General features: G+C 45.9%; 2 pseudogenes; both read right to left on the bottom strand.

Moving 5' to 3' along the window:
* Positions 1 to 101,526: 101,526 nt before the first annotated feature.
* Positions 101,527 to 127,597, bottom strand: LOC125547386 (annotated as a pseudogene).
* Positions 127,598 to 130,294: 2,697 nt separating this feature from the next.
* On the bottom strand, positions 130,295 to 131,837 carry LOC125549544 (annotated as a pseudogene).
* Between the last annotated feature and the right edge of the window lie 12,342 nt (positions 131,838 to 144,179).

Below are 144,179 nucleotides of genomic sequence, written 5' to 3'. Positions count from 1 at the left end.
ACACTGTACAAGTAGTTGTACCAACCACCACTCTTCCACTTTTACCCTTTACCTCCGTTGCACCCTGTGGGTAACCCCTTGAGCATAAAAGGAGGCCCGTGTGCAACGAGGGAAGGGGGTTCGCCAGCTCAAACACTCACGCTCGGTCTTGCTAGCCGCCGGTGTGTACTGTAGCACTCCGCGCTCCCGAGCCAGAAATCAATACCAAACCACAAAGCAGGAGTAGGGTTTTACGCATCCGTGCGGCCCGAACCTGGGTAAATCGCTCGCGTGCTCCGCCTCGATCTGCTCTTTGCGCGACCTCCACCCCCGCCGAACCGAAAGGGACCCGGTCCGCCGGTCCCATAGGTGCCCGTGGATCAGCAACCCCGGCAGGAAGCGTGCGCTCAGGGACGTATATGCGTTGGAGCCAGTCACCCCAAAGTTCATCCCTTGGTCCTCCTGTCCGATCACTTTCGATCGCAGGGACCACCCCACTAGTATCCGTCATGGCGGATTCACCGCACTGGTCCTAGACCCAATCATCGACGGATTTCACCTCACTCGAGTCCTTATGGACCGTGGCAGCAGCCTGAACCTGCTTTATCAGGACACGGTGCGCAAAATGGGCATAAACCCCTCAAGGATCAAACCCACAAAAACGACCTTTAAGGGCGTCATTCCAGGTGTAGAGGCCCATTGCACAGACTCAATTACACTAGAAGTGGTCTTCGGATCCCCGGATAACTTCCGAAGCAAAGAGTTAATCTTCGATATAGTCCCGTTCCGCAGTGGTTATCACGCGCTACCCGGGCGAACCACATTTTCTAGATTCAATGCGGTACCGCATTATGAATACCATAAGCTTAAGATGCCAGGACCTCGCGGAGTTATTACAGTCAATGGAAACACAGAGCGCTCCCTCCGAACAGAGGAGCACACCGCAGCCCTCGCAGCAGAAACGCAAAGCAGCCTCTCAAGGCAATCAACTAGTTCGGCGCTTCACAGCCCGGACACCTTCAAGCGCGCTCGGGGCAATCGGCAAATAGACTGCCTGGCGCTATCTGAGCTTGCGTAGCAATACGGCGGCCACCCCAATCCCAGCCCAGCGGCGAAACTCGTGCCGCGCGTACATAATTACGCATTAAAAATACCATGGGCGCAGGTGGGGAGGGGGACACAACTGCGGCACGCCCCAAAACGCGGCCTAAACCGCACTAGGGGCTTCCCGTTCAGTTATTTTTCTTTTTCTTTCCGGACCTTAATCTCTGGAAACACCGTCCGACAACACTATTGCCGAACACATGATGCAGCAACCAAGGAGGCAGACAGCTACGTCATACCACGGAATTCCCAGGTTGATTACAGTAACGAGCAAAATATTCGATTTCATATCATTCCTCAGCTTGACCATGGAAGGGACATAGTCCTACTCTTTGCTTATCGCACTATCTATATCACTCTGCTTTAACGCATTTTTTTTAATAAACAATGCATGACATTACGATTATTATTGCATTCTTGTTATATATATATATATATCTATGTGTTCATCAATGACGCCTTGCAACCGTACACTATGGTACGGCCAATACACCAGGGGCTTACGTACCCCACAATGTGGTGTGAAAAGTCCGAACACTTTCACAAGTGCGGCACCCCGAACTTATAGCACTATATGCATCAGCTCCGAATCATGTCTTTGGTCAAATGTTGGGTTTGCCCGGTGTCGGTGTCAAAATCGGTGGATATCAGGTAGGGGGTCCCGAACTGTGCGCCTAGGCCGGATGGTAACAGGAGGCAAGGGACATGAAGTTTTACCCAGGTTCGGGCCCTCTTGATGGTGGTAAAACCCTACGTCCTGCTTGATTAATATTGATGATATGGGTGTTACAAGAGTAGATCTACCACGAGAACAGAGAGGCTAAACCCTAAAAGCTAGCCTTTGGTATGATTGTATGTTATGATTGTTGTCCTACGGACTAAAACTCTTCGGTTTATATAGACACCGGAGAGGGTTAGGGTTACACAAGGTCGGTTACAAAGGAGGAGATATCCATATACGTATTGCCTAGCTTGCCTTCCACGCCAAGTAGAGTCCCATCCGGACACGAGACGAAGTCTTCAATCTTGTATCTTCATAGTCTAACAGTCCGGCCAATGGAGATAGTCCGGCTGTCCGGAGACCCCCTAATCCAGGACTCCCTCAGTAGCCCCTGAATCAGGCTTCAATGATGATGAATCCGGCGCGCAGTTGTCTTCGGCATTGCAAGGCGGGCTCCTTCTCCAAATTCTGTGTACCTGTCGAAATAATGTCCGGTTCCTTGTGACGGTTTGTACTCCTTGGCTTCTATGCCCAATAATGGCCACTTTCCACGTGTCGAGCGAATGTGAAGAGCCAGGGTGTTTTCACCTTTACCTCCTAGCTATGTAAATGAGCCGCCTATTTAAAAAGACGAGGATTCAGATCCAAATCACATCGTCCTCCCTTGCCGAGTCTTCCTCGGAGCGTACCCGACAGAGATCCATTCCATCATGGCCGGTCGACGCAGCTCCTCCTCTCGCACCCCTAGTTCCAAGCCTGGAGATTGGGAGAGATGTTCCATCCCACACAGCAAATTGGTGATGCTTCAGTCCAAGGGATTCCTTCCCCCAGCGTACCTGGTCCCGGTTCGAGCCGGGCTTGCCACCTACAATGGCGGAGAGCAAGCGGAGAGCCGTCCCAATCCCTCCAAGGGAGAGCGGGTATGCCTTGTCCCTTATCTGGTAAGAGGGCTCGGATTCCCAATTCATCCGTTTCTCCGGGGGCTTCTGGAGTTCTATGGCCTCCAGCTGCACAACCTTATGCCTGCCTCCCTGCTGCATATCGCGGGATTCGTAGCCCTTTGCGAGTTATTTTTAGGCTGTGAGGCCCATTTCGCTCTGTGGAAGAAGTTGTTTTTCCTTCTGCCCCGTTCTAAGAAGGGATCAATATATCAAGTGGGTGGAGCCGAAGTGTGGCGTATTGCCGGCACCGGATACCTGTCCGAGACCCCGAAGAAGATGTCCGAAGACTGGCCTTCAGAATGGTTTTATATAGAAGATGTCCCCCTTCCGGACCCTATTCGGATCGGCCTTCCTGATTTTGACAACGTCCCTTTGAAGAAGCGCCTGAGCTGGCATCCACGAAGCCCCCTGGAGAAAGACGACTGGGACATTCTTTATCTGATGAGCCGGATAAGCTCATTAGCTCGATCCGGATTGACCATGATCGAGGTCATGGCTATATGCATTATGCGGGGGGTGCAGCCGCTCCAGTATAGAGGCCACCCCATGTGGGATTTCAACGGGGAGGATGATGCCACCCGCCATGGCCGCAAAGGGCCGGGATCGGCTGCTGTTCTGATAAAGATCTTGTCCACTTTGTACAAGGGAGAAGAGGAGGAATTCCTCCGTGTCAACCCGCAGGGCGGATTCTCTATGTACAATCCTCCGAGCTGGGTAAGCAGAGACTTTTTCTCGCCCATCCGTTTTGTATTCCCGTAGTTTAAGTACTCACTCTGGCGATTTCATGGCAGGAGCTGCGCCAGGCACTAAAGGAGATAAACAGCCCTCCTCCACAGCCCGAGGACCCTGGATGGTCCCTTGACTAGGCCTCCCAGGAGGATCCGGACATATCCGTGGAGCTGATCGATGGGGTTTTTTACCAAGGGAGTAATGACAATACCTTGGTGGCCATTACGGCCGATTACCCTGGGCTAGTTCCAACCTCACAGGTGACTGAGACCGAAGTCCCAGCACTTAAAAAGGGATCCGTCCTTGTGCTCTCTCTCTCTTTTTATTGCCGTATAACAGCCGTCTCTTGTAGGGGAGGTCCTCGGGGCAGAAGGCCGAGCCTGTGCCTACTAGCCAACAAGGGGCCGTTAGGCCACGCAGGCTGAAAATATACGCAGTCCGGATTGAGGCACCGGCGCAGCGGCGCGGTCTTTATTGCAAGACATTAGTTACAGAGGCATATTAATGCCCATGCCTTCTTTTCAGGAAAAAGAGCGCTCGCCGGACTATGCCCGGAGAGGCTACCAATCGCGCCTCCACAAGCCAGGCTCCACGGCCGGACTCAGAGGTGGGAACGAGTACAAGGCGTGCGCCGGGTGCTCCTCCGACAGAGGATACGGATAGACTGTCCGCCACCCATTCCGAGGTGGAAAGTGCCATGAACCATAGGCGTCGCCGGACTGTTCTTCGTGATGCTTTTTTCTCCCAAGAGGCATTGGATGCCTTCAACATGGGAGACGCGCACCTCCGTGCCGCTCAAAATGGTCTAGCCAGAGCCACGGAGCAGTATGTAAAAGACATACGGGTGAGAAAATTTGATGATTATATATATCAGTAGCCCTTGAGACTTGAAACAGTTAGGATAACTGATTTAAGGATCATTTGTTATGTAGGTTCTTATAGAAAAGAATACCCAACTGTCCCAGGAGCTGGAAGAGTGCAAAGCCCAACTCCAGGCCGCAAAGGCCGCAGCAGGGGAGCCCAAAGAGACCCCCTCTGGTAACATATCCGTCAAATGATAAGTATCATATTAGAGTGCGGCTTTATATGCAGATCTGATGATAAAATTGCAGATGACGTTGGAGTGAATCCGGATAAGCAACAGCTCATACGCCAGCTGAAGGCCGGTGAGAGCGTGCTTACAAGGGTGAGGCAGGAGAAGAATGACCTCAGAGATGCCAACACCAAGCTGGGCGTGGAACTAAAAGATGTTCGTGCCCAACTGTCGGACTCTGTTAAGTAGAATCGGCGGCTTCGACGCGGCATCTTTAGTAAGTGCTTGAACGAACTTTGAAAAAGAGTTCGGCGAGGAAGTTGGCTGACAAAGTTATGTCTGTAGGTATGCTAAAAGGTCGTCCTGCCGAGGAGATGCCTAGTTCAATGGGTGATCTTCTTCCCGAGCTCACACAGTTGCACGAACGAGTTCGGCAGGTGATGCAAGGCGTTGCCCGGGCCTTGTGGCCGTCCGTCTCCATACCCGAAGGCCTTGGAGAGCTTTCAGAAAAGCTGAAGGGAGCATGGGGAAGACATCGGCTTGCCGTCAGGGCGCCATGGAAGCTTGGGCAATGGTGAAGACATGGTACACGAAGGCTGACCCGTACCACATGGCTGAAGTCGGACTTGTGGGGCCTGATGGCAAGGAGATCCCTGTTAATTTAGTGTACGGCCAAGTAGAATTGGCCGCAAAGTATTCCCAATAGGACTGTAGACTAGACAGCCTATTGGAGGGCATTGAAGAGGAATTCAACCAGTCAAATTGACTATGTAATTTTAAAGTGACATATATGATGTCTTCTAGCCGGATCATAGATCGTTTGTTGTGGCGGACCTTTTCGCTTCAACCACGGGACCCGACAGTCCGGAGTGTATCCGAATGCCCTCTCGGTTATATAAGAACCGGGGCATGCATGGAGACCAGGCATAGGGGTCATTAGTGCTTTATCAGACAAGTGCCCAACTAGTTATGTTATATTACATGGGTAGTAAGAAACATCTTCTAGAGAGAATAGTTCCATTAAGGGTTCCTTTCCCTGGGTAGGCATGCCCTAAAGTGCATGTCCGGACTGCGACAAGAAGCGCAGTGAAAACATCTGGGGGCAGATATGGATAATAAATAAAAGTCATCTTTTGTTCACCGATGGAATATTCTCTTAAGAGCGCTAGTTTTCGACTTCACCCAGTCTGAGGTACACATCCGGCTAACCCGGCAGTAACAATCGCAGAGGTGCTCCCCTTATGCCCTAGCCAAATTAACGGGAACGTAGGGCATAAATAGAAGAGCCAGGCAACCCAGCTTGGCCAAAACATAAGTCATATCGATGCATATAATGGTGAAAAAAGGTACATGCAGAAGTTTAACACATGTGTTGGGCGTGGGGCCCAGGTAAATAATTTAAGCTTCTGTGAGGGAAGCCCCCAGGTATGCATAGTGCGGCTAGCGCATCTATGATGTATGAGTGAGGCACAAGGTGATCCTTGAAGGCCTAGGGAAATAAAAAGAAAGAAAGGGAAACAAGACAGATGATGCATATGCAGAAAATGGATGAAGCGAGGGGACTAACATAAAGTCCGGAGCTTGGCGTAGAATCTTCGGAGCCTGGCTGTGTTCCACGGGTTTGGCTCGAGTCGACTGGTCGATGCATCCCGCAGTCGGTACGCTCCATCGGTCAGAACTTGGTCGATAATGAAGGGACCTTTCCCAACGTTATAAGTTTTGGCCCGTACTTCTCTGCTTTGGTATCTGCGAGCCTGCTGCTGGTAAAATGCGGAACGGGCTTTGGCTACGTCGCGCTCTTCCTCCAATGTGTCCAGACCGTCCTGCCGATCGAGCTCGGCTTCTCTTTCTTCGTACATGCGCACTCGAGGTGAGTCATGAATTATGTCACAGGGCAGGACTGGCTCTGCGCCGTACACCATAAAAAATGGTGTATATCCGGTACTACGATTCGGCGTGGTTCGCGGTCCCCAGAGTACGGAGTCGAGCTCCTCTACCCAGTGCGTATCGGACTCCGTTAAGGAGCGCAATAATCGGGGTTTAATGCCGCTCATTATAAGACCATTTGCTTGTTCGACTTGACCATTGGTTTGTGGGTGATAGACTGAGGCGTAATCGAGCTTGATGCCCATTTTGCTGCACAAGAGTTTTACCTCGTCGGCCGTGAAGTTCGTGCCGTTATCAGTGATGATGCTGTGGGGGACGCTGTAATGGTGTACAACCCCGGATATGAAATCTATCACCGGTCCGGATTCAGCTGTTTTTATCGGTTTAGCCTCTATCCATTTGGTGAATTTATCCACCATGACCAATAAGTATTTTGTCTTGTGGGTTCCCACTTTAAGGGGTCCGACCATGTCAAGCCCCCAGACCGCAAAGGGCCATGTAATGGGGATCATTTGGAGGGCGGTGGGTGGCATGTGGCTTTGATTTGCAAAGAGCTGGCAACCGGTGCAATGTTGGACCAAGTCTTGTGCATCTGCCCGGGCCGTTGGCCAATAAAATCCTGTGGGGAAGGCCTTGCTTACAAAAGCCCGGGCTGCGGTGTGATGGCGGCCGAGTCCGGCGTGAATTTCTGCCGAAAGATTCCGCCCTTCCTCTTCGGAGATGCACCTTTGAAGGACTCCGGTAGCGCCTTTTTTGTACAATTCTCCCTCGTGGACCCTGTAGGTTTTGGATCGCCGCACTATGCAGCGTGCCTCATTTTGGTCCTCCGGAAGTTCCTGTATAATTAGGTAGGCCAGGAATGGTTCTGTCCATGGGGCAATAATGGCCATTATTTCGTGGGCCGATTGTGTTATTTCGGTGGCGGAGCCACCGATTCTGTCAGAGAGTTCGGTATCGGGTATTTTGGCCGGGTCCGGACTGTTGTTACCGGTGTCCCCTTCCCATGCTACGGATGGCTTGAAAAGCCTTTCTAGAAAAACGTTGGGAGGGACCGCGTCGCGTTTTGCGCCAATGCGGGCGAGGATATTCGCCGCCTGATTGTTTTCCCGAGCCACATTCTGAAATTCGAGCCCCTCGAATCGAGCTGACATTTTTAGGACAGCATTGCGATAAGCGGCCATTTTTGGATCCTTGGCATCAAAGTCTCCATTTATTTGGGATATCACGAGGTTTGAATCCCCGCGCACCTCTAGGCGTTGAATGCCCATGGATACTGCCATCCGGAGTCCATGTAGAAGGGCCTCATATTCGGCTGCGTTATTGGCGTCCGTATACATTATCTGCAGTACGTATTGAACGGTGTCTCCTGTTGGGGATGTCAAAACGACGCTAGCCCCCAGACCAACCAACATTTTGGAGCCGTCGAAGTGCATGATCCAGTTTGAATATGTGCCGTACTCTTTAGGGAGTTCGGCTTCCGTCCATTCAGCGACGAAGTCAGCCAAAACTTGCGATTTAATAGCTCGCCGTGGCTTGTAAGTTATGTCGAAGGGGAGGAGCTCTATGGCCCATTTGGCAATCCGGCCCGTCGCGTCGCGATTGTTTATAATATCGTTAAGTGGTACTTCCGAGGCCACCGTTATCGAACACTCCTGAAAGTAGTGTCGCAGCGTCCGGGATGCCATGAATACCGCCTACGCTATCTTTTGATAATGCGGGTACCGTGATTTGCATGGAGTAAGGACAGTGGACACGTAGTAAACCGGCTTTTGAAGGGGAAATTTGTGTCCATCCACTTCTCGCTCGACGACAAGCACTGCGCTTACTACTTGATGAGTTGCCGCAATGTATAATAGCATTGGTTCGCCAATGTTTGGCATGGCCAGGACTGGGTTTGTTGCCAATATGGCCTTTATTTCGTTGAGTCCGGCCGTGGTAGCATCCGTCCACTCGAAGTGTTCGGTGCGCCGGAGGAGGCGATAAAGGGGTAATGCCTTTTCTCCCAAGCGGGAGATAAAGCGGCTTAGAGCCGCCACACATCCAGTTAATTTTTGTATTTGTTTGAGGTCTGTTGGGGTAGCCAACTGTGACAACGCTTGAATTTTTTCCGGATTAGCTTCAATACCTTTACTGGGGACAATGAATCCCAGGAGCTTTGCTACTGGTACACCGAAAACGCATTTTTCCGGATTGAGCTTGATGTCATATGTTCAGAGGTTGTCGAATGTGAGCCTCAAGTCGTCTACTAGAGTTTCGGCGTGCTTGGTTTTAACGACCACGTCATCCACGTATGCCTCGACTGTTTTGCCGATCTGGTTTGCCAGGCATGTCTGAATCATGTGCTGATATGTTGCACCAGAGTTTTTTTAGCCTGAAGGGCATTGTGTTGAAGCAGAATGGGCCATATGGTATGATGAATGCCGTTGCAGCTTGGTCTGGCTCTGCCATTTTGATTTGATGGTAGCCGGGGTATGCGTGGAGGAAACACAATGAATCGTGTCCTGCGGTAGCATCGATGATTTGATCGGTGAGGGGGAGGGGGAAGGGATCCTTTGGGCAGGCCTTGTTAAGGTCCTTAAAATCGACGCACAAGCGCCAGGATTTGTCGTTCTTGGTACCATCACCAGGTTTGCTAGCCAGTCCGGATGTTTTATGTCTCTGATGAATCCGGCCTCCAATAGCTTGGCTAGTTCCTCTCCCATGGCTTGTCTTTTAGGCTCGGAGAAACGTCGAAGAGCCTGCTTGACTGGCTTGAATCCATTTAAGATATTTAGGCTGTGTTCGGCCAGCCTGCGTGGGATTCCTAGCATGTCTGAAGGGTGCCAGGCAAAAATGTCCCAGTTCTCACATAGGAACTCTCGCAATGCGGCGTCGACATCAGGGTTTAATTATGCTTCGATGGAAGCTGTTTTTGCAGGGTCCGTTGGATGGACTTGGAATTTGACTATTTCGTCCGCCGGCTTAAAGGAGGTGGACTTGGATCTTTTATCGAGTATCACGTTGTCCCTGTTCACCGTGGAGCGCAGCGCAGTTATTTCTTCGGCCGCTAGGGCTTCGGATAGTGTCTCAAGGGCCAGTGCAGCTGTCTTATTTCCGGTGCAGAGTGCTATGTCCGGATGACTAACAAGAGTTATGATTCCGTTGGCCCCGGGCATTTTGAGCTGCATGTACCCGTAATGGGGTATGGCTTGGAAGATTGTAAACGCCTCCCGCCCTAATAGAGCGTGGTATCCGTTGCTGAACGGGGCCACTTGGAATGTAATTTCTTCGGACCTGTAATTATCCGGCGTGCCGAATACCACGTCTAGTGTGATTTTTCCAATGCAGCGTGCTAAACGACTGGGGATGATTCCTCTAAAGGTTGTGCTGCTTTGCTTAATGCGGCTCTAGTCTATTTCCATCTTTTGAAGAGTTTCCTCATAGATGAGGTTTAATCCGCTGCAACCGTCCATGAGTACCTTGGTGAGTCGAAAGCCGTCCACGATTGGACTGAGGACCAGTGTGGCTGGTACTCGGGCTGTTCAGAATTTAGGTTCGTCACTGGTATTGAAGGTAATAGCCGTGTCGCTCCAAGGATTTGTTTCTGCTATGTGGCAGATCTCGGACGTGCTGCGGAGTGTTCGCTTCCGTCTATTATTTGACGTGAAGGTCTCAACGACAGTTAAGACCGTATTGTTGTCCTCGGGGTGTGCTCTGTGGATTTTGGGAGGAGTAGATCGTCACCACTTTTGGCCACCTGCGGGAGTATCCAGCATGCTCTAAGGCTGTGCGTTGGTATCGCATCCGCTGTACTATGAATTTTGCAGGGTCCTTTGAGCCATCCCTCCAGTACGGTTCCTTGCCCCGTATAGGGCTTTTGCTTTTTGGTAGTTAACCCAGGTGTATTGTGATAATGCACCCTTTTACTTCAGACTAGGTTTGTATTCAGGGCCGGATTATCCCAAACTTTTATTTCGGTTTTCTAGGCACTTTCCATCGCACAGTACTTTCGTACTATGGACACCAAGTCGGCAAAGCGTGTAATTTCGCGACGACTTATGGCGTTGAGGATTCCCTTGTCCGTGCGATTATTGCAGAAGAATGACATTGCATCTTCCTCGCGGCAGTCCTTTATCCTGTTCTTGACCAGGAGGAATCTGGCCCAGTAATGGTGTACTGTTTCTTCGGGCTCTTGCCTAATTTGGGATAGATCGTGTATGTTTGGGTGGGTGGGTGGAATTGAATCCGAATCCTCACCCAATCTGAGGCTCAGTGGCCAAGGATGTTTTCCGGTAAATCTAGCCCACTGTCTGATTCTGGGTTCAGGCTTTGAGTGACGTCCTCCCCTCCGTGGGTATCCGGCTTGGAGGGATCGGGAATCCAGACGTAGCTAGTCCTTAAGATGGATGAAGGGTTGCCGCATTGTTCTTCCACCACTGCGACGTGATGGGTGACCTAGGGAGAGTTAATATCTCTCAGATCGGGTTTAGGCCCAACCTGATCATAGTCTGTAGCGACTCCCAGGGCGGCGATGCGATCCAACAGCTCGTTCAGGGAAGAGAGCTCCATTGGATCTAACTACTCGGCGAGTTCCGAGTTGACGTGAAGATTTCTTTTGATGACCCGAGAAGTCATCGTCGGCGCAGCGGCCGAACAGGCGGTCATAAGAAAACCACCTAGCCGGAGAGTTTGGCCGATAGCCAGAGCTCCCTCAGCGATAGTGTTGTCTTTAAAGACGGGACGAGACATCCTTCCTGGTGGCGACGGCACAGCGGAACTCTCATTGAAAGCACCAATGTCGGTGTCAAAACCGGCGGATCTCGGGTAGGGGGTCCCGAACTGTGCGTCTAGGCCGGATGGTAACAAGAGGCAAGGGACACGAAGTTTTACCCAGGTTCGGGCCCTCTTGATGGAGGTAAAACCGTACGTCCTGCTTGATTAATGTTGATGATATGGGTGTTACAAGAGTAGATCTAGCACGAGATCAGAGAGGCTAAACCCTAGAAGCTAGCCTTTGGTATGATTGTATGTTGTGATTGTTGTCCTACGGACTAAAACCCTTCGGTTTATATAGACACGGAAGAGGGTTAGGGTTACACAAGGTCAGTTACAGAGGAGGAGATATCCATATACGTATTGCCTAGCTTGCCTTCCACGCCAAGTAGAGTCCCATCTGGACACGAGACGAAGTCTTCAATCTTGTATCTTCATAGTCTAATAGTCCGGCCAATGGAGATAGTCCGGCTGTCTGGAGACCCCCTAATCCAGTACTCCCTCACCCGGCTCGTATGTTTTGGTACCTTACGTTCCGCTCTATCGCCTAAGGTAGCGCTAGGAGAACTACTGCGATTGTGCCCCGGTTCTGCCGGGCTTAGCACCTCAGTAGAGAAAGCTAAAACTGACTGTCATGATAAGGCGAGAGACTGGTCGCTTTTCGGCGAGGTTTTTCGAGTCCCTAAAGACTTATGCCACTTAGGGCGAGGGGCCGGCCCTGTCCGGCTTACAGGCGTGTATCGCACCCCGAATTCGGCCTTCCGAATACCAAGGGCTTCGCCGAAATTTAAAATTATAGAATTCTCCTACTAAGTGAGAGTGATAAAGCATTATTAGTCCGGTTGCCTTGTTCGTTGTGCTGAGGTTTATCCCGAGCACCCCAGCACTCGCGGCATGGGGGCAGAAGCCGAGGACTAGCCATCTCTCAGATTGGATAAACGGCCAAACGGAAGATAATATTTTAAATTCACACAAGCGTTGCATAGCGCATATGAAACAAGTTTTCATACATAAATGATAAAACGAGCAAGTCTCATTCAAATATTACATCTTTTGAACACTCGTCTTTGATGAGACGGGCGCCCGGCAGAACACTCTCGTAGTACATCTCGGGGTGGCGGTGCTCCTTGCCCTCTGGCGGCCCCTCCTTGATCAGCTTCACGCCGTCTAGCTTGACCCACTACAATTTCACACGGGCGAAAGCCCGGCGTGCACCTTCAATGCAGACAGATCGCTTGACGACCTCCAACCGTGGGCAGGCATCCACAAGCCGCCTCACCAGGCCGAAGAACCTGTTCGGAAGGGCGTCGCTAGGCCACAACTGGACTATAAAGCTCTTCATGGCCTGATCGGCCACCTTATGTAGCTCGACCATCTGCTTCAGCTGGTCGCTCATTGGCACCGGATGTTCGGCCTCAGCATATTGAGACCAGAACAGCTTCTCCGTCGAGCTTCCATCCTCGGCCTGGTAAAATTGTGCGGCATCGGACACACTGCGGGGCAAATCTGCGAATGCTCCTGAGGAGCTCCGGATCCGGGCAAGTAATTGGTAATTTACTTTTAAATGCCTGCTTTGCATATAGAAAGTCTTACCCACCGCTATCTTCTTCATCACGTCGATCTCTTGGAGGGCCTTTTGGGCTTCGGCCTTGGCACTTTTTACACTCTCGGGGGCCGCGGCAAGCTCAGACTCCCACGTCTTGGAGTCAAGCTCCAACGCCTCGTGCTTCGCCACAAGAGCCTGGAGCTCTTGCTGCACCTCGCCCACCCGAGCCTCGTGCTTCTCTCGCTCGGTGCGCTCCTTGGCCACTGTATCTTCGGCCTTGGTTAGCGCTTGCTTCAGGGTCGCCACCTCGGTCGTGGGCCTAGCAAACATACGATGAGCCTGTCATTTTGCAATCGCATCCTCTTTTATATATATACATAACACAGTGTATTACTTACCCTTGTTCTCCTCGAGCTACCTCTTGGCAAGGCCGAGCTGTTTCCTGGACCCCTCGAGGTCCTCATTACTAGGAAAAGGCCTACTAATGGCGCACCTAATTTGGCCATTAATGGCGCATTAGTGGTGCGCCATTAGTGCCACGCCATTAGTATATTTTACTAATGGCGCACCACTGGTGCGCCATTAGTATCTGGTATACTAATGGCGCACCCCAGATGCGCCATTAGTATATACAATAGTGCGCCATTAGTATGCCTCCCAGGGGGCCATGTATACCCAGGTGCTTTGGCATACTAATGGCGCACAACAACAGGATGCGCCATTAGTAACTTCGGCATACTAATGGCGCACTGTTTAATGATGCGCCATTAGTATCCTTTGGCATACTAATGGCGCACTATGATGTGATGCGCCATTAGTATGAATATTAGGTTTTTTTATTTTTTAATTTTCTGTTTTTGGCACAGGTTACAAAATGTATAATTGGACAAAATATAGACAGCACACATCAACAACAGATTCATCGAATACAATAGAAGATTAGTCTCTGAATACAATTCATCATTTTAGTCTCCGAATACAATTCATCATATTAGTCTCCGAATTGAAAAGACCGAACAAAGATAGAACATTATATTACAAGTCTCGAGACCGCGAGTTTGTCTTCACATTACAAGTCGATATCGATCATCTAAACTACCATCACATAGAAGAGAGCTGCGGTCATCACGATGAGCATCATCACGATGAAACTCGTCTTCATCCGTTTCCTCCAATGCTGCCTCCCCTTTCCCCCTAGATAGCGGGCGTATCTAGATTCGGCCTCGGCCCTAGTGGCGTACCCTTTGTAACTGTTACCGCTGAATCGGTGAACCTGTCTCCGACACTCCTCCCAGTCGTCGTAGACTCCGGGAACCTTACCCTTGTACACGACATACCACGACATCGCTATGCAGTAGCCAAACGAAATGTTAGTACCAATTCACAGACAATACATAAGCAATATATAAGTATGCAATAGAACGATCGGAAGAGAAAAGCAAGACATTAATAGCATCGATTACATCTAAGTTGAACGACTCTCGAAATCAAAGAGACATACTACATGTTCATTAAAGTTTAATTACAACATGAGCCAATCGATGTTTCAGAACTAGACATAGCATCACTGCTTTCGACTTGACTCAAGGGACCGGAGCATGGATGAAGCCGCCGTCTATCGTGGGAGTCATGAAACAATGGGCGTTATCAGCCTGCATTTGTAGGATTGTGTCGATGTCACTGTTGGACGGTTGATTTCTGAGGTAGAACTGCCCCGAGGTACGAAGGACATCTTGATGGATGATTTCCGCAAACTCCGACTGGATGCGAAAGAATTCTTGTCTGATGTCCGCGTCCTGGATTGCCGACACGCTCGCGGCCCAATCTTTGAGTCTACTCGGTAGCAGAAGTTGATGATGGTCCCGTACGATCGCCCGCATGTGATGGATGGCGTAGTAGGCACACTTCTGACCGCCAGGCGGCTGCTTGACGCAGCAGAACGTCATATTGTGGGAGAACACGTGCTTGCCGTACTTACGAATAGGCCTGGTGAAGGTGCCTCCAGATTTGACGTAGCCGGGGAGAACATCATCAAGAACCTTCTTGACATTTGTGTAGTCTACGTTCGACTGACGGTCCGGGTCGAAATACGTGGCCATGGAATATTTGGGGCTTAGGAGGATGAGCGTGCAATGTGTGTCACTGCAGAAAACACGGAATGTTAAAAGAAAAACAATCAAAATCTAAGAATTCATATGTTACGGGGCGGTTGAGGGGAGGACTTACTCGGGAAAGTAAGGCTCGAGGAAGTTATCCTTATCTTGGTTTGCCAGAATGACGCCTTCGAGGTAAGAACTCGCGACTTACCTCTCCCCAGCGCTGCCCAAGATCTTGGCACGCATGTAGAAGGGGTCGACTATCACGATGTCTGGGGTCTTGTCGCGAATGATCCACATCTCCATACTCAGCGAAAATAGCCGAATGAAGGTGTAGTGCAGCGGATGAAGGTTCAACATAGCGTGGATGTCATCAAACCGCAGGACGATCGTACCCCCGAGGGAGTTATCCACAAAGCCCTTTCCCTCTGGCACCTTGGCCGCGAAAACCGGGTATGCCACATCCTTCTCTCCGAGACGCCGCTTCTCCAAAGAAAGAACACTGTCATGCAGACTCCGCATAGCACCGGTTGCAGCATCGAGCATATTTCTCGGTAGCATCGGCCTACCCGCCACATGCACCCTCCTCGAGATATCCTCAGGTGAAGGTGGCCCATCCTAAGCACGGATCGTACTCGGTGCCGGCTGGCCCGCATCCTTGTTAGTCTTTCTTTTGCGTGCCTTCTTCTTCTCCTGTAATGGGACCGAATTCTGCTCACAGACCGCCTTCTTGAGTGTGTTGGGGCTGATCATATTTCGCACCTCGCCTATCTAAGGTTCGGTGAAGTCGGCAGCTGGAGGCGTCTCCTGAGAGCTGAACTGCAGACGACGCCTGTTGCAACTTGGCCTCTCCGCGGTACCAGCTAGATCGCGCACGTCTTTTGTTGGGTTGGGTTCTTGAGAAGGAGGCCCCATGAAGTCGCCACCGTACCCATGATCGGCAAAGTACTGATCAACGTTGGCAAATGTATTGTCTCCGTCGTCGTTCTGATCCTGTGCCATATGCATGTTTGGATCCAGTGGCATAGGGATGTCCGGCACCGTTGTGGCGGTCTTGCCATGGGGCCGACTTGGCGCCGGCACGACCGGCGGTGTTGTCTTTGGGGTGGTGTCCCCCGCCCCCAAACGAATCTGGCTCTTCGGCCAAAGCAGGGGCCAGCTCAGGCAGGCGCTGAGGGTCATCACGTCATCATCGTCGGCCCCGACAGGTCGAATCGGAGGTAACAACTAGTCGCAGCCTGGCAGCACCCGAACCAGTTGAACCCTAAACAAGTTGGGTGGCATCTGGGTACCGTGGAACAAGGGGTTGCCTGGTTGAACGATTTTGCCCTTGGCGACATCGACCAACTCGTTGTTCACGAAGTGCAGGAGAGTGCACGGAACGTCGGCGGCGCCCTGCGAAAACATGTAGGGTGTTAGGGATGCCCGGTCAAAGGCAAGGAGATGAAGTCCTCGGCCGAGAGAGGCTTAATTAGTTACCGTGATGATGGCGTCGAGCTCGGCTAATGTCGAGGCACCGCCAACGGCGGGCGTGCAGTTGACGGAGGGGCCGCTTGCTGCAGAGGTGCCGGCCGGCGTACACCCGGGTGCATTAAGCTCCCGTGCCGCCGTCGGAGACACCAATGCCGCCTCCGCCGGAGACACCAATGGCCCCACCATCGCGTTCTGCGAGTTGCTGGCCGTGAAGCTAGGAATCGGGGGCGGCCCCTATTGGCCGCCCGCAATCCACGCACTAATCCCATGGATCAAGGTAGGCACAATGGCGGTGATCGTCGCTCCGAGTTGTTGTTGCACTTGCTCTTGGACAATCTCCGGAATCCGCGCCACCTGTGCCCTGAGTTCTTGAACCTCGCGCGCCTGGCTTTCCGAGCTGGTCTTTTTCTCCTTTCGCCCACCAGTGTTATAGTATGACGACCATTTTGTCGACAAGCCTTTGCCGGCCACATGACCAGCTGACGTCGGCTTACTGAGCTTATCCTTGTTCTTCATTACATTCAACGCCCTATTTAGAGTGGTGTCCCAAGGGTTGCTCTTAGTCGACCCCGCGCTACTGCTTTCAGTCGCCTGCGGAAGGAATGTGAACCATTTAGAAATTTGGCTTCATTAATTAGAATGCAACCATATGGAGCTAATTACGCGGGGGTGTATTCCTTACCTGAACAAGGTCAAGCGCCCTGGTCTTCGGATCCGTGGTAAGCTCCTTTGTTTTCGGGTCCTTCTTGTACCGGGCCCTGACAAAGTTCCTGGTCTGCTTGTCACCGTATTTATCGAAGAGGGGCGGTAGGCCTTGCTCGGCACGGTCCGCCTCCTCCTTGTCCCATATAGGCTCCGCCACTCTGTAACCGCCGGGACCGAGTGTGTGTTCCCCTAAGTTCAGCTCCCGCATTTCTTTCCCCCACTTACTTGAATCGGAGTTTGCAGTGCTCGAGCAATTGATCATGAAGTCGTTGCAGTCATCTTCGGTGATCGAAGGATTTTTCTCCTTGATCTTCTCATAACTCTCACCTTTCTCGATCATTCTCTTCACATTGCTTTTCCAAGTAGACAGGGCCTTGCTCATCTTCGTGAGGGCAGCATTGTTCACTTTATTTCCTTTGAGGCTTGTGTTTTCAAATTCAGCGGGGAACTTGTATCATTCGTGCAGCTTCGTGAAGAGGAGGTTGCGCAAATTCCCTCGGTCAGGATGCCTCAGGTTCTCGGTGTTGATCGAGACGGTGCTCCGGAGAATGCACCTGAGCTGAAGCGAGTACCCCTTGACTATTCGTTCGGGCGCCGTTGGATTCCCGTCGGAGTCCATTTCAGTAACTTCCTCCTTGAGGGTGCGGAGCACGGTCGGGCGCCGGTCCTTCCGTTGCCTCTTCGGTTGGCTGCCATCTGTGCGTGTGCCGCCATCATCAGTGGTGGCATCCTCAGCAGCACCATCAGTGGTGGCATCAGTGGGGTCATCCTCGGCGGTACCATCAGTGGTCTCAGGATCGGTGGGGAAGGTGGCGTCCTCATACAAGTGAGGTTGTTCCTCCATCTCCCGGGACAGCTCCCAGAATGCCTTGACGCCCGAACCCCCGGCCTCATCATTGTTGGCCATGTTTCTCTCTAAATAGGAACAAAGTTTGGTCAAAAAGTTGGTTATTGTCAAGGAGCAAGATCATGGTCTCATCATTTAGGGTTTGTCGACACCGAGGCATCCTAAAAGCTAAGCTTTTATCATTGAGGGTTTTTCGACGCCGAGGCACCCTAAAAGCCTAAGCTTTCATCATTTCGGTTTTTATCGACACCGAGGCACCCTAAAAGCCATGCATTAGTCACAAGTACGCCGGGGCACTTGATCCTACTTAATTAACTACTAAGATACCCCGGCCCATGCATTAGTCACAAGTACCCCATATGTCCTATTTTTAGCAAAGTCATGCTAAAATTCATGGAAAATTTCAGCATGACCTTTGCTGAAAATAGGACATATGGAGTACCCGAATTTGCCGGAACGGAAGTTAATCGACATTCCAGCAAACTCAAGGGCCTCTCAGGTGGACAAGGCAAAAAAGGCCTCCATCACAACATGGAAAATACATTGGCATGTGAAGAGGTGAAACAATATATGCATCTCCAAGCAGTATCATATGGTCAGCAGCAGTTGACTGACAGATGCACCAAATACAACAATTCCAATTGCAATCTCCAAACAAAAACTACCCCAAAAAAAGGTGACCTCCAACTAATGTCCTTGTTTTGTCAGATTTGATCTATAAATAACTAGTAGTACATGTCTGAGTATTTGGATATGCTATCTATCTATCAGCAAGTAAATTATGCAATTTGAACAGATTTATACTATTTGAATGCCAAGTACATGACTGAATCTGAATTAATGCCAAGTACATCCAGTTGGTTTCAGTGAAAGTTCAACCAAAAAAAATGACACATACAAACTGAAGAGAAGTGTGGTGCTGATTCATATGTATGTATGTACAGGAGATGCAAGTGCCACCAAGATAGATAGTTTCAGTCAAATTAAAAAAAACAATTGGACACATACAAACTGAAGCAAACCGTCATGCTTTTTCATGTGTACATAGAAAAGATGCAAGTGGTATCCACAATTTATTAATCACATGCACTTCCTCTAATTTATTAATCACATGCTCTTTGACTAACCATCCAAAAAATATAGATCAAGGATGATACTGCCAGCCACCTCCGGGGAGTAAGAATGAGTAGTTTCTGCTAATTAGAGGACAAACTATAACAGCAAAAAAAGAATTGAACAGTTTATCATAACAGCGGAACACTGATGGTCTGGTATGGCAAGCATGCAAGCTGTAAAGTGACAACACTATAACTATGAAAAGAGCATAGTCCAGCCAAACATATCACACAAATTCCACTAAAATATAACCTAAGCCACACAAAACAAGTAATGAAACCTCCACCAAGAACAGAGCCATACTATAGCAGCAAGACTATAGTAAGAAAGAACCAATTCCCATGTCCCAAATTACTCATGGTACAAAGGCCCACGCAAATCCTTATGCAAGAAGTGTAGATTACAAAAGCTAGACACTCATCACTATAGTAGTCTACAGCAACTACAGAATCACCAACACTGAAAGTCAAATCTATGGGTACCATGAAAAGAAGTTAACATGGACAGCAAGTAGCTGACACAAAACGAACATAGCCTAATTTAGCTAAGAAAACCCTCAGGTTGTAGTAGAAGATAGTGCTCTAAAACATGTGATCCTTTTTGCATGCTAGGTTTAGTTAGTGTTACCTGCCAAGTGCACATGTGACAGTAGTTCTAGCAAGCAATGTTGCTGAAGGGTATAGCATGTAAATTGGGTCTTGGGCTATAAGTTTAGTGAACTACAGGCTACTGGGCTTCATGGCTATGAATATCTCACATAGATTTTAATCTCTTCGCTAGCTCCAAAAAACTGTTAGGTATTTGTCCGTTATTTGTTGCATATCTTACATTTGGTCGGAGAGCACAAGGCTAATGTGACAATTGCCACAACCAACCTCTATTTCCCTGATGCTTCTTACAGGGCCGGTGCATCAATGTGCCTGTGCATGCTGGATCTCCTTTTTGTTAAAAAATTCGGTAAATTAACTATGATCAAGCTAAGTGTTTCAGAACACATATTTACATTTCTAGCATAATATTTCAGAACACATATTTCAGAACACAATTTTTTTCTATCCATGTTTCAATTTGATGCCATCACTCCATTTAGCAAGCAGCATTGTAACAAAAAGAAATTCTAGGCGCAAATTTCTTCAGAATGAAATTAAGTTAGTGAAACTGTCACACATTTCTTCACAATGAACAGGGGGGGAGAGGGGGAGAGGAGGAAGGGGAGCTCACGGGGGCGGTGGTGTGGACGGGGCGACGAGGTCCGGGTGGTGGTGGTGCGACGAGGTCTGGGAGGCGACGAGGTCCAGGTGGTGGTGCTTCGGCGACGGTGGTGTGGACGGGGCGGCGTCCGGGCCACCAGCGACGAGGGCGGCGGGGCGATGGCGTCCAACGAGGTGGGGCGATGGGGAGAGCGGCGCCGAGGAGACGAGGACGACGGGGCGGCGGGGAGACGAGGACGACGGGGCGGCGGGGCGGCGGCGTCGGGAGAGGAGAGGGCGGCGTCGGGAGAGGAGAGGGGAAGGGGATCGAGGGCGACGGCGAGGAAGAGAGAGGGGATAGGGAGGGGCAGGGGAGGAAATATGGATGGGGGCGGCACAATACTAATGGCGCACCACCCCTCGGTGCGCCATAAGTACATCCATACTAATGGCGCACCTCACCGTGGTGCGCCATTAGTATTTTTTTTTTATTTCTGCTCGAGCCAATAGGTTATATTCCACCTGACCTGATCCACACTAAGTCCCCTCTGCTAGCTCGACTGGTCAGCAGGGTCCTGGGTTCGATTCCCAGGCTCCACAAAATTTTTTTTATGCATTTAAAATGCTGTTTGATACTTATTTGTGTTTAAATATGTTCAAACTGGTTTAAATCATAACAGTAATATTTTTTTTATAAGACAGTAATAATTTTTTTAAAAATATCATCAAACAGTAATGCCGGTGGAGCGGGGGAGGGTGCGTGGGGTGCGGGGGGTCGGCGGCGGCGGTTGAGTAGGGGAGGGGTGCGGGGGGTCGGCTGCGGCGGTTGAGTAGGGGAATCGAGGGCGCGGGGGGTCGGCGGCGGCGGCCGGTGGACCGGGGGGTGCTCGGCGGCGAGGGGGACTGGATCTGGCGAGGTGGGATAGCGATCGAGATGGAGGGGGATCGAGATCGAGTGTCCATGAAATTTAAAAATATTCATGATAGTTCAAAAAGTGCCCATGAAATACAATCGAGAAATGAAGGCTATGATTTAAATACAATCGATCTTAGCTAGCTATCTGTTCACAATCTTCTTGCCCTTCTTTTTCACAAATGGAGTTCTTCTGTGGAACGGACGTCCTTTAGGTCGGGTGGCCCTGCTTCTTCTTGTGGTGTATGCTGCTACTTCATCATCGTCGTCATGTTCGATCCTCGGGTCATCGTACTTGTCGAAGTCTTGCTCATTGGCTACTCCATCCATTCCGATGATCTTCCTTTTGCCTCTCCTCACGACAACACGATTGGGCTTTGACGGGTCGGTAATGAAGAAGCATTGGTCCACTTGGGAAGCCAGTACCCATGGCTCATTTTTCACGGTGACGTTTGCGCCCGCGGGTCTTGGATTTCGCGTATAACCATGGTGGTGAAATACCGGTCTTCTTTTTGGACGCTCTTGGCCCATCTGACACGGAACATCGGGACCTTCTCTCCAGCGTAGCTCAGCTCCCAGATCTCCTCGATCCTTCCGTAGTATCTGTCCTTGTCGTTACCAGTGTAGGATTCCATCGTTACCCCGGAGTTCTGATAACCATCGCTCTTCATGTCCTTGGCCTCGGTGTAGAATGTGTAGCCATTGATATCGTACGCCTCATAGGTCATCAGGTTGTGCTCGGCGTCCTGTGACAAGGCGAATATGAGTTGTTCTTCAGCGGAAGAATCCTCATGTAAAGGGTACGACAGAAGCTTCTGCTTGAACCAACGCGTGAAACATGAGTTGTGCTCTTTGAGTATATCTCCGTCTGTCCTCTGTTGGCCTCGGTCATTGTACGTCTTCTTAATAAAGGTTTTGAGCTCTACCACCCAAGGATCGACCATGTCTATGTGTTGTAGCGCGACTAGGTTTGCTCTTTCAAAGTCGGCGAGTCGACCCTCGAAGTCGACATGCATTTCGCGATGACCCTCACGGTGACCCCATCCAGCGAGCCTGCCGAGGTGCCTGTTGACGGGCAGACCAACGGGCTTCTCGATGCCTAGATAATTCGTGCAGTAGGAGATGCACTCTTCGGTCAGAAAGCCCCTGGCTATGCTTCCCTCTGGACGTGACATGTTGCGAACGTATCCTTTGATGACACCATTCATCCTTTCGAACCGCATCATGTTGTGCAGGAACGTCGGCCCGAGTTGGATGATAGCGTCCATGATATGGACCAGCAGATGCACCATAACGTCGAAGAATGCGGGCGGGAAGTACATCTCAAGCTCGCATAGTATCACCACGATCTCTTCCTGTAGCCTTCTGAGTTGCCTCACGCCAACAGACTTCCGAGAGATGACGTCGAAAAAGTTGCATAGGCTAAATAGGGTTTCACGGACGTGCGCGTCCATGATCCCACGGATTGCAACTGGAAGTATCTGCGTCATCAGCACGTGACAGTCGTGAGACTTCATCCCACTGAACTTCTACTTCGCTGGGTCTAGGTATCTGCTTATCTTCCCCGCGTAACCGTAAGGATGTTTTACTCCTACGAGGCAGGTGAAAAACTACTCGATCTCCTCCTGACTTAGAGTGAAGCACGCGGGAGGGTAGTCATTTCCGGTCTTCTTGGCCTTTTTGCCTTTGCGACGACTTTCCGTGTCCTGCTTCGCCTCATCATCATCATCATCATCATCATATATAGCGTGAAGCTCCTGCCTGATGCCCATTGATTTCAAGTCTGCCCTTGCTTTCGGCCCATCTTTGGTCCTCTCTGGCATGTTGAGCTGGGTACCAAGCAGACTCTCGCACACGTTCTTCGTGATATGCATGACATCAAGGCTGTGAGGCACATGGTGGATCTTCCAGTACGGCAAGTCCCAGAAAACAGACCTCGTTTTCCATACCTTCAGTAGAGGCTCTGGCGCCTTTCGCTTCTTTCCCGGCTCTGGCGCCCTTTTCTTCTTTCCCGGCAGTGGGCAGTCTTTCCAATTTTTCAACAGCTCGTCTATTTCCTCGCCGCTCCTCGTACGCGGGCGTCCTCGGGGTTCGGTTTCACCATCGAATAGATCCTTGCGTTTTCTCCACGAGTCATCATCGTGAAGCCACCTTCGATGTCCCATGAACACGGTTTTCGAAGACCCCGGATCTCTATCTAGCTGGCGATACGTTGTGTCATCCATGCACCTGACGCATCCAGAAAATCCGTGGACCACCTGCCCTGCGACATATCCGTAACCGAGATAGTCGTGCACCGTCGTGAGCAGCGCGGCTCTCATAGGGAAATATTCTTTCTCTGCGGCGTCCCACGTATTGGCTGGCGTTTTCCACAGCGTGTCAAGCTCCTCTTTCAGCAGCCCCAGATACAGATTGATGTCGTTCCCTAGTTGTTTCGATCCTTCAATTAGCATACTCATGTGAATGTACTTCCTCTTCATGCACAACCATGGGGGAAGGTTGTACATCCACACAAACACAGGCCAGGTGCTATGTGTGCTTCAATGGCTGCCAAACGGATTGACTCCATCGGTGCTCGCGCCCAGCACGATGTTCCTTGGATCGTTCCCAAATTCTAGGTCTTCGAAGTTCAACGCTTGCCACTGGCTCGCATCCTTAGGGTGACTCATCATCTTGTATTTTTTATCTATCTCCAGATCATTTGTGTCATCTTCTCGCTTCTTCTCCTCTCTATCCGCGTGCCAACGCAGGAGCTTTGCTAGCTTAGGGTCCGCGAAATACCGCTGCAGACGAGGAGTGATCGAGAAGTACCACACCACTTTTCGAGGAGCTTTCTTCCTCTTCTTGTATCGAGTGACGCCGCACACCGAACATATGGTAGACTCCGCGTGCTCGTCCCCATAAATGATGCAATTGTTCATGCACACATGGTATTTCACGTGCGGTAAATCTAGAGGACACATGATTTTCTTGGCCTCCTCCAAACTGGTCGGGCACTTGTTCCCCTTGGGAAGACGTTCGTGCTAGAATGACATGTTCTCGTCGAAGCATGCGTCGGTCATTTTGTGTTTTACCTTCATCTCCAGAGCCATGAGCGTTACTTTCAGGCAGGTATCCTCGGGCCTGCATCCTTCATACAATGGAGTAACCGCGTCTAACTCAAGTTGATCCATCTTGGCTTTCTCTCGGGCGGCAGCTCTCGCGTCATCCGTCTGCTTGAGAAGCAGCTCTTGAATATGAGGGTCCTGCACCCAGCCCATCGATGGTCCAGCATCGTCTGCTCCGCCGGCATCATCATCTTCATGATCATGCCCGTCGTCTGCTCCGGCATCTCCCTCATCATCATATCCTGCATCTTCTACATGATGACTGTGTACAGCATCACCGTCGTGATCATCTCCTGGGGATTCTTCGTCTTCTTGCCCGCCCGAGCCACGGTGGTTGTCTTGCTGCCCTTCCTCATTTCTTGCCCGGCCCCCATGGACGACTTCGTAGTCATCTTCATCACCTTGCCACCCATAGCCATCCATGAAACCACGTAAGAGTAGGTGGTCCCGCACCTGCCCGGGTTCCGGGTCCGCAATAAGGCTCTTCAGCTTGCATCTTCGACACGGACATCTTATCTCCGCCTCGTTCTTTTGAAGCATCTCGGCCTTCGTGGACCTCAAAAACCTATTCACGATGCCTTCGGTCATCATGCGGACCATGGTCGCCTGCGGGGTAGAGCAAAATGATATTTTAGAACCAAGAAAAAATTTGGCATGAATTTCCCTAAAAATAGGACCAAAAAGAATGCTTAATGCCAAAATTCTCGCCGAAACAGAAATGCATCAACATTCCGGCAAATATTGGCAACTATCGCATTTCAAATACCGGTACACCTCCAAACACAAACACATATGCAACACCACGAACATACATAGATCTAGCTAGGCCATAAAAAGTGCATGTGCACATTGTTGTAGGGAGAACAACATAAATATAGCTTCCCACCCTTACTTACCTATCAAAACAAGGTAATTTAACCACTTAAATTGGTGGAAATGAGGTGAAAAAGAGGAGGCACCCGAGACAAGGAGGAGGTGGAGAGAATGAAGTGGGGAGAAAGTGAGTGTGGGTAGGAGAGGCTGTCCAAAATATCTTGTTGCTGCCCACTTACTAATGGCGCACCAACTCTAAATGCGCCATTAGTAATCCAGGTTACTAATGGCGCACCTTCTGGTGGTGCGCCATTAGTAGTTTTGCAAAAAAAAACATACTAATGGCGCACTGTTCCACAGTGCGCCATTACTAGTTTAAACTAGTAATGGCGCATGGTGGAACAGTGCGCCATTAGTAGTTTTGCAAAAAAGGGAATAAAAAATATAATAGAAAAAACAACATTAGTGGTGCACTTTCCGACAGGTGCGCCATTACTAGTTACAACTAGTAATGGCGCACTGTGTCTGGATGCACCATTAGTATGTTTGGATAGGCGCACTAGTTAAAAAAAATTGGATACTAATGGCGCACCCTGGGCCAGGTGCGCCGTTAGTAGTTTCAACTCTAATGGCGTATCAGAAGGTGGTGCGCCATTAGTATATACTAATGGCGCACCGCTTGTCTGGTGCGCCATTAGTGTCAATCCCATCTATAGCCCTTTTTCTAGTAGTGCCTGCTTCAATACGGCGACCTCCGCAGTCAGTGCGACGGACGCCAGCAGCGAAGCCTGCATACGCATATTGACATACTTATATTAGACTCCTGCGATATTATTTGATCCTCTGTTCGGCTTTCCTTTGTGAACACCGAACAAAGCATCAGGGGCTACTGTCCATGCGGTAATATTTCTACTACATTTTAAAACACTTACCTCGAAGCCTGTTAGAAGGCTGGCACAGGCTTCAGTCAATCCGCTCTTGGCGGACTGAACCTTCTGGATCACCGCACTCATGATAGTGCGGTGCTCCTCGTCGATGGAAGCGATGCGAAGCGCTTCCAGCAGATTGTCTGGCGCCTCTGGATGGACAGAGGTCACCGGCACAGGCGTCTTGCCCCTCTTAGATGGAGGCCGCCTGCCCGAGCCTGGAACTGCTGGAGGTTCCGGCGCGGTGTTCGGCTGAGGGCCGAACTCGGAGCTCTCAGGGGCCTCATCCCCTCGGCTCCCAAAGTCCGGAAGGTCGCCTTGAGGCGCCCCCGGGACTATCTCCCCTTGATCCGGTGCCTCTTGAGACAACACCTCGGTGTCGTCGGCAGGATGAGGGGAGGTGGCGGTCGGGACTGGATCGCTATCCATGTCCGACAAGCCCAAGGAGCCGTCCGATGATACATCGATACTGGCTCGTGGCGGCCTGCATAATTGCGTTCGGCGTTAGGGAAAGCAGTGCGACAAAGGAATCCTAGGAGTTACTCTGGTATCCGAATACTTACAATCTCCTCGGGGGCTTGACCCTGGGCAACCACTCGTCTTCGCCTTTGTCGGCGGCGGTGGAACTGTCCGGAAGGAGAGTCCTTCCCTTCTTGGACCCACCGGCCTCCCCAGTTGGGGCCGCCTTCCTTTTCTTGTCTCCCCCAGTCGGTGGGGGAGCGTCTTCTTCTTCCTCTTCCTCGTCTTGAGGGGAGGAGTGCGCCGCAGAGTCATCAGACGGTGAGTCCGACGACGCCTGGCGTCGGGAACTCTTTCGGGTTCCCTTGGCCTTCTTTGTCTTCTCCGGCACCGTATAAGGGGCCGGATTCAACATCTTCGCCAGAAGAGCGTCTGCGGGGCCTTCAGGCAAAGGAGCGGGACAGTCGATCTGTCCGGCCATCTTCTGCCAGTCCTGTCAAAGGTACGGGAGTTTAGATCCCGCATAGAGTCAATCTATATAAAAAATAATTATCCTATGAAAGGTAAAGCAGCTTACCGCACTGGCTTGGCACTTCGCGCTGAATCCGCGATCCTCAGTAATATGGGGGGGGGGCTCGGCACTTTTGAACAGCACCCTCCGGGCGTCTTCATGAGTCGTGTCGAAGAGCCTGTTCAGAGTTTGGTGCTGCGCCGGATTGAACTCCCACAAGTTGAACTCCCGTTGTTGGCACGGGAGTTTCCGGCGGATGAGCATAACTTGGACTATGTTGACAAGCTTGAGCTTCTTGTCCACCATGTTTTGAATACATGTTTGGAGTCCGGTCAGCTCTTTCGAACTACCCTAGGACAGGCCCTTCTCTTTCCAGGAGGTGACCCGCGTGGGGATGCCAGATCGGAACTCGGGGGCTGCTGCCCATGCAGGGTCGTGCGGCTCGGTGATATAGAACCACCCCGATTGCCACCCCTTTATGGTTTCCACAAAGGAGCTCTCGAGCCATGTTATGTTGGGCATCTTGCCCACCATGGCGCCTCCGCACTCCGCCTTGCGGCTGCCCACCACCTTTGGCTTGACATTGAAGGTCTTCAGCCATAAGCCGAAGTGGGGCTTGATGCGGAGCAAGGCCTCGCACACGACGATAAACGCCGAGATGTTGAGGATGAAGTTCGGGGCCAGATCGTGGAAATCCAGGTCGTAATAAAACAAAGCCCCCGGATGAAGGGATGGAGAGGGAATCCCAGTCCACGGAGGAAATGGGTGAGGAATACTACCATCTCATGGGGCCTAGGGGTGGGGATGAGCTGCCCCTCATCTAGGAGCCGGAGCGCGATGTCGTCGGGCAGGTATCTGACTCTCCTCAGTTTCTTGATGTCTCCCTCCGTGACGGAGGAGACCATCCACTTGCCTCCGGCTCCGGACATGATTGGAGAAGGTCGAGGTGGGAAGTGCGGACTTGGGCGCTAGAGCTCGAGTGTGCGAAAACGGATGGGTAAGGGAGGAAGAAGGCGTGGATAGAAAGGTGAATCCTTATCCCTTTATATGGGTAGACGAAACTAAGCGTCCCCACTTGCCTGGTAAAACTCGCTTCTCCCCAAAGCGCCGCAATTGATGGCACGGTTGGGTTACCCACGCCCGTATTGATGAGAATCCCGTGATAAGGGGACACGATCTCTGCTTTGACAAGACGTGTCGAAAAACTGCCTCGCGTTATGTGCGGGGCTGGTTAAAAGAAACGGTTCGAATAATCACCGGGCCATGACGTAACGTCATGCTGCCAAAAAAAGCCAGCAAATTAGATCTGCGAAAATATTATTCTCTCTACGGTGGAATGTGGAACTTATTTTGCAAGGTCGGACACTATCCTCGTATTCAAATTCTTCTGTGAATGCCGAAGACAATACTGCGGGCCAGACTCATCATCATTGAAGCCTGGTTCAGGGGCTACTGAGGGAGTCCTGGATTAGGGGGTCTCCAGATAGCCGGACTGTCTCCATTGGCCGGACTGTTAGATTGAATACTTCGTCTCGTGTGCGGATGGGACTGTACTTGGCGTGGAAGGCAAGCTTGGCAATACGGATATGGATATCTCCTCCTTTGTAACCGACCTTGTGTAACCCTAACCCTCTCCGGTGTCTATATAAACTGAAGGGTTTTTAGTCCGTAGGATAACAATCACAACATACAATCATACCATAGGCTAGTTTCTAGGGTTTAGCCTCTCTGGTCTCGTGGTAGATCTACTCTTGTACTACCCATATCATCAATGTTAATCAAGCAGGATGTAGGGTTTTACCTCCATCAAGAGGGCCCGAACCTGGGTAAAACATCGTGTCCCCAGCCTCTTGTTACCATCCGGCCTAGACGCACAGTTCAGGACCCCCTACCCGAGATCCGCCGGTTTTGACACCGACAATGACTAATAGATTTTTGCAATAAGTATGTGAGTTCTTTATGACTAATGTTGAGTCCATGGATTATACGCACTCTCACACTTCCATCATTGCTAGCCTCTTCGGTACCGTGCATTGCCCATTCTCACCTCGAGAGTTGGTGCAAACTTCGCCGGTGCATCCAAACCCCGTGATATGATACGCTCTGTCACACATAAACCTCATTATATCTTCCTCAAAACAGCCACCATACCTACCTATCATGGCATTTCCATAGCCATTCCGAGATATATTGCCATGCAACTTCCGTCACCATCATATACATGACTTGAGCATTCATTGTCATATTGCTTTGCACGGTCGTAAGATAGCTAGCTTGATGTTTTCATGGCTTGTCCATTTTTCATGCCATGGCTACGCTAGATCATTGCACATCCCGGTACACCGCCGGAGGCATTCATATAGAGTCATATCATTGTTCTAGTATCGAGTTGTAAGTAAATAAAAGTGTGATGATCATCATTATTAGAACATTGCCCCAGTGAGGAAAGGATGATGGATACTATGATTCCCCCACAAGTCGGGATGAGACTCTAGACGTAAAAAATAAAAAAATAAAAGAGAAAGTCAAAAAAAAAGAAGATAAGGCCCAAAAAAAGAAAAAGAAAAGAAAAAATAAATAAAATGAGAGAAAAAGAGAGAAGGGGCAATGTTACTATCCTTTTACCACACTTGTGCTTCACAGTAGCACCATGTTCTTCATATAGAGAGTCTCTTGAGTTATCACTTTCATATACTAGTGGGAATTTTCATTATATAACTTGGCTTGTATATTCCAACGATGAGCTTCCTCAAATGCCCTAGGTCTTCATGAGCAAGCAAGTTGGATGCACACCCACTTAGTTCCAGTTTGAGCTTATATATACTTATAGATCTAGTGCATCAGTTGCATGGCAATCCCTACTCCTCACATTGACATCAATTGATGGGCATCTCCATAGCCCGTTGATTAGCCGCGTCGATGTGAGACTTTCTCCTTTTTTTCTTCTTCTACACAACCTCCACCATCATATTCTATTCCACCTATAGTGCTATGTCCATGGCTCACGCTCATGTATTGAGTGAAATTTGAAAAGGTTTGAGAACGTCAAAAGTATGAAACAACTGCTTGGCTTGTCATCGGGGTTGTGCATGACGTGAATATTTTGTGTGAAGAAGATGGAGCATAGCCAGACTATATGATTTTGTAGGGATAACTTTCTTTGTTATTTTGAAAAGACATGATTGCTTTATTAGTAGGCTTGAAGTATTATTGTTTTTATGTCAAATGATAGACTATTGCTTTGAATCACTCGTATCTTAATATTCATGCCATGATTAGATATGTGATCAAGATTATGCTAGGTAGCATTCCACATCAAAAATTATCTTTTTTATCATTTACCTACTCTAGGACGAGCATGAATTAAGCTTGGGGATGCTGATATGTCTCCGTCATATCTATAATTTTTTATTGTTCAATGCCAATATTCTACAACTTTCATATACTTTTGGCAACTTTTTATACTATTTTTGGGACTAATATATTGATCCAGTGCCCAGTGCCAGTTCCTGTTTGTTGCATGTTTTTTGTTTCACAGAAAATCCATATGAAACGGAGTCCAAATGGGATAAAAATGGACGGAGATTTTTTTGGAATATATGTGATTTTTGGGAAGTGAAATCAACGCGAGACGATGCTCGAGGGGCCCACGAGGTAGGGGTGCGCCCTAGGGGGCAGGCGCGCCCCTGACCCTCGTGGCCACCCCGTAAGGCGGTTGGTGCCCTTCTTTCACCGCCAGAAAGCTAATATCCGGATAGAGAGATCGTGTCCAAAATTCAGCCCAATCGGAGTTACGGATCTCCAGGAATATAAGAAACGGTGAAAGGGTAGAATCTGAGAACGCAGAAACAGAGAGAGATAGAGAGACAGGTCCAATCTCGGAGGGGCTCTCGCCCCTCCCACGCCATGGAGGCCAAGGACCAGAGGGGAAACCCTTCTCCCATCCAGGGAGGAGGTCAAGGAAGAAGAAGACGAAGGGGCCCCCTCTCCCCTTCTCTTCCGGTGGCGCCAGAACGTTGTCGTGGCCATCATCCTCATCACCGCAATCTACACAAACACCTCCACCATCTTCACCAAGATCTCCATCACCTTCCCCCCTCTATCTACAGCGGTCCACTCTCTCGCAACCCGTTGTACCCTCTACTTGAACATGGTGCTTTATGCTTCTTCATTGGAACATCCCAAAATTCGAAATTTTGGAATGTTATATTAAATAAATTATTATGATTGTTTGTTTGATTGTTGTGTGATTGATTATGTGAAAATGATTGGAAATTGAAAACTTTTTGAAAGTTGAATTAGAGGGAATAAAAGGAGTTTCCCAAAACTTTGCATCTTGCATTTTGATCTTCCCAAATTCAAATTAATTTCATCACAAAACCCTAGAGTGAACATGATATGACTTCTTCCATTTAAAGAAATGAAAAGGGGTTTGAAAATGATTTGAATTCCATTTTGAAATATTTTAAATTTAGAAACTTTAAGCAGCTCAGTGAGTTGATGAGGGAAGATAAAATGAATTCTTCATATTTGACGAAAGAGAGTTGGAAGTTTCAAATAAATAGAATGGAAGTCACTTTGAAGTTATTTGAAACCCATTTTCCATTTGAAGTTGTTTGAAATTCCAAATTTAAATCCAACTGGGAGTTATTTGAGTTTCTATTCAAAATATTTTCTCCTAAAAATAAATAAATGGAAATAAGGGTAAAATGATTCCCCTCAATACAAAATTAGGTGAAAATAAATTTGAAATCATTTTGCTATTTTAAAAATGAACTTTATTGATTTTAAATGCAACAGTAGCACTGTTTGACTTTTATGAATTTTTATAGATTTTAGTTGAACTTGAAAAATAGTTCATCTTATTCGGGGTATTTTTTTGAACATTTTGGTATATAATATGCCTATGTAGTTTTTTTTGTTTTTTTTTATTTTTGCTCTGTTGTAGTTTTTGTTCTGTAAAAAAAACACATGCACGCGTGGGCCAGCTGGCCCAGCAACCACGCGGCCCACTGGCCACCTGGCCAGGCCATCCCAGGCCTGCTCCCGCACCCGAAGCGCCTTCCCGTCGCTCGCCCGCTCATCTCTCTCCCTCGCTCATCTCTCCCTATCGCTGACCCGCAGAGCCCGCTCCCCAGGTCATCGCCAACCTCCCGCAGACCACGGGATGACGACGCCATGCGCGCTCCCGAACCCGCCTGCCCAAGCTCTCGGGGTAGAGCTTATCCCACTGCTCCCCGACGCCCTACATTCGCCTATAAAAGCCCCGGGACGCCCTCGTCTGATCTCGCCCCTCATATGCTCCCCACATCGCATGTAGCCGCCGCCCCGCCCATTCGGATCTCGCCGGAGCCGAGCCGCCTCACTGTCGATTCCGTTGCCGGTGGTGCACCCCGGCCCTCATTCTCTTCATCACTCGCCCCTCATCTGCGCACTCCGTTTTGACATGATGGTTTTGCCTCTAGGTCACCGGAGCCGCCGCCTGGACGACCCGCGCTCTCTCCGGAACACCAGAGCTCCGCCTCCTCCCTCCGCTCGTCGCTGGCCACCCCGCCACCCGGCGACCCCACCAGCGCGCCGCCCACGCCACGTCCGGTCTCCCCGACCCCTTCGCCGCCGCTAAGGACTGCCGGAGACGCCGCCCTGTCCACTGTCCATCGCCCAACGCCCACGCCGTCGTCTCCTGTTCGTCATCATCGCCACCGTGAACAACATCCTCGTTCGCTTAGTTTAGATTTTTTATATTTGAATTAGATCAGTTAACCGTGGGCTTTAGTAAACCGTTCGGTTTAGTCAAACCGATCTCCGGTTTAATTTTTTTCTAGCCATCGCCGCTGTTTTGCCTAAGTTACAACCGTTCGCCGAATAGCTTCCGCAGCGAATGCTGCTCGGCCAGTAGGAAGCCGCCACGTGGGTAAGGGCCTATTCGCAGTTATTTTTCTTTCTGTTTAGTCCTTGGATTTTACAGATTAGCCCCTAAACTTCGGATAGCCACAACTTTTTAACAGTTGATCCAAATTCGATGAAACCGGCGCCAAAATGTTCGTCTCGAATAGTTTTATTCTAAGAAGCCAACTTTGCAAAGTTTTGTAAAATTCGAATTTGAAATTATTCAGATTTGAATTCAAATTTCAATTGCTCATATCTCCTAAACCGTAGCTCCGATTAAGTCGATTCTTTTTGCGTTTTGTCACAGTCGCCAAACCCTATCACCTGGACCATTATCACACTAATTTTCACACAATTAGGATCTATCCATAGTAGTTTTACTCGTATGCCTTGTATGCAGTATGCTTCACATCACAAATTCTAAACCCCATGCCATGTTGTGTTGCACTTAGAATATTTTGTGATAGTTAAGTGTGTTGTATGTTCATTTGGTTTTTCCAAGACTTTTTACTTTGCATGTTCTTCTTGGTTCTTTGAAATGACTGCTTATGCGAATGCAATGTGGACTTTATAGAGTTTTCATCGGAGAGTGACGAATAGTTCTATTAAGTAAAGTTCTGAGAGCGATATAATATTCATCAACTATTACCAGGCAAGTTCACATTTGACCATTCTTCCATTTACCTATGTTTTTACTATGCACTTAGTCCTTTGAGGTAGGATTGCGTGGTAGGATTTATTGTTGCCAGATGGCTATGCCGTTACCTAGTAGTTCATTTGAGGTAGGTCTGACCTATACATCCTTGTCACCAACGTGTAAGTTTATTTTTGCCTCGCCAAATGTAGACGTGGTTTGGGAAACGAACATGATGAGACATGAGTGACAAAGTAGTAATCAGGACCAAGGCTTGTAAATGAACTACCTGGGCGGTATTTGGTTTGAATGGTGGCGAAGTACAGTGGGAGCATGCATGGTTAATCCATGGTGGTTGTCGGTGTCAAAACCGGCGGATCTCGGGTAGGGGGTCCCGAACTGTGCGTCTAGGCCGGATGGTAACAGGAGGCAAGGAACACGATGTTTTACCCAGGTTCGGGCCCTCTTGATGGAGGTAAAACCCTACGTCCTGCTTGATTAATATTGATGATATGGGTAGTACAAGAGTAGATCTACCACGAGATCAAGGAGGCTAAACCCTAGAAGCTAGCCTATGGTATGATTGTTGTATGATGAAGTTGTCCTACGGACTAAAACCCTCCTGTTTATATAGACACCGGAGAGGGTTAGAGTTACACAAAGTCGGTTACAATGGTAGGAGATCTTGAATATCCGCATCGCCAAGCTTGCTTTCCACGCCAAGAAAAGTCCCATCCGGACACGGGACGAAGTCTTCAATCTTGTATCTTCATAGTCCTGGAGTCCGGCTGAAGGTATAGTCCGGCTACCCGAACATCCCCTAATCCAGGACTCCCTCAGTGATCCCTGAACCAGGCTTTAATGACGACGAGTCTGGCACGTAGATTGTCTTCGGCATAGCAAGGCGGGTTCCTCCTCCAAATTCTTCATAAAAGTTTGTAAACACCAAGTGTAGTGTCCGGCTCTGCAAAATAAGTTTCCACATGTTGCCACAGAGAGAATAGTATTAACACAAATGTAATCTGCCGACATATTTCGCAGCGTGACATCACACTACGGCCAAGCCTTTATTCGAATCGTTTTCACTTTTCCACCTCAGCGTGTTTTGCGAGGCGGTTTCCTTGGCACGTCTTGTCAAAGCAGAGATCGTGTCCCCCATTTACCGGATTCTCATCAATACGGACGTGGGTAACCCCACCGCGCCATTTATCACGGCGCTTGGGAGGCAAGCGAGTTTTACTAGGCTGGTGGGGACGCATAGTCGCATCCGCCCATATAAGGGGATAAGGATCCACCTTTTTACCTACGCCTTCCTCCTCCTTTGCCAATCCATCTTCTGCGCACCCGAGCTCTAGCGCCCAAGCCCACACTTCCTACATCAACCTTCTCCAACAATGTCCGGAGCGGGAGGCAAGTGGATGGTCTCCTCCGTCACGGAGGGCCATGTCAAAAAGCTAAGGAAGGCCGGATACCTGTCCAAAGACATCGCGCACCGGCTTCCTGAGGAGGGGCAGCTTCTCCCCACCCCAAGGCCCCATGAGAGGGTAGTATTTCTTCCCCACTTCCTCCGCGGACTGGGTTTTCCTCTCCAGCCATTTGTCCGCGGGCTCATGTTCTACTATGGCTTAGATTTCCACGATCTGGCCCCGAACTTCATCCTCAATATCTCGGCGTTTATCGTCGTGTGCGGGGCTTTCCTCTGCATCTGCCCCCATTTCGGCCTCTGGCTCAGGACCTTCAACGTCAAGCCAAAGGTGGTGCGCGGCAACCAGGCGGAGTGCGGAGGTGCCATTGCGGGCAAAATAGCCAACGTCCTATGGCTCGAGGGCTCCTTTGTGGAGACCTTGAAGGGGTGGCAGTCAGGGTGGTTTTACATCACCGAGCCACGCGATCCGAAGTGGATCGCAGCACTAAATTCCGATTCGGACCCCCTACGCGGCTCACGTCCTTGAAGTAGACGGGCTTGTCATGGGGCGACGAAGGAGAGGTGACCGGACTGCAAAAATGCATCCAGTCCCTGGTGAACAAGCAGCTCAAGCTTGTCAACGTAGTCCAGGTCATGCTCGTCCGCTGGATCCTTCCGTGTCAAGAATGGGACTTCAATTTGTGGGAGTTCAACCCAGCGCAGCACCGAACTCTGAGCAGGCTCTTCGACATGACGTACGAAGATGTCTGGAGGGGGCTAACCAAAGTCGCCGAGGCTCCCACATCCGCCTCCGAAGACCGCGGATTCAGCTCGCAGCGTCCTGCTGGCGAGGTAAAATATTTTCATCTTTTACAGGATGTTAAGTTTTGTTCATAGTTTGACTCTATGCGGGATCTAAACTCCCTCACCTTTGACAGGATTGGCGGGTGAAGTCCGGACTGATTAACTGTCCAGCTCCCTTGCCCGAAGACCCAGCCCCTGCTCTCCTAGTGAAGCTGCTGGTTTCGGCACCTTATGTGGTGCCGGAGAAGAAGGCCAAGAAGAACAAGGCCACGGGGACTCGAAAGAGCTCCCAGCATATGGTAGTGTCGGACTCGTCGTCTGACAAGTCCGAGACGCACTCCTCCTGTGAAGAAGAGGAGGGGGAAGAAGAGACCTCTCCCCCTCCAACGGGGGGAGGAAAGAAGAGTAAGGCCGCCCCAGTAGGGGAGGCCGAAGGGTCCAAGAAGAGGAAAACCCCTCCGCCGGGCTACGCCCCCGACGCCGATGAGGATGAAGAGGAGTGGCCGGACAGAGCCAAGCGTCCGGCGAAATCGTAAGTGTTCGGATACCAGAGTAACTCATGATATTCCTTTTGTTGCACAGCTTTCCCTAATGTCGAATGTAATCATGCAGCCCGCCCAAGGACGGGCTCGACGAGTCGTCAAGCGGCTCCCTGGATTCATCGGACGTGAATTCAGTTCCGCCCGCTGCCTCCCCCTGTGCTGCGGATGACGTCGAAGTGGCGTCGCGACAAGCTCCGGGGCAGGAGGACGTGGTCCAGGAGGAGCCGCGAGGTGACCTCCCGGACTCCATGAGTAAAGGGGACCAGACCACCCAGGGCTCCAAGTCCGGCTCTAAGCCGGACACCGCGCCGGAATCATCAACGATTCCGGACCACGGTAGGCGAACTCCTGCCAAGAGGAGCAAGCCTATTGAGCCGGCGTCCTCCGTCCAACCGGAGGCGCTGGACAATCTGCTGGAGCACCGTACCATCATGAGTACGATGGTCCAAAAGGTTCGGTCCGCCAAAAGCGGACTGACTGAAGCTTGTGCTAGCCTTCTAACATGCTACAAGGTAAGTAAAAAATATGTAAAAAATATTACCGCATAGACAGTAGCCCCTGATGTTCTGTTTGGCGTTTGGAAAGAAAAGCCGAATAGAGGATCTATTAAATATCGCAGGAGTCTAACTAGAAAGGAGTCAATATACGTATGCAGGTTTCGCTGCTGGCCACCGCCACACTGACTGCGGAGGTGGGTGCCCTGAAGCAGAGCCTCGAGCGGACAGAGCAAGAGCTCAGCCTTGCCAAACGGCAGCTCGAGGAGAAAGAAGGTAAGAGATCCCTTATGGAAAAAAAGCCTATAAGAAGACGCAATTGCAAAAAATGACAGGAGTACACTGCTTATTGTAGGGGCACAACTAAGGTGGCGACCCTCAAGCAGGCGCTGTCCGAGGCCGAGAAGAAAGCGGCCACGGAGCGCACCGAGCGGGAGAAATTTGAGGCGCAGGTCAGCGAGGTGCAACAAGAGCTTCAGGCTCTCATGAAAAAACATGAGAGTTTGGAGCTCGACTCGAAGACGCGAGCATCCAAGCTTGCTGCGGCACTTAAAACTGCCAAATCTGCCAAGGCCGAAGCCCAGAAGGCCCTCCAGGAATTGGATGCGGTGAAAAAGATAGCGGCGGGTAAGGCATTCTCTATGCAAAGTAGACATATAAAAGTAAACTACTTGTTACATACCCGAATCCGGAGCTCTCCAGGGGCATTCGCAGATCTTCCCCGCAGCGTATCCGATGCCGCTGCATTCTACCGAGCCGAGGAAGGCAGCTCGACGGAGAAGGTGTTCTGGTCTCAGTATGCTGAGGCCGGACACCCTGTGCCCTTGAGAGACCAGCTGAAGCAGCTGGTCGAGCTCCACAAGGCGGTCGAACAAGCCCTGAAGGGCTTCATAGTTTGGCTGTGGCCTGGAGAGGCCCTGCCTGGGAGCTACTTCGGACTGGTGCGGCTGCTGGTGGAGGCTTGTCCAAGGCTCGAGGTCATCAAGCGCTCCGTCTACATCAAAGGTGCCCGTAGGGCCCTTGCCCGTGCAAAGGTGCACTGGGGTAAGCTGGACGGTGAGAAGCTTGTGAGGGACGGGCCGCCGCCGGGGAAGGAGCATCGCAAGCCTGAGAACTATTACAAGGATGTTCTGGTTGGTGCCCGCCTTATGGTGGATGAATGTACCAAGGATGTAATTTTTGAATGAACTCGCTCGTGTTATCCTGTGCGCTGAAAACATGTTCATATGCGCTAAGCAATGCTTTCGAATTTAAAATATTACTTTCTATGCGGCCGTTTATCAAAAAATTGAGAGATGGCCAGTCGTCGGCTTCTGCCCCCATGCCACTAGTGCTGGGGTGTTCGGGATAAACCTGAGCGCTCTTTTTCCCATGATTGGGTCCGTCAAGGGAGGCGATCAGCACAACGAACAAGGCAATCGGACTATAATGCTTGAACACTCTCACTTAGCCATAGAACTCTAGAATTTTAAATTTCGGCGAAGCCCCTAGTATTCGGAAGACCGAGTTCGGGGCGCTATCCACGCCTTGGCCGGACAAAGCCGGTTCCTCGCTCGAAGCGGCATAAGTCTTTAAGGACTCGAAAAACCTCTCGAGCAGCGACCGTTCTCTCGCTTCATCATGACAGTCGGTTTTAGCTTTCTCTACTAAGGTGCTCAGCCCAGCTCAACTGGGGCACAATCGCAGTAGTTCTCCAAGTGCTACCTTAGCCGATATAGCGGAACGTAAGGCACCAAAACATAGGAGCCGGGCAAACCCAACCATTGACCCAAATTATGATTCGGAGCCAATGCATATAGTGCTATAAGTTCGGGGTGCCGCACTTGTGAAAGTGTACGGACTTCTCACGCCATATAGATGGGTACTGAAGCCCCTGGCGTATTTTGCCGTACCACAGTGTACGGATGCGACATGTTGTTAATAAACATATATATATATATATATATAAAGAGGATAATGCAAAAAATAGACAAAAAGCTATGCATTGTTTATAGAAAGGCTGCTATGAAAGCGGAACGATACAAATAGTGCGATAAGCAAAAGAAATTGGACTATTTAACATGTCCTGGCTAGGGGCAGGCCACAGAATTGTATTAAAAAACAGGTATACTGCTTGCAATAGAGACCACCTAGGAGTTCCATAATGCGGCGTGGCTTGTCTGCTTTCCTGGATCTTGCATCATTTGTGCGGTAGTTGAATTGCCGAACGGGTCATCCGAAGTATGGAGTCCTGAGAGTAAGAGAAAAAAAAGAATCCGGCAGCCCCTGGTGCGGTTTAAGCCGTTTTTCGGGCGTGCCGTGATAGTGCCCCTTCCCCTGTGCCCATGGTATTTCAAGAGCGTAGTTATGTACGCGAAGCGCTCGTTTCACTATATCGCGAGGGCTAGGGTTGGGGCCGCATAGCTATGATAGCTCAGAACGTGCCAGGCGGTCTTGTTGTAGGGTGCTCCGGGCGCACTTGACAGTGTCCGACTTTTTGATGGCCGAACTGGAGAACTGCCTAGAGAGGTTGCTTTGTACTTCCGCTGCGAGCGCTACCGTGTGCTCCTCCGTTCAGTGTTCCCATTGACCGTGATTACTCCTCTAGGGCCTAGCATCTTGAGCTTGAGGTATGCATAGTGCGGTACCGCGTTGAATTTTGCGAATGCGGTTCGCCCGAGCAGTGCGTGATAGCCACCGCGGAACAGGACTATGTCGAAGATTAACTCCTCGCTTCGGAAGTTATCTGGAGATCCGAAGACCACTTCCAGTGTAACTGAGCATGTACAGTTGGCTTCTAAACCTGGTATGATGCCTTTAAAGGTCGTTTTGGTGGGCTTGATCCTCGAGGGATCTATGCCCATTTTTCGCACTGTATCCTGGTAAAGCAGGTTCAGGCTGCTGCCGCCGTCCATGAGGACTCTTATGGGATGAAATCCGTCAATGATTGGGTCTAGAACCAGTGCGGTGAAGCCGCCGTGACAGATGCTAGTGGGGTGGTCCCTTCGATCAAAGGTGATCGGGCAGGAGGACCATGGGTTGAACTTTGGGGCGGCTGGCTCCATCGCATATACCTCCCGTAACGCACGCTTCCGCTCCCTCTTGGGGATGTGGGTTGCGTATATCATGTTCACTGTACGCACTTGCGGGGTAAATCCCTTCTGTCCACTGTTGTTCGGCGGCCTAGGCTCCTCCTCGTCGTTGCTATGCAGCCCCTTGTCTTTGTTTTCGGCTCTTAACTTGCCTGCCTGCTTGAACACCCAACAATCCCTGTTGGTGTGATTGGCTGGCTTTTCGGGGCTGCCATGTATCTGGCACAAGTGGTCGAGTATTCGGTCCACACTGGACGGGACCTGAGTATTTCTTTTGAATGGCTTTTTCCGTTGACCAGATTTGTAGCCTCGGAATCCGGCATTAACTGCCGTATCCTTGTTGATGTCGCTGTTAACGCGGCGCTTTTGTTTGTTCCGACACGACCTGTCACTTTTGTCCTTGGTATTCGAATTACCAGGGTTCTTGGTTAAGTTGTTGTTGCGAGCTAGCCAGCTGTCTTCTCCCGCGCAAAAGCGGGTCATGAGTGTCGTGAGGGCTGCCATAGATTTCGGCTTTTCCTGTCCCAGGTGCCGGGCAAGCCACTCGTCACAGATATTATGCTTGAAGGCCGCTAAGGCCTCTGCGTCTGGACAGTCGACTATCTGGTTTTTCTTTGTTAGGAACCGTGTCCAGAATTGCCTGGCCGATTCCTCTGGCTGCTGAATTATGTGGCTTAGGTCATCGGCGTCCGGTGGTCGCACATAAGTGCCCTGGAAGTTGTCAAGGAATGCAGCTTCCAGGTCCTCCCAAGAACCGATTGAGTCTGCTGGCAAGCTGTTGAGCCAATGCTGGGCCGGTCCCTTAAGTTTGAGTGGGAGGTATTTGATGGCGTGTAGATCATCACCACGGGCCATGTGGATATGAAGGAGATAATCCTCGATCCATACCGCAGGATCTGTTGTGCCATCGTACGATTCGATGTTTACGGGTTTGAAGCCCTCAGGGATTTTATGATCCATTACTTCATCTGTGAAGCATAGTGGGTGTGCGGCGCCTCTGTACTGGGCTATATCACGACGCAACTCGAACGAGCTTTGTCTGTTGAGTTCGGCCCGGCCGGATTTATTGCATCCGGAGTGACGATCACCGTCACGTGCCGTGGGGCGCCTGCGCGATCCGTAGATCGATCTTGTTTGCCTTGCCTTGTCCTCCAGTATGTCGCGCAGGTTGGGCGAATTTTCCCGTGCCTTAGTATGCTTGACGCGGCGTCGGGGCATGGCTTGAGTGGAGGGCCAAGAGGCCTCTCTGTCGCGGCCACAAGGTGGCCGATCGGCCATGTCATGTGCTGGTGATGTTGGTGCTTCCTCCTCTAGTAGGGGTAGCAGCCTGCGCTTTGGGTAACTCTTGGAGGGGCATTTGAGTTCATAATCTTTGGCCACAAGGACTTCAGTCCATCTCTCAGCTAGCAAATCCTGATCAGCTCTAAGTTGTTGCTGCCTTTTCTTGAGGCTGCTTACTGTGGCCATAAGCCTGCGTTTAAAACGCTCTTGTTCGGCAGTATCCTCTGGCACGACGAACTCGTCGTCATCGAGGCTTGCCTCGTCTTCGGATGGAGGCGTATAATTATCGTCCTCAACCTCTTGGTCCGCCGCCCTCTCGTGAGGGCTGGCTTTTCTGTCCTCCTGTGCTGAATCTTGCTGGAGGGGGTGTTCTTCGGCGCTATCCGGAGTAGTATTATCTATAGTCACCTACTATGTGTTATGATCCGGCAACCCCAAAGTGACAATAATTAGGACCACTCCCGGTGATGACCATAGTTTGAGGAGTTCATGTATTCACTATGTGTTGATGCTTTGTTCCGGTTCTCTATTAAAAGGAGGCCTTAATATCCCTTAGTTTCCAACAGGACCCCGTTGCCACGGGAGGGTAGGACAAAAGATGTCATGCATGTTCTTTTCCATAAGCACGTATGACTATTTACGGAATACATGCCTACATTATATTGATGAACTGGAGCTAGTTCTGTGTCACCCTATGTTATGACTGTTACATGATGAACCACATCCGGCATAATTATCCATCATTGATCCGGTGCTTACAAGTTTTCCATATACTGGTTTACGCTTATTTACTTTTTCGTTGCTACTGTTACAATCACTACAAAAATACCAAAAACATTACTTTTGCTGTCTTTACTTTGTTACCGTTATCACCACTATCATATTACTTTGCTACTAAACACTTTGCTGCAGATACTAAGTTTCCAGGTGTGGTTGAATTGACAACTCAGCTGCTAATACTTGAGAATATTCTTTGGCTCTCCTTGTGTCGAATCAACAAATTTGGGTTGAATACTCTACCCTCAAAAACGGTTGCGATCCCCTATACTTGTGGGTTATCACCTGCATCTACTACTATTACTCCACTCATCGACCGCTATCCAGCATGCATCTAGAGTATTAAGTTAAAAACAGAGTAACGCCTTAAGAAAGATGACATGATGTAGAGGAATAAATTCATGCAATATGATAAATACCCCATCTTGTTATCCTCGATGGCAACAATACAATACGTGCCTTGCAATTCCTTCTGTCACTGAGTAAGGACACCGCAAGATTGATCCCAAAGCTAACCACTTCTCCCATTGCAAGAAATACCAATCTAGTTGGCCAAACCAAACGGATAATTCGAAGAGACTTGCAAAGATAACTCAATCATACATAAAAGAATTTAGAGAAGATTCAAATATTATTCATAGATAAGTTGGATCATAAACCCACAATTCATCGGTCTCAACAAACACACTGCAACAAGAATATTACATCAAATAGATCTCCACGAGAGAGGGGGAGAACATTGTATTGAGATCCAAAAAGAGAGAAGAAGCCATCTAGCTACTAGCTATGGACCCGAAGGTCTGAAGTAAACTACTCACACTTCATCGGAAGGGCTATGGTGTTGATGTAGAAGCCCTCCGTAATGGATGCCCTCTCCGGCGGAGCTCCGGAACAGGCCCCAAGATGGGATCTCGTGGATACAAGAAGTTGCGGCGGTGGAATTAGGTTTTTGGCTCCATCTTTGGTCTAATGGGGGTACGTAGGTATATATAGGAGGAAGGAGCACGTCGGTGGAGCTCTGAGGGGCCCACGAGGTAGGGGGGCGCGCCTAGGGGGGCGCCCTCCACCCTCGTGACCTCCCCGGAAACTTCTTGGAGTAGGGTCCAAGTCTCCTGGATCACGTTCGGTGTGAAGATCACGTTCCCGAAGGTTTCATTCCGTTTGGACTCCGTTTGATATTCTGTTTCCTCGAAATACTAAAATAGGCAGAAACAACAATTGTGGGCTGGGCCTCCGGTTAATAGGTTAGTCCCAAAAATAATATAAAAGTGGAAACTAAAGCCCAATATAGTCCAAAACAGTAAATAAAGTATCATGGAGCAATCAAAAATTATAGATACGTTGGAGACGTATCACGCATCCCCAAGCTTAATTCCTGCTCGTCCTCGAGTAGGTAAATGATAAAAAGAGAATTTTTGATGCGGAGTGATACTTTGGCATAATTTCAATGTAAATCTTCTTAATCATGGTATGAATATTAAGATCCAAAAGGTTCAAGACAAAAGTTCATATTGACATAAAAATGATAATACTTCAAGCATACTAATTAAACAATTATGTCATCTCAAAATAACATGGCCAAAGGAAGTTCATCCCTAAAAAATCATATAGTTAGGCTATGCTTCATTTTCGTCACACAAAGATGTTCCCAACTTCTATACCCCCGATGACAAGCCAAGCAATTGTTTCATACTCAAATACTCTCAAACTTTTTCAACCTTCACGCAATACATGAGCGCGAGCCATGGACATAGCACTATGGGTGGTATAGAATATGGTGATGGGGATTGTGTGGAGAAGACAAAAAAGGAGAAAGTCTCACATCAACGAGGCTAATCAATGAGCTATGGAGATGCCCATCAATTGATGTTAATGCAAGGAGTAGGGATTGCCATGCAACGGATGCACTAGAGCTAAGAATGCTCAACAAAAGAAAACTATTGGGTGTGCATCCAACTTGCTTGCTCATGAAGACCTAGGGCATTTTGAGGAAGCCCATCGTTGGAATATACAAGCCAAGTTCTATAATGAAAAATTCCCACTAGTATGAACAAGACAACTTATGAGACTCACTATATGAAAATCATGGTGCTACTTTGAAGCACAATATATGAGACTCACTACATGAAGAACAAGGTGCTAGTTTGAAGCACAAGTGTGGAAAAAGAGATAGTAGCATTACCCTTTTTATTTTCTCTTTTTTTGGGCCTTTCTTTTTTTCTTTTTGGCCTTTCTCTCTTTTTTTGATTGGGCAATGCTCTAATAATGATGATCATCACACTTCTATTGATTACAACATAATGATTACAACTCGATACTAGAACAAGATATGACTCTATATGAATGCCTCCGACGGTGTACCGGGATGGTGCAATGAATCAAAAGTGACATGTATGAAAAATAATGCATGGTGGCTTTGCCACAAATACGATGTCAACTACAAGATCATGCAATGGCAATATGACAAAGGTAAAGCATGTCATGATGATGATGATGATGGAAGTTGCATGGCAATATATCTCGGAATGGCTATGGAAATGCCATGATAGGTACGTATGGTGGCTGTTTTGAGGAAGATATAGGGAGGTTTATGTGTGAAAGAGCGTATCATATCACGGGGTTTGGATGCACCGGCGAAGTTTGCACCAACTCTCAATGTGAGAAAGGGCAATGCACGGTACCGAAGAGGCTAGCAAATGGCGGAAAGGTAAAAGTGCGTATAATCCATGGACTCAACATTAGTCAAAAGAACTCATATACTTATTGCAAAAATTTAGAAGTCATCAAAAATCAAGTACTACGCGCATGCTCCTAGGGGGATAGATTTGTAGGAAAAGACCATCGCTCGTCCCCGACCGCCACTCATAAGGATGCACAAGCCAAGTACACTTCATGCTTCAAATTTGTTACACAACTTTAACCATACGTGCATGCTACGGGACTTGCTAACTTCAACACAAGTATTTCTCAAATTCACTACTACTCAACTAGCACGACTATGATATTATCACCTCCATATCTCAAAACAATTATCAAGCATCAAACTTATCTTAGTATTCAACCCACTAAAAAGAAAGTTTCACATATCTTGAATACCAAGTATATTAACATTAAGCAAATTACCATGCTATTAACGACTCTCAAAATAATCTAAGTGAAGCATGAGAGATCAAGTTTCTTTAAAACAAACCACCACCGTGCTCTAAAAGATCTAAGTGAAGCACTAGAGCAAAAATTATCATGCTCAAAAGGATATAAGTGAAGCACATAGAGTAAACAATCAAGCTCAAAAGATATAAATGAAGCACATAGAGTATTCTAACAAATTTCAATTCATACATGGCTCTCTCAAAAGGTTTGTACAGCAAGGATGATTGTGGTAGACTAACAAGCAAAGACACAAATAATACAAGACGCTCCAAGCAAAACACATATCATGTGGTGAATAAAAATATAGCTCCAAGTAAATACCGATGGAAGTGGACGAAAGACGAGATGCCTTCCGGGGCATCCCCAAGCTTTGACTTTTTGGTGTCCTTGGATTATCTTGGGGGTGCCATGGGCATCCCCAATCTTAGGCTCTTGCCACTCCTTGTTCCATAATCCATCAAAAGAATTCACCCAAAACTTGAAAACTTCACAACACAAAACTCAATAGAAATCTCGTGAGCTCCGTTAGAGAAACAAAACAAAAGACTACTTTAAGGTACTGTAGTGAACTTGTTCTTTATTTGTATTTGTGTTAAACCTACTGTATTCCAACTTCTCTATGGTTTATAAACTATTTTACTAGCCATAGATTCATCAAAATAAGCAAACAACACACGCAAAACAGAATCTGTCAAAAACAGAACAGTCTGTAGTAATCTGTTACAAACGCAAACTTCTGGAACCCAAAAAATTCTACCAAAATTAGAAGACCTGGGAAATTTGTTTATTGATCAGAAGCAATTGGAATCACTATTTTATCACGTTCTGGTGATTTTTGACAATTCGGGCACTGAGCGCAGAGATTCTGGAAATTACAGCAAGATCAAATAACTATCTTCCAAGAAGATCTAATAGGTTTAACTTGGCACAAACACTAATTAAAAGATAAAACCACATCTAAACAGAATCTAGATGGATTATTTATTCCTAAACAAAAACAAAAACAAAAAACACAAAATAAAATTGGGTTGCCTCCCAACAAGCGCTATCGTTTAACGCCCCTAGCTAGGCATAAAAGCAAGGATAGATCTAGGTATTGCCATCTTTGGTAGGCAATCCATAAGTGGATCTCATGATAGATTCATATGGTAATTTTATTTTCTTTCTAGGAAAGTGTTCCATGCCCTTCTTTAAGGGAAATTGGAATTTGATATTCCCTTCCTTCATATCAATAATTGCACCAATCGTTCTAAGGAAAGGTCTACCAAGAATAATAGGACATGAAGGATTGCAATCTATATCAAGAACGATAAAATCTACGGGCACATAATTCCTATTTGCAACAATAAGAACATCATTAATTCTTCCCATAGGCTTTTTAATAGTGGAATCTGCAAGATGCAATTTTAGAGAGCAATCATCAAAGTCATGGAAATCTAGCAAATCACACAAAGCTTTGGGGATAGTAGAGACACTAGCACCCAAATCACACAAAGCATGAAACTCATAATTTTTAATTTTAATCTTAATTGTAGGTTCCCACTCATCATGGAGTTTTCTAGGGATAGAAACTTTCAACTCAAGCTTTTCTTCATAAGATTGCATTAAGGCGTCAACAATGTGTTCGATAAAGGCCTTATTTCGACTATAAGCATGAGGAGAATTTAACACGGATTGCAACAAGGAAATACAATCAATTAAAGAGAAATTTTCATAGTTAAATTCCTTGAGATCCAAAATAGTGGGTTTAGCAATATCTAGATTTTTATTTCTTTCAATCCCTTTTTTATCAATTTCATCATCAGGATCTAAAAACTCAGAATTCTTAGAACGCCTTCTAGGTAAGGGAAGTTCATGATCAGATTCATCAAGATTCACATTACAAAACAAAGATTTAATAGGGGACACATCAATAACTTTCAGATCTTCATCTTGATTTTCATAGGATTTAGAAGAACACGCTTTAATAAAGGCATCTTTGTAAGCACGCATCCTAGCGGTTCTTTCTTTGCACTCATCAATGGAAATTCTCATGGCCTTGAGAGACTCATTGATATCATGCTTAGGAGGAATAGATCTAGGCTTTAAAGAATCAACCTTAAGAGAAATTCTATCAACGTTCCTAGCCAAATCATCAACTTTAAGCAATTTCTCTTCAAGCAAAGCATTGAAATTCTTTTGCAAATTCATAAATTCTTTAACACTACTCTCAAATTCAGAGGGCATCTTATTAAAATTTCCATAAGAGTTGTTGTAGGAATTTCCATAATTATTAGAAGGATTACTAGGATAAGGCCTAGAATTAAAATTCCCTCTATACGCGTTGTTACCAAAACTATTCCTACCAACAAAATTCACATCCATAGATTCATTATCATTCTCAAGCAAAGTAGATAAAGGAATATTATTGGGATCAGAAGAATAACTCTTAACAAATAAATTCCTAAGTTCATCCATCTTTTCACTCAAAACATTGATTTCTTCTATAGCATGCACTTTTTTATTAGTAGATCTTTCAGTATGCCATTGAGAATAATTGACCATAATATTATCTAGGAGTTTAGTAGCATCTCCTAAAGTGATTTCCATAAAAGTGCCTCCCGTGGCCGAATCTAAAAGATTTCTAGAAGCAAAATTCAATCCAGCATAAAAAATTTGTATAATCATCCATAAGTTCAAACCATGAGTAGGACAATTATGTAGCATTAATTTCATTCTCTCCCAAGCTTGTGCAACATGTTCATGATCAAGTTGCTTAAAATTCATAATATCATTCCTAAGAGAGATAATCTTAGCGGGAGGAAAATACTTAGAGATAAAAGCATCTTTGCACTTGTTCCAAGAATCAATACTATTTTTAGGCAAAGATGAAAACCACGCTTTAGCACGATCTCTAAGCGAAAAAGGAAATAGCTTCAATTTAACGACATCATTATCGACATCCTTTTTCTTTTGCATATCACATAAATCAACAAAGCCATTTAGATGAGTAGTGGCATCTTCACTAGGAAGGCCGGCGAATTGATCTTTCATAAAAAGATTCAACAAAGCAGTATTGATTTCACAAGATTCAGTATTGGCAAGAGGAGCAATCGGAGTGCTAAGGAAATCATTATTATTGGTATTGGTGAAGTCACACAATTTGGTAGCATCTTGGGCCATCACGACAAGCAAGCAAACTAACACACGAGCAAACAAAAGGCAAAGGGAAAGAGGGGGCGAATAAAACGGCAAGGGTGAAGTGGGGGAGAGGAAAACGAGAGGCAAATGGCAAATAATGTAATGCGAGAGATAGAGATTGTGATGGGTACTTGGTATGTTGACTTTTTGCGTAGACTCCCCGGCAACGGTGCCAGAAATGGCTCGTTGACGGGAGAGTAAATCTTGACTTGACTTGGCGTAGGCCTCCCCGGCAAGGGCGCCAGAAATCCTTCTTGCTACGTCTCGAGCTAGCGTTGGTTTTCCCCGAAGAGGAGGGGGTGATGCAGCACAGTAGCATAAGTATTTCCCTCAGTTTTTGAAAACCAAGGTATCAATCTAGTAGGAAGTCACGTGCAAGTCCCACGTACCTGCACAAAATGGTAGCAACTCGCAACCAACGCTTAGGGGTTGTCAATCCCTTCACGGTCACTTACGAGAGTGAGATCTGATAGAGATAATATTTTTGGTATTTTTGGTATAAAGATGCAAGGTGAAAAGTAAAAGCAAAGCAAGTAAAATAAAGTAATGGAGATTGATATGATGAGAATACACCCGGGGGCCATAGGTTTCACTAGTGGTTTCTCTCAAGAGCACAGATATTCTACGATGTGTGAACAAATTACTGTTGAGCAATTAATAGAATTGAGCATAGTTATGAGGTTATCTAGGTATGATCATGTATATAGGCATCACGTCCGTGACAAGTAGACCGACTCCTGCCTGCATCTACTACTATTACTCCACTCATCGACCGCTATCCAGCATGCATCTAGAGTATTAAGTTAAAAACATAGTAACGCCTTAAACAAGATGACATGATGTAGAGGAATAAATTCATGCAATATGATAAATACCCCATCTTGTTATCCTCAATGGAAACAATACAATACGTGCCTTGCAACTCTTTCTGTCACTGAGTAAGGACACCGCAAGATTGAACCCAAAGCTAACCACTTCTCCCATTGCAAGAACTACCAATCTAGTTGGCCAAACCAAACGGATAATTCGAAGAGACTTGCAAAGATAACTCAATCATACATAAAAGAATTCAGAGAAGATTCAAATATTGTTCATAGATAAGTTGGATCATAAACCCACAATTCATCGGTCTCACCAAACACACCGCAAAAAGAAGATTACATCGAATAGATCTCCACGAGAGAGGGGGAGAACATTGTATTGAGATCCAAAAAGAGAGAAGAAGCCATCTAGCTACTAGCTATGGACCCGAAGGTCTGAAGTAAACTACTCACACTTCATCGGAAGGGCTATGGTGTTGATGTAGAAGCCCTCCGTGATGGATGCCCTCTCCGGCGGTGCTCCGGAACAGGCCCCAAGATGGGATCTCGTGGATACAGGAAGTTGCGGCGGTGGAATTAGGTTTTTGGCTCCATGATTGGTCTAATGGGGGTACGTAGGTATATATAGGAGGAAGGAGCACATCGGTGGAGCTCCAAGGGGCCCACGAGGCAGGGGGGAGAACATTGTATTGAGATCCAAGAAGAGAGAAGAAGCCATCTAGCTACTAGCTATGGACCCGAAGGTCTGAAGTAAACTACTCACACTTCATCGGAAGGGCTAAGGTGTTGATGTAGAAGCCCTCCGTGATGGATGCCCTCTCCGGCGGTGCTCCGGAACAGGCCCCAAGATGGGATCTCGTGTATACAGGAAGTTGCGGCGGTGGAATTATGTTTTTGGCTCCATCTTTGGTCTAATGGGGGTACGTAGGTATATATAGGAGGAAGGAGCACATCGGTGGAGCTCCAAGGGGCCCACGAGGCAGGGGGGCGCGCCCAGGGGGGCGCCCTCCACCCTCGTGACCTCCCCGGAAACTTCTTGGAGTAGGGTCCAAGTCTCCTGGATCACGTTCGGTGTGAAGATCACGTTCCCGAAGGTTTCATTCCGTTTGGACTCTGTTTGATATTCTGTTTCCTCGAAATACTGAAATAGGCAAAAAACAGCAATTCTGGGCTGCGCCTCCGGTTAATAGGTTAGTCCCAAAAATAATATAGAAGTGGAAAATAAAGCCCAATATAGTCCAAAACAGTAAATAAAGTAGCATGGAGCAATCAAAAATTATAGATACGTTGGAGACGTATCACTCTCCTGATAAAGAGAGAGACTTTAGGGAATTCAGGATGTCACCGAAGGGCGAGTGCTGAAAGATGTCCGCGGCAGTGAACTCCATTATCGGCAGGGGCGCGGGGGGCTCGGAGTCCGGAGAGGAATCCGACTCCTCGGAGTCACGGGCCATGCGGGGTGCGGGGCTGGAGTTCGGCTCGATCGCCTCTGAGATCGCAGCCCCTGAGGCCGCGTCCAACCGCTGATCCTCGATCGGCGCAGTAGGCTCCGAATCAATGGTCGGAGCCGGTGCGTGTGCGGCCTCCAAAGTGCTGTTGACGGCAGAGCTATATCATGCCCATCGGGACAGTGCGGCGCGCTTAGCTGTGGCTCGAATCCGTCGAAGATCAAGTCCCCGCGGATGTCAGCCGTGTAGTTTAGGCTTCCAAACCTGACCTGATGGCCAGGGGCGTAGCTTTCGATCTGCTCAAGGTGGCCAAGCGAATTGGCCCGCAGTGCGAAGCCGCCGAAGACGAAGATCTGTCCGGGGAGAAAAGTCTCACCCTGGACTACATCGTTGTTGATGATCGAAGGAGCCATCGGGCCTAAAGGCGACGACACAGAGGAACTCTCAATGAAAGCACTAATGTCGTTGTCAAAACTGGCGGATCTCGGGTAGGGGGTCCTGAACTGTGCGTCTAGGCCGGATGGTAACAGGAGGCAAGGAACACGATGTTTTACCCAGATTCGGGCCCTCTTGATGCAGGTAAAACCCTACGTCCTGCTTGATTAATATTGATGATATGGGTAGTACAAGAGTAGATCTACCACGAGATCAAGGAGGCTAAACCCTAGAAGCTAGCCTATGGTATGATTGTTATATGATGAAGTTGTCCTACGGACTAAAACCCTCCAGTTTATATAGACACCGGGGAGGGTTAGGGTTACACAAAGTCGGTTACAATGGTAGGAGATCTTGAAGATCCGCATCGCCAAGCTTGCCTTCCACGCCAAGGAAAGTCCCATCCGGACACGGGACGAAGTCTTCAATCTTGTATCTTCATAGTCCTGGAGTCCGGCTGAAGGTATAGTCCGGCTACCCGAACACCCCCTAATCCAGGACTCCCTCCGTGGTGCACCACTAGTGGTTGGCCGCCCAGGCTCAAAGAGATCAATCGTATTCTCATGTCTAGACGCTTACCTGTGCAGCCACAAGACAATTTGGGATCTAGCTTAGTTGAGTAGTTAGTGTGACCCCTTCCAGGATGGACTAGCAGATATAGAATGATGTAGGTGTACCGGCCTGTCCGTGGGTTAAGGGGGAACATTTTTCGAAAGACTATGTATCGGTTATCCTGTTCTCAAACGCCAGGCAGTGCGAGAACTTCAAGGGAGGCGATCGAGTCTTGTGGGGAAAAGTGTGCAATCCTCTGCAGAGTGTTAAAAATAGTCGATTAGACGTGTCCCCGGTTACGGACAACTTGAGCATCTAGTAGTGGAAATGCTGGGAGATCTCATCACTCTTAATTAAACAGTTGGGTTCTAAATGAAACTTTGGAAATGGATTGAGTTGGGTTTGCCAACTCATCCTATGCTATTTTGTAGTAGTAGAATAATATCTTTTATTTTAGGGAAAAACTAGCTTTATGCAAAAACTAAACTTAGAGCTTTCCACCAGCCAAATTGCATGTACAAATAGGTTCATTATTCTTATGATGTGACCTGCCAGTACATTCAATGTACTGACCTACAGGGCTGCAACGTCTTATGTTGCAGGAATTTCTATGATGAGTAAGAGTTACGTTGTAGGGTTACGGTCTACACTTAACTTGCCGTTGGCGTTGATGGGACTCCACACCCGTTCGTTTGTTTCCGCTAAGACTTATGAGGTATATATCATTTTTACGTTATTTATACATGTGATTGCACTTTGATATATATATTGATGTACTGTGTGTGCCAGCATACCGATCCAGGGATGGCATAGATACACAGAGGCTTGACCGTTTGAGGTCGGATCGCTACGGAGATGGTATCAGAGCACATGTTGACTGTAGGACGTGACCCTAGAAACTGGAAAGCCCTTAGGAAAGGATTTCTCTTAAACTTTATTTTGAAAAGATCCTTTACCTCTCTTCTTTTCTGAGCTTTATCAAATATCCCTTTTTAGCTAGACAATACCCTGTTCCCTTTGGACCACACGGAGGATGAACTGAAGCCACTCCGAGAACGAGAATATCACACTTCACCATACACTAGAAGAATTGAAGCTACAACAGTCGAAGCCTCTGAAGAATTGAAGAATTTGAAGACACTGGCATATTCCACGATTTATATGAACTTTAGAGGACCAAACACTTGTTGTATACTCACGTTAGATGAGATGATTTGTGAGTTGTCATATTTTGTGTGTGTTTTTCCTGACAGCCACAAATAAAACTTATTTTCAAAACTAAATTGTGTGTATTGTGTGTATCTCTCTATCCCTATCTCGTATCTCATCCCAAAACCCTTGGACCCAATCTACTGATAAATGAAGATGGACTTGTATTCTCTGGACCGATCACTCAGTTAGAGGCAGAGCTATGGATTCAAAACATGGAGAATCACTTCAGGAGAAATTTGGTTGCAAGGGAGTATGAGGTTCAGTACGCTCTTCAGTACTTTACAAAAAGTGTCGCAACCTGGTGGAAAATGCATCATGCCATACAAGGATGTAATGGAGCAAAAACTTGGGAGGAATTCAAGATGAGTCTACTGAGATCTCGTCTTATTCAGAAGCCCTATGGCAATAAAATGGAGAAACCTTGTGCATGCAAGATTTGCGGTGAGATAGGACATACCCATGAGGAACACAAGGATGGATGCCCTCATTGTGAAGGAAATCACCAAGCTGAGGAATGTCCATCCATGAAGGTTACTTGCTTCTTGTGTGAAGGAACTATGCACTACCCTGCCTAGTGTCATATTTATCCCAAGGTACAAGAAATTACCAAGCAGCAGAAGGAAGCAGTGAAAGAAGCCCTCGGGGAAAGTTTAAGAAAACCGGTGATGAAAGAATATGTTGACGACCCTGATGGAGAAAGCCTAAACAGATTTTACTCCAATGCTTGCTATTCATGTGGAGAAGAAGGACATTTTTCACAGTATTGCATGAAGGAAAGCCAAGAGTATCTGGGAAACTTCCCGACGGAATAAGTAGAGTTTGATCCACAAGAGATAGAAGAATTGATCAGAACAAAGAAATCGAGGAAGAGAAAGAGCATGTATCCCCATAACAACCCAATTTCTGCAGAAAAGGACCTGAGTCAAATCACTTGTTACATGTGCAAGGATTTAGGTCATTGCGGTAGCAAATGCCCAGCAAGGAAGCCAAGAACCCAAGGAGCCAAGATAACCACCAGGAAGCCCCTGGATTTGTCTGACGCCATTTGTTTACGCTGCAAAGGAGTAGGACATTTTGTCAGAGAAGGTTCAGACCCGAGGAAATCTTGAGCAGAGTAGTTGAGATCTTGATATTGGAATAAAGCATGTGATAAATGTGGAATACACTTTATTTTTGGGGATGTTGAGTTGAGTTATGAAATGGGAATTGTAATAGTTCATAAAGCAATAAAAGTTGAGGTGTTTGGAATCTCATATGAAATGTTATGAGTTTTTTGTTGATTGTGAGTGCCACCCTCACTATGTCACCCAGACTTAAACCTTGAACCCATGGACAAGCTGACCCAAACCTTTCCCCCAAAATAACCACATTTCACCCAAGGAAATAGATACATTATCCTGAGTAGCCCTTCTATCTTATACCTGCAGATGACAACCCTTTACGAGTCTTTTCTCAAGGGCCGAGAAACGATCATGACCCTGACCAGTGATCAGGATTACCCAAAAATCCTGAAGGACATGATGAAGCATATTCATCTTGAAGGAGATGCAGTCTACAAGGGTTATCCTTTCATGGAGAAGGGAGTTGAACTTTGGTATGTGGAGGTACACCTCCACCGTGTGAAGGGAGTTTGCCCAAAGACTATGGGACAATACTTTTTTATTTCTCGAGTACCACAAGCAACATTCTTCGACTCTGTTCGTGAAGCTGCTATGGAAGCCATACGTTAGATTGGAGAAATACTAGAAGCAAGACTCCGTCACACTCAGGAATACCTGAGAGAGGTCCATACAGAGATGATGGAGATGAAGCTCATGGCCACCATGATGAAGCAAAAGGTCGATGATTTCAAGGATCACATCGCACAATTCTAGTGGGACTGAAGTATCTTCAAGAAGGGCAAATGAATAAAGATGGAAGTAATGCTTGACCATACCACACTATGTGGGTGGCAGCTTTTCTAATAGAGTACTTTTGAAATTTGAGTTTTGAGTAGTGGTTAAGGATGTAATAAAGGATTTGATATGAATAGACTGTGAATTATGGATGAACCAATACGTTCTATTGTAATGATAATACCCTGTGACCAATGGAAAGGAAGAGGTTGTTCCATATATAGTTGGGGTTTGGACAAAATAAGTTGGAATTTTGTTATGATGGTTGATACGTCTCCAACGTATCTATAATTTTTGATTTCTCCATGCTATATTATCTACTATTTTGGACTATATTGGGCTTTATTTTCCACTTTTATATTATTTTTGGGACTAACCTATTAACCGGAGGCCCAGCCCAGAATTGCTATTTTTTGCCTATTTCAGTGTTTCGAAGAAACGGAATATCAAACGGAGTCCAAACGGAATAAAATCTTCGGGAACATGATTTTCTGACCGAAGGTGATCCAGGAGACTTGGAACATGCTCCAAGGAACAAAAGATGCGGTCACGAGGGTGGCCCCCCCTAGGGCGCGCCCCCTGCCTCGTGGGCCCCTCTTTGCTCCTCCAGCGTACTTCTTCCTCCTATATATACACACGTACCCCCAAACGATCAGAACAGAAGCCAAAAACCTAATTCCACCGCCGCAACTTTCTATATCCACGAGATCCCATCTTGGGGCATGTTTCGGAGCTCCGCCGGAAGAGGGCCGTCATCACGGAGGGCTTCTACATCATCATAGCCCCTCCGATGAAGTGCGAGTAGTTTACCTCAGACCTTCGGGTCCATAGTTAGTAGCTAGATGGCTTCTTCTCTCTCTTTGAATCTCAATACAAAGTTCTCCCCCTCTCTTGTGGAGATCTATTCGATGTAATCTTCTTTTTGCGGTGTGTTTTTTGAGAACGATGAATTGTGGGTTTATGGTCAAGTCTATCTATGAATGATATTTGAATCTTCTCTGAATTCTTTTATGCATGATTGGTTATCTTTGCAAGTCTCTTCGAATTATCTGTTTGGTTTGGCCAACTAGATTGGTAGTTCTTGCCATGGGAGAAGTGCTTAGCTTTGGGTTCGATCTTGTGGTGTCCATACTAGTGACAGAAGGGGTAGCAAGGCACGTATTGTATCGTTGCCATCGAGGATAACAAGATGGGGTTTATTTCATATTGCATGAATTTATCTCTCTACATCATGTCATCTTGCTTAAGGCGTTACTATTTTTAACTTAATACTCTAGACGCATGCTGGATAGCGGTCGATGAGTGGAGTAATAGTAGTAGATGCAGAATCATTTCAGTCTACTTGTCACGGGCGTGATGCCTATATACATGATCATGCCTAGATATTCTCATAATTATGCTCAATTCTGTCAATTGCTCAACAGTAATCTGTTCACCCACCGTAGAATACTTATGCTCTTGAGAGAATCCACTAGTGAAACCTATGGCCCCCGGGTCTATTCTCATCATATTAATCTCCATCACTTTAATATTGTTTTGCTATTTACTTTGCTTTTACTTTTTACTTTGCATGTTTATACCAAAAATACCAAAAATATTCTATCTATCAGATCTCACTATCGTAAGTGACCGTGAAGGGCTTGACAACCCCTAATCGCATTGGTTGCGAGTAGCTATCATTTTGTGCAGGTACGAGGGAGTGTGGCCTCCTACTGGATTGATACCTTGGTTCTCAAAAACTGAGGGAAATACTTACGCTACTCTGATGCATCATCCCTTCCTCTTCGGGGAAAACCAACACAAGCTCAAGACGTAGCAATGGTTACCCCAAGAATATGAAGGAATGAAGTACTATTGGATTTAAAGGAGATATAATGTTGGAATATGGAACAATAGTAACTCCAAGGATGAGTTAAAGATATACAAGTGTTGAAGTGGGCCATAACCCACAGGACCCAGGATTTGATAAGGAAACAAGCACAATCTTGTTGAAGAAAAGAATTCTGAAGGAAGCTGTGATTTCATCAGCAGACGTTCCATAGGAGGTAACGTAAACCCGAGAGTTGTGAAGAAGCGATAGAGATTTCGTTTGGCTTGCAGAACAAATGGATTTACCCAAACCTAGTTCGTGGAGAAGAGAAGTTCTGCAATGCTTGTGAGGATGACCTAGTGTTAGAATATGTGATTCACTATTTGCGTATGTGGTAATGATTCAAGTACGGGATGGATTGGCCCCCATACCGAAGACTTCTATCATGAGCTATCATATGTTGATGGGAAAATCAGAGAGACTTGAAATCCTTTGAAGAGTGTCGACGCGATAAGCCATACAACCATCGAATGGTAGGACGATGGAACCCTTTACAAGCAATCGTTGCCAATCGTAGGTTCTACGGTGAGATTCAACCCAGACCCATTTCTTGCAGGAGGAACCAGAATTTGTTGACCACCATGAGATTTCGATAGTTGTTTAGCATTGGCGACAGCCTGACAGCTAAGAAGACCCAGACTCAGAAGGACCTTATTTGATGCAAGGACTCAAGATTTTGAGGAAAAGGTCATGCCCTTACCTGAAGAGCCTTAAAGAAAGAGTTACTCTGGAGAATAAGAGAAGACCGACACCGTCAACCCAAAGGGTGGAGTACATGAGTTTTGTTGGAACCGTGACCATGCTTCTAAGGGTGGTAGCACCCCAGACCTTGTGTTGATGAATGCATTTTCAAGAAGACCCCCCCCCAAACCTAACCTTCTTTCTAGCCTCTCCGAATCTCGAGGACGAGATTCATTTTAAGGGTGGTAGTTTGTAACATCCCAAAATTCTAAATTTTGGAATGTTATATTAAATAAATTATTATGATTGTTTGTTTGATTGTTGTGTGATTGATTGTGTGAAAATGATTGAAAATGATTGTTTGTTGGAAAGTTGAATGAGAGGGAACAGAAGGACTTTCCCAAAACTTTGCATCTTGCATTTTGATCTTCCTGAATTCAAATTAATTTCATCACAAAACCCTAGAGTGAAGATGATATGACTTCTTCCATTTAAAGAAATGAAAAGGGGTTTGAAAATGATTTGAATTCCATTTTGAAATATTTTAAATTTAGGAACTTTAAGCAGCTCAATGAGTTCATGAGGGAAGATAAAATGACTTCTTCATATTTGAAGAAAGAGAGTTGGAAGTTTCAAAGAAATAGAATGGAAGTCACTTTGAAGTTATTTGAAACCCATTTTCCATTTGAAGTTGTTTGAAATTCCAAATTTAAATCCAACTGGGAGTTATTTGAGTTTCTATTCAAAATATTTTCTCCTAAAAATAAATAAATGGAAATAAGGGTAAAATGATTCCCTTCAATAGAAAATTAGGAGAAAATAAATTTGAAATCATTTTGCTATTTTAAAAATGATTTTTATTGATTTTAAATGCAACGGTAGCACTGTTTGACTTTTATGAATCTATTATATAATTAAGACAATAGGCAAACAAGCCATTATGTTCATCCACACAGATTAGATTATCTTGACCATTAATTTTTAGATATCAAGGACCGAGATTAAAGATATAAACGTTACGTACAAAAATTGTTATGTAGAAGCAATTGAACCTGTCACGTACAAACATAGTTGTGTACAGATGATATGACACGCACGTTCAGATCGTAAGCAAACAAGGAAAATTAATTTTTTTTTGAACAAGACACCCTATCCTTTCCACGTTCAGGTCGTAGGCAAACAAGGAAAAGTATTTTTTTTAAACAAAGACGCCATATCCTTTCCTTCGAAGAAGAAAAAGGCAATGTCCTATCCTATTAGGACAACTACAGCCGATTGTAGGAATCAGGCAGCTGCAATTTTCTCACGGACTCCCAATAAGAGGTTTCATATCGGCAAACACCACCACATGGTCTCTCTTTCTCTCTCGGACGCCTTTGTCTGTCCCGCACCAGTCGTCCCGTGTAGCTACGTGAGGGCTGACCTGGACCAACGCTGGAAGAGAAAAAGGTAGTATAAAATACCGCTGGACATGAGCGCGACCACAATCAGCAGCTGCCGCTCCACGGCTGATCCGCACGCAGCAGCCGTGAGCCGTCGGCCGTCGCCATTGGCCACCGGCACACATCAGCCACCGCAGCACGACAAGTCGGCCGACCCACCTACCACGTGCCACTGCATGCAGCTAGCAGCGGCGACCCAGCCGCAATAGCTCCACTTCTCCAGTCCATGCAAAAGGTAGACGAGGTCCTTCTCTGAATTCACCTCGCAGACGCCATCTATTCTTTGAATCGTTCCGGTTTTTCCTCCCTGAAATTTTCCCTTATTAGATCTTCATCTTTTCATCTCATCACACATTCAGTAGCATTTGTGGTTTACTCATTGTATTGTATATATGTAGCTACGGTCAAGGCCAGTCACCAAGGAATTGATTCAGAATTAAATACTTTTTTGTGTGTTCTTTAGCTTGGCCCATCCATCAATTTGTCCGTAGCTCCATCAGTGCTGGATTACCACGCATTCCATCCTCTGATTCATCTCTTTGCTCCGTCTAGAATTTCTTTGTTGCTGCAATCTTTCCGATTACAGTGTACACTCCAATCAGGAACTGCTAATTCCCCAGCTTTTAAAATCTTCTCAACTTACATATATGTGTGTTGCAGCCTGCACTGCAGAGTTTTTTAAGGCTAATTGCTATAGCAGACTGGTAACTAAGTGCTCCGCTATCATGGACATGGTTTGAGTTCATCCAAGGCCGCTGATTTCCGAACTCAACAGGCAAGTAATCACAAACACAACTTACATGATGTGTTCCTCAATCCATCCAATTTCGTATGGAACCCATCCAGATCACCTTGATTACTAACGGCGGGTCTAGAAAAAGATAGGGTTTTGACATCTGCATCATTTTCTACATTGTTTTTGCCTATGCATTGTATGGAGTGCTTGAGCTCTTTTTTAATTGAATTACTTTGAAAGTATCTGCACCAAAATTGAAATTGTTCAGGTTTGTTTTTCATATTAACATATAGAAGACGTAGGAACTTTTAGTCTTCTACATTTCTGGAGCATCAAGATGCATCCATTATTTATATATGGTGGTGCATGACATTTCTAAGTTTTCGTACATTCTAAATATATATATTTTTTGTTATATTTCTTTTGCAGGTAACCTTTATATATATTACTATACTTCGAATGTAAAGAATACATATGTACGCATATGAAATAAAGCTTGGTTCAGTGTATCAATTTCCCAAGAAGACATATGTAATAATATCAGCTGGCGCCAATTCGCCGGATGACTACACCATCTGTACGCATATGAAACAAGTAAACTACACAACGTTGAACTGATCAGTCTCCGGCATCCATGTGTCACAGTAGCGAGCATGGCCATCAGTCCTGTGTTTTGGAGTACACTATTGTGCCCCCTAGAAGCTGGAGTAAATTGCTTTGACACGTTCATGGTGCTATTCTTGATGTTGTGCCAAATCTATCCACATATTTGAGATTACTCATTTCACTCACTGTTATTACGTATTTATTTTTCCTTTTACATTTGGTTCTGGTGTATTTTGTACAAGAGCAAATCAATAATTTTGAGATTCAAATTATAGTTGTTCGAATAAGACTTCTATAAATTGTGCTATGGATCATACAACTTATATATTTTTTGATACAACAACACCAAATATATTAACCACCTTGAGCCATTTTAGAAAATCACACTTTGGATCAAAATAATTTCATAGTAAATAAATAGGGATTCACCTTATCTAAAGCAAAAAAAAGTTGCATGATTTATTCCACGGACATGAGAAGCGCGAACTACCATACGGGCCGATCTCACCTCAAAATAAAGCAATAACGTTGAATATTGGGTTGCGATTACAAGATGTTTGCACTAAATAAAAAACATATATTAGTACATCAAATGTACCTATCTATAAGCTATAATCATGATGTCAAATATTAGCAAGTCCTCACACACCATTTTTCATGGAAAAAATATCAACTATCCAATTGTGAAGTCCACCTTGCAAATAATAATGCATATTACCCAACACTTCTGAGTTCTAAGAGAGAACAAGCACTGAAAGCTCAAAGACAAAACATCTACCAAATTATCAAAAACTGAAAACATGGAAATTATTTTCTGTACCATAGGTAGGCCGAATTAACATTGGCAGCTGCTATCGAGTTTAGCCAAGTCCACCATCGTAGTTAAAAAAATAAAGCCCGCTCGACCTCATATGCGGGCTACATCCACTCCACAGGAGTTCATAGAACTCATGAGCTTCGGATTTGAGGCAATGATTTGACCCCAAAAGAGGCAACAATATCCTTAAAAACCACTAGAAAATTTCTTTTAATCAAACAAGCTCTAAATGATTTTAGAGGGACAGGGCAGAAAATTTAAAATTCACACCTAATAATTTCGAGGCATCTAATTTTTCTAATGGCCAGTAGAACATAAAGCAATTGATTTTTTTGAAAAGAATATCATTAATAAATTAATCAAATTTCCTTGGCGCATGATGAGAAATCTCTTACCTATTTCATTAACATATGTAATTATCAACCAAAATATAATTATAGTACAAGCAATAGAAATTAACTCTAGCCGCGCAAATGCGCGGGAGACCCTGCTAGTTTTTATAGAATTTAGTTGAACTTGAAAAATAGTTCATCTTATTCGGGGTATTTTTCTGAACATTTTGGTATATAATATGCCTATGTAATTTTTTTGTTTTATTTTTATTTTTTCTCTGTTGTAGTTTTTGTTCTGTAAAAAAAAACACGCGCTGGCCAGCCGGCCCAGCAGCCACCAAGCCACGTGGCCCACTGGCCAACTGACCAACTGGCCCAGAGCCCCGACCGGCCAGGCCGTCCAAGGCCTGCTCCCGCGCCCGAAGCGCCTTCCCGTCGCTCGCCCGCTCATCTCTCTCCCTCGCTCATCTCTCCCTATCGCTCACCCACGGGGCCCGCTCCCAGGTCATCGCCAACCTCCCGCAGACCACTAGATGACGACGCCGCGCGCGCTCCCGAACCCGCTGGCCGAAGCTCTCGGGGTAGAGCTTATCCCACTGCTCCCCGACGCCCTACCTTCGCCTATAAAAGCCCCGCGACGCCCTCGTCCGATCCTGCCCCTCCTCTGCTCCCCACATCGCCCGTAGCCGCCGCCCCGCCCATTCGGATCTCACCGGAGCCGAGCCGCCTCACCGTCGATTTCCGTTGCCGGTGGTGCACCCTGGCCCCCATTCTCTTCATCACTCGAAAGGCCACATCCGCGCACGTCGTTTTGACATGATGGTTTTGCCTCTAGGTCACCGGAGCCACCGCCTGGACGACCCGCGCTCTCGCCGGAGCACCGGAGCTCCACCTCCTCCCTCCGCTCGTTGCTGGCCACCCCGCCGCCCGCCGACCCCACCAGCGCGCCACCCATGCCGCGCCCGGTCTCCCCGTCCCCTTCGCCGCCGCTGAGGACCGCCGGAGACGCCGCCCTGTCCGCCGTCCACCGCCCAATGCCCACGCCGTCGTCTCCTGTTCGTCATCGTCGCCATCATGAGCCACTGCCCCGTTCGCTTAGTTTAGGTTTTTTTATATTTGAATTAGATCGGTTAACCGCAGGCTTTAGTAAACCGTTCGGTTTAGTCAAACTGATCTCCGGTTTAATTTTTTTTCTAGCCATCGCCGCTGTTTTGCCTGAGTTACGACCGTTCGGCGAATAGCTTCCGCAGCGAATGCTACTCGGCCACTAGGAAACCGCCACGTGGGTAAGGGCCTGTTCCCAGTTATCTTTCTTTCTGTTTAGTCCTTGGATTTTACAGATTAGCCCCTAAACTTCGGATAGCCACAACTTTTTAACCGTTGATCCAAATTCGATGAAACCAGCGCCAAACTGTTCGTCTCGAATAGTTTTATTCCGAGAAGCCAACTTTGCAAAGTTTTGTCAAATTTAAATTTGAAATTATTCAGATTTCAATTCAAATTTCAATTGCTCATATCTCCTAAACCGTAGCTCCGATTAAGTCGGTTCTTTTTGCGTTTTGTCACCATAGCCAAACCCTATAACCTGGACCATTATCACACTAATTTCCACACACTTAGGATCTATCCATAGTAGTTTTACTCGTATGCCTTGTATGCACTATGCTTCACATCACAAATTCGGAACCCCATGCCATGTTGTGTTGCACTTAGAATATTTTGTGATAATTAAGTGTGTTGTATGTTCGTTTGGTTTTTCCAAGACTTTTTACTTTGCATGTTCTTCTTGGTTCTTTGAAATGATTGCTTATGCGAATGCAATGTTGACTTTATAGATTTTTCATCGGAGAGTGACGAATAGTTCTATTAAGTAAAGTTCTGAGAGTGATATAATCTTCATCAACTATTACCAGGCAAGTTCACATTTGGCCATTCTTCCATTTACCTATGCTTTTACTATGCACTTAGTCCTTTGAGGTAGGATTTCATGGTAGGATTTATTGTTGCCATATGGCTATGCCGTTACCTAGTAGTTCATTTGAGGTAGGTCTGACCTATACATCCTTGTCACCAACGTGTAAGTTTATTTTTGCCTCGCCAAATGTAGACGTGGTTTGGGAAGCGAACATGATGAGACATGAGTGACAAAGTAGTAATCAGGACCAAGGCTTGTAAATGAACTACCTGGGCGGTATTTGGTTTGAATGGTGGCGAAGTACAGTGGGAGCATGCATGGTTAATCCATGGTGGTGCACCACTAGTGGTTGGCCGCCCAGGCTCAAAGAGATCAATCGTATTCTCATGTCTAGAAGCTTACGTGTGCAGCCACAAGCCAATATAGGCTCTGGCTTAGTTGAGTAGTTAGTGTGCCCCCTTCCGGGATGGGCTAGCAGATGTAGAATGATGTAGGTGTACCGGCCTATCCGTGGGTTAAAAGGGAACATTTTTCGAAAGACTATGTCTCGGTCATCCTGTTCTCAAATGCCAGGCAGTGCGAGAACTTTAAGGGAGGTGATCGAGTCTTGTGGGGAAAAGTGCGCAAATCTTTGCAGTGTGTTAAAACCTAATCGATTAGCCGTGTCCCCGGTTACGGACAACTTGAGCATCTAGTAGTGGAAATGCTGGGAGATCTCATCACTCTTAATTAAATAGTTGGGTTTTAAATGAAACTTTGGAAATGGATTGAGTTGGGTTTGCCAACTCATCCTATGCTATTTTGTAGTAGTAGAATAATATCTTTTATTTTAGGGAAAAACTAGCTTTATGCAAAAACTAAACTTAGAGCTTTCCACCAGCCAAATTGCATGTACAAATAGGTTCATTATTCTTATGATGTGACTTGCCAGTACATTCAATGTACTGACCTGCAGGGCTGCAACGTCTTATGTTGCCAGAATTTCTACGATGAGTAAGAGTTACACTGTAGGGTTACGGTCTACACTCAACTTGTCGTTGGCGTTGATGGGACTCCACACCCGTTCGTTTGTTTCCGCTGAGACTTATGAGGTATATATCAGTTTTACGTTATTTATACATGTGATTGCACTTTGATATATACATAGCATACCGATCCAGGGATGGCAGAGATACACAGAGGGTTAACCGTTTGAGGTCGGGTCGCTACATTCATATTATTATCCAATGATGTGTTGCCATCCTATGGTGTCTGAGTCGATTTTCATTGTCCTATTGATGGTTGATGAATTGCTATGATTGATTTAATTTGCTTGTGGTTATATTGTTGTCCTTTGGTTCCCATCATATGATCGTGCGCGTGGATCACACCATAGGGTTAGTTGTATGTTGATAGGACTATGTATTGGAGGGCAAGAGTGACAGAAGCTTCAACCTAGCATGGAAATTGATACATACGGGATAGAAGAGGGACCTATATATCTTAATGCTATGGTTGGGTTTTTCCTTAATGAATGTTAGTAGTTGCGGATGCTTGCTAATAGTTCTAATCATAAGTGCATAGAATTCCATGTGAGGGATGACATGCCAGCAGTGGCCTCTCCCACATAATACTTGCTATCGGTCTAGTAAAGTAGTCAATTTCTTAGGGACAATTTCGCAACTCCTACCACCACTTTTCCACACTCGCTATATTTACTTTATTGTTTCTTAATCTAAACAGCCCCTACCTTTTATCTACTTGCTCTTTATTATCTTGCAAACCTATTCATCAACACCTACAAAGTACTTCTAGTTTCATACTTGTTCTAGGTAAAGCGAACGTCAAGCGTGCATAGAGTTGTATCGGTGGTCAATAGAACTTGAGGGAATATTTGTTCTACCTTTAGCTCCTCGTTGGGTTCGGCACTCTTACTTATCGAAAACTGTTGCGATCCCCTATATACTTGTGGGTTATCATGTAATTCTAGGCTTAAACCATTATATCTCCTATATTATTGTTCAGAAGTTGAAAAATTACCCACCTATGCCATCAAGTTATTTAGACAAGTCATTTTAATTTTTAGAACTTTTTGTACGTATCATGTAATCTTCTGGCAAGCCGGCCCCTTCCTTTTGTCTATGCAAAATATACATGGTCTCTTTCTTCTTTCCAAAGTGATGAGGACATGACTACCTTGGATACGACCAAAAATATTGCATACATGTATATTTGTGAGGTGATTTCTAATGCAAATTAGGCAATAATTTATTTATGTCATCTAGGACAAAAATACTTCATAAACTTTTGTGCCATGTCTAATTGCAAGTGTATGGGACATTTGTAAAATCCACATATGAAGATAAGGGAAAACGAGAAGTTTAGGTGTTGTTCAGAAAGTCCTTTCACGTCACTTTTGGGCCAAGAGAAGATAGAGTCTAAGTCCCTCACGTTCTGGATTTAGATTCGAACTGCACAGACATACCTGACTCAAAACACCAACAACTTTTTCATACAGACTCCGAATTGGGTGATTCTTTTTTTTTGTTTGAAAGTAGATTTCGTGCTCTTTCCAACACAATTGGATTCACCTTCAAATTCGCCCAGAGCATTGAGTTATGGAGGAAACAATCTGACGTTGCAGCAGAATCCTAGTCAAACTATAAGCCAAAAGGTGTTGCATCACCTCCACTTGGGCCCATGAGGCTTGTACGACCTAGGGTTAGTTTTAGGCTGCCTTGGGACGTCCTCGCACCTCCTTGGCCGCCACCCCTTGCTCCTATATAAGTAGATCCATCTAGTAGCTTTTTCCTTGGGTTTTGTTGAGATTAAAGTTCGTCATAGTTGCAACTTCGCGAACTTCGTTTGTGTTCAACGACCAGACAAGGCCCACCTTTGATCAATAAAGCTTTCCTCTTATATTCGCAATATCCAGATTGCAATCTTAGTTTCTTACTTGTTCTTCGTTTGCCTGTAGGAAACAGACCTTCGTGGTCAGGTTGATCATGCTTCGGCATGGTCAATAACCTCTCGGAGTTGGTTTAGCGATTACTAAGGCGTGACGTCCTCGCACGTTCGTAGTCGGATCGTCAAAGTCGACTTCCTCCAAAACGATAGCCACCATCTCATCAAAAGACGGGACACCTTTGCCTCTATCAAGTGGTATCCGTTTTCAGGTTGCTCGGTGAGAATTTCCAGTTTTCCTACATTAGATTTATTTTCTTCCCTAATGTCCAAGAAAAAGCCACAAAAAATTTAGATCTATTCATCCTTTATCCAAGCCAGTCTGAGCCTTTGCAATTTTCTTTTCATTGCTTGCCTAGTTGAATTATCGGGTGCATCGTCGTGTCGAGTTGCTGGTCTTAGTGTCTAGTTCATTTAGAATTTCGAGTTCTATTCACATTAGTCACGTTGCCGCTGCATCGTTATCCCTCCCGCTGTCCACCACACATCCATCAATTTCCACCACGTACTACCCACCATTCATTGTCATAATCATAATTGAGATCGTTCACATCATCGCTTGATCCAATCTGCATCTTATCTAGTTTGTTTTGGAGAGAGAGAGAGAGAGAAAGAGAGAGACAGAGAAAAAAAGTAACAGAAAGTTAGAGAAAAAAGAGAAAGAAAAAGAAAGTGTGAGGAAAAAAAGAGAGAAGAAACAAAACAAAATTTGGATCTATCTAGACTCAATCTCGTAGTTGAATTCGGATTGGAATCTGTTTTTTGCACTGTTCAGTAAAATAGTCATAACTTCCTCATACGAAGTCCGTTTTGACTCTGCGAGTACTCAAATGAAAGCTAGCGACCAGCCGCATCTAAATTGTTGCAGAAGCTAGTTCAATATTTGGTACCTCAAAATCGGCTTCTAAATAGGTCTTTTTGCCCTCCGAAGTTCACAAACACAGCTTATTCCAGTTTTTCAGGCCAGTTTTAGAATTTTCGGACTCCTCATATCAACTCGGAATTGAGTGGTTCGTTTTGTATTTGAAAGCTTGAGTCAATACCATTCGTTCATCAATGTATCCAATTTAAGCATCATCATATTCTCATGAACATTATAATCATTACCAAGAAACAAAAGTACCTGATAATTTAATTGGCATGCGCGAGCTCTAGAATTGGTCCAGTATGTATGGCAGTAGGGACTGTGGGTGTAACAATGGTATTGATGTCCTCATCATCCTCCCCTTCTTGAAATGAAGTCGTCCTTGACGGAAGCTCATCTTCCTCACCCAAATAAGGCTTCAAATCTGCAATGTTAAAAGTGGGACTAACCCCAAAATCTGAAGGCAGCTCAAGTTTATATGCATTATCATTTATTTTCTCTAACACCTTAAAAGGACCATCAGCACGTGACATTATCTTTGATTTGCGCAAATTAGGAAATCTATCCTTACGCAAATGTAACCAAACAAGATCTCCAGGTGCAAGCACAACATGTTTTCTACCATTATCTCCAGCAAGTTTATATTTAGCATTCATACGCTCAATGTTTTCCTTAGTTAACTCATGCATTTTTAAAATCAATTCAGCATGTTCTTTAGCATCAAAATTAACCTTCTCCAAAGATGGAAGAGGCAACAAATCAATAGGTGCATGAGGTAGGAATCCATACACAATTTCAAAAGGGCGCATCTTAGTAGTAGAATGCAATGAACGATTATAAGAAAATTCAATATGAGGCAAGCATTCTTCCCATATTTTCTTACTATTCTTCAAAACAGCCCTAAGCATAGTAGACAATGTTCTATTGACTACTTCAGTTTGTCCATCAGTTTGTGGGTGACAAGTAGTACTAAAAACCAGTTTAGTCCCCAACTTAGCCCATAAAAATCTCCATAAGTGGCTAAGAAATTTAGTATCATGATCTGAAACTATAGTATTTGGCACACCATGCAAGCGAATAATTTCATGAAAGAACAAATCAGCAACATTGACAGCACCATCACTTTTATGACATGGTATAAAATGTGCCATTTTCGAAAATCTATCCACGAAAACAAATATGCTATCCCTCCCCTTCTCTATTCGAGGTAAACCTAAAACAAAGTCCACAGATATATCCTCCCAAGGAACACTAGGTACAGGCAAAGGCATATATAAACCATGAGGATTGAGTCTTGACTTAGCTTTTTGACATGTAGTGCAGCGAGCAACAAAACGCTCAACATCCCGTCTCATCTTTGGCCAAAAGAAATGTGTAGCAAGTATATCCTCCGTCTTCTTGATGCCAAAGTGTCCCATTAATCCTCCTCCATGCGCCTCCTGCAACTACAAAAGACGAACGGAGCTAGCTGGAATGCATAGTTTGTTAGCACGAAACACAAATCCATTGTTAAGAATGAACTTGTTCCAAGTTCTCCCTTCCTTACAATTCTACAATACATCTTTAAATTCAGCATCATGCACATATTGATCTTTGATGGTCTCCAAACCAAATATTTTAAAGTCAAGTTGTGAAAGCATAGTATAACGACGAGACAATGCATCAGCAATTGCATTTTCTTTATCCTTCTTGTGTTTAATGACATAAGGGAAAGCCTCAATGAATTCAACCCATTTAGCATGTCTACGATTCAGTTTTGCTTCACTTTTAATGTGTTTCAAAGATTCATGATCAGAATGTATAACAAATTCCTTCGGCCACAAATAATGTTGCCATGTTTCTAAGGTCCGAATAAGAGCATATAATTCTTTATCATAAGTAGAATAGTTCAGACTAGACCCACTCAATTTTTCAGAAAAGTATGCAACATGTTTGCCATCTTGTAATAACACACCTCCTAATCCAATTCCACTAGCATCACATTCAAGCTCAAAAGTCTTATTAAAATCAGGAAGTTGGAGTAAAGGAGCATGTGTCAACTAATCTTTCAATACCGTGAAGGCTTCTTCCTGTGCGGTACCCCCAAACAAAAGGCACATCCTTCTTTGTAAGCTCGTTGAGAGGTGCAGCAATGGTGCTGAAATCTCTCACAAAACGCCTATAGAAACTAGCGAGGCCAAGGAAACTCCTCACTTGTGTGACCGTTTTGGGCTGCGGACAACTCTCAATAGCTTCAATCTTGGCCTTATCAACTTCAATTCCCTGTGGAGTAACAGCGTAGCCAAGAAAAGATACTCGGTCGGTGCACAAGGTGCACTTCCCAAGGTTACCAGACAAACGTGCATCATGTAGAGCAATAAAAACAACACATAAATGTTCCAAATGTTCCTCCAAAGATCTTCTATAAATCAGTATATCATCAAAATAGACTACCACAAATCGTCCAATGAAAGCACGTAAAACCTCGTTCATTAATCTCATGAAAGTACTAGGTGCATTAGTTAACCCAAAAGGCATGACTAACCACTCATATAATCCAAACTTAGTTTCTCTACTCCTAATGGAGCAGTTGATAGCCTGGTACTCCGGTTTTACTTTCGTCCGGTTTTATTTTCTCCCACCTTCCGACAGCATGACCCACTGGTTTATTTTCGCCTCACCTCTCATATAATGAAAATAATTCTAAACAAATTAGGACTTTCCATGCCGGTGCAAGTTATTTACTAATGTCTTTATGTGAAAGAATCAGTCACAGTTAATCTCTAAAGACCAAATCTAAAATAATTAATCTTGCCATAAGTCGGTCAATCACACTAATTAATATTTCCATATATACTCCCTCAAATTTTGTTTTTCCATATATACATCTCTAATCTCTCTGCTCCATCTTATATCGTTTCGTTCGTTCGCTACTTCACCGTCGAACCCCAGTCGATCAGCCCCCCCCTTCCTGTGGAAGCCCGATGCCCATACAAAAAAACAAGCAGAGAAAACCTCAAATTGCATGCCTGTGTCGCACTACCTAGCCTCGCACCCGCCTCCTCACCTCTCTCGCCCCCGATCGATGGTGCTTAGGTGTAGCGGCGACGTCGAGCCTCAGCAATGTCTCTTGGATCTCCTTGAGCCTGGGCCCCACGAGCGATCTATCTACTCAGATGCGCGGCGAGCGCGCTGCTGCCTTGATCCATTGCATCAGGTAGAGTAGGGGTGGGATTGCAACGAGGTATGTTCCTGGATCCCTCCTTCTCCCACTTTCTCTCTCTCCTCGCACTGCAAACGGATGCCTGCTAAGTACAGAGAATGAAGAAGGGGTTTCTTCAAGTTTATGTTGGGAGGAAGAAGCCAGTTGTATAGAGAACAAAGGGAAAGGCGAAGAAAAGGGTGGGAAACATAGCACATTCTACATCTTCCCTTCTGGGGTAGTATGCAATGCCACGGCAATTTTCAGAGTCATCGACACGTCGAGGTTGGTGCTTATGTTTCTATTCATGGATTATTAGAGCATCCAAATGACCGTAGTCGTCAATGGCCTGAAGCCAAATTTTACATTATTTTCCATTTTCTTCACTGGCAAACGGCATGTGCGCAGAATCGGTAAATAAATAAGCTTGTTTTATCTTTCATGGTGTTTCCCTTGCTACCATGACTTTCAACTAAAAATTTGCATGGGTACTCTAGAGTCTAGACAAGGAACACTAGTAGAAAACGGAGCTTTAGCGCCGGTTCGTAAGGGCCTTTAGTGCCGGATCCATAACCGGCACTAGGGGGTGGGCACTAAAGCCCCCCCTTGAGAACCGGTTCGGCACGAACCGGCGCTAAAGTGCCACCACGTGGCGTGAGCTCGCGCCCTGGTATTGGGGACATTTAGATTACTTAGTTAGTAGTCACAAGCCACAACATAATTTCTATTTTTTTCCATGTGCGGACTGAATGTGCATTTGGTTATTTTTCTTTGTGAGACATATTTTGTGTCACTTTAACCGAATTTTTAAAATGGTGGCACCACAATGGGTGGTAGTACTAAAGCAACTTCCTGAGGCACAAGTCCCCTTCTTAGCTCGAGCTCATATGCACTTGCCATGAACAGTACATTCAGAAAAAACTCCATTTTTTTCAAAAATTCAGATTTTTTTTCTGGCAAAACATTGGTTAAAGTTCTGAGTGCTTGACAATTTTCGTTGCGAAATGACATTCGTGGATGTCAGGCACAAAAAAAGATGCTCCAAAATGCTTTTGAAAAAAAGCCTTTTGGGACCACCGATTTTTTTTGCCGCGAATTCCACGAATGTTATTTCATGATGAAACTTTGCAAGCACTCGTAACTTTCACCTATTTTTCCACAAAACATTTCAGAAATTTTTGAATTTCTCTTCAATTGTTTTCGAATTTACTGTCCCCCGGAGCTCATTTGAGCTCGAGCTAAAATACTCCACGCCTCGTCCTAAGAGCATCTCCAGCCGTTGCCCCCCCAGGACGCATAAAAATCGCCCCCTGGGGGCGAGCCGGCGATACAATCGGTGCTGGGGGCGGTTGTGCGCCCAGTCATCGCCCCCATGCGCCGACATTGGCCCACTTTTCATCCCCATTTCGGCGAATAAAGGGACCATATGGGCGAGAATAGGCTCATATTCTACGTGGTTCGCCATGTCTCGGCGTTCAATTATCAACACAATTTTTTCTTATCACATATTTCATCACAGAAAAATCAAATACTTCAACAAAATAGAACAACAACAAATAGTTCAACACAAATTATATAGTTCAACAAATAAAAACTCATATTTCATCACACGTCGCGCCCGGCGTCCCTCTTGAGCCTCCATAGGTGCTCAATCAGATCTTTCTGCAGTTGATGATGCACCTGTGGGTCTAGGATCCTGACGCATACTGAGATATAGGCAGTCCAGGTTGTCGGTAGCTGGTGATCAACTTCGGCTAGAGGACCCTGCCTGTAGCATGGTTCAGTGTCAAACACTGGGTCTTCTTGCTCGCTCTCAATAATCGTGTTGTGCAAGATGACACACCAAGTCATAATCTCCCACATTTGATCTTTGGATCAGGTCTGAGTGGGGTACCGGACAACAGCAAATTGAGATTGGAGCACACCAAATGCTCGCTCAACATCCTTCCTGCAAGCCTCCTGAATCTTCACAAACCAGGCGTTCTTGCCTCCTGGCACAGGTTTTGAGATCGTCTTCACAACTGTCGACCATCTCGGATAGATGCCATCAGCTAGATAGTACCCCTTGTTGTAGTGCCTGCCATTGATTTCAAAGTTCACCGGAGGAGAATGACCTTCAACAAGCTTGGCAAAGAAAGGAGAGCACTGCAGCACGTTGATGTCATTATGAGTTCCTGGCATACCAAAGAAGGAGTGCCAAATCCAGAGGTCCTATGTGGCCACCGCCTCAAGTACCACACTGCAACCGCCTTTGGCGCCTTTGTACATCCCCTGCCAAGCAAATGGGCAATTCTTCCATTTCCAATGCATGCAGTCGATGCTTCCAAGCATCACAGGAAATCCTCTTACTGCATTCTGTGCTAGGATCCGAGCAGTGTCTTCCGCGTGGGGTGTTCTCAAGTATTGCGGTCCAAACACTGCCATCACTGCCCGACAGAACTTGTAGAAACACTCTATGCTGGTGGACTCGGCCGAGGGCGCGGCGGGTGGGAGGCGAGTCGGGGAAGAAAACCTTGACTTTTCCCCTGATGGTGTGGGCCAGCCGTGCTTTTCCCTTGCGCCAGAGCCCCCAATTGCCCCCCAGTGTGCCGGGTTTGGCCAGTGACCGCCGGACGGAAAAAAGGGCCGAACCGGCGATTTTCGGCGTCCTGGGGGCGCGACTGGGCGTTTTTTTGGCGCCGGTGCCGAAAAAGTGGCCTAGGGAAGCCTGTTGGGGGCGCGGCTGGAGATGCTCTAAGAACCACCATATATGTAATGGAAGTCAAAACTCGCCTCATTATTTGCCACAAGAAAAATATGGTTACAAAGTACAACTCAAATATGTTAAGTCTAGGAAAAATTCAAAATCAGTGGCTACTCATTTACCAATCTTTGTATTTGTTACGTTTATTGCACTACTAGGAAAAGGCCTACTAATGGCGCACCAGTTGTGCCTACTAATGGCGCATCACTGGTGCGCCATTAGTAGCACGCCACTAGTAATTTTTACTAATGGCGCACCACTGGTGCGCCATTAGTATCTGGTATACTAATGGTGCACCACCAAGTGCGCCATTAGTATATAACACCATGCGCCATTAGTGTGCCTCCCAGGGGCCATATTTAACCATGTGCTTTGGCACACTAATAGCGCATTGCGGATAGATGCGCCATTAGTATACTTGGCATACTAATGGCGCACTCTATCTTGATGCGCCATTAGTATCCTTTGGCATACTAATGGCGCACTCTGTCTTGATGCGCCATTAGTATCCTTTGGCATACTAATGGCGCACCTTGTGGTGATGCGCCATTAGTATGAATATTTGTTTTTTTTTACTTTTCTGATTTTTGCACAGGTTACAAAATATATTATTTGACAGAATATAGACAGTAGCACACAGCAACAGCAGATTCATCGAATACAATAGAAGATTAGTCTCCGAATACAATTCATCATATTAGTCTCCAAATTCAAAAGACCGAACAGAGATAAAACATTACAAGTCTCGAGACCGCGAGTATTGAGTTTGTCTTCACATTACAAGTCGATATCAATCATCTAAACTACCATCACATAGAAGAGAGCTGCGGTCATCACGATGAGCATCATCGCGATCAAACTGGTCTTCATCCGGTTCCTCCAACGCTCCCTCCTCTCTCCCGCTAGATAGCGGGCATATCTAGATTCGGCCTCCGCCCTAGTGGTGTACCCTTTGTAACTGTTACCGCTGAAACAATGAACCTGTCTCCGACACTCCTCCCAGTCGTCGTAGACTCCGGGAACCTTACCCTTGTACACGACATACGACGGCATCTCTATGCACAAGCCAAACAACAGACAATACATACATAAGCAATATATAAGTATGCAACAAAAGGAACGGAAGAGAAAAGCAAGACATTAATAGCACGATTCATGGTCCTACTAATAAATAGCATCGTTTACATCTAAGTTGAACGACTATCCAAACCAAAGAGACATACAATTCATTAAAGTTTAATCACAACATGAGCCAATAAATGTTTCAGAACTACACATCACTACTTTCGACTCGACTCATGGACAGGAGCGTGGATGAAGCCGCCGTCTGTCGTGATGGTCATGAAATCACGGGCGTTGTCAGCCTGCATTTGTAGCATTCCGTCTATCTCAATGTTGGACGGTTGATATCTAAGGAAGAACTGCCCCGAGGTATGAAGGACATCTTGATGGATGATGTCCGCAAACTCCGACTGGATGCGAAAGAATTCTTGTCTGATGTCCGCGTCCTGGATTGCCGACAAGCTCACGGCCCAATCTTTGAGATTATTTGGTAGTAGAAGGTGATGATGGTCCCTTACGATCGCCCGCATGTGATGGAGGGCGTAGTAGGCATCCTTCTGACCGCCAGGCGGCTGCTTGACGCAGCAGAACGTCGTATTGTGGGCGAACACGTGCTTGTCGTACTTACGAACTGCCCTGATGAAGGTGCCTCCAGATTTGGCGTAGCCAGGGAGAACATCATCAAGAACTTTCTTGATATTTGTGTAGTCTATCTTGGAGTTACGGTTCGGGTTGAAATACGTGGCCATGGAATATTTCGGGCTTAAGAGGATGAGTGTGCAATGTGTGTGACTGCACAGAACACGGAATGTTAGAAAAAAAAAGAACGATTGAAATCTAAGAAATCATATGTTACGGGGCGGTTAAGGGATGACTTACTCGGGAAAGTAAGCCCCAAGGAAGTTATCTTTATCTGGGTTTGCCAGAATGACGTCTTCGAGGTGTGAACTCGCGACTTGGCGGTCCCCAGCGCTGCTCAAGAGGTTGGCACGCATGTAGAAGGGGTCGATGATCACGATGTCCGGGGTCTTGTCTCTAATGATCCGCATCTCAACCAGCGAATGGGCCAATCCAAAGCGTTCAAATGGGGTTTGATTTGGACACATTGATTGCGAGAGTTGATGGGCTGGAAGAATTATCACAGCCTTTCTCGGATTCCCAGGTGGAGGCAATAATTAAAAACCTCCCCACTGATCGTCCCCTGGTCCGGATGGTTTCACTGGGCTTTTCTTAAAGAAATGTTGGTCAATTTTGAAGGATGATTTTATGAAACTTACCCAGGAGTTTTATGATGGGAAATGCAATTTGGAATGCCTAAATACTTCTCTTATTACTCTCATACCCAAGAAGCTTAGCCCTGAAAATGTTGGTGACTTTCGGCCTATTTCATTGACCAACACATGTTTGAAGTTTATAACTAAACTATTGGCTAATCGTCTCCAGAGGGTGATTCTTCGATGCATTCATCGCAATCAATATGGGTTTCTTAGTTGACGATCAATTCAGGACTGCCTGGCATGGTGTTTTGAATATATCCATCAGTGCAAAGCCTCGAAAAGGCCCATCATTCTTCTCAAGCTTGATTTTACGAAAGCTTTCGATACTATTGAGCATGAAGTGATTCTCAGAATCTTGCAATGCAAGGGCTTTGATAGCCGTTGGTCTGGTTGGATTAAAAACATCTTATCTACGGGCTCCTATTCGGTACTCCTAAATGGCGTACCGGGCAATCATTTTGTATGCAGAACGGGTGTGCATCAAGGCCATCCGTTGTCCCTGTTGCTTTTTGTGATTGCCGTTGATCTTCTACAATCGGTGGTTAATGAGATGTGCTCCAGGAACATACTCACCCTTCCATTCCTGACAAGTTCAAATGACTATCCGATTGTCTAATACGCGGATGATACCCTCATTGTTCTCCCCGATCGATAGTCAGCTCATTGCTTTCAAAGAGATGCTCGATATCTTTGTGTTTCAACTGGGCTACGGGTCAACTTCAGCAAGTCCTCTCTGATCCCGATTAATATGTCTGATGATGAGGGCAATCGAGTTACCAGCTTGCTTGGGTGTGAAGTTGGCTCTATGCCTTTCACGTATCCGGGGCTACCCATGGGAACTTCTAGGCCAACGATCTATGATCTAATGCCTATGGTGGATCGCATTGAGAGACGATTATCTGCGTCTTCATGCTTGTTGAATCAAGGAAGCCGACTCTAGCTTTTGCAATCTGTCTTAAGTTCCATGCCAATATACTTTTTGTGTACACTCTCTCTTCCTTAGGGCATTTTTAAGCAAATCGAGAGAATCATGTGCCAGTGTCTGTGGAGGGGGAACACGGATACCCCACGCCAATCATTGGTGTCTTGGCACTTGGTCTGATGTCCACTACTAGGAAAAGGCTAATTAGTGGCGCACCTGTTTTTGCCATTAATGGCGCACTACAAGTGCGCCACTAGTACCATGCCATTAGTAACAAAATAGTAATGGCGCACCTCTGGTGCGCCATTAGTATCCCAGATAGTAATGGCGCACCTATAGTGCGCCATTACTATGCATATCTGGTGCGCCATTGCTAACAATATTTTAAAAAAATCATATTTTTTTTCAATTTTTCAAAAAAAATTCATTTTTTTCTTAATCTCGTGTCACTATGGCTTAATCTCAGGTCAATATGCTTAACCTTAATCTCAGCACACTTAACTTCATAGTTCTATCCAACCCCAGCACCAACTCACTTCACAGGCACTTATTGATATATCTATCATATCAATCCTATTAAACCTTGTTGATGTCTAGCAGTAGGGATGGCAATTTTATCCATGGATCTGGACACCCATGGATACCCGACCCGGTTGGGCAAGAGTATGGAGCGCATTTCTACCCATGGGTCCGTGGATATGGATACACACGAACAGCCGGGTTGGGCACAGTTATAGTTTGTGCTCCATCACTAGTAGAAAAAGGGTCAAATGTGAAGCACATTAATGCCAGTTTGAATTTGAGCGGCACTAATGTGACCATTAGTGCCGGTTCCAACGGCTAGGCCGGCGGGCATCATTAGTACCAGTTCGTGGGCAACCTTTATACTGGTTCATGCCACGAACCGGTACTAATGAAGCTAGTGCGGCTGTGGTCAGGCTGGGGCCCCCATGAAGACCTTTAGTACCGGTTCATGGCATGAACCGGTACTAGAGTTTCTTAGTAAGCTGATTTTTACTCCCACCTCGCCAAGAGAGAGGCAGTATGAGCGGTTTATAAGCCGTGAGTGCAGATACAATGACGAAGACGCGCAATCCTCACCTGCATGTTGATTAGCTTCAAGCCTTTCGGAATAGCATATATTGCACTGAGCTATGTGCAGTGCAGTCTACACTATTCCGAAAGGCTTGATGCAAATTAACCAGCATTGCACCTCTTTTTTATTTTTAATAACTTATTTGAACTCCAGACTTCTTGTGTTTAGTATGCAGCATTCAAAGCGACGTCATCAATTTCCAACATGTTCTGACATCATTTGCAGTTTTTCAGTCGTTTACCGAATTGTTTAAAGAGCTAAATGACCGTGAAATTGAAAATCACTACAAATGAACTGTGAAAATGTTGAAATTTAGCATGGTATCATCATTTCATCCGCATAGCATGTGCGAAAGAGTAGAGAGGGTCACGGCAAAAACTGGACGCACTTCGTGTACAAACTGGACAATCTCTTTCGGAGTATCAGGGTTTCGGACGAGAACTCATCTGTTACACGGGCACTTCAATGTTTTTTAAACTTATTTGAACTCCGGACTTCTTTTGTGTTCAGTATGCAGCATTCAATGCGATGTCATCAATTTCCAACATGTTCTGACATCATTTGTTGTTTTTCAGTCATTTACCTAATTGTTTAGAGAGCTAAATGACCGTGAAATTGAAAATCACTACAAAATGAACTGTGAAAATGTTGAAACTTGGCATGGTATCATCATTTCACCCACATAGCATGTGCTAAAGAGTATAGAGGGTCACGGCTAAAATTGGACGCACTTCGTGTACAAACTGGACAATCTCTTTCGGAGTATCAGGGTTTCGGACGAGAACTCATCTGTTACACGGGCACTTCAATGTTTTTTAAACTTATTTGAACTCCAGACTTCTTTTGTGTTCAGTATGAAGCATTCAAAGCGACGTCATCAATTTCCAACATGTTCTGACATCATTTGCTATTTTTCAGTCATTTACCTAATTGTTTAGAGAGCTAAATGACCGTGAAATTGAAAATCACTACAAAATGAACTGTGAAAATGTTGAAACTTGGCATGGTATCATCATTTCACCCGCATAGCATGTGCGAAAGAGTAGAGGGGGTCACGGCAAAAACTTGACGCACTTCATGTACAAACTGGACAATCACTTTCAGAGTATCAGGGTTTCGGACGAGAACTCATCTGTTACACGGGCACTTCAATATTTTTTAAACTTATTTGAACTCAAGACTTCTTTTGTGTTCAGTATGCAGCTTTCAAAGCGACATCATCAATTTCCAACATGTTCTGACATCATTTGTTGTTTTTCAGTCATTTACCTAATTGTTTAGAGAGCTAAATGACTGTGAAATTGAAAATCACTACAAAATGAACAGTGAAAATGTTGAAACTTGGCATGGTATCCTCATTTCACCCGCATAGCATGTGCTAAAGAGTAGAGAGGGTCACGGCAGAAACTGGACGCACTTTGTGTACAAACTGGACAATCTCTTTCGGAGGATCAGGGTTTCAGACGAGAACTCATCTGTTACACGGGCACTTCAATGTTTTTTAAACTTATTTGAACTCCGGACTTCTTTTGTGTTCATTATGCAGTATTCAAAGCGACGTCATCAATTTCCAACATGTTGAAAGTGCGTTATATCGACTAGAGGGGGGGTGAATAGGCGATTTTTATGAAAGTCTTCAAAACGTGGAAGTTATGAAGACAAACGATAGAAATAAACCTATTACCCTGCAGCGGAAGGTAGACTACACTAGGCAAGCCATAGTCAAGTATTCAATGGAGTGAAAGCACAATGACTAATAGAAGCACTGTAGTAAGGATCAGGTAGGAAGATATTATGAAGCCAAACAGAACACGCAGTCACTCAGTGAAGATAAAAGATAGTGCAATCATATAATGACTTCACAAGGAGTAACAGTACGTAAAGAGAAGGGAATGATGAAACCAGTGACTCGTTGAAGATAATGATGTGTTGGACCAGTTCCAGTTGCTGTGACAACTGTACGTCTGGTTAGGGCGGCTAGGTATTTAAACCTGAGGACACACAGTCCCGGACACCCAGTCCTGAACACGCAGCTCAGGACACCCAGTCCTCACCGTATTCCCCTTGAGCCAAGGTCAAACAGACCTCACCCAATCACTCTGGTAAGTCTTCAAGGTAGACTCCCAAACCTTCACAGACTTCGTTCACCGGCAATCCACAATGTCTCTTGGATGCTCAGAAGGCGACGCCTAACCGGCTGGAGGATTCACAGTCCTCAAGTGTAATAAGTCTTCAGATCACACAGACAAGAAGACTTAAGTGATGCCTAATTCTCTTTGGCCCTGGGTGGTTAGGGCTTTATCCTCGCAAGGAATTCTCTCTCAAAAGCTTCGAGGTGGGTTGCTCTCAAATGACAAAAGCCGTATACTAACTCTGAGCAGCCAACCATTTTTGGTTGTAGGGGGTGGGCTATTTATAGCCACTAGGCAACCCGACCTGATTTGTCCGAAATGACCCTGGGTCACTAAGGAACTGACACGTGTTCCAATGGTCAGATTTCAAACTCACACGGCAACTTTACTTGGGCTACAAGCAAAGCTGACTTGTCCGACTCTGGACAAGATTCGCTCTCATAGTCTTCACTCGAAGACATAGGTTTTGGTTAGGCATCACTTCAGTCATTCTGACTGGTTCTCTTGGACCCCACTTAACAGTACGGTGGTTCCTATGACTCAACAAAGAAGAAGAAAAAAGAACTACGAAAGATCTAAGTCTTCGAGCTCCATAGGCTTCATGCGATGTCTTCTCTTGTCATAGTCTTCAATGTGAATATCTTCATATACCACCTTCGATATCAATGTCTTCATACATTTTTAGGTGTCATCTCTGGTAGGAAAACCGAATCAATGAGGGACTTCTACCCGTGTTATCCTGCAATTCTCACAAACACATTAGTCCCTCAACTAGGTTCGTCATCAATACTCCAAAACCAACTAGGGGTGGCAGTAGATGCACTTACAATCTCCCCCCTTTTTGGTGATTTATGACAAACTAGTTGAAGTTTTCAACGGGGAATATAATATGTGAAATTGTAAAGGATAAGGAATTGTCTTCATAAGTTGCAAGGGCTCCCCCTGAAGATGTGCATATAAGTAGTTTGCTTTTGGAATGCAAATGCACATGGCAGGTTGTGCTTGTGGAGATCCTCTTCAACTTATGATGACAATCCACTATGCATGTGAGGTTATGTGAAGATAATGACATGCATAATGGAAAATGGACGTCTGCCTTACGATCTAAGTGCGGAATTTATCGTCGCACATGTGGAATTTATCATCGCATCACAAAATGGCAAATAGGTAGCAGACGACCATCGAGTTTAAGTGTTACAACTCAAAGAACCAAATGTATCAAAATGAGAGTTGTAAACACGAAGCAAAATATGAAGCACCCGCCCATATGGACCCGCTTGAAGACTATTAAACTCATATGCTTCTCCCCCTTTTGTCAGTAAGGACCAAAAAGGTTTGAAGACACAGAGTCTCTACTCGTTCCCATGAAGAGTAGGTGAAGCAGCAGGGTCGTTGGCGGTGTTCGACGGTGCAGAAGAGCTTGGAGCAGTGTCGAAGCGTGCTGAAGGAGGCGGCGGTGAAGTAGCATCGTCGTCATCCTCGATCACTCTGGCATTTACAGTTGCAGCAGAGGAAGAGAACTCAGAGTCTTCAAGAGATGGAGTTCGTCGCAGCACTTCCCTTCGAGGAGGTGTGGAGTCAAACTTCAAGCGCTCAGAGAAGCCATCCTCTTGAAGATCATCTTCAGAGCACATCAGCGTCAGCCCTTTCCATGTGCGTCGAGAGGTTTCATGGGCAACAAAGGCATTCTTGGTGGCAAGATTTCGAATGCGATTAACATCCACCAAGAGGCTTTGCATCTGACGCTTCAGCCAGTCATGATGCCTATCCTGTTTCTGATGAAGAGACACAAGGAGCTCTCGGTCATTGAGAACACGAGTGCGCTTCTTGGGTCGTTGGGCAATGGTGCTATCAGTGGCTTCAGTGAGAGCAGGATGCGGTGCACGTGTAGTGCCAGCCAAAGGATACACACGAGTTACTGCTTCAACTCCTTCAATGTTCTGAGAAAAACTTTGATGCTCTGCATTCTGAAGACTTAGAGGTTCCTTGGCAGGCTCAGGATAGATGGCTTCAATAGACATATCCACATCAGGCAGAAAAATCCGATGATTGCGAGCAGATGGCTGATATGAGATAGCGGAGTGAAGTTTGATCAGCCGCATTACCCATGGGGCGTAGAACTTCAAGCCAAACAGATCAGAGCCTGATGCAGCAAGTTGGCGAATGAAGAAGTCCTGTGCATTGAAGCATTTTCCATGAAGAATATAGAAGACCAAAGTCTTCATTGCACCTTCCAGCTTGGCATGTGGAGAGTGCCCTTTGATGGGCCAGAGGGTTCGCCTTATGATGTGATAAATAGTCCTTGGCAGATACTCTAGGTCTTCAACAAAGAACTCTTTGGGATATGCAGCATCGTGGGGTAATGGCTTCATCATACTAAGCATCTGACTCATGTTACGTTCAGGCTTCTGAAAGATGCTCTCCACAGCTTCACTGTGCAGTTGACAGCCAGATTCGTAGAGATCGTCGGGAGTGGGTAGACCAGTGAGCTCAATGATGTCAAAGGCTTTGGCTTCGTGATGAACGTTTCCTGTCATCCACTCCAGGACCCAAGTCTTCGGATCTCTGTTATACCCGCGGATGTGAAGTGTGGCATAGAATTGGAGCAGCAACTCTTCATTCCAATGCTCTTGGTCAGTGACGAACGGCAGCAATCCAACCTCTTTGAAGCAATCCAGAGCTTCTTCCAGACAGGGCAGACCAGCTATTGCTTCAATGTCAAGACGCTTGTGTGGGAAGATGCGACCTTGAATGTATAGAATGCAGGAGTAATAGCTTCACTGCGGATAGCTCCAGAACCGATTAGATGATATTCTTTCCCTTGAGTAGGGGTTCCTGGAGCTATTGAAGAATGTGTTGTCTGCTCTGAAGCCATTGATATTGAAGGATCCAGGTGCTGATGCAGGACCTGGGAACCTGGGCAATCTTGGGATTGGCTTCTGTACCTGAGGCCTGTGCTCAACATGATAGTCGAACTGAGGACCGGCAGCAGGCGCAGGAACAGAAGCAGTGGGATTAGTGGCTTTGCTGACTTCTGGTGCTTTTGTTGGTGAGGGCTCCACATTAGCTTCAGCCATGACAACGTCAGTGGCTTCATTGGTGTTGGTGGTGGCAGCCTCAAGATTTTCAACCTCCACTTGACGAGATGGAGGGTCGATCACAACCACGTTCTCCTCGAGAACCGCTTCTTGGTGGGACAGGGGAGTAGCAGCTTGTGGGACTTCTTCTTCATCGGCTGATGCAGCTGGAATGTCTTCAGCAGCTTCAGCTGTAGACGCAGAGACTGGAGGCCTTGGTCCTTTGCGAATCCTGCGCAACGCAGGCGACGCCTGTGTAGTTGGAGTTGGCTGGGCCTCAAAGTCTTCTTCCTCTGTGGGCGATCAGCCCATGAAGCATCCTGAGCAATTGGCGTCAGAGGACGACCAATGCTGATGAGTTCGCTGTGCTCGGGCTGAGGAAGGTCTGCACCATCTTCTACATGGTCATGGTGACCAATGTCGTCAGCAGCGATGGGATCAGCTGCTGGAAAGTCTTCAGCTTCATGAGCCTCTGTGAAAGCAGGCTCATGGATTGTCAGTTGGCGTTCAACGTCAGGACGAACCATGGAAATGGCTTCAACAATCAAAGGCTCTGTGGGAGCAGCCCGTTCTTTCTTGGTCTTCCTCTTCTTCTTGGAGGGGGCAGTACGAGAGGCTTCAGGATGTTTCCTCTTCCTGGCTTCAGCCTCAGCAGTCCTCGTCTTCTTCAGTTCTGAAGCGGTTGACCGGCTTTTTGGCTTCGAGCCAGTCATTCTAGTTGGGAAGATAATGGGATCTGCTTCCTGCCTTGGTGCGAGAGGTTCGGTCACAATGGGCCTCTTCTTCTGCTTAGCAGCCATCCTGGGATCAATGCCCGGACGCCCAAGGGCCTTGCGCTTCTCAGCTTCGTTGTAGCCTTGCACACACTTGTCAGCCAGGTTCTTCATATGCTCTCGAGAACCTTGAGCTTCTGCGCGTTTCTTGAGAAAGGCTTCTTTGAGCTCGTGCATCATAATCTTGAAGTTTTTCACCTCTTGCACGCTAAGCTTGGCCATACGCTTCTTGAACTGAGCCTTTTCATAGTAAATCTTTTGCTTCAGTTCGACGATGTGCTGAGCGAGGGCTAGCTCTAAAGCAATGGCTCCATGGAAGGCGACACTGAAGCCAATGGGTAGTTGCAGATCTTCGAAGCTGATGTTTGGCGTGTCAAACCACTCATCAATGAAGTTGTGGATGATTTTTACATCAAAGAGAGGCACATCATTGAAGATTTCTGCTTCTTCTTTGCTCTTGATGAGTTGCTCAAGAGCGTCATCTGCAAGATCTTCATCACTTGACAGATCAATGGCATCATTGCGCAAAATGGCCGCAGCCGTTAGCTCTTGGCCGGTGTGTGGCAGAGGCATCTTGACCTTCTGGGGCTTGGAGATGCGTGACAAATCTTCAGACTACACACTATCTTCAGTAGGTGCAGTTGCCAGTGGCTTCGCCCGTGATATTTTTGGTGCAGAGGCCGGCTTTGAAGCTTTTGGCTGCTTCAGCTGCTTCAGCTTCTTTGGCTTCGGTGCTGCAGGCGCTTCATCTGATTCAGCGTCATCTGCGGGCTCATTCACGGCTGTCCCTTGAACCAAGATATGGGTGATGAGACCTTCAAGGTTGTAGAAAGGACCGACGACATTGGGTTCTACATCACATGTGCCGTCAGCCCTTGGAGCAGAAGGACCAGGGTTGAAGTCTAGTCCCAATGTCTTCTTGTTTTGCTTTGCTGAATTCTGGGCAAACTGGAAGTTGCGCTTGAACAGAATGTCGTCACGACACCATAGTAGTGACGATGAGTGTGTATCTGCAGGCTGTGGCCCACGGACCATGCAGGGATAGAAGCCTTGTTCAATGGCTTCATCTTTGGTCCTGGGTTGAAGATTTTTGTAGAGGATGTCTCCCCATGGTCGCTTGATGGCATTCTTTTCAGCATATTCCTTGGTCACAAATCTGTACTTGAACCACTGTTCTGCCCAATAGCGTCGAATCCATTGGATTCGTGTCTTGCGCTGATTGTAATCCTCTTCAGGATCTGTCTTGTACAGCTCTGAGAGGTCATCGGGCAGATCTCTTGATGTTTCTCCTCGACGCTTTCTGCCACCCTTCCTTGCAGATTTCTCTGAAGCCATGAATTTTAAACTGAAAGGCTTCAATACGTTCAAAGGCTTCAAAGGTTTTCGCTTGCTGGACAAACAGGAACTGGCTTCGGAAGAATTTGAAGATGCGAGGGAAGGGGAAGAGGTCATATGCATTCTCAAACCATTTTGAAGATAAATCAGTTTAGAAGACATTGACCTCATCGTGCGAAAACATTCACTCATAGATTAGGAGTTGGTTCGAGATTTGTACGAATCCACGGATCAGTACAAGTGAGGAATCTAACTACTTTGTGAAGCATAAGTGAATATACTAGGCATGTTATGAGATGCAGTATGAAAGAGATCCAACTTGTGTGAATAGAAACTGCTTGTGGTAGAAAGTGACAAAGCTATAGGATCAAAGGGGCCGTAAAAAGGAAGTTTTATTTACCACATGAAGAACTGCTAGACGGAGTGGAAGAGGAGGCCGAGCAGTTCGATCTTCCTTGCCCTAACTTGGCGACGGAGGACACCTACGACGACGGTGGAGAGGGCGATGTCCGCGGTCGGCGTGAAGACGGCATCGGAGAGGTTGCGGCAGCGAAGCGCTTCGTCGCCGGCATCGTCGAGGGCTAGCGGTGGCGCTAGGGTTTGTGCGAGAGTGGAAGAAGAGATAATGACTATGGTGAGGCGTGTATTTATAGGTACAGGGGCGGCAGTGCGTTATTACACAGTTGCCCCTGGCGATTCACATCTGAGGGGCACGTGGACGTCATGCAGCATATCGGGGGTTGTTCCACGTCCCACGCACGCCTGGATTGTCGGGTGGTCGTTCCCACTTCTCCGGGTTTCAGGTGAAGGAATGAGCATTGAAAACGGACTTAATGTTTGTCTCTGTATCTTCTGCTGACAAGGACGCAGAGAAGACATTCGACAGTTTCAATAGAACGCATACGATTTGGAGAGATAGAGTTTGAGATAGAAAGCATAGAGAGGTTAGGGTCCGATCACATTCACTTAGTTAAAAAGATTCAACAAGAAGACATAGCTATAAGTGAATGCTGTAGAGGACAGAACACTAGTATATATATATATATAATCAACATAGTGAAGATAATCATGAAGACATGTTGAGATTGAAGCCAAACCAAATGTGAAGACATAGCAAATGTAACGCCATGAGTGAAACACTTCAAACAGAAAATTTGGTGGTGGCGTTAACCACCGTATAGGAAGTATTAGACCCAGACACGGCGCACAATTATCGTGGCGCTCCGAAGTCAAATTCCACATTAATGTATTCACACTTAGAATGTATGTCTTCATTGATTGAATATATACTTTACTTCGTGTGTTGCACATCTAAGTCATCAATATGCATAAGTGTTAGGATGTGTGCCTGATCACAGGACATTTGAGGATTTCAGGATATATAGCTCACACCGTAACTTGCAAAATCTCTTCTCATCCAAGGGCTTGGTGAAGGTATCTGCCAATTGCTCTTCAGTGTTGACGTGTATGATATCAATATCTTCCTTCACAACATGATCTCTGAGAAAGTGATGACGAATTTCAATGTGCTTTGTCTTCGAGTGCTGAACTGGGTTGTTGGCAATCTTGATGGCGCTTTCGTTGTCGCAGTAGAGTGGCACTTGCTTCAGATGAATGTCATAGTCCTTGAGTGTTTGCTTCATCCACAGAAGCTGAGCGCAGCAAGATCCAGCAGCAATGTATTCAGATTCAGTAGTGGAGAGAGATACACAGTTCTGCTTCTTTGAAGACCAACATACAAGTGATCGTCCCAGAAAGTGACATGTGCCTGATGTAGACTTGTGATCCACTTTGTCACCAGCATAATCAGCATCCGAGAATCCAACCAGATCAAACTCTGAGCCCTTTGGATACCATAATCCTAGAGTTGGGGTGTGAGCCAAATATCGAAGAATTCGCTTCACAGCTAAGTGATGCGACTCCTTTGGTGTCGCTTGGAATCGAGCACACATGCAAACACTAAGCATAATATCTGTCCTAGATGCACATAGATAAAGTAAAGAATCAATCATGGAGCGGTATACCTTTTGATCAAACTCTTTACCATTGTCGTCGGGACCCATATGATGCTTGGCTGGCATTGGCGTCGTGAAGCCTTTGCAGTCTTGCATACCGAACTTCTTCAGACAATCTTTGAGATACTTCTCTTGAGATATGAAGATGTCGTTGCGTTGCTGTCGTATTTGGAGACCGAGGAAGAACTTCAGCTCTCCCATCATGGACATCTGATATTGCTCTTGCATCATATATCCAAACTCTTCACTGTACTTCTGATTGGTGCAGCCGAAGATAATGTCATCCACATATATTTGGCACACAAACAGTTCACCATCATATGTCTTCGTGAAGAGAGTGGGGTCTAGGGAACCAGGTATGAAGCCTTTTGCTCTTCAGGAAGTATTTGAGTGTGTCATACCAGGCCCGAGGGGCTTGTTTGAGGCCATACAGTGCCTTGTTGAGCTTGTATACCATGTCAGGATGTTTTGGATCTTCAAAGCCAGGCGGTTGTGCAACATACACTTCTTCTTCAATCTTGCCATTGAGAAAGGCGCTCTTCACATCCATTTGATATAGAAGTATGTTGTGATGATTGGCAGAGGCCAGCAGTATGTGTATGGCTTCAAGTCTAGCCACAGGAGCAAATGTTTCATCGAAGTCAATGCCTTCCACTTAAGTATATCCTTGAGCAACGAGACAAGCTTTGTTTCTGACAACTTGACCATGCTCATCTTGCTTGTTGCGGTATATCCATTTGGTGCCTATTATGTTGTGCTTCCGAGGATCAGGACGATTAACCAGTTCCATACATTATTCAGCTCAAACTATTGAAGCTCTTCTTGCATAGCTTGAATCCATTCAGGTTCCATGAAGGCTTCTTCAACTTTCTTGGGTTCTGTTATTGAGACGAATGCGAAGTTCCCACAGAAATTTGCCAGCTGAGTTGCCCTTGATCGAGTGAGCCGACTGGGTGCATTGATGCTGTCAATTATTCTCTCAATCTGCACTTCATTGGCAACACGAGGATGTACAGGGCGAAGGTTTTGCTCTTGCTGATCATTGTCATTGTTAGTGGGATTGTCTTCAGGCTGAGCATTGTCTTCAGGTTGATCAGGTGCGGAGATGATAAGTTCCTCTTTAGGTTCAGCTTCAGAGGGTATGATTTCTCCGGTTCCCATAAGCTTGATTGATTCGCTGGATGGAACTTCATCTAGCATATTTGGGAGGTGTTCTCTTTGTGAACCATTAGTCTCATCAAACCGCACATCCACTGTTTCAACCACTTTATAATGAAAGAGATTGAAGACTCTGTAGGAGTGCGAATCCTTTCCATATCCAAGCATAAAACCCTCATGTGCTTTTGGTGCAAATTTTGAAGTGTGATGTGGATCCTTGATCCAGCACCTGGCACCAAATACTCTGAAGTAACTGACATTTGGCTGCTTGCCAGTAAGGAGCTCATAAGATGTCTTGTTCAGAAGCTTGTGAAGATAAACATGACTGATTGTATGGCATGCAGTATCAATGGCTTCAGGCCAGAATTTTCTTGGAGTCTTGTATACATCTAGCATCGTTCTGGCCATCTCAATGAGTGTTCTGTTCTTGCGTTCGACGACGCCATTCTGGTGTGGCGTGTACGGGGCTGAGAATTCATGTGTGATGCCCAAGGTATCAAGATATGTATCAAGGCCAGTGTTCATGAATTCAGTGCCATTGTCACTTCTGATGTGCTTTATCTTGGCGCCATAGTTGTTCATTGCTCGATTGGCGAAGCGTCTGAAGACATCCTGCACTTCAGTCTTGTAGAGGATTATGTGCACCCAAGTATATCTAGAATAATCATCAACAATTACAAAGCCATAGAGGCAAGCAGTAGTAGTAAGAGTTGAGTAATGCGTGGGACCGAAAAGATCCATGTGGAGAAGTTCAAAGGGTCGAGTGGTTGTCATGATTGTCTTCGAGGGATGTTTGGCCCTCGTCATCTTCCCTGCTTCACAGGCACCGCATAAGTGGTCTTTCTTGAACTTGACGCCCTCGATGCCTATGACATGCTTCTTCTTCGCAAGGGTGTGAAGGTTCCTCATGCCAGCATGCCCTAGCCTCCGATGCCAGAGCCAGCATTCTGAAGCTTTTGCTAGAAGACATACGGCAAGCTGTGGTCCTGCTGAGAAATCTACCACATACAAGTCATCTTTCCGATACCCTTCAAACACTAGAGACTTGTCAGATTCCATTAGAACAAGGCAGCGATATTTTCCAAATATTACGATCATGTTCAAATCGCAAAGCATTGAGACAAACAATAAGTTGAAGCCAAGGGATTCAACAAGCATGACTTTATCCATGTGTTGATCCTTTGAGATTGCAACTCTACCTAGACCCAATACCTTACTTTTACCGTTGTCAGCAAATGTGATGTGACTCTTGTCGGATGGACGTAAGGTTGAGTCCATAAGAAGGCTTCTTTTGCCAGTCATGTGATTGGTACACCCACTATCAATAATCCATTCTGAAGACGCTGGTGTCGTACCCAACAGTGTAGTTAGGGGGATAGGCTTCACGAAGAGAATTGTGAAGCAAAAATATTTGACGAACCAGTGGGTTATGAAAGCTTAGATCCAGATTAGGACTAATAGGTAGAGTAGCAAGCGATTCAGGAACGAAGTACATAGTAAGACCATTCGGGCATTTGATCTTGCGCCCTACAAGATGTTCAAGGTCCTCGGCAATAGCGTCAGACGATTTTGGTTTTCTGCTGGAGACCTTTCCTTGCAAAAGAGGGTTAAGCTTTCTTAGCCACCCACATCTTCAAGGGTGGCTTAGAAGCAATAAGTCTAAGTGCAGCGTCTGAGAACTTTGGCTTTGGAGCCCTAGCAAAAAGTCTTGCAGGAGGACAAAAGTACTCATAAGAATAAGCAGAATAGTTCTTGGTCTTATGAACATGGCGGTTCGATGAACCGCGCTTATATTCATAGGGCTGAGTATGGTTTCCCTGCAAAACATTTGCGTTAGTGCGACTCAGATGAGTCCTCTGTCTGTATGAAGCCTTTGGGCCGTATGAAGCCTGTGGTATGGGGTTAGTCTTCTTCATCTGCGATGTCATGACGACATTCACAGGAAGATTTTCCAAACACCTTTTGGGCACCCAGATCTTCTTCATAGGCGGTCCATTCCTACAGTTAGTACCAATATACCTGGCAAACACTTCACCATTCTGATTCTTAAACAGTTTATAGTTTGCATCAAAGGATTCATCAATGACAATGGGGTTAGCACAAGTGAAGCCAGATAGATTGGATGGATCTGCTGAAGGTTCCTTTGCAGCAACCCATGTGGTTTTGGGGTACTGCTCAGGTTTCCAGTAAGAGCCATCAGCATTCATTTTCCTTACGAACCCAACACCTTCTTTCCTCGGGTTCCGGTTCAGAATCTGCCTTTTGAGGACATCACATAGTGTCTGATGCCCTTTAAGACTTTTGTACATCCTTGTTTCAAGCAATGTCTTCAACCTAGCATTCTCATCAGCAATAGCAGTGGTATCCTCAGCAGAGGGGTTAGTTACCACATCAACAGTTGAAGATATTGCAACAGTAGCAGCAGTAGAACATTCAGCAACAGAAGTAGCATTATCGCGCTCAATGCATTTAAGACATGGTGGTTCAAATCCTTCCTGAGCGGAACTGATCTGTTCGGCGCGAAGTGACTCATTTTCCTTTTGAAGATCTTCATGAGCCACTCTCAATTTCTCAAGATCTTTCTTCCTTTGAAGATAATCATAGGAAAGCTTTTCATGAGTTGTTGAGAGCGTTTCATGATGACTTTCAAGTTCCACATACTTAACGTGAAGATTTTTTATGTCTTCAATTAAGGACTCAGATCAAGTCATTTCAGCACCTAACAGATCATCGCTTTTGTCTAACAGTTTTTGAATATGTTCCATAGCTTTATGTTGTTCAGTTGCAATTTTAGCAAGTGTTTTGTTGCTGGGTCTTGAATCACAATCAGAGTCATCTTCACTAGATGTTTGATAGTGAGTAGTGCGTGTGTTTACCTTGGCACTGCATGCCATGAAGCAGTAGGTAGGAGTGGAGTAGTCCTTGTCATTTGCATTGGTGTCGGTGATGAAGTCATTGTCTTCAGCGTTGAAGATGGACTTGGCAACATATGTTGTAGCCAGACTTGCAACGCCAGAATCGGACTCCTCCTCAGACTCCACCTCCGCCTCCTCAGAAGCGGACTCCTCCTCTGAATCCATTTCCTTGCCAACAAACGCACGTGCCTTGCCAGATGAGCTCTTCTTGTGTGATGAAGACTTTGAGGAAGACTTGGAAGAAGACTTTGAGTATTTCTTCTTCTTCTTGTCGTCAGAGTCATATTCCTTGCTCTTCTTCTTCTTTTTGTTCTCATTGTCCCACTGCGGACACTCAGAGATGAAGTGGCCAGTTTTCTTGCACTTGTGGCATGTTTTCTTCTTGTAGTCATGAGCAGAAGCTTCATCATTCCTTGAGCTTGATCGTGAAGACTTCCTGAAGCCTTTCTTCTTGGTGAATTTTTGGAACTTCTTCACAAGCATAGCAAGTTCCTTTCCAATGTCTTCAGGGTCATCAGAATTGCTGTCAGATTCTTCTTCAGATGAGGAGACAGCTTTTGCCTTCAAGGCACGAGTTCGCCCATAGTTTGGACCATAAATATCTCTTTTCTCAGAAAGCTGAAACTCATGTGTGTTGAGCCTCTCAAGTATGTCGGACGGATCAAGTGTCTTGAAATCAGGTCATTCTTGAATCATCAGGGCTAGGGTGTCAAACGAACTGTCAAGTGATCTCAGTAGCATCTTGACGACTTCATGCTTGGTGATCTCAGTGGCGCCGAGGGCTTCAAGCTCATTTGTGATGTCAGTGAGTCGATCAAACGTGAGCTGGACATTCTCATTGTCATTTCGCTTGAAGCGGTTGAAGAGATTGCAAAGGACACTGATTCTCTGATCTCTCTGGGTTGAGACGCCTTCGTTGACCTTGGAGAGCCAGTCCCAGACCAGCTTAGATGTTTCCAAAGCACTCACACGGCCATACTGTCCTTTGGTCAGATGATCACAGATGATATTCTTGGCGGTAGAGTCCAGTTGAACGAACTTCTTGACATCAGCAGCAGTGACACCTTCTCCAGCCTTGGGAACGCCGTTCTTGACGACATACCATAGGTCGACGTCAATGGCTTCAAGATGCATGCGCATGTTATTCTTCCAGTAGGGATATTCAGTTCCATCGAAGACGGGGCATGCAGCGAAGACTTTAATTATCCCTGCAGTCGACATAGCTAAAACTCCAGGTGGTTAAACCGAATCACACAGAACAAGGGAGTACCTTGCTCTGATACCAATTGAAAGTGCGTTATATCGACTAGAGGGGGGTGAATAGGCGATTTTTATGAAAGTCTTCAAAACGTGGAAGTTATGAAGACAAATGATAGAAATAAACCTATTACCCTGCAGCGGAAGGTAGACTACACTAGGAAAGCCATAGTCAAGTATTCAATAGAGTGAAAGCACAATGACTAATAGCAGCAATGTAGTAAGGATCAGGTAGGAAGATATTATGAAGCCAAACAGAACACGCAGTCACTCGGTGAAGATAAAAGATAGTGCAATCATACAATGACTTCACAATGAGTAACAGTATGTAAAGAGAAGGGAAGGATGAAACCAGTGACTCGTAGAAGACAATGATGTGTTGGACCAGTTCCAGTTGCTGTGACAACTGTACGTCTGGTTAGGGCGGCTAGGTATTTAAACCTGAGGACACACAGTCCCGGACACCCAGTCCTGAACACGCAGCTCAGGACACCCAGTCCTCACCGTATTCCCCTTGAGGTAAGGTCAAACAGACCTCGCCCAATCACTCTGGTAAGTCTTCAAGGTAGACTCCCAAACCTTCACAGACTTCGTTCAACGGCAATCCACAATGTCTCTTGGATGCTCAGAACGCGACGCCTAACCGGCTGGAGGATTCACAGTCCTCAAGTGTAGTAAGTCTTCAGATCACACAGACAAGAAGACTTAAGTGATGCCTAATTCTCTTTGGCTCTGGGTGATTAGGGCTTTATCCTCGCAAGGAATTCTCTCTCAAAAGCTTCGAGGTGGGTTGCTCTCAAACGACAAAAGCCGTATGCCAACTCTGAGCAGCCAACCATTTTTGGTTGTAGGGGGTGGGCTATTTATAGCCACTAGGAAACCCAACCTGATTTGTCCGAAATGACCCTGGGTCACTAAGGAACTGACACGTGTTCCAACGGACAGATTTCAAACTCACACGGCAACTTTACTTGGGCTACAAGCAAAGCTGACTTGTCCGACTCTAGACAAGATTCGCTCTCATAGTCTTCACTCGAAGACATAGGTTTTGGTTAGGCATCACTTCAGTCATTCTGACTGGTTCTCTTGGACCCCACTTAAGAGTACGGTGGTTCCTATGACTCAACAAAGAAGAAGAAAAAAGAACTACGAAAGATCTAAGTCTTCGAGCTCCATAGGGTTCATGCGATGTCTTCTCTTGTCATAGTCCTTAATGTGAATATCTTCATATACCACCTTTGACATCAATGTCTTCATACATTTTTAGGGGTCATCTCTGGTAGGAAAACCGAATCAATGAGGGACTTCTACCTGTGTTATCCTGCAATTCTCATAAACACATTAGTCCCTCAACTAGGTTTGTCGTCAATACTCCAAAACCAACTAGGGGTGGCACTAGATGCACTTACACATGTTCTGACATCATTTTTTGTTTTTCAGTCATTTATCTAATTGTTTAGAGAGCTAAATGACCGTGAAATTGAAAATCACTACAAAATGAATTCTGAAAATGTTGAAACTTGCAATGGTATTATCATTTCACCCGCATAGCATGTGCGAAAGAGTAGAGAGGGTCACAAAGAAACTAAATACAGAAAAAAAACTACTCAGAAATAAATAGAAGAAAATAAATAAGGCAGAAAAGAAAAAAACTATATAAGAAATTACTCGAAGATAAATAGAAGAAAATAAATAATGCAGAAATGAAAAAACTATATAAAAAATTCCTCAAAAATAAATAGAAGAAAATAAATAATGCAGAAAAGAAAAAACTATATAAAAAATTTGTTGGGGCGCTGCCCAGTGGGCCTGCCAGGCCTAGGGTGTGCAAGTGCAGGCCCAGAAGGGCCAGCCGGCTCACAGGGCAGCGTGGCATAGTTAGGCCCAAAAGCCTGCTATATAGAGAAGTTCAAAGGAGCAGTCGCGGCTGGGTTTATAAACCAGTGCGGCTGCCCTTTGCTCAGCGAGGTGGGACTAAACATTGTGCACCGCCGGTGGCAGCACACAACCATTAGTACCGGTTGGTGGCTCCAACCGGTACTAATGATTGGGCCTTTAGTACCGGTTCGTGGCACGAACCGGTACTAAAGGGGCCGTTTCCCGCCCCTTGGCCTGGCGAAAATTGGCCTTTAGTACCGGTTGGTGTCTCCAACCGGTACTAAAGGCCCCTCCTATATGTATGACACTTACGAAAAATTCAGTTTCATCGACCACCACTTCTTCTCCAATTTCTTCGCGCGACATCGCCGTCGTCGCCCCGCCGTCGCCCATTGCGCGCCGCCCTCGCAGGCCCCGCCGCCCCGCCGCCCGTCGTCGCCGTCACCGCCGTCGCCCCCGCCACCCGTCGTCGCTGTCGCCCCCGCCGCCCGTCGCCGCCGCCCCGTACTACGTCGTCGTCTCGTTCGCACCATCGCCCCCGGCCGGCCACTCGTCGTCGCGCCGTCCCCGTCGCATCGTCGTCTCGCGCCGCCGCCCGTACGCCGCCGCCCCCCGCTCGTACACACACACACATACACACACACACACACATTGTTTTTACTTATTTTCTGTTTTCTGTTGTTTAGATTAATGTTAGATAAATTACGTAGATAAGAATGTTAGATCAACTATATGGAAAAGATGTTAAATATTAATGTTAATTTTAGATGAATTAGCTAGATATTAATTAGGTATATATATGAGATTCGAACTAGTTGAATTAATATAACTAGCTTATTTTTAGTATGAAAATTAATAGAACAAGTTTATTTTTAGTAAGAAAATTTAGGTATATGAGATTATTTGAGCTAGTTAAATTAATATAACTTGTTTATTTTTAGTAAATGCTTAGTTGAACTAGCTAGTTTAATTAGCACTAGTTTATTTTTCGTAAGAAAATTTAGGTATATGAGATTTGATGATCTACTTAAAATATTACTATATATAGCTACTTTATATATTTTAGTAAGAAAATTAATAGAACTAGTTTATTTTTAGTAAATTCTTAGTTGAATTAGTTGAATTAATAGAAGTAGTTATTTTTAGTAAGAAAATTTAGGTATATGAGATTTAGAACTACCTACTTTATTTTAGTAAGAACATATGTTTCACCTATATATGAACATATGTTAGATATTAATGTCAAATGTTACATGAATTATATATAAATTATATGTTAGATATATATTCAATTTAGTTATATGAGATTTGATGATCTAGTTAACATTTTATTATATAGAACTAGCTACCTTATTTTTAGTAAGAAAATTAATAGAACTAGTTTAGTTGAATTAGTTGAACTAGTTAGTTGAATTAGTTGAGCTACTTTATTTAGGTATATTTTTCGTAAGTGCTTAGTTGAATTAGTTGAATTAATTAGTTGAACTAGTTGAATTAACAGAATTAGTTGAATTAATAGAACTAATAAGTGCTTAATGTTTCACCTATGAACATAGGAATGTCGTCTGACGACGAACACGATTTCATTATGTGCGAATACTGCGAAGACCAGCGCGGCCTGTGCGGTAGAAATTTTCTAATTGATGATAGACGCTTCGGCATCAAGGTGGATGAGAACTTCGAAGTGGATACAGTAAGTCACAACGACAAGCCTTTTTTCGTAATTAAGCATGACTTATGCTTCATTTGCTTCAATTTTTAATTTTAATTTTTCACTATTCTACTAGCGTATCCCCTGCCATGCAAGAATTTTTGTCTTGGATAAGATAGGTTTCAGTCCTAACAAAACTATGGAGGTAAAAAGAGTTTACTTACAGACCGAGCATGGTTATACCTTCAACGTCAAATTATACAATGCAGACACATACACCTATTTTGAATGCAAAACTTGGCAAGCACTATGCAAGGCTTATACATTTGAGCCTGATATGGTTATCACCTTTGATATTCGTCCGGAAGATGATATTGAAGGTAATAGAGACATCTGGGTCGATGTGCAGGCGCCTCCAATTCTACCATTATGTGAGTTTCTCAACCATATTTATGTCTTCGATATGAGATTATTTGAACCAGTTGAATTAATAGATCTCAATTTATATTGACAGCTTATTTCCAATTAAGCAAACATGTCTGGCGCTTGGTAGACAGGACCGTCCACTGTCCCGGGGCTGTACTAAACTGCGAGGAGACAAGTCATTATGTTTCATGGCTTGAGGATCTTGATGCTGTCAAGACAAAAAAAAATTCCTGCACTTAGAAATGTTAGTACTCAAAACGTGCGACTAAGTCTTTGTACTGAACTATGGTCACATATATTTAGGAAAGATGGTACGATTTCTACTATTTCTCCTCAGTGCATCTTTTGCATACATTATTTTTTTAAGCTAAACTTCATTGCTAAGTATGTTACTATACGATGTTCTTCAACAGGGACTCCCGATGAATGTTGTGCCTGATTGGATCGAGACTAAAGGTACCATGAATATTGTTAGCTTATGGACAAGATATCCTACAATGCACTTTAGTGCATTCAGGATTTCTAATAGCGAGGAATGCTTAATAGTAAAAGACTGGAGCAAAATTGTGAACGATAGCAAAGAAGTACTAGGGGGCAGCAGTTAGAAGCGCAACCCACGATTAGGAGACAGGTTCATCTGCATGCTCCAATATGATGAATCAGGAAAGCTATACATGTTCTATGCTATTTTACCTGAGAGAGAGCAGCAGGAGTGATTAATTAGCTAGTTCATGCTCTTAGTACTTGTCCTCTCATGTCCGTGTTCTTTGTCCTGAACTTAATCTCAAAGAGTGATTTTTCTTTTGTGGTGTTATGAACGCTTATAATATCATTACCATGTTGAACTCGATGATATCTTTGCTTCTGGTACAAGTGAATGTTTCTTCTTTAAGCTAGTGTTGGTGGTGATTAGATAGCGGTAATGACTATATGATGATTACGTAGTGGTAATGAGACGACTATGATGATTTTTAGCTAGCTATGAAAACTGTTGTTGGTGATGATATATATGATGCAAGAGCTTTTATATTAATATGATGATGAGGTATTATATCATTTATGAAAGAAACCGCAGATTAGTTTCAACTGGATGGATTCTAGCTAAGTGATCAAGTACATGCCATATCCATATTACCTCGATCACTTAATTAGGTGATAAAGTATATATAATATGGATATGACATATACTTGATGACTTAGCTAGGATCCACATGCATCGAGTCAAACTAATCCGCGGTACATTCACCTAATGATTTAACAACTCATTATAATGTAAAACAATCACTAAATTAAATTGAAAACACAAAATTAAAGTAACAATAAAAAATAAAACCAAAACACACCCAAACATTTAGTACCGGTTGGTGTTACCAACCGGTACTAATGTCCTACACGCCCACGGAGCTGGCTCGTGCCACGTGGTTGCCCTTTAGGACCCGTTCGTGCTGAACCGGTACTAAAGGGGGGGGGCTTTAGTGCCCACACTTTAGTGCCGGTTACCGAACCGGCACTAAAGGGCCTTACAAACCGGTGCTATTGCCCGGTTCTGCACTAGTGCATGGATATCCAATGGATACCCGTATGACATGTGAGGCCATATGCCAGTGATAGTAGAAAGAGCGAATCTATGCGAAATAGCAGGCAATATGCAACTGTTGTAGAATCAACCTCTAGTATGTCACACTTAAGGACTCATCGTATTACTTGTTGCCTACTTATGCATGTAGCTTATGTTGTCATTTGTGAGTGAATGACAATGACCTAATTTGATCTTTGGGAAGGCTTCATGCTGACTTTTCTATGCCCATGGAGCTCCATGGGTATGTGGGTATCCAGCGGGTTTGGGCATGGGCACAAGTTGTGCCCATGGATAATTTGGTGGATGGGCAGAGGGTAGGAAGATGGGTCATGGGTTGGATTTGGACGAGCTCCAGCCACCTGAAACCCGACCCATTGCCATCCCTATCTAGGACTTTGTTCATGTTCATGAGTGTGATGAAATTTAGAAAATATATTTCAAACTTCCCGGTTATATTACGTATCATATTTTGAAAAAAATTCCAATTTTTTTTTGAAACCAATTTTTTTTCTGTTACTAGTGGCGCACCTAGCAAATGGTGCGCCACTAGTAAGTTTGAATTTCTTTTTCATTTTCCCCCCTCTAGATTTTAAAACCCCATGTCTTTCGTTCTGTTTGGTTTTTGGGGATTTTGAAGATGTTGAACAAAGTTCTCCCGGTTCAATTCGTATGTAACTTTTCGAGTAGATGATTTTTCATATAAAAAACTGTTTAATCCGAGTTCGTATGCAAAAGTTATGCCCATTTTACTAAATTCCAGAGAGATTTTGCAAATAAAGTCGAAATTCATATTTGTAAATTTTCCCAACAACTAGACTGCATATCACATGAGAAACTTATTTTTTTTATTTTTTTGACATTTCCATCATTTTATTTTATTTTTTTAAACTGAAAATGCGGTCGGGGGGGGGGGGCATTTGGCACCAGGGTTACTAATGGCGCATCTGGTGTGTGGTGCGCCATTAGTAGTTTTGAAAAAAAATTGTTAGTAGTGGCACACCATGGGATAGTGCGCCATTACTAGTATCCCTTACTAGTAATGGCGCACTATCCCATATCCCATGGTGCGCCATTACTAACAAATTTTTTTAATTTTTTTTCAAAACTACTAATGAAGCACGGTGGGTGTGGTGCGCCATTACTATGTCAACTAGTAATGGCGCACTATCCCCTGGTGCGCCACTGCTAACAATTTTTTTTATTTTTTTCAAAATTACTAAGGCGCACCACACACCAGGTGCGCCATTAGTAATATGTCAATAATGGCGCACGTGTATCTGGTGCTCCACTGCTATATAGCAGTGGCGCACCACATACATGGTGCGCCATTAATGTCCATATCTGCTATATAGCAGTGGTGCACCAGATACAGGTGCGCCATTTATGTCCATATCTGCTATAGCCCTTTTCCTAGTAGTGGTCCCAAGAATCTCGGAGGCCTCGGTGTGTTGGGGAACGTAGAAGAAATTCAAAATTTTCTATGCATCACCAAGATCAATCTATGGAGTAATCTAGCAACGAGGGGAAGGAGAGTGCATCTACATACCCTTGTAGATCGCTAAGCGGAAGCGTTCAAGTGAATGGGGTTGATGGAGTCGTACTCGTCGTGATCCAAATCACCGATGATCCTAGTGCCGAACGGACGGCACCTCCGTGTTCAACACACGTACAGCCCGGTGACGTCTCCTACGCCTTGATCCAGCAAGGGGAGAAGGAGAGGTTGGGGAAGACTCCATCCAGCAGCAGCACGACCGCGTGGTGGTGGTGGCGGAGCGTGGTACTCCAGCAGGGCTTCGCCAAGCACTACGAGAGATGAGGAGGGAGAGGGGTAGGGCAGCGCCAACAGGGAGAGCAAATCACATGTTTTGGGCAGCCCCAAACCTCAAGTATATATAGGGGGAGGGGAGGGGCTGCGCCCCCACCTAGGGTTCCCTCCCTAGGGGTGGCGGCCAGCCCTAGATCCCATCTAGGGGGCGGCCAAGGGGGGAGAGAGGGGGGCGCACCACTAGGTGGGCCTTAGGCCCATCTGAGCCTAGGGTTTGCCCCCTTCCCCTCTTGGAGGCGCCTTGGGCCTTGGTGGGAGGCGCCCCAGCCCACCTAGGGGCTGGTCCCTTCCCACTATTGGCCCATGTAGGCCTCCGGGGCTGGTGGCCCCACCTGGTGGACCCCCGGACCCCTCCGGTGGTCCCAGTACACTACCGGTGATGCCTGGAACACTACGATGGCCAAAACCATACTTCCTATATATTAATCTTTACCTCCGGACCATTCCGGAACTCCTCGTGACGTCCGGGATCTCATCCGGGACTCCGAACAACATTCGGTAACCGCATACATACTTTCCCTATAACCCTAGCGTCATCGAACCTTAAGTGTGTAGACCCTACGGGTTCGGGAGTCATGCAGACATGGCCGAGACAACTATCCGGTCAATAACCAACAGCGGGATATGGATACCCATGTTGGCTCCCACATGCTCCACGATGATCTCATCGGATGAACCACGATGTCAAGGACTTAATCAATCCCGTATACAATTCCCTTTGTGTAGCGGTACGATACTTGCCCGAGATTCGATCGTCGGTATCCCGATACCTTGTTCAATCTCGTTACCGGCAAGTCTTTTTACTCGTTCCGTAACACATCATCCCGTGATCAACTCCTTGATCACATTGTGCACATTATGATGATGTCCTACCGAGTGGGCCCAGAGATACCTCTCCGTTTACACGGAGTGACAAATCCCAGTCTCGATTCGTGCCAACCCAATAGACACTTTCGAAGATACCTGTAGTGTACCTTTATAGCCACCCAGTTACGTTGTGACGTTTGGCACACCCAAAGCACTCCTACGGTATCCGGGAGTTGCACAATCTCATGGTCTAAGGAAATGATACTTGACATTAGAAAAGCTTTAGCATACGAACTACATGATCTTGTGCTAGGCTTAGGATTGGGTCTTGTCCATCACATCATTCTCCTAATGATGTGATCCCGTTATCAACGACATCCAATGTCCATGGTCAGGAAACCGTAACCATCTATTGATCAACGAGCTAGTCAACTAGAGGCTTACTAGGGACATGGTGTTGTCTATGTATCCACACGTGTATCTGAGTTTCCTATCAATACAATTCTAGCATGGATAATAAACGATTATCATGAACAAGGAAATATAATAATAACCAATTTATTATTGCCTCTAGGGCATATTTCCAACACGGTGTTCTCAACTTAGGTATACAAAATGAAGCCTTGTTGATCAAGCATCTTTTCAAGTTTTTTAACAAACTGGATGTGCCCTGGGTCACGCTCATTTGGGACACGTATTATGCCTCATCACCGCCTCAAGTCACCCAGAGTTGTGGCTCGTTCTGGTGGAGGGACATTTTGTAGCTATATGATAGTTTTTGTAAGTTGGTTGTGCCTCTTGTGTATGCTGGTGATACGGTGGTCTTCTGGCTGGACCGCTGGCAGCTTGGAAATGAGGCTGTTATCATGCATTGTCGGTTTCCAAGGCTGCATTCCTATGTGATTGATGACACGATCACCATTAAGGATTTTATGGAGCGACCTGATCTAACAGACAATTTTCACCTGCCTTTGTCGGCTGAAGCCTTCCAGGAGTTCACCCAACTTCAAGCTCTGCTGCCTTTGATCAACCTTCAAGAGGAAGGGAAGGATTTTTGGAAATGGCCATCCAAGTCTGGAGAATACCAGTCTAGGATCTACTATGTGTCTTGCTTCTCACATATTGTGGTTGATCCCATTTCTAAATGGATCTGGAAATGTTCATGCACTCTCAAATTCAAGGTCTTTGGCCGGCTTCTTTTGATGGGTCGGTTGAACACCAGAGACATGATGCAGCGACGCCTTTGGATTATCCAGGATGACACATGTGTAATGTGTAATACTGCCTGTCATGAAGACCGAGCCCATCTTTTCTTTGCATGCAACTTCAGCCAACGTGTTTGGAACTACCTTGGCATTTCATGGATCCTCCAAACAAACCAGACTACCTATGACATGGCTTTAGCTGCAAGGAAGGATTTTGGCCTCCCCTTTTTCACGGAGGTGGTCTTCACTGCCGCATGAAATATTTGGACTCAAAGAAATGGGAAGATCTTCAGAAATGAGTTGCCTTCCTTTCGATCTTGGAGGAGGAATTTTATCCATGACATTTCTCTTTTAGCTCATAGAATCAAATGTAAATATAGGAATAGTCTAATTTCCTGGATAGCTGCTCTCCCCTAACTACTCTTTGTAAGTATCCCTTTGTTCTTTTCCTTGTAATTTGTAACTTTGTAACTGCTCTGGTTCTTTTGCAATAAAGAACTGTGAGGCTGTTGCCTTGCAGTATATAGTCAAAAACATGCTGGCAACATAAATGTACATACTAGTGCGTCATTCGCCGAGCTGCTTTCCAAGATTATCCACATCCAACAAAAACTGCTAAAATGCCGCCCACGATGAGCCCTCTTCCTGCAGGGCTGCCTCGGCCTCTTCCTTGCGAGCAGCCACCCGAGCCCGGAGCTGCCTCCCTTCCTCGCCCTCAATCACCAGCCGTACCTTGGCCTCCACCTCGCCTGCTTTGACAAAACCTTTCGTGTATCCCTCCAGCTCTAGAGCGGCGCCTATGTCCTCTGTCATAGACAACTTGTTCATCTTCTGCTCAGTATCCAGCGACAGACACAACATGGGCATCCCAACCACAATGGCCTCCAGCAACGAGTTCCATCTGCAGTGCGTCACGAACGCGCCAGTGGCCCGATGGATGAGCACGTTCATCTGCAGCACCCACGACTTGACGACCAGGCCCCTGCCCTTGGTCCAGTGGCAGATCTAGGCCCCAGGCCGGGGGGGCCCAGACCCGGGGCGTGAGGCCCATTTTCTTTGTGGGCTGTAGGGAAAATACCGTAGCAACTGCTACAGTATACAAAGGGGGCCCGGGGCACTGGGCTGGGCTGGATCCGCCCCTGCCTTGGTCCGCTCTAAGAAAACTTGAGGCAGGAGTACGACAAGTTCCGGCTCGGGGTGCACTTCCAAGTATTTCTCTGGGTCGTCACTTCCCGCAGGCATGCGCGCAGACCATAGGAACCGCTGCCCTGACCTCTCCAAGACAATGGCTATCTTCTTGAGCTGCTCCGCCGAGAGTGCGCCCTTGCTCCCGAAACAGAGGAACACAACGATGCGGTCGGGATGTGCATCGAGCCACTCGAGGCATTCATTCCTCTCTGCTTTGTCTTCATCCTTGGTGCCCTTGCTGACCAACGGACCAACGCAGTAGATCAGAAGCAGGATCCTTTCCGGATCGCAGAGTGGGCCCCTAGGAGACTACACCGCATGACTCACCAACAACTCGAACGTGTTCAGCCGGACGCCCATGGTCTCTGTGTTGCGCTTCCAAATGTTCATCATGGCCTTGCACATCTCATCTTCAGTGTGCTCCAGCAGTTCCTTGATGAGGTGAGACACTGGCATCGGCGGAACACCGACGAAATTGAGTGGTGTGTCCCCGAGTTCCTTCAAGCCTGTCTGCCTGCCGACAATCAGTGTCGGGAGCTAGGTTAGGGCTGACAGGCACGAGGCGCTCCCTGCAAAGAACGTGTAGACCAGGACGCTGAGATTCATGCAAATGTCGGTGGCATCAATGTAGAACATGTCAAGGACAATAGAGTGCAAGCTTTTCCGGTCGACGACTCGGAGGAATGCTTCGAACTGCTCATTATAATCAGGCAAGAGCTGGAGAATGAGTAAGAAAGGGTGCTTTTCGGAGGACATGGAAGGAGATGGACGGATTGGAGGAAGCAATGGGCTCGATGGCGGTTGCGCCGGAGACTGGCAACTTAAAGGGCGTCTTGACGAGTACCACGGTGACGTCGTAGCCATTCTTTAGAAAGACGTTGGTGAGCTCTGTCATGGGGCCAACATGACCGATGACGGCGCCACGGTACAGCACCGCAGTCTGCTTCTTCTTGACTTTAGAAATGTTTTGGAGGTGGCACTGGCACTGGCGAGGTAGAATATATCCGGTTATACTATATAGAGGAATGTGGAAATTCCTTTTTTTAAGGAACCGGCAGTTGGGCTGCCTTAATATAATAAGAAGGAGAAATAAAATACAAATGTTACGGTACACAGTGTGGGGTTGGGGTGACCCGCACCAAGAAAATAAAAGGATCAGTCTGGCACAGGTTCCAACGAGCATAAAATAGTTCTGGTGAGTTCTCTACATCAGAAAGCCAACGAGCAGAGATTGAAGGAAGAGATATGTCTTGCACTCTTGCTTGATGATATGGAGGATAGCAAGCAAATGGTGCTCGAACACACGCATGTTCCATTCCTTCCAGATGTTCTAAGTAGTGTAGATGGCCGCCTTCTTGGCCGTTCCTTGAAGACACGAAGTCAAGTCATCCCACCAATGCTTAATAGATACAGCAATCTGAGCGTTAGTTGTAAGAATGGGCATGCCAAGGTCATTCCCCATCATAGTCCATATTTTACGAGGAAACGGGCAAGCAAGGTCATGGTGGGTGTCTCATCCTCCTGGTCACAAAGGCTGCATATGTCATCATGAGGTATTCCACGGACAGCCAGGTTATTTGCTGTGAGGGTACGGCCCGTAGCCAAAGCCACATGAAAATTTTGCACTTGGCTTCCACCCTTATTGCCCACAACTTATCAAACTGAAATGGAGAGACAGAGCCAAGGAACTGACACTGGTACGCCGAGGACGCGGAGTAGGACTTGGAGCTGTTCCAGACCTAGGAGATGGAGTCAGAAGCTAGTGGATCCAGGGTTACCTGTTGCACCCGAGTCCAGAGGTCAGCAAACTGTCGGAGTTGCGTAATCTCGGAAATCCGATGGAGGCCCAGCATCCATTTGTTGTTGGAGACTGCATCATGGAGAGAGACGTTTTTGCGGGAGCAGAGCTCGAAGACATCCGGAGCAAGGAGCCCCGGCACATTTCCATCGAGCCAACGATCTGATTGGAGCTTTTCCACGAAATAGCTCCCCCAGCGAGGGTGAATACGTATCCTGACATGGATTTTCTATCATCTCTGTCCCTCGCAAAATCTGCGTCTGAATACCCTTTTATCTCTAGGGAATCACTTATCTTGTATATTAGCATGTAGTCCTTCGTGCCTTGCACATAACGCAATGCTTTCTTTACCATCTTCCAGTGCTCTATGCCTGGATTCTCTTGATATCTACCGAGTACCCCAGTTATAAAAGCTAAGTCAGGGCGAGTGCACACTTATGCATATTGTAAGCTGCCAACAGCCGAAGCATATGGTACTACTTTCATTTGATCGATCTCGTACTGGTTCTTGGGACATTGGAATTTCCCAAAACTATCGCCCTTGACTATAGGAGCAGGTGTAGCTTTAGTCACATGCATATTATACTTTTTAAGAACTTTTTCTAAATATGCTTTCTGCGATAGTCTTAAGATTCCATTGTTCCTATCTCGGTGAATTTCTATGCCCAAAACATATGATGCTTCACCAAGATCTGTTATGTCAAAATTTGAGGATAAGAACTTCTTTGTTTCTTGTAGTAGACTAACATCACTGCTAGCAAGCAGGATATCATCCACATACAAGATTAGGAATATATATTTCCCATTTTTAAAATTTGCATAAATACAGTTATCCTTAATATTTTCTTTAAATCCAAAACTTTTAATCATTTGATTAAACTTTAAATACCAGTGTCTAGAGGCTTGCTTTAATCCATAAATGGATTTCTTCAGGTGGCATCCCATATTGTCCTTGCCTTCCATGATAAAACCCTTGGGTTGTTTCATGTAGACATTTTCTTTCAAATCCACGTTGAGAAATGTCGTCTTTACATCCATTTGATGTAACTCTACATCAAAATGAGCAACTAATGCCATTATGATTATGAAGGAATCCTTACATGAGACTGGAGAAAATGTCTCAATGTAATCTATCCCTTCTCTTTGTGTAAATCCTTTTGCCACAAGCCTTGCTTTATACTTTTCTACATTCCCTTTGGAGTCATACTTAGTTTTGTAGACCCATTGGCAGCCTACTGTTTTGGCTCCTTTAGGAATTTTCTTTAAGGCCCAAACATCTTTGGAACTCATCGATTTCATCTCGTCTTCCATTGCCTTCATCCAATTTGATGAATGAGGGCTTCTCATGGCTTCTTCATATGAGGTGGGATCTTTTTCTGTATGAACCATTTCCGTGTTATAAACTTTATAATCAGTAGAAATAGCTGACTTTTTGTGTCTTGTAGACCTTCTAAGGGCCTTTGTTCTGGCACTTCTTCTATAATTTGCTGCTACATCTCCCTTTCATGCTCAACAACGGGTTCAGTCGGCTCCTGACGGATAGGTTCCGGGTCGGCCCCCATAGTTGTCATGGGTGGTGTTGCAACTGGTAGTGAGAAAAATGGCTCCTGAATCATTGGATTAGGTGCATGCACCCTCTTCTCCCCAAGATCAATTTTCCGAGCTACCAAGCTCCCCCTCATCATTTCGTCCTCTAAGAAGACTGTGTGTCCTGTTTCTATAAACTTTGTATATCTGTCTGGACAGTAGAAACGAAAACCCTTTGATCTGTCTGGATAGGCAATGAAGTGGCAACTCACTGTTTTGGGATCTAACTTTGCAATGTTTAGATTAAACATTTTGGCCTCAGCAGGGCATCCCCACACCCTGAAGTGTTGTAGGGAGGGCACTCTTCCCGTCCATAGCTCGCACGGTGTTTTGGGCACCAACTTGCTTGGTAATCTGTTGGGAATGTGAATGGCGGTTTCAAGAGCCTCCATCCATAATCCCAATGGCAAGGTGGAGTAACTCATCATGCTACACACCAGATCCATAAGTGTACGATTGCGCCTTTCAGCTACTCCATTTTGTTGAGGCTCACCCAGCATTGAATACTAGGCTACTATGCCAGTCTCCTGCAAGAACTTTGCAAAAGGTTTAGGGACTTGGCCATATGGGTGTGCCGACCGTAGTACTCTCCCCCACGGTCGGATCTTACTATCTTTATTCTTTTATCGTGCTGATTTTCAACTTCAGCTTTGAATATTTTAAATTTATCCAACGCTTCATATCTTTCTTTGATTGATTAAATATATCCATAGCGAGAGTAGTCATCTGCAAATGTTATGAACGAGTCATATCCATCCACACTTAATTTTCACCGGAAATGGTCCACAAATGTCGGTGTGAATGATTTCTAGTGTGCCTATGCTATGGACTGCACCTTTTTTGTTTGTTTTATATTTTCCTTTAATGCAATCTATGCATTGTTCTAAGTATGAGAATTCTAACGGAGGAAGAATTTCACTTTCGACTAATCTTTCTATTCTCCCCTTGGAAATATGGCCCAAGCGATAGTGCCATAATTTCCATGAGTCAAATGTTATCTTTATTTTATTTTGTTCTTTATTCGACGCGGAAACATGTTCTTTCACATTGCATACAGAATAAACTTTTTCACGAAGTGATAACAAATAAAGCTCATCGTGTAGTAAAGCATCACCCACATAATCATTTTTTAACCATATGGCACACTTGCCCTGTCCAAAATAACATTCATAATTATCTTTGTGCAAACAAGAAACACTAATTAAGTTTCTATGACATGATGGAACAAATAAAACATCTTTAAGTAGAAGATTGAATCCATCAACTAACTCCAAGGAGATGTCACTGACAACTTCAACTTTTGATTCAACTCCGTTTGCCACATCAATGCGTCTTTCGCTTCTTTACGTAGTGCGCGTCGAATGGAATCCCTGTAAAGAATTTGCAACATGAACAGCTGCTGCTGAGTCAATCCACCAAGTGGATTTTGAAAACTGTGTATACAAGGATTCATTTACAAAGGAAACTATATTTTTCCCTCTTTTTTCCATGATTGACTTCAGCCAATCAGGGCAGTCTTTCTTGTAATGCCCGGTCTTCTTACAGTGGAGACAAGTGTCCTTGTCCACTGGGAAAGGCTATTGGTGACGCTGATGCTGATAGGGAGCTTTTTCTCTAGAAATGCCAGTTCTACTTTCTTCCTCCACTCAATGTAGTTGTCACCTCTGAGTATCGAAACATCTTTAAGGCAACTCATCAAGTGGAAGCCTCCTGAAATCACCATTTAAGTGAAATCAGTATAAGATTAATCTAACGTTGGTCAATTGAACATACAATTGTCTATGCAATTAAATCTATATTACTGTTGGCCAACATATTAGAAATAAATTCACCTTAAATTCCAATAATAAAACATTATCATGTTATTAACAACGTTGGTCATAAAAATAACATAATCATATTCATTTTAATAATTACTTTTAACATGCTCTTAAAAACTAATTTCTATGTAAACTTTTATTTTTCTTTGTAAAAGAGCAATATGAATTATTTACGCAGCGGAAAAAACATGAATAAAAAATTCATGAACTTTTTACTCTTTACAGGAACTTTTCTTTGACCGAATAAAAAAAATCATGAACTTCTTTAATTTTCTTTATAAAAATTCATGAACATTTCTTTTCTGAAATTTTTCTATTCTTTGAAAAGACAAAAAAATAGCTGCAGCACAGCCTAGCGCCCACGGCTAAGCTGCGGCCTCGGCCCAGTCGGCTCCCACTTTCGGCCCTTCGGCCCAGTCTGGCACTAGGGTTTGAACCGTGGCCGTATATCTGAATCCGACGTCGCCCTTGTTGGGGAACATAGCAATAATTAAAAAATTTGCTACGTTTCACCAAGATCAATCTAGGAGATGCTAGCAACGAGAGAGAGGGAGTGCATCTTCATACCCTTGAAGATCGCTAAGCGGAAGCATTACAAGAACGCGGTTGATGGAGTCGTACTCACGGCGATTCAAATCGCGGAAGATCTGATCTAGCGCCGAACGGACGGCGCCTCCACGTTCAACACACGTATAGGCTGGGGACGTCTCCTCCTTCTTGATCTAGCAAGGGGAGAGGAGAAGTTGAGGGAAAACTCCAGCAGCACGATGACATGGTGGCGATGGAGCTCGTGGTTCTCCGGCAGAGCTTCACTAAGAACTACGGAGGAGGAGGAGGAGTTGGAGGAGGGAGGGGCTGCGCCAGGGAAGGGGTGCGACTGCCCTCCCACCCATCCATTATATATAGGGGCAAGGGGAGAGGGGGGAGGCGCCCTAGGGTTTCCCCTAGTGGGCGGCGGCCAAGCAGATTGGATCTCCCTAGGGAAAATCCTAGGGAGACTTGCTCCCCAAGCCAAGCAGGTGGAGGATTGCCTCCCAAGCCAGGTGGAGGCGCCCCACCTCCCCAAGTAACGTGGGAAAGGGTGTGGGGGGCGCACCACCCCTTGGTGGGCTGGTTTGCCCCTACACCTTTGGCCCATGAGGCCCTCCAACACTTGCCGGGGCTCCCGAAACACCTTTCGGTCATGCTAGCCATAACCTGGTACCCCCAGAACACTTCCAGACTCCAATACCCTTCGTCCAATATATCAATCTTCACCGCCGGACCATTCCGGAACTCCTCGTTACATCCGGGATCTCATCTGGGACTCCGAGCTACCTTCGGTAACCACATACTATTTCCCATAACAACTCTAGCGTCACCGAACCTTAAGTGTGTAGACCCTACGGGTTCGGGAACCATGCAGACATGACCGAGACACTTCTCCGGCCAATAACCAATAGCGGGATCTGGATACCCATATTGGCTCCCGCATGTTCCACGATGATCTCATCGGATGAACCACGATGTCGGGGATTCGATCAATCCCGTATTCAATTCCCTTTGTCAATCGGTATGTTACTTGATCGAGATTCGATCGTCGGTATCCCAATACCTCGTTCAATCTCGTTACCGGCAAGTCACTTTACTCGTTCCGTAATGCATGATCCCGTGACTAACTGCTTAGTCACATTGAGCTCATTATGATGATGCATTACCGAGTGGGCCCAGAGATACCTCTCCGTCATACGGAGTGACAAATCCCAGTCTTGATTCGTGCCAACCCAACAAACACTTTCGGAGATACCTGTAGTGCACCTTTATAGTCACCTAGTTACGTTGTGACGTTTGATACAACCAAAGCACTCCTACGGTATCCGAGAGTTGCACAATCTCATGGTCTAAGGAAATGATACTTGACATTAGAAAAGCTCTAGCAAACGAACTACACGATCTTGTGTTATGCTTAGGATTGGGTCTTGTCCATGACATCATTCTCCTAATGATGTGATCCCGTTATCAATGACATCGAATGTCCATGGTCAGGAAACCATAACCATCTATTGATCAACGAGCTAGTCAACTAGAGGCTCACTAGGGACATGTTGTGGTCTATGTATTCACACATGTATTACGGTTTCTAGTTAATACAATTATAGCATGAACAATAGAAAATTATCATGAACAAGGAAATACAATAATTACCATTTTATTATTGCCTCTAGGGCATATTTCCAACAGTCTCCCACTTGCACTAGAGTCAATAATCTAGTTCACATCACTATGTGATTGTAATGAATCCAACACCCATGGGGTTTGATCATATCTCGCTTGTGAGAGAGGTTATTAGCCAATGGGTCTGAACCTTTCAGATCCGTGTGTGCTTTACAAATCTCTATGTCATCTTGTATATGCAGCTACCACGCGCTACTTGGAGCTATTCCAAATAACTGCTCTACTATACGAATCCAGTTTACTACTCAGAGTCATCCGGATTAGTGTCAAAGTTTGCATCGACGTAACCCTTTACGACGAACTCTTTTACCACCTCCATAATCGAGAAAATTCCTTAGTCCACTAGTTACTAAGGATAAGTTTGACCGCTGTCATGTGATCCATTCCTGGATCACTCTTGTACCCCTTGACTGACTCATGGCAAGGCACACTTCAGGTGCGGTACACAGCATAGCATACCGTAGAGCCTACGTCTAAAGCATAGGGGACGACCTTTGTCCTTTCTCTCTCTTCTGCCGTGGTCAGGTCTTGAGTCTTACTCAATACTCACACCTTGTAACACAGCCAAGAACTCCTTCTTTGCTGATCTATTTTGAACTCCTTCAAAATCTTGTCACGGTATGTATTCATTTGAATGTACTATTAAGCGTTTTTGTTCTACCCTTATAGATCTTGATGCTCAATGTTCAAGTAGCTTAATCCAGGTTTTCCATTGAAAAACACTTTTCAAATAACCCTGTATGCTTTCCAGAAATTCTACATCATTTCTGATCAACAATATGTTAACAACATATACTCATCAAAAATTATATAGTGCTCCCACTCACTTCTTTGGAAATACAAGTTTCTCATAAACTTTGTATAAACCCAAAATCTTTTATCATCTCATCAAAGAGTACATTCCAACTCCGAGATGCTTACTCCAGTCCTTAGAAGGATTGCTGGAGCTTTGCATACTTGTTAGTATCTTTCAGGATTGACAAAACCTTCTGGTTGTATCACATACAACCTTTCCTCAAGAAAATCGTCGAGGAAACAATGTTTTGACATCCTATCTGTAAGATTTCATAAATAATGCAGTAGCTGCTAATATAATTCCAACAGACTCTTAGCATCGCTACGAGTGAGAATGTATCATCGTAGTCAACTCCTTGAACTTGTCGGAAAACATCTTAACGACAAGTCGAGCTTTCTTAATGGTGACACTTGCCATCATTGTCCGTCTTCCTTTTAAAATCCATCTGCACCCAACAGCCTTACGACCATCAAGTAGTTCTTCCAAAGTCTATACTTTGTTTTTATACATGGATCCTCTCTCGAATTTTATGGCCTCGAGCCATTCGTCGGAATCTGGGCCCACCATCGCTTCTCCATAGCTCGTAGGTTCATTGTTGTCTAGCAACATGACTTCCAAGACAGGATTACGTACCACTCTGAAGTAGTACGCATCCTTGTCGTCCTACGAGGTTTGGTAGTGACTTGATCCGAAGTTTCATGATCACTATCATAAGCTTCCACTTCAATTGGTGTAGGTGCCACAGGAACAACTCCCTGTGCCCTGCTACACACTAGTTGAAGTGACGGTTCAATAACCTCATCAAGTCTCCACCATCCTCCCACTCAATTCTTTTGAGAGAAACTTTTCCTCGAGAAAGGACCCGTTTCTAGAAACAATCACTTTTGCTTCCGGATCTGAAATAGGAGGTATAGCCAACTTTTTTGGGTATTCTATTAAGATGCATTTACCGCTTTGGGTTGGAGCTTATCAGCCTGAAACTTTTTCACATAAGCGTCACAACCCCAAACTTTTATGAAATGAAGGCTTAGGTTTCTCTAAACCATAGTTCATACGGTGTCGTCTCAATGGAATTGCGTGGTGCCCTATATAAAGTGAATGTGGTTGTCTCTAATGCCTAACCCATAGACGATAGTGGTAATTCGATAAGAGACATCATGGTATGCACCACATCCAATAGGGTGCAGCTATGATGTTTGGACACACCATCACACTATGGTGTTCCAGGCGGTATTAGTCGTGAAACAATTTCCACAATGTCTTAATTGTGTGCCAAACTCGTAACTCAGATATTCATCTCTATGATCATATCATAGACATTTTATCCTCTTGTCACGATGATTTTCAAATTCACTCTGAAATTACTTGAACCTTTCAATAATTCAGACTTGTGTTTCATCAAGTAAATATACTTAGCATCTACTCAAATCATCTGTGAAGTAAGAACATAACGATATCCACTGCGTACCTCAGCACTCATTGGACTGCACACATCAAAATGTATTACTTCCAACAAGTTGCTTTCTTGTTCCATCTTACTGAAAACGAGGCCTTTAAGTCATCTTGCCCATGTGGTATGATTTGCATGTCTCAAGTGATTCAAAATCAAGTGAGTCCAAACGATCCATCTGTATGGAGTTTCTTCATGCATATATACCAATAGACATGGTTCGCATGTCTCAATCTTTTCAAAAACGAGTGAGTCCAAAGATCCATCAACATGGAGCTTCTTCATGCGTTTTATACCAATATGACTCAAATTGCAGTGCCACAAGTATGTGGTACTATCATTACTATCTTATATCTTTTCGCATGAACATGTGTATCACTACGATCGAGATTCAATAAACCATTCATTCTAGGTGCAAGACCATTGAAGGTATTATTCAAATAAACAGAGTAACCATTATTCTCCTTAAATGAATAATCGTATTGCGATAAACATAATCCAATCATGTCTATGCTCAACGCAAACACCAAATAACAATTATTTAGGTTTAATACCAATCCCGATGGTAGAGGGAGCGTACGATGTTTGATTACATCAACCTTGGAAACACTTCCAACACATATCGTCATCTCACCTTTAGCTAGTCTCCGTTTATTCCGTAGCCTTTTATTTCGAGTTACTAACACTTAGCAACCGAACCAGTATCTAATACCCTGGTGCTACTAGGAATACTAGTGAAGTACACATTAATATAATGTATATCCAATATACTTCTGTCGACCTTGCCTGCCTTCTCATCTACCAAGTATCTAGGGTAATTCTGCTTCAGTGCTGTTCCCCTTATTACAGAAGCACTTAGTCTCGGGTTTGGGTTCAACCTTGGGCTTCTTAACCAGAGCAACAACTGATTTACCGTTTCATGAAGTATCCCTTCTTTCCCTTGCCCTTCTTGAAACTAGTGGTTTTACTAACCATCAACAATTGATGCTCCTACTTGATTTCTACTTTTGCGGTGTCAAACATCACGAATAGCTCAAGGATCATCATATCTATCCCTGATGTGTTATAGTTCATCATGAAGCTCTAGTAGCTTGGTGGCAGTGACTTCGGAGAACCATCACTATCTCATCTGGAAGATTTACTCCCACTCGATTCAAGCGACTGTAGTACTCACACAATCTGAGCACATGCTCAATGATTGAACTTTTCTCCCTTAGTTTGCAGGCTAAGAAACTTTTCGGAGGTCTCATACCTCTTGACGTGGGCACGAGCCTGAAATCCCAATTTCAGTTCTCGGAACATCTCATATGGTCTGCGACATTTCAAAAAATGTCTTTGGTGCCTCAATTTTAAACCGTTTAACATTACGCGCTGAACTATCACGTAGTCATCAAAACGTGTATGTCAGATGTTCGCAACATCCACAACCGACGCTCGAGGTTCAGCTCACTGAGCGGTGCATTAAGGACATAATCCTTCTGCGCAGCAATGAAGACAATCCTCAGTTTACGGACCCAGTCCGCATAATTGCTACTATCAACTTTCAACTAAATTTTCTCTAGGAACATATCTAAAACAGTAGAACTAAAGCGTAAGCTACGACATAATTTGCAAAGACCTTTTGACTATGTTCATGATAATTAAGTTCATTTGATTATTTAATGAACTCCCACTTAGATAGACATCCCTCTAGTCATCTAAGTGATACATGATCCGAGTCAACTAGGCCGTGTCCGGTCATCACGTGAGACGGACTAGTCATCATCGGTGAACATCTTCATGTTGATCGTATCTACTATACGACTCATGTTCGACCTTTCGGTCTCTTGTGTTCCGAGGCCATGTCTGTACATGCTAGGCTCGTCAAGTCAACCTAAGTGTTTCGCATGTGTAAATCTGGCTTACACCCGTTGTATCCGAACGTTAGAATCTATCACACCCGATCATCACGTGGTGCTTCGAAACAACGAACCTTTGCAACGGTGCACAGTTAGGGGGAACACTTTCTTGAAATTTTAGCGAGGGATCATCATATTTATGCTACCGTCGTTCTAAGAAAATAAGATGTAAACATGATAAACATCACATGCAAATCATAAAGTGACATGATATGGCCAATATCATATTGCGCCTTTTGATCTCCATCTTCAAGGCGCGGCATGATCACCTTCGTCACCGGCATGACACCATGATCTCCATCATCATGATCACCATCATTGTGTCTTCATGAAGTTGTATCATCAGCTATTAGTTCTACTACTATGGCTAACGGTTAGCAATAAAGTAAAGTAATTACATGGCGTTTTTCATTGACACGCAGGTCATACAATAAATTAAGACAACTCCTATGGCTCCTGCCGGTTGTCATACTCATTGACATGCAAGTCATGATTCCTATTACAAGAACATGATCAATCTCATACATCACATATATATAATTCATCACATCCTTATGGCCATATCACATCACATAGCATACCCTGCAAAAACAAGTTAGACGTCCTCTAATTGTTGTTGCATGTTTTACGTGGCTGCTATGGGTTTCTAGCAAGAACGTTTCTTACCTACGCAAAAGCCACAACGGTGATATGCCAATTGCTATTTAACCTTCATAAGGACCCTCTTCATCGAATCCGATCCGACTAAAGTGGGAGAGACAGACACCCGCTAGCCACCTTATGCATCAAGTACATGTCAGTCGGTGGAACCTGTCTCACGTAAGTGTACGTGTAAGGTTGGTCCGGGCCGCTTCATCCCACAATGCCGCCAAATCAAGATAAGACTAGTAATGGCAAGCAAATTGAACAAATCATCACCCACAACTACTTTTTTTCTACTCGTGCATAGAATCTACGCATAGACCTAGCTCATGATGTTGGGGAACGTAGTAATTTCAAAAAAATTACTACGCACACGCAAGATCATGGTGATGCATAGCAACGAGAGGGGAGAGTGCGATCTACGTACCCTTGTAGACCGACAGCGGAAGCATTAGCGCAACGCGGTTGATGTAGTCATACGTCTTCACGGCCCAACCGATCAAGCACCGAAACTACGGCACCTCCGAGTTTTAGCACACGTTCAGCTCGATGACGATCCCCGGACTCCGATCCAGCAAAGTGTCGGGGAAGAGTTCCGTCAGCACGACGGCGTGGTGACGATCTTGATGTACTACCATCGTAGGGCTTCGCCTAAGCACCACTACAATATTATCGAGGATTATGGTGGAAGGGGGCACCGCACATGGCTAAGAATACGATCACATGGATCAACTTGTGTGTCTAGAGGTGCCCCCTGCCCCTGTATATAATGGAGCAAGGGGAGGAGGCCGGCCGGCCCTATGGCACGCCAAGGAGGAGTCCTCCTCCTAGTAGGAGTAGGACTCCTACTAGGAGGGGGAAGGAAGTGGGGAGGGAGAAGGAAAGGGGGGCGCCGCCCCCCCCCCCTCTCCTAGTCCAATTCGGACCAGGGGGAGGAGGCGCACGCCCACCCTGTCTGCCCTTCTCTCTCTCCACTAAGGCCCATATGGCCCATTACTACTCCCGGTAGGGTTCCGGTAACCCTCCGGCTCTCCGGTTTTCTCCGAAATCACCCGGAACACTTCCGGTGTCCGAATATAGCCGTCCAATATATCAATCTTTATGTCTCGACCATTTCGAGACTCCTCGTTATTTCCGTGATCACATCCGGGACTCCGAACTAACTTCGGTACATCAAAACTCATAAACTCATAATATAACTGTCATCGAAACCTTAAGCGTGCGGACCCTACGGGTTTGAGAACAATGTAAACATGACCGAGACACGTCTCCGGTCAATAACCAATAGCGGAACCTGGATGCTCATATTGGCTCCTACATATTCTACGAAGATCTTTATCGGTCAGACCGCATAACAACATACGTTGTTCCCTTTGTCATCGGTATGTTACTTGCCCGAGATTCGATCGTCTGTATCTCAATACCTAGCTCAATCTCGTTACCGGCAAGTCTCTTTACTCGTTTCGTAATACATCATCTCGCAACTAACTCATTAGTTGCAATGCTTGCAAGGGTTATGTGATGTGCATTACCGAGAGGGCCCAGAGATACCTCTCCAACAATCAGAGTGACAAATCCTAATCTCGAAATACGCCAACCCAACATTTACCTTTGGAGACACCTGTAGAGCTCCTTTATAATCACCCAGTTATGTTGTGACGTTTGGTAGCACACAAAGTGTTCCTCTGGCAAACAGGAGTTGCATAATCTCATAGTCATAGGAACATGTATAAGTCATGAAGAAAGCAATAGCAACATACTAAACGATCGGGTGCTAAGCTAATGGAATGGGTCATGTCAATCACATCATTCTCCTAATAATGTGATCCCGTTAATCAAATGACAACACATGTCTATGGTTAGGAAACATAACCATCTTTGATTAACGAGCTAGTCAAGTAGAGACATACTAGTGACGTTTAGTTTGTCTATGTATTCACACAAGTATTATGTTTCCGGATAATACAATTCTAGCATGAATAATAAACATTTATCATGATATAAGGAAATAAAATAATAACATTATTATTGTCTCTAGGGAATTTCCTTCAGTCTCCCACTTGCACTAGAGTCAATAATCTAGATTAGACAGTAATGATTCTAACACCCATGGAGCTTTGGTGCTGATCATGTTTTGCTCGTGGGAGAGGCTTAGTCAACGGGTCTGCAACATTCAGATCCGTATGTATCTTGCAAATCTCTATGTCTCCCACCTGGACTAGATCCCAGATGGAATTGAAGCGTATCTTGATGTTCTTGGTTCTCTTGTGAAATCTGGATTCCTTTGCCAAGGCAATTGCACCAGTATTGTCACAAAAGATTTTCATTGGACCCGATGCACTAGGTATGACACCTAGATCGGATATAAACTCCTTCATCCAGACTCCTTCATTTGCTGCTTCCGAAGCAGCTATGTACTCTGCTTCACATGTAGATCCTGCTACGACGCTTTGTTTAGAACTGCACCAACTGACAGCTCCACCATTCAATATAAACACGTATCCGGTTTGCGATTTAGAATCGTCCGGATCAGTGTCAAAGCTTGCATCGACGTAACCACTTACGACGAGCTCTTTGTCACCTCCATAAATGAGAAACATATCCTTAGTCCTTTTCAGGTATTTCAGGATGTTCTTGACCGTTGTCCAGTGATCCACTCCTGGATTACTTTGGTACCTTTCTGCTAGACTTATAGCAAGACACACATCAGGTCTGGTACACAGCATTGCATACATGATAGAGCCTATGGCTGAAGCATAGGGAACATCTTTCATTTTCTCTCTATCTTCTGCATTGGTCGGGCATTGAGTCTTACTCAATTTCACACCTTGTAACACAGGCAAGAATCCTTTCTTTGCTTCATCCATTTTGAACTTTTTCAAAACTTTGTCAAGGTATGTGCTTTGTGAAAGTCCAATTAAGCGTCTTGATCTGTCTCTATAGATCTTAATGCCCAATATGTAAGCAGCTTCACCGAGGTCTTTCATTGAAAAACTCTTATTCAAGTATCCCTTTATGCTATCCAGAAATTCTATATCATTTCCGATTAGTAATATGTCATCTACATATAATATCAGAAATGCTACAGAGCTCCCACTCACTTTCTTGTAAATACAGGCTTCTCCAAAAGTTTGTATAAAACCAAATGCTTTGATTACACTATCAAAGCGTTTATTCCAACTCCGAGAGGCTTGCACCAGTCCATAAATGGATCGCTGGAGCTTGCACACTTTGTCAGCTCCCTTTGGATTGACAAAACCTTCCGGCTGCATCATATACAACACTTCTTTTAGAAATCCATTCAGGAATGCAGTTTTGACATCCATCTGCCAAATTTCATAATCATAAAATGTGGCAATTGCTAACATGATTCGGACAGACTTAAGCATCGCTACGGGTGAGAAGGTCTCATCGTAGTCAATCCCTTGAATTTGTCGAAAACCTTTTGCGACAAGTCGAGCTTTGTAGACAGTAACATTACCGTCAGCATCAGTCTTCTTCTTGAAGATCCATTTATTCTCAATTGCTTGCCGATCTTTGGGCAAGTCAACCAAAGTCCACACTTTGTTCTCATACATGGATCCCATCTCAGATTTCATGGCTTCAAGCCATTTTGCGGAATCTGGGCTCACCATCGCTTCTCCATAGTTCGTAGGTTCATCATGATCTAGTAGCATGACTTCCAGAACAGGATTACCGTACCACTCTGGTGCGGATCTTACTCTGGTTGATCTACGAGGTTCAGTAGTATCTTGTTCTGAAGCTTCATGATCATCATAATTAGCTTCCTCACTAATTGGTGTAGGTGTCACAGAAACTGGTTTCTGTGATGTACTACTTTCCAATAAGGGAGCAGGTACAGTTACCTCATCAAGTTCTACTTTCCTACCACTCACTTCTTTCGAGAGAAATTCCTTCTCTAGAAAGTTTCTGAATTTAGCAACAAAAGTTTTGCCTTCGGATCTGTGATAGAAGGTGTATCCAATAGTTTCCTTTGGATATCCTATGAAGACACATTTCTCCGATTTGGGTTCGAGCTTATCAGGTTGAAGCTTTTTCACATAAGCATCGCAACCCCAAACTTTCAGAAACGACAACTTTGGTTTCTTGACAAACCATAGTTCATAAGGCGTCATCTCAATGGATTTTGATGGTGCCCTATTTAACGTGAATGAGGCCATCTCTAGAGCATAACCCCAAAATGATAGCAGTAAATCAGTAAGAGACATCATAGATCGCACCATATCAAGTAAAGTACGATTACGACGTTCGGACACACCATTACGCTGTGGTGTTCCAGGTGGCGTGAGTTGCGAAACTATTCTGCATTGTTTCAAATGTACACCAAACTCGTAACTCAAATATTCTCCTCCACGATCAGATCGTAGGAATTTTATTTTCTTGTTACGATGATTTTCCACTTCACTCTGAAATTCTTTGAACTTTTCAAACGTTTCAGACTTATGTTTCATTAAGTGGATATACCCATATCTACTTAAGTCATCTGTGAAGGTGAGAAAATAACGATATCCGCCACGAGCCTCAACATTCATTGGACCACATACATCTGTATGTATGATTTCCAACAAATCTGTTGCTCTCTCCATAGTACCGGAGAACGGTGTTTTTGTCATCTTACCCATAAGGCACGGTTCGCAAGTACCAAGCGATTCATAATCAAGTGGTTCCAAAAGTCCATCAGTATGGAGTTTCTTCATGCGCTTTACACCGATATGACCCAAACGGCAGTGCCACAAATAAGTTGCACTATCATTATCAACTCTGCATCTTTTGGCTTCAACATTATGAATATGTGTATCACTACTATCGAGATTTAATAAGAATAGACCACTCTTTGAGGGTGCATGACCATAAAAGATATTACTCATATAAATAGAACAACCATTATTCTATGATTTAAATGAATGGGGAATGAAAGGAGATACTCTCTATAGGCTTCCATCTACGGACGCACAACCCCAGGGCCCGCCCGTTAGCGACAGAGGCTAGGCAGGGAACGAAGTGAAATTGGACGCGATTTGTAGTTGCTGGCCGCGTGGATGGCCTGAGAGGGGCTGCTATCCTAGCGTCCTTTATAAGTTTAAATAACCGTCTCGCATCAAACAAGATCCAGATATAATGTTCATGCTTAATGCTGGCGCCAAATAACAATTATTTAGGTCTAATACTAATCCCGAAGGTAGATGTAGAGGTAGCGTGCCGACCGCGATCACATCGACTTTGGAACCATTTCCCACGCGCATCGTCACCTCGTCCTTAGCTAATCTTCGCTTAATCCATAGTCCCTGTTTCGAGTTGCAAATGTTAGCAACGGAACCAGTATCAAATACCCAGGTGCTACTGCGAGCATTAGTAAGGTACACATCAATAACATGTATACCACATATACCTTTGTTCACCTTGCCATCCTTCTTATCTGCCAAATACTTGGGGCAGTTCTGCTTCCAGTGACCAGTCTGCTTGCAGTAGAAGCACTCAGTTTCAAGCTTAGGTCTAGGTTTGGGTTTCTTCTCTTGAGTAGCAACTTGCTTGCTGTTCTTTTTGAAGTTCCCCTTCTTCTTCCCTTTGCCCTTTTTCTTGAAACTAGTGGTCTTGTTGACCATCAACACTTGATGCTCCTTCTTGATTTCTACCACCGCATCTTTCAGCATTGCGAAGAGCTCGGGAATAGTCTTATTCATCCCTTGCAAATTATAGTTCATCACGAAGCTCTTGTAGCTTGGTGGCAGTGATTGGAGAATTCTGTCAATGACGCAATCATCTGGAATATTGACTCCCAATTGAATCAAGTGATTATTATACCCAGACATTTTGAGTATATGCTCACTGACAGAACTGTTCTCCTCCATCTTGCAGCTATAGAACTTATTGGAGACTTCATATCTCTCAATCCGGGCATTTGCTTGAAATATTAACTTCAACTCCTGGAACATCTCATATGCTCCATAACGTTCAAAACGTCGTTGAAGTCCCGATTCTAAGCCGTAAAGCATGGCACACTGAACTATCGAGTAGTCATCAGCTTTGCTCTACCAAACGTTCATAACATCTGGTGTTGCTCCAGCAGCAGGCCTGGCACCCAGCGGTGCTTCCAGGACGTAATTCTTCTGTGCAGCAATGACGATAATCCTCAAGTTACGGACCAAGTCCGTGTAATTGCTACCATCATATTTCAACTTTGCTTTCTCAAGGAACGCATTAAAATTCAACGGAACAACAGCACGGGCCATCTATCTACAATCAAACATAAACAAGCAAGATACTATCAGGTACTAAGTTCATGATAAATTTAGGTACAATTAATCATATTACTAAAGAACTCCCACTTATTTAGACATCCCTCTAATCCTCTAAGTGATTACGTGATCCAAATCAACTAAACCATGTCCGATCATCACTTGAGATGGAGTAGTTTCATTGGTGAACATCACTATGTTGATCATATCTACTATATGTTTCACGCTCGAACTTTCGGTCTCCGTGTTCCGAGGCCATATCTGTATATGCTTGGCTCGTCAAGTATAACATGAGTATTCCGTGTGTGCAACTGTTTTGCACCCGTTGTATTTGAACGTAGAGCCTATCACACCCGATCATCACGTGGTGTCTCAGCACGAAGAACTTTCGCAACGGTGCATACTCAGGGAGAACACTTCTTGATAATTAGTGAGAGATCATCTTAAAATGCTACCGTCAATCAAAGCAAGATAAGATGCATAAAAGATAAACATCACATGCAATCAATATAAGTGATATGATATGGCCATCATCATATTGTGCTTGTGATCTCCATCTTCAAAGCACCGTCGTGATCACCATCGTCACCGGCGCGACACCTTGATCATCATCGTAGCATCGTTGTCGTCTCGCCGATCTTATGCTTCCGCGACTATCGCTACCGTTTAGTGATAAAGTAAAGCATTACATCGCAATTGCATTGCATACAATAAAGCGACAACCATATGGCTCCTGCCAGTTGCCGATAACTTGGTTACAAAACATGATCATCTCATACAATAAAATTTTAGCATCATGTCTTGACCATATCACATCACAACATGCCCTGCAAAAACAAGTTAGACGTCCTCTACTTTGTTGTTGCAAGTTTCACGTGGCTGCTACGGGCTTAAGCAAGAACCAATCTTACCTACGCATCAAAACCACAACCATAGTTTGTCAAGTTGGTGTTGTTTTAACCTTCGCAAGGACCGGGCGTAGCCACACTCGGTTCAACTAAAGTTGGAGAAACTGTCACCCGCTAGCCACCTTTGTGCAAAGCACGTCGGGAGAACCGGTCTCGCGTAAGCGTACGCGTAATGTCAGTCCGGGCCGCTTCGTCCAACAATACCGCTGAACCAAAGTATGACATGCTGGTAAGCAGTATGACTTATATCGCCCACAACTCACTTGTGTTCTACTCGTGCATATAACATCAACACATAAAACCTAGGCTCTGATACCACTGTTGGGGAACGTAGTAATTTCAAAAAAAATTCCTACGCACACGCAAGATCATGGTGATGCATAGCAACGAGAGGGGAGAGTGCGATCTACGTACCCTTGTAGACTGACAGCGGAAGCGTTAGCACAACGCGGTTGATGTAGTCGTACGTCTTCACGGCCCAACCGATCAAGCACCGAAACTACGGCACCTCCGAGTTTTAGCACACGTTCAGCTCGATGACGATCCCCGGACTCCGATCCAGCAAAGTGTCGGGGAAGAGTTCCGTCAGCACGACGGCGTGGTGACGATCTTGATGTACTACCGTTGCAGGGCTTCTCCTAAGCACCACTACAATATTATCGAGGATTATGGTGGAAGGGGGCACCGCACACGGCTAAGAATACGATCACGTGGATCAACTTGTGTGTCTAGGGGTGCCCCTGCCCCCGTATATAAAGGAGCAAGGGGAGGAGGCCGGCCGGCACTATGGCGCGCGAAGGAGGACTCCTACTAGGAGGGCGAAGGAAGTGGGGAGGGAGAAGGAAAGGGGGGCGCCGCCCCCCCTCTCCTAGTCCAATTCGGACCAGGGGGGAGGAGGCACGCGGCCCACCCTGGCTGCCCTTCTCTTTCTCCACTAAGGCCCATATGGCCCATTACTTCTCCTGGTAGGGTTCCGGTAACCCTCCGGCTCTCCGGTTTTCTCTGAAATCACCCGGAACACTTCCGGTGTCCGAATATAGCCGTCCAATATATCAATCTTTATGTCTCGACCATTTCGAGACTCCTCGTTATGTCCGTGATCACATCCGGGACTCCGAACCCTACGGGTTCGAGAACAATGTAGACATGACCGAGACACATCTCCGGTCAATAACCAATAGCGGAACCTGGATGCTCATATTGGCTCCTACATATTCTACGAAGATCTTTATCGGTCAGACCGCATAACAACACACGTTGTTCCCTTTGTCATTGGTATGTTACTTGCCCGAGATTCGATCGTCCGTATCTCAATACCTAGTTCAATCTCGTTACTGGCAAGTCTCTTTACTCGTTTCGTAATACATCATCTCGCAACTAACTCATTAGTTGCAATGCTTGCAAGGCTTATGTGATGTGCATTACCGAGAGGGCCCAGAGATACCTTTCCGACAATCGGAGTGACAAATTCTAATCTCGAAATACGACAACCCAACATTTACCTTTGGAGACACCTGTAGAGCTCCTTTATAATCACCCACTTATGTTGTGACGTTTGGTAGCACACAAAGTGTTCCTCTGGCAAACGGGAGTTGCATAATCTCATAGTCATAAGAACATGTATAAGTCATGAAGAAAGCAATAGCAACATACTAAACCATCGGGTGCTAAGCTAATGGAATGGGTCATGTCAATCACATCATTCTCCTAATAATGTGATCCCGTTAATCAAATGACAACACATGTCTATGGTTAGGAAACATAACCATCTTTGATTAATGAGCTAGTCAAGTAGAGACATACTAGTGACGTTTAGTTTGTCTATGTATTCACACAAGTATTATGTTTCTGGATAATACAATTTGAGCATGAATAATAAACATTTATCATGATATAAGGAAATAAAATAATAACATTATTATTGTCTCTAGGGCATATTTCCTTCACATGATGCCACTGTTGGGGAACGTAGCAATAATTCAAACTTTTCCTACGTGTCACCAAGATCAATCTAGGAGATGCTAGCAACGAGAGAGAGGGAGTGCATATTCATACCCTTGAAGATCGCTAAGCAGAAGCATTACAAGAACGCAGTTGATGGAGTCGTACTCACGGCGATTCAAATCGCGGAAGATCCGATCTAGCGCCGAACGGACGGCGCCTCCGCGTTCAACACACGTACATCCCGGGGACGTCTCCTCCTTCTTGATCCAGCAAGGGGAGAGGAGAAGTTGAGGGAGAACTCCAGCAGCACGACGGCATGGTGGCGACGGAGCTCGTGGTTCTCCGGCAGAGCTTCGCTAAGCACTACGGAGGAGGAGGAGGAGGAGTTGGAGGAGGGAGGGGCTGCGCCAGGGAAGGGGTGCAGCTGCCCTCCCACCCCTCCACTATATATAGGGGAAAGGGGAGAGGGGGAGGCGCCCTAGGGTTTCCCCTAGGCGGCGGCGGCCAAGCAGATTGGATCTCCCTAGGGAAAATCCTAGGGAGACTTGCCCCCCAAGCCAAGCAGGTGGAGGATTGCCTCCCAAGCCAGGTGGAGGCGACCCACCTCCCCAAGTAACGTGGGAAAGGGTGTGGGGGGCGCACCACCCCACTAAGGTTTGCCCCTTCCCCTTTGGCCCATGAGGCCATCCAACACTTGTCGGGGCTCCCGAAACACTTTTCGGTCATGCTGGCCATAGCCTGGTACCCCCAGAACACTTCCGGACTCCAATACCCTTCGTGCAATATACCAATCTTCACCGCCGGACCATTCCGGAACTCCTCGTTACGTCCGGGATCTCATCCGGGACTCTGAACTACCCTCGGTAACCACATACTATTTCCCATAACAACTCTAGCGTCACCGAACCTTAAGTGTGTAGACCCTACAGGTTCGGGAACCATGCAGACATGACCGAGACACCTCTTCGGCCAATAACCAATAGCGGGATCTGGATACCCATATTGGCTCCCACATGTTCCACGATGATCTCATCGGATGAACCACGATGTCGGGGATTCGATCAATCCCGTATTCAATTCCCTTTGTCAATCGGTATGTTACTTGATCGAGATTCGATCGTCGGTATCCCAATACCTCGTTCAATCTCGTTACCGGCAAGTCACTTTACTCGTTCCGTAATGCATGATCCCGTGACTAACTGCTTAGTCACATTGAGCTCATTATGATGATGCATTACCGAGTGGGCCCAGAGATACCTCTCCGTCATACGGAGTGACAAATCCCATTCTCGATTCGTGCCAACCCAACAAACACTTTTGGAGATACATGTAGTGCACCTTTATAGTCACCTAGTTACGTTGTGACATTTGATACACCCAAAGCACTCCTACGGTATCCGGGAGTTGCACAATCTCATGGTGTAAGGAAATGATACTTGACATTAGAAAAGCTCTAGCAAACGAACTACACGATGTGATGGACAAGACCCAATCCTAAGCATAACACAAGATCATTCTGCTAATGATGTGATCCCGTTATCAATGACATTCAATGTCCATGGTCAGGAAACCATAACCATCTATTGATCAATGAGCTAGTCAACTAGAGGCTCACTAGGGACATGTTGTGGTCTATGTATTCACACATGTATTACGGTTTCCAGTTAATACAATTATAGCATGAATAATAGACAATTATCATGAACAAGGAAATACAATAATAACCATTTTATTATTGGCTCTAGGGCATATTTCCAACAGCCCTTGCTTTTCGCCGGATAAAAAACGATCGATGCGGTGGGTGCGAGGGGAACCCTAGTCATTTCATCCCCCAGCGCGCCGCTCGCCTCGTTCTCTCTCTCGCAGGCGGCAGCCTCGGCCACCGACGCGGCTAAGTCCGGCCATCGGCGAAGGCATGGAGAGAGAGAGAGAGAGCGACGGCTGCGCCTCCTCTGATCCCCCTCGCCTCTCCCTTTCGCTTGCGACGGCAGCCTCTGTACAGGTTGTCGGGCCACCGCGCCGCGCGCAGTCACCGGTGACGGCCACCGCGCCGCGATTCTTTCTTTCCGTCTTCTTTTTCTCCCCATCCACCGTGAGCCAGTAGCAGAGAGAAACGCGAGGTCTAGCCCTCCTCTGCTCCCCTGAATACGACAACGGTGGACCACCCTACTGAAGGAAATATGCCCTAGAGGCAATAATAAAGATATTATTTATTTCCTTATATCATGATAAATGTTTATTATTCATGCTAGAATTGTATTAACCGGGAACATAATACATGTGTGAATATATAGACAAACAGAGTGTCACTACTATGCCTCTACTTGACTAGCTCGTTAATCAAAGATGGTTATGTTTCCTAACCATGGACAAAGAGTTGTCATTTGATTAACGGGATCACATCATTAGTTGAATGAACTGATTGACATGACCCATTCCATTAGCTTAGCACCCGATTGTTTAGTATGTTGCTATTGCTTTCTTCATGACTTATACATGTTCCTATGACTATGAGATTATGTAACTCCCGTGTGCCGGAGGAACACATTGTGTGCTACCAAACGTCACAATGTAACTGGGTGATTATAAAGGTGCTCTACAGGTGTCTGCAAAGGTACATGTTGGGTTGACGTATTTCGAGATTAGGATTTGTCACTCCGATCGTCGGAGAGGTATCTCTGGGCCCTCTCGGTAATGCACATCACTTAAGCCTTGCAAGCATTGCAACTAATGAGTTAGTTGCGGGATGATGTATTACAGAAAGAGTAAAGACACTTGCCGGTAATGAGATTGAACTAGGTATTGGATAGCGATGATCGAATCTCGGGCAAGTAACATACCGATGACAAAGGGAACAACGTATGTTGTTATGCGGTCTGACCGATAAAGATCTTCGTAGAATATGTAGGAGCCAATATGGGCATCCAGGTCCCGCTGTTGGTTATTGACCGGAGATGTGTCTCGGTCATGTCTACATTGTTCTCGAACCGTAGGGTCCGCACGCTTAAAGTTATGATGACAGTTTCATTATGAGTTTATGTATTTTGATGTACCGAAGGTTGTTCGGAGTGCCGGATATGATCATGGACATGACGAGGAGTCTCGAAATGTTCGAGACATAAAGATTGATATATTGGACAGCTATATTCGGACACCGGAAGTGTTCCGGCGTAGTTTCCGATAAAACTGGAGAACCGGGGGGTTACCGGAACCCCCCGGGGGGTTAATGGGCCTCATGGGCCTAAAGTGGAGAAGAGGAAAGGCAGCCAGGGCAGGCCGCGCGCCCCCTCTCCCCCTAGTCCGAATTGGACAAGGAGGGAGGGGCGGCGCCCCCCCTTTCCTTCCTCTCCTCTCTCCCTTCCTTCCCCCTCTCCTACTTGGACAAGGAAAGGGAGGGGGGAGTCCTACTCCCGGTAGGAGTAGGACTCCTCCTGCGCGCTTCCTACTAGGGCCGGCCGCACCCCCCCCCCTTGGCTCCTTTATATACGGGGGCAAGGGGGCACCCTAGGACACACAAGTTGATCTTCGTGATCGTTCCTTAGCCGTGTGTGGTGCCCTCCTCCACGATATTACACCTCGATCATATTGTAGCGGTGCTTAGGCGAAGCCCTGCGACGGTTAAACATCAAGATCGTCACCACGCCGTCGTGCTGACGAAACTCCTCCCCGAAGCTTTGCTGGATCGGAGTCGGGGGTGCATCATCGAGCTGTACGTGTGTCAAGAACTCGGAGGTGCCGGAGTAACGGTGCTTGGATCGGTTGGACCAGGAAGACGTACGACTACTTCGTCTACGTTGCGTCAACGCTTCCGCTTCGGTCTACGAGGGTACGTAGACAACACTCTCCCCTCTCGTTGCTATGCATCACCATGATCTTGCGTGTGCGTAGGAAAATTTTGAAATTACTACGTTCCCCAACACCTACAGCAACGCCGTAGTCAGCCCCTTCGCCGGTAGAGCGTTTTCCCTTGCGGGAAGCGCGCCGCCGTCGAATGGCTTGGCTGCGTTGCCCTTTGCCCCGATGGGGTCTGTTCTTTTGGCAGTGGCGAAGGCGTGGTGCCCCCACTGCCCGTGTTCTTCTTCCAAATGGCTCGGCATGCCGATGCCCATCCGGATCGAGAGGAACGGCGCGGCCATGACGGCGGCACTACTTTCTCCGTTGAGGAATTTTTCTTTGCCATGTCTAGGGTTCTTGGGGGGAGGGAGGGATCTGTCTTTCTGTGTATATTTTTTTTTACCGAAAATCTTAGCGTAGCATGGCCTGATACCATTGTTAGATCCTCTGGATCGGGGTAGGCTAGAGACTCCGGTGGTCATACCTTCTCCTTGTGCTGACGAGCTCGAGCCGGAGGCCATTATGGTGCTGTGGCGCACGGTGATGGCGGAGAGTGGGCGAGGCAGTGGCGGTGCTTCCCGTCACTATTGCGAAAACCCTAGATCGGAAGGGATTAAGGGTGTGTTTGTTTGGGCTCTAAATAGCAGCTTCTATGGCTTCTCGTGCTTAGAAGCTGGAGCCGCACCAAACACTCATTTTTTGGGCCGGCTCCACGCAGCACCTGCTATTTCGAGCTTCTCGCGGCAAGAGCTGGCTCCAAATTGACGAATGACAGTTTTGCGTTAGGGTTCCTCAGCGCCCCCTTTCCCGCCGCCATCCGCCCCAACTCCGGCCACCGGCGACTCAGCCCATCGCCGGTCGGCGTATCGGAGAAGTCGCAGCCCGAATCCCCCGTTCCCGGAACGCAGGGCGCCGCCGCCTTGTGCACTACATCAGGCACGCCGAGCCTTCCACGGCGGCGCGGCGGCCACGCCTCCTGTCCGGCCCAAGCTCCGCCTCTTCCCCAAGCTCCACCCTGAGATACTCAGCGACCTGTCACGCATCCTTGTGCTCTCCTGCACCCTGCTGCTTGGACGACGACTATTATCTCGACTGCATCGGTAGCGAGGCCTAGTGCTGCCTGCATATGTGTGTGCTCAATGTGTGTGTGCTGGCCGTGTGTGATGCTGCTGAAGCTTGTGCATATGCTGTTTGGTGCTGCTTTACACATTACGTGACATGTATGGATTTGAGTGCCGAGTTCGTATGCAATCATGTTCACTGGATGCTATGTTTCTTGTAATTTTGTTTGCAATACACGTGAGCTGTCTGCTTGTGCTCATTTGTTCATGTAGCTGTACAGAACTGGGACAACAATACATATTTGTCTTTGTTTCATCCGAATGTACAAACAGTACTGAATTCCGGCTTGTCATTGTAGTTCTTTTTTACCTACAAAATCCATAAAGTGATAGATGCTTAACTCGATGATTTAACTTATGATCAACAAATTATATATCAATACATTGTCTATACCATAAAAGAACTATATTCCGGTTAAACATTTGTAAACCTATGAAAATTGGTCATCTACGACAAAGAAAAGCTCTTAATCAGGTCATTTACTGTTAAAACAGTATAATAAACACTTAAAACCAATCTACAAAACAATAGAGGGCGTTCAGGCCATTTTGGTATGTCTCTATGAAGTGTTTCATTCCTAAAAAACACTCACGAAACTTATTGAACTGAACCCTCAATCCTAGTCATACAAGGCAGATTGGTCTTTGCAAAATATGTATGGCTATGGATGAATATCTGGAGCACGCACGGCTAAAGTGTTCACATCCAAAACGTTTGTGGGACGAGCCACAGCAGCAGTTCGGCTTCCATATGCCTAGGCAACATCCACCAATATGGGCCAGAGACACTGTGTGATGATAGGTTCATTGGCAGGAATCGTTCATCGTGTCTTTATCATGTCGTCAATTTGGCACCCAAGAAATAGATTGACGCAGGAGGGGGAAGGCTTCGACCCGGCAACCTCTATCCGTCTTATTAGGGAGGCCATCACACTCGTGGATATTCCTGGACCTCATGGTCGAGTGATGCCCGGCCATGGTTGGTGGCATCCTCGAGACCCGGATTATGCCAAGATTAACACCCACACTGCTATCAAGCGAGAAGATGGGAGAGGAGGGGCTGGGCGTGTTGCTCGATCATCCAGTTCATTTCTAGGGGCGTGGAGTAAGCTATACCCAGGAGTAACTGATCCTCTCATTGCGGAGCCGATGGGTCATCTTCGCCAAGCTTAGGGGATTTACAAATGTCATTCCGTAGACGGATTACCTCGAGTTGGTGAACCTGTGGACCACTCGCCATGACTCTTGTTCAGTCGTGGCACCAATTTTTATAGAAATTGGAGAGCCTGCTAGTAGTTTCGATTATTTTGTTATTGAACATGTATTAAGATCAATTAATAGCCTGGCGCATATCTGTGCCAAGCATTCTAGCACCGAAAGCTGGTTGGACAAAACTTCTAGCTTCCTGACCAGCAGACTCTTGGCTGACTGTTGGGAAAATGCCTTTATTTGAATAAAGCTATTGAAATTCCCCTGCAAAAAGAATACGTGTGGGATTTTCCATACATTGGAGGTTCCAGTTCCATCCACCTCACATAAATAACACAGACTTCGCTCACGTTGCTCGGCTTCCTTCCCATGCTCCCATCCGTGCTCCCGCATACGTGGCTTGATTTGATTGGAAGAAAATAAGGCCCGGCCCCACCCCCTGAAAATCAGGGGGGAGATGATTATATTAAAAAAGAAAAAGGGAAAGAACAGCCGTAGGATGAAGTGGGAGCACGGATGGGAGCATGGAGAGGGAGCAGGCAAGCCGGATCCGTTGCTGGAAGTTACCTCCACAATTTTTTTTGATGTTTCCTTTTTCTGGCAATAAAGGATGGACTATCCATAATTAAAATGTATGGAATTCCAAATCTATGAATAATGTGCCTAGTTATGAATTGAATTATATCCATATGGGTCATATTCTTGAGAGGACGGAGGTAGTAGTGACTTAAGTTATTATCCACACAACAAAAAATGTAAACAGGGGTGGCTTGGACTAGCAACATGCTGGCAACATAAATGTACATACTAGTGTGTCAATCGCCGAGTTGCTTTCCAAGATTTTCGACATCCAACAGAAACTGGACAAACGCCACCCGCGATGGGCCACCTTCCTCCAGGGCCGCCTTGGCCTCTTCCCTGAGAGCAGCTACCCGGGCCCTGAGATGCCTCCCTTCCTCACCCTCAATCACGAGCCGCACCTTGGCCTCCACCTCGCCTGCTTTCACAAAACCTGTCATGTATCCCTCCAGCTCCACAGCAACGCCCATGCCCTCTATCATAGACACCTTGTTCATCCTTTGCTCTCCTTCCAGCGGCAGACACAACATCGGCACCCCAGCCACAATGGCCTCCAGTACCGAGTTCCATCTGCAATGTGTCACGAACGCGCCGGTTGCCCTGTGGCCGAGCACGTCCATCTGCGGTGCCCATGACTTGATGACAAGACCCCTGCCATTGGTCCGCTCTAAGAACCCTTGAGGCAGGAGCGCGTCAAGTTCTGGCTCGGGGCACCCTTCCAAGTATTTTTCTGGGCTGTCACTTCCCGCAGGCATGCGCAGGGACCATAGGAACCGCTGCCCGGACCTCTCAAAGCCAATGGCTATCTCCTTTTGCTGCTCGGTCGGGCTGCATGTCGAGCCACTCGAGGCATTCGTTCCTCTCTACTTTTTCCACATCCTTGGCGCCCTTGCCGACCAATGGACCGACGCAGTAGATCGGAGGCAGGATCCTTTCGGGAACGCAGAGCGGGCCCCTCAGAGACTGCACCGCCCGACTCTCCAACGACTCGAACGTGTTCAGGAGAACGCCCATGGTCTCCGTATTGCACTTCCAGATGTTCATCATGGCCTTGCACATCTCATCTTCGGGGTGCTCCAGCAGTTCCTTGATGAGATGAGACGCTAGCATCGGCGAAACGCCAACGAAATCGAGCGGCATGTCCCCGAGTTCCTTCAAGCCTGTTTGCCTGCCGGCAATCAGTGTCGGGAGCTGGGTTAGGGCTGACAGGCACGAGGCGCTCCCTGCGAAGAACGTGTAGACAGGGACGCCGAGATTCATGCAAACGTCGGTGGCGTCAATGCAGAACATGTCGAGGACAATAGAGTGCAAGCTTTTCCGATCGATGGCGCAGAGGAATGCTTCGAACTGCTCGTTGTAATAGTGCAAGAGCTCGAGCATGAGTAAGAAAGGGTGCTTGCCTGAGGCGGCAAAGTCTTGAGCATGGATGGACGGGAGGACATGGAAGGAGATGGACGGGTTAGAGGCAGTGATGTGCTCTATGACGGTGGTGCCGGAGTCTGACAACTTAAGGGGCTCCTCGACGAGCACCATGGTGACGTCGTAGCCGTGCTTGAGAAAGACGTTGGCGAGCGCTGTCATGGGGCGAACGTGACCAACGCCAGTACAGGACCACGGTCTGCTTCATCTCGAACCTATGGAAGGTGGGTGGACAGAATGTTTTTTTGAGAACCTATTGGAGGTGGCACTGGCACTGGCGGGGTGGAAATAGTTGCGTTGCCGTACGCGAATTGTAACTGCCTTGAGAGGAGCAGTTTGGGCATGGAATCTCACGACTCAGAGATATGTGGACGTTATATAGTGGAAACTGGAAATTCTTTCGTGCACGAGACAAACTACTCACCAGCTTTTTCTTGGCACTGCTCCGTACAATACCCATCTTTGGTTGCACCTTTTTGTTGATAGCGGCTTGGTACCCACCTAACGTGTCACTTTTTGGAATTGTGTGTCAACATTACCTCGTGTGGGCTCAGCGATGCTGAAGTCATCCCTTCTACCCATCCACTACGTTTTACTCTACCATTTTATTGCATTCTGCGATATTAATTCATTGATATCTATTGAATACCTCACAGCGAGATCTTTAAAGCAAGATCAATCTTAAATATATTTTAAATAAGTTTAAATTTCGTGCAACATACTTCACTCATTTCTAAAAAAACAGATTTTGCTCGTTTATTTCAAAAAAAATTCACTCCATTCAAAAAAGCTGATTTTACTCAATTCAAAATAATTTCACACAGCAAAGTAGATTACACACATTTTAAAATACGTATTTTACTCATTTTTAAAACTGATTGCGCTGCGAAAAACACGCTCGACCCCGTGTCGCCTTGCCCAAGGCGGCTCGGGCGTGACTCTACCCTAGCGCCCCACCATTCCTCCCTCCTCCTCCTGCCGTGCTGCCGCCAGAGGACGCCGCCTAGTGAAGCTTGTGTGGCCAACGGCGGCGGCGGGGATTCTTCTCGTGGAGGCAACTCGAATCTAGTGGGCATGGAGATGGGCAGCGCGTCAACGCGTGCTTGGACGCGAGGTCCTGGCGGTCAGCGGAGGGGCTCGGCAGCTGGCTGGACGTTGTTAAGGAGGTCCCTGGCGGATGGTTCAGGCTGTGACGGTGGGGATGTTCATGTTTGCATGGGTGGCCGCTTGTTGGGGTGCTACTGCAGCGCGTGGACTTCCTTAGCATGGACTTGTTCCAGCGGATGTGGTGGATGCGTGCGGCCTCTGGCGGTGCTTGGGCCGGGCTTTGCTAGATGGCGGCTTGGTCTCGCGACGTCAGTGCACGGTACCTCGGCCGGTGACAGTGGTCCAGATCTTGGTCGGCCTAGCAGCGGTGGCTGCAGACTGTGATGGTGCAGCGACCTCCTGTGGCTCCATGTTGGCGTTCGACATCGAAAGATCTCTGGGGAGTTCATCTCTTCAGATCTGATGGTTGACTTCAACGACGAGATGCAAACGATGGAGGCTTGAAGCAGAGGAATGGTTGTGCAGCGGAGCTGTTGGGATTGTGGAAAGTGGTGGCGACAATACATTTGTGACGTCGATGGTGGTGCTTCTTGAGTACCCGGTATCGAGCTCCAGGGTGAAGACCTATATCTAAAGTCTGTCAATGGCGATGGTTATATGTCATTACCTTATTGAAGGCATTGCTCGAACATGCTCGGACTGTCAGGATGACAACCTAAATTCTGGCCTTGACTGGCTGGATCCGGTGACAATGGCGATTAAGTGTCGCTCCCTTGCTGTTGAAGAACCTCGACGCTCATATGGTGTCTTCAGATGGTTGGTGCCGATATGGTCATCTTCTATATCTAAATAGCTAGCCCCCACTAACATATTTCTCTCAACATGCAAGCATGCCACCTCATCATTCAACATGCATAAGGAAAGGCCCACCATAACATGCAACTATTCATATTAAAAATCTACTACAACATGCATGCATGTAAAATTTCATTTTATTATGCTATTTACATTTAATTCTTATATACTTTCAAAAACTATTGTTTCAAGAATTCATGTTTCATATAATCAAAATCTCATTGAAATATTGCAAACATTCCCGCAACAACGTGCGGGGCATCATCTAATTCCTATAATTTGCCGATCACGGATCCGATCATTTGCATTTTCTTTCTTCTCGCCCATTTGGTTTTTTGTGTGTGTTGGTGTTGGCTGTGTGCATCCTAGCTATGCAGAGGCCAGGTGTGTGCTCATCGTATTTGTATTCTCTTGATGCTTCATTTTGAGCTAATAAAATCCACCCTTTTGGGGAAAAATGATTGTGCTTTATTGAAAAATATTATATTTTAAAATTCATATTCACTCATTTCAAAACACTTATTTCAATCAATTATCAAAATTCACTCATTTAAAAAAATGAGTTGACTCATTTCAACTAGCAGATTTCACTCAATTCAAAAAGATAAATTCATTAATTTCAAAATACATATTTCACTTAATTAAAAAAATCACTCACTTAAAAGAATATTTTCATTCATTTCCAAAATATGATTTCACTCGTTTCAAGAAACTAATTTCGCACACTCAAAATAGATTGAATGAAAAGTGGATTGAAATGCTGATATTTTAACGTGTTTGAAATGTATCCAAGATTGATCTGGTTCTAAAGGTCTTGACACCACGTGTTCAAATATGTAAAATGTCTAAAAAAAGAATTTTTGGTTTAAAGGATATGATCCATCTAAACTGTGAGAAAGAAATTAAATCGATAGGTTTTGAGAGAAAGGGGAGAGATAATGTCAAAGACACTTTATGTCATAGTTGTACTATGAGCAGGAAAAGAGAGAAAGAGCAGCCTGCCATAATACGACAGCTCCACTCATCAAAGTCGTCGACCCTATACATATATATACGGACGTTTTGAAAATTTAGCCTTCTGACAATGACATGTAGTAACTGTTTGAGAGCAACCTATTTTAGATAAGTGTGGCCCGCTAAACCCCCCAATAGTTTTGGAGAGGAAATTGAGCGCACTCCGTTTCTTCCCGAAACTATTTTGCATGCCTATATTTTAACGGATGGATGGGATCCTAGGGTTTTTTTCCCCTCTGCCTTCCTCCCTCTTCTGCCCGTTTCAGTAACAACAAAATACAAGTGCCTTTTCTCATGAAGGAGAAACAAATGCATGGCCTGGCCTTGCTTCATCGATTGCAGTTTGTGTTTCTCCGTGTGTTAATTCCATTATTCTACCATTGACATACAAATTTCACACAAAGCTTTCCACTAAAGATCGAAGTATTATTCAACCTTTATTGTACATTGCACTCAAATTTTACACTAAACAAATACATGTAGGATTATAAAATAATAGATTGGAGGCTCCATTTCTATCTGCCTCACATAAGTAACCCGGACTTTGCTTGCGCTGCTAGAGGTTACTCTCAAACAGTTACAACTTGTCATTGTCATAACAGAAATTTTCCAAACCTCCTATCTATTTCCCGTGTGTTTTTTGTATTTGACAACTTGTCATCGTCATACTTTTCTGCAGTACTGACAAAGACGCTGCTGGAGAAAATGCTTCCATTTCCCGTGTGTGTTTTGTGTTTGACACACGGGGCCATGTAAAGCATGGATGGATCCCAACTTTCACACGTGTCTTCCAGTACCAATTGTTTCATAAAGAACACTCATGAAACTTACTGAACAATCAGAACAATTTTTTTACGGGAAAGATTGGTCTTTGCAAAATATGTATGGCTATATGGATCAAGATCTGAAGCATGCACTGTTGAAGAGTTCACATGCCAAGCGTTTGAGGGACGAGGCGCAACAGCTGTTCCACTTCCATATGCCTAGGCTACATCCATCAACGCGGGCCATGGACATTGCGTGTGATGACAGGTTTACTGGCAGGGAGTGTTCTATCATGGTCTCTGTCATGTGATCAATTTGGCACGCAAGAAATAGACTGAAGCCTGAGGAGGAAGGCTTCCACCCGGTGACCTCTGTTCATCTTATTAGGGATGCCCTCACACTCCTTTTTTTCGATAAAGAGTATATATTAATATCGCAAAAATACCAGTTACACCCAGCCTCTGCAACAACGCAATGCCCTAATGGCATGACGAATGCACACAGCCAAAAAAGTAAGAAGAAACTAAAAAAAAAGTCCCGCTACAGCGTTCTAGGCCTTGCAGCAGCAGCACAACCACCACCAAGACAACACCTGATATCCAAGTTCTCCAAAAGCGACACCCCCAAGGAGGAAACAGTGCACCAGCGCTATCGTCGCCCGATCGTAGATCTTGGGTTTTCACCCCGGAGATAATCCCTGCTCTCAAAACAATGCCTTCAACAAGGCCATTGCCAGGCACAACCAATTAAGGCTAGACCTTGGATTTTCACCCTGAAAAGCAAGACTTTGAACTTCACCTGTGCTGTCGCCCCCACTTACATACCGCTGCTACGAATCCCGAAACTCTGAGCAAGTTCCTCAACGCCGTAGGCTCCAATCACCATTACTAGTCATCCAACCTCGACTTCCATGACATTCTCCGCCTCTGACTTCACCATGGAGCTAAACATATCTCCTTATGGCAATAGATAATAGAGCATAAAACGCCCATGGTAGTTCGCCGGCGGAGCCTTCCAGAACCCGCCACTCCGGCCAGATCAGGAAGGACGGGCATCAGGAAGATCTTCGTCTTGATGCAAGAGGAACCCAAGGACCGCCACATTTATCTGAGCACATCAGCAGGCCCCCACACCGCTGGTCGGAGCAGCGTTGGAGAAGGCAGCCGCATCGCACGACCACAAATTGTCCACAGTAGGGGCGACCCAGATCGGGCCCTTAGGCCCAGATCCGACCCACCATGATGCCACCGGAGATTGGTGCCGAGGCTGGGCACCACCTGCCGCTCCAGCTCCAGGCCACGGCTACAGGCCGCACCTCCCTTGAACCGTTGCCACCACTCCACAACCGCCCATGGAACCGCCGCCACGATGCACTCTCCTCCCCTCCATCTTTAGACGAGAAGGGCGCCACCACCGCCGCTGGCATCGGCGCCGGCGCCGGCCAGGGCAACGCCGATGAAGGGGGTTAGCGGGGACGGGGGAGGATCCTCCGGAGGCGCCCGGGCGGAGGCGACCCGGGAGGCGGCTAGCTCAGTCGAGGTGGGGAGGGTCCCGTCGTGCGTCTCCTGATTCGCCCTCACACTCCTGGATATTCCTTGACGTCATGCTCTAGTGATGCCCTCCCATGGTTGGCGTCCTCGAGACCTAGATTATGCCAAGATTGACACCCACGCTGCGATCAAGCGAAAGATGGGAGAGGAGGGGCTGGGGTTGTTGCTTGATCATCCAGTTCGTTTCTAGGGTGTGGGTAAGGTATACCTGGGAGTAACTAATCGTCTCATTGCAGAGGCGATGGCAGTACGAGACGATGTCATCTTAGCCAAGCTTAGGGGGGTAACAAATGTCATTCTGTAGACGGATTGCTTATAATTGGTAAACCTCTTGACCACTCGCCATGACTCTCGTTCAATCATGGCACAAATTTTTATATAAATTGTAGAGGTTTCTAGTAGTTTCAGTTATTCTGTTATTCAACATGTCTTAAGATCACCTAATAGCCTGTCTCATATATGTGCCAAGCATTCTAGCAAGATTGACGTGACTGAAATCTGGTTGGATAAAACTCTTAGCTTCACGATCAGTAGCTTGTTGGTTGACTGTTCGGGAAATGCCTTTATTTGAATATAAAGCTCTTGAAATTCACCCGCAAAAAGAATATGTGTGGGATTTTCCATACATTGGAGGTTCCAGTTCCATCTGCCTCACATAAATAACACAGACTTCACTCGCGTTGCTGGAGTTTAGTCTCAAACATTTACTATTTGCCAGTGGCATAACACAAATTTCCAAACCTCCTATGTATTTTCCCAGGGATCTAGAAACTTTGTTGCGGTCGTGAGAAGGACGATGCGGGGAAACAGGTAAGAAGGATGATGGTAGGAAACATGCTTATAAGTTGTCATAAGAAGGACGGTATAATCAGATCTGACAATACAACATAAGCAAGCTAGTACGACGTCTATATAGATTGTACAAGAGGTAGGAGACCAGTTAAAGGTATATCTTAAATCACCGACCTTAATGGTTAAGAAATTGCAAAGTTTAGAAAACATAAATATTCAAATCCGCCAACAGTTTTTCGTACCCGACACACAAACAATGTCAGACTGGGCATTTAATTTACACCATCTCTAACATCTCTTGATAAATGCAATACTGCTCGGCTATGAAGGCGTCTACGCGGCGGCGCAGAGGGGAGCGAGGCAGAGTGGAGGCAGAGTGAGCGAGCGGAGAGGAGGGAATGGCACTGTTTCCCTTTAGGGAATGGGTCGACCGGCTCGGTCCCTATGGCCATTAATGGTGCGCCGTCCCCAGCTGTCGGCCAGCGCATGATTGGCCACGTCAAAACAATATCATTTTCACGTTCATTGTTTTTTGCCACTATCAAAACTTCACTGCAGTGCAAAGTATCACGTTTTGTAAAGTGGTGGTTTTCCGAGAGCTATAACGCTAATGTGGTGGTTCTGTGCATTTTACTCTGGAACATTGGATTTGATGCTGGAGTCTTTATCAAACTATCGAGTACAAAGCGTTTCCCAAGAATAATCGAGTAACTCTGTGGATGTGTTGTCGTTTGACACACTTAATTCGCAGCAACATGTTACTTTTCTGTGGTATGATGTCTTGTGCTGCTGCTTGTGGAGAAAGACTAAAAAGAGTAGGTTTGTGACTGGCTAGCCAATGGAAAAAGAGACAAATTGAATTGAATCTTTCTGGGATGAACTGAGTGGAATCTTGCTGGGCTGTTGTGCTGCCCAAAGGAGACCTTCTGATAGTAATTCCCAGTACATTTGTATGGCCACTCTACTGATATAACCATCGACAAAAATATTCTACTGTGAATTTGGGCATCCTGTTCTGAATTTCATTCAATGTGGTTCCATATCTCTGGAGATGATCCATGAAGTTTTCAGTGACAATCACCATGGGTTATTGGCAAGCTATGAACTGCCTATTAAAACAACACACACACACCAAAAAAGTACAATAGTGAATAACTCGATGATGTTTAGCCTTATTAAAACATCAATTTCTAGAGATACATATCTTCTGCTGTGTGAGTTTGTGAAACTTTTGTCGAACTGATGCAAAGGGACTTTACCACCATGACCACCGTTGGATCCTGAAGTTCATTCTTATAACACAGTATCTTGCTATCTCTCTTACATTCTTCTTTCCCCCTACTTCATAGATAAGTATCTGATAGCTCTCATAGATAGTTTAATGTGCTAAGGAAGAACCCAGACTATCTATATATCTGGTGGAAGAACCCAGATGCCACCATGTAAACCACCCTGCACGAAGTATCCTACGGACATGATCCTCTTGACGTCATTGTCGGCGATGCTGTTTTTCGAGTCATCTTCCTTGTAGCATCTCATGCCTCTGATGTCGTTTGAGATTTTCAAGACTACCCTGTCACTAGCGATGATAGTGTTTTCACCTAACCAACTGTATTATTGCGAGTAATAGATGTGGTTTCTCTCCACGCTGCCGCATATGTTCGCTGGCACATGCACCGCCTTGGAGAATGACTTCCCCAGAAATAATGCTTGGTCACCCAAGCTGGTAACCTCCAGCCACTTGTGCTTGTAACGTGCTTGTTGTTTACCTGTGCTGTGAACAAGCTGGAAGCCCTTGAAGAAAGGCTGGATGTTTGGCAACCACCGGGTCGTCAATGTCATCGCAAGCTTGCCCTTTAGATCAAAGATGTAACTGGTATTGTCATCATTCGTACGGATTTCGCGGTCTATCTTTCGCATGGCAAACCGGTGTTCCCCGGTGACCATTGGTGCACCATCATCATCCACGCCAATCTCAAACTTGACGATTTTCCTCTGACTATATAGGCCGTAGAGCTCGCCGTTGCAAAACGTGATGTCGACAAACACTCGGTTATTAGGACATCCTTGTAGGGTCCACCCAGTATTCGGACAACCAACTCTGCAGAGCGCGATGCCACAATTGGATGTTCGAGCGGCAAGGATACACTGAGGCGAGGTGGGACGTGCCGAGAAGGCAACTCTGGAGATAAAGACCAGCTGGTCGTGGGCATGGTGCCTGCTAGGGCAGACGATTGTCGCCTTCTTCTTGGTGAGCGGGACCTCGGCGCCGGAGAAAAGGTTCATGATCTTGACCAGGCCTGGCACGTGGAAGGCAACCCAGCCACCGTCGTGGCCGCCGATGATCCACCTCCCGGCGTCTTTGCGGGGGACTCCTAAGCGCACGACGGCACCATCATCGGGGCAGTAAAGAGCCTTCGTACTTCTCCCGTCGCGAGGGGAGAGGAGCAGCCATGGGAGCGCCGGCAAGGGTGGCGCCGCGAGCGCGGCGGCGCGCCATGATCGGCAGACGGCGGCGAAGCATGTGCGGCCGAGCGGTGAGGCGACCATGCTGTAGACGAGGGCGAGGAGATCGTCGGGGAACGTGGCCGACCAGCACCGCCTCGCCATATGCGCGCGCTTTGTTTCGCGATCATCGCAGGGGGAGGCCATCTGTGTCGACATCGATCTGCCGGAGCGAACGAGATATGTGTTTTGTTTTAGAGACAGATATATTTTGGACTTTATTGGCCGGGCAACGCACGCACGCACGTTTTTCTCTTCTATATAAGTCGACATTTAACCGCTTGCGTCGTCTAAAAAACATACGACATGATAGGGTACGTGCATGCCTGATCAATATGTTGGCACAAATTGATGTCGAAAGAGACTTGTTCTTCGCCATATGTTTGTAGCTTGCGTTACCACTTTTTTTTTCTTTTTTCGAGGGAATAGTATTACCACTTCTTGGTTAGCCTCAAGTTCTCTTTCACCCAATGGATTCTTCAACGCCCCAAATTGGCAATTACTGATTGGATCCTTTCTTTTGGCCCGAGATCTTTATTTTTGCAGGCACTGATTGGTCCTTTGAAGAGCAATTAAACCAGCGTGCAGTTCAAAATATGGAATGTGTAAAATGACCATCGAGGCCTAGACCAATCTTTTTCTTGCGGGATAAAAGAAAATTATTTCATAATAATAGGGTTACAATCGAGAGGCAAAAAATTCCCAATAAATGGTGGTCCTAGTTGTAGCCATACGGCTGTGCTACACTCAGTTCGACTGTAAGGACGATCCGAGAGTCAACACGTTGGTAAAGCTGCTACTGCCGATTGTCATCCCATGCGGCGAAATCAGCGTCAAAGGTCACTAGTAGAATCGTACGCATGCCGAGGCACTTCCCCTGTTCCTGACCATGGGCTTATGAATGTGCTCACCCACGGATAATCTTTGCCACAAATAATCGTACTCAATAGCATGTTGGTGAAGGTCTTGGTATCGATTGTCATCCAAGATGGGGAAATCCTCTTGCGGACTTTTGCTAGTGCTATGGATGTGTATGTATGTCAAGAAGTGTGTTAAGTTGTATCTTTTGCTAAGTGCTATGGATGGAGCATTATGTTAAGAAGTGCTTTTTTTAGAGAGAATTGTAGGGAGTTGAGTATATGACCAGTAAATAACCCCTTGTCTGTAGTAGAATGAAATGTCAGTACTTGCTTGCGAATGTGTTGTTGTTTGACATGTAGTGTCAGTTATATCAAGCGGTGCTGCGAATCGGGCTTGTGAGGCCATGGCTGTCAGATGTGTGGTTTCTTCTGGAGGAAGAAGAGTAGGATGGTAGAATTTGAGACCGACGATCTGGGAGACCAGCATCAGCAGTTCGGTACAGTGGACGGTGGAATTTCAAGCAGTGAGCTGAATGGAATGAGACCTTCTGATAGTACGTTTCCAATTTATTTGTGACGAACATTGTATGGCTACTCTTATTGTATTGATATAATCATCGACAAAACTATTGTACTAATTTTTGTCTCCCGTTCAGAAATCTGATGATAGAACAAGCCATGATAGATCTTTGCTAGACTTAGCCATATCAACATGTGTATTTCTGCTCATGTACCAGCAGCCCATGGCACCTGATACATCAAAGCATGCCCATGACCATGGTTATAGTATGGATGCTTAGTAATCATCTAGAAAAGATGGATCCTGAAGTTCAGTCTAATAATACAACCTAAAAAACAAGGGGTGAGAGTAATCTGTACAATAAGCACTACTACTAGGGCAATTCTGCGTAAACTCGTGTTTCTTAGGCCCAGATAAAAAAAGAATTTAGTACTAATAATATCATTTTCACATACAAAGAACTCAAACTACCTTTTTGATAAACCAGAAGATTCAAATGTCTACTACAGAAATACCATGCTTTGTAATTAGCTCATGAGTAGCTAACATTGAACCTTCAACAATAGAGTTCAGAAATGTTATGTGCAGTTGTACATCATCGCCAAGCCCACAGTAAACAAGCATGATAGATATAATGTTCTCAGTTTGCATCGAGCTGCATGGTATATTTGCCTTATCGCCTACTTTCGTTCAAACCAAACTCGATAGGGGATACTCGTCTGCAGGCCTCGATTGCGTGTCCTGCACTTGAGTCGTGATCACCACAGAATTTGTGAAGAAACAAATGCTACTACATGTTGGTAAAATGGCAGAGGCCCCACAAATAAAGTTCGGGTAGTTTACCATGTTGGTAAGAGTGATTTTGCCCTGGTACTTGAATTGAGGTTTCCAAACTTCTTGCTTTCTACCAAAATATTCCAGGCCTTTATCATGCTCACAATAAAATAACTACTCGTTGAATCTTTTATCCATCTATGAGACTACCGTCTGTCTACAGAATGACACATAACCTTGTCATCTGTGTTATTACATTCTCCTTTTCTCCTACTTCATAGGTAATTATATGATATCTCTTATCGAGAGTTTAATGCACTAATAGGACAGAGTGTAGACTGGCTATATATATGGAGGGAGAATCCACATGCCACCATGTGAATAACCCTTCATAAAGTATCCTACCGACCTTATCCTCTTTAGGCCATCGGTGGTGATGTTATTCTTTGAGTCGTCTTCCTTGTAGCAGGTCTCGCCGTGAAGGTTGTTCAAAATTGTCACGGATACCTTGTAACTAGGGATGATGGCATCTTGACCTAACGGACAACGATGCGAGTAGTAGATGTGGTTTCTCTCCACGTTGCCACACATGTTCGTTGGCACATGCACTGCCTTAGAGAATGGCTCCCCCAAAAACAATGAGCGGTCACCCAAGTCTGTGACCTCCACCCACTCCTGCTTGTAAAGTGCCGCCTTCTGTCTACCCGTGCAGTTATCGACAAGGTTGAACACCTTGAAGAAAGGCTCCATATATGGCAACCACCGGGTCTTCAATGCCATCCCAAGCTTGCCGTGCAGATCAAAGATGTACCTAGTACTGCTCAAGTAGTCCCTGACACCGTCAATCCATTGGATGACTAGCAAGCGTTCCGTAGTGACCATGGGGGCACCGTCCTCATTCACACCAATCTCAAACTTGACGATTGTCATATTGTAATGTATGCCGTAGAGCTCGTCATTGCAAAATGCAATGTCCGCAAGCCTTGCATTAGGACATCCTTGTACCGTCCACCCGCTGTTGGGACCACCAACCCTGCAGAGTGCGATGCCGCACTTGTATGTTATGGCGGCAAGGATACACCGGCGCGAGGTGGGCGGAGCGGAGAAGATAACTCTCAAGATAACGACCAGGCGGGAGGGGCCATGGTACTGGCTCGTGCAGAGGATCGGCGCGTTCTTCTTGGCGAGCCACACCTCGGCGCCCGAGAAAAGGTTAACGATCTTGATCAGACCTGGCACTGGCATGGCAACCCAGCCGCCGTCGTGGCCACCGATGATCCGCCTCCCGGCGTCCTCGCGGAGGACCCACAAGCGCACCAGGGAACTGTCCTCGAGGCAGTGAAGAGCCTTCCTCCTGTTGGAGTCGCGAGGCAAGAGGAGCAGCCACGGGAGCGCCGGCACCGGAGGTGCCGCGTGCGCGGCATCGCGCCACGACTGACAGACTGCAGCGAAGCGTGCGCGGCCGCGCGGGGAGTCGACCTTGCCGTAGATGACGGCGAGGAGATCGTCGGGAAACGTTGTCGACCAGCACGGCGTTGCTGTATGCGCGCGCTTGTCGCAGGCGGCGGCCATCTGCGTATACATCGATCTGCCGGTATACTGAGATTTTAGTTATTAGGGTAGAGATATCTTGGGCTTATTTGCTGGGCAACGCAGGCACGCCACGGCCTTATAATTTGATAATAACGATATCATGGACTTATTTGCACGTTACGGCCCTAATTGGAACCAGTTAATTGTTTCTCATGTTTGGCGTGCTCTCTCCGAAGAAAAGGAGATAGAGACACAAATATTTGGACGGACAATTTCTTTTTAGAAAAGGAGGATTGCCCCTGACCTCTCCATCAGAGTGATGTGCATATTAGTCCCTTTAT

This window comes from Triticum urartu, chromosome 3 (genome assembly GCF_003073215.2).
Source record: "Triticum urartu cultivar G1812 chromosome 3, Tu2.1, whole genome shotgun sequence".
Lineage (NCBI taxonomy): Eukaryota > Viridiplantae > Streptophyta > Magnoliopsida > Poales > Poaceae > Triticum > Triticum urartu.
The sequence above is the reverse complement of the archived record's forward strand: the minus strand, read 5'-3'. Positions and strand labels throughout refer to the sequence as shown.